At 51.6% G+C, this 120,736-nt stretch overlaps 6 protein-coding genes and 2 long non-coding RNA genes across 26 annotated transcripts; 3 read left to right on the top strand and 5 right to left on the bottom strand.

Annotated features, from left to right (window-relative positions):
• Window positions 1–1,617: 1,617 nt before the first annotated feature.
• Window positions 1,618–8,253, bottom strand: Akt1s1 (AKT1 substrate 1). 9 transcript variants are annotated; one of them, XM_028858931.2, is made up of 5 exons: window positions 8,069–8,188; window positions 4,152–4,537; window positions 3,109–3,186; window positions 2,858–3,027; window positions 1,618–2,441 (listed from the first exon to the last, which is right to left on the bottom strand). In XM_028858931.2, exons 2-5 carry the CDS (start codon window positions 4,528–4,530, stop codon window positions 2,298–2,300), a joined length of 771 nt encoding a protein of 256 aa, XP_028714764.1. In that variant the 5' UTR covers window positions 4,531–4,537; window positions 8,069–8,188; the 3' UTR covers window positions 1,618–2,297. The 9 variants fall into 9 exon arrangements, with proteins under 9 accessions (XP_028714764.1, XP_028714765.1, XP_028714761.1 ...); XM_028858932.2 differs by having other exon boundaries at window positions 7,670–8,186; XM_028858928.2 differs by lacking the exon at window positions 8,069–8,188 and adding an exon at window positions 7,520–7,587.
• Window positions 8,254–8,329: 76 nt separating this feature from the next.
• On the top strand, window positions 8,330–20,267 carry Tbc1d17 (TBC1 domain family member 17). Of its 3 annotated transcripts, none has more exons than XR_005090277.1 (17): window positions 8,330–8,557; window positions 8,762–8,860; window positions 8,956–9,030; window positions 10,473–10,596; window positions 11,624–11,831; window positions 12,284–12,395; window positions 12,483–12,644; window positions 16,390–16,518; window positions 16,605–16,708; window positions 17,244–17,338; window positions 17,688–17,804; window positions 17,885–17,985; window positions 18,092–18,191; window positions 18,984–19,081; window positions 19,179–19,295; window positions 19,632–19,752; window positions 19,869–19,881. XR_005090277.1 is itself a non-coding variant. In XM_028858925.2 (17 exons), exons 1-17 carry the CDS (start codon window positions 8,537–8,539, stop codon window positions 20,067–20,069), a joined length of 1,950 nt encoding a protein of 649 aa, XP_028714758.1. In that variant the 5' UTR covers window positions 8,330–8,536; the 3' UTR covers window positions 20,070–20,267. The 3 variants fall into 3 exon arrangements, 2 of the variants coding, with proteins under 2 accessions (XP_028714758.1, XP_037056382.1); XM_028858925.2 differs by having other exon boundaries at window positions 19,666–19,752; window positions 19,869–20,267; XM_037200487.1 differs by lacking the exon at window positions 19,869–19,881 and having other exon boundaries at window positions 19,632–19,758.
• A 193-nt stretch (window positions 20,268–20,460) lies between these two features.
• Il4i1 (interleukin 4 induced 1) lies at window positions 20,461–49,522 on the bottom strand. 3 transcript variants are annotated; one of them, XM_037200479.1, is made up of 10 exons: window positions 49,439–49,522; window positions 29,521–29,588; window positions 27,780–27,948; window positions 24,571–24,806; window positions 24,009–24,121; window positions 23,319–23,520; window positions 22,303–22,371; window positions 22,067–22,203; window positions 20,973–21,939; window positions 20,461–20,939 (listed from the first exon to the last, which is right to left on the bottom strand). In XM_037200479.1, exons 3-10 carry the CDS (start codon window positions 27,814–27,816, stop codon window positions 20,529–20,531), a joined length of 2,172 nt encoding a protein of 723 aa, XP_037056374.1. In that variant the 5' UTR covers window positions 27,817–27,948; window positions 29,521–29,588; window positions 49,439–49,522; the 3' UTR covers window positions 20,461–20,528. The 3 variants fall into 3 exon arrangements, with proteins under 3 accessions (XP_037056374.1, XP_037056367.1, XP_037056372.1); XM_037200472.1 differs by having other exon boundaries at window positions 20,461–21,939; XM_037200477.1 differs by lacking the exons at window positions 27,780–27,948; window positions 29,521–29,588; window positions 49,439–49,522 and adding exons at window positions 24,895–24,928; window positions 25,135–26,369 and having other exon boundaries at window positions 20,461–21,939.
• Nup62 (nucleoporin 62) lies at window positions 31,092–49,522 on the bottom strand. Of its 2 annotated transcripts, none has more exons than XM_028858926.2 (2): window positions 49,439–49,522; window positions 31,092–33,439 (listed from the first exon to the last, which is right to left on the bottom strand). In XM_028858926.2, exon 2 carries the CDS (start codon window positions 33,361–33,363, stop codon window positions 31,804–31,806), a length of 1,560 nt encoding a protein of 519 aa, XP_028714759.1. In that variant the 5' UTR covers window positions 33,364–33,439; window positions 49,439–49,522; the 3' UTR covers window positions 31,092–31,803. The 2 variants fall into 2 exon arrangements, with proteins under 2 accessions (XP_028714759.1, XP_037056391.1); XM_037200496.1 differs by lacking the exon at window positions 49,439–49,522 and adding an exon at window positions 43,985–44,332.
• Atf5 (activating transcription factor 5) lies at window positions 49,265–53,556 on the top strand. Its single transcript, XM_028858936.1, has 3 exons — window positions 49,265–49,520; window positions 50,522–50,815; window positions 52,340–53,556. The coding sequence occupies exons 2-3, from the start codon at window positions 50,638–50,640 to the stop codon at window positions 53,002–53,004; spliced, it is 843 nt and encodes a 280-aa protein (XP_028714769.1). The 5' UTR covers window positions 49,265–49,520; window positions 50,522–50,637; the 3' UTR covers window positions 53,005–53,556.
• A 12,515-nt stretch (window positions 53,557–66,071) lies between these two features.
• Vrk3 (VRK serine/threonine kinase 3) lies at window positions 66,072–97,466 on the bottom strand. 5 transcript variants are annotated; one of them, XM_028858868.2, is made up of 15 exons: window positions 97,307–97,393; window positions 95,822–95,883; window positions 87,554–87,693; window positions 85,264–85,413; window positions 83,742–83,936; window positions 82,636–82,700; window positions 80,056–80,122; window positions 78,861–78,945; window positions 78,147–78,252; window positions 76,007–76,099; window positions 74,840–74,972; window positions 73,787–73,907; window positions 71,176–71,234; window positions 66,895–67,054; window positions 66,072–66,365 (listed from the first exon to the last, which is right to left on the bottom strand). In XM_028858868.2, the coding sequence occupies exons 3-14, from the start codon at window positions 87,690–87,692 to the stop codon at window positions 66,906–66,908; spliced, it is 1,362 nt and encodes a 453-aa protein (XP_028714701.1). In that variant the 5' UTR covers window position 87,693; window positions 95,822–95,883; window positions 97,307–97,393; the 3' UTR covers window positions 66,072–66,365; window positions 66,895–66,905. The 5 variants fall into 5 exon arrangements, with proteins under 5 accessions (XP_028714701.1, XP_037056357.1, XP_028714700.1 ...); XM_028858867.2 differs by having other exon boundaries at window positions 66,073–66,365; window positions 97,385–97,466; XM_037200462.1 differs by lacking the exon at window positions 71,176–71,234 and having other exon boundaries at window positions 97,385–97,466.
• An 86-nt stretch (window positions 97,467–97,552) lies between these two features.
• LOC119086885 lies at window positions 97,553–106,770 on the top strand. Of its 2 annotated transcripts, XR_005090272.1 has the most exons (3): window positions 97,553–97,704; window positions 97,903–98,089; window positions 106,209–106,770. It is a non-coding gene; the product is annotated as an uncharacterized LOC119086885 (long non-coding RNA). The 2 variants fall into 2 exon arrangements; XR_005090271.1 differs by lacking the exon at window positions 97,553–97,704 and having other exon boundaries at window positions 97,711–98,089.
• Window positions 105,290–107,276, bottom strand: LOC114684338. Its single transcript, XR_003733288.2, has 3 exons — window positions 107,238–107,276; window positions 106,594–106,744; window positions 105,290–105,486 (listed from the first exon to the last, which is right to left on the bottom strand). It is a non-coding gene; the product is annotated as an uncharacterized LOC114684338 (long non-coding RNA).
• Window positions 107,277–120,736: the final 13,460 nt, after the last annotated feature.

Here is a 120,736-nt window from a genome sequence, read left to right as displayed (position 1 = left end):
TCGCGGGAGTTACTGAGTCTGGTTTCAGTTTGTTTGCTGAGATAGGTCTCCGGATATATTCTTGTTAAAATTCCTTCCTGGGTCGGGCGGTGGTGGCGCACTCGGGAGGCAGAGGCAGGCGGATCTCCGTGAGTTCGAGGCCAGCCTGGTCTACAGAGTGAGTCCCAGGACAGCCAGGGCTACACAGAGAAACCCTGTCTCGATCCTCCCACCCCCATTCCTTCCTGGGCGGTGACACACCTGTTTAAGCCCAGCACTCAGGAGGCAGAAGCAGGCGGATCTCTGGGTTTGAGGCCAGCCTGGGCTACAGTGAGACCCTGTCCCTACCTCTAAAAAAGTTTCTTTCCAAGTGAAGACCTAAACAATGTCTACCCTCCTAAAGTCTGAAAGATAAACCGAAATACGATTCCACCAGAGGTCAATCTGGGGGAACCAGTGAGTTTATTGGGCTCACAGAGCATCGTGAAGAGGTACTTACTCGGGGTGTGGTGCTACCTGCAAGGCCACACTGGGTAGCCTTTCTTAACCTGGCAGGCATGACACCTTTCCCATACTGCACAGAATAGAGCCTTTCCCCTGCTTCTCCATCGCCCATATCCTCTACCCCTTTAGGGCAGAACTGAACATAGCTGCTCGTGAGGAGCGGCAGGACACTCAAGGTGAAGGTCCCATGACCCTCCTTGCTTCCTCCTTCTGTGAGCGAATTCTGCTGTCAACTGGGCTTATCTTTCAGCCCAGGTGAATTATTTGGCTTGGATGTTAGTCCACCACAACACCCTAGCTGGTCTCGAAGTTGCAGAGATCTGTCTGCCTCTGCCTTCCAAATACTGTAGCAAGCGCTACAACCAGGCAGTGGTGGCGCACACCTTTAGTCCCAGCACTCGGGAGGCAGAGGCAGGCAGACCTCTGAGTTCAGGGTCAGCCTGGTCTACAGCACAAGCTCCTGGACAGTTGGGTACACACAGGAATCCTGTCCTGAAAAACAAAATAACCACACCTGGCCGATGGTGGGGTTTTTTGCTTTATTTTTGTTTTTTTGACGGGGCGTTTCTCTGTGTAGCCCTGGCTGTTCTGGAACTCTGTAGACCAGGCTGGCCTCAAACTCAGAAACCCGCCTGCCTCTGCCTCCTGAGTTCTGGGAATAAGGGTATGCCTGGCTTTAAGGCAGGGTCTCTAGAAGTCTAGGTTGACATTAATTCCTGCGCCTCCGAAATCCACCTCCCTGTTGCCGGGTGACAGACGTGCGCCACAGGCCGGCCTTCTTCACGCCTCTGACAGCAGAAAGAAGCCGAATTTGTCCCTAGTATTCGGTGCCCGTCACCCGCCGCCGCACACTCTTCCTTTGCTGCCGTGATGTTGAGTTCTCCGGGGGCAAATGCGCTGAAGCCGGGCGGTGGGGTGGATGGGAAGTGCCCCAGACACTCAGAGCCAGCGTAAAGGGGACAAGCAGCTGCCTGTCCTGCCCGCTAGGTGGGAGATGGGAGGTTCCCGCCCACTCCCACTGCCCGGTCCGGGAACCGGGTTGCCAGCGTGGACGCCGTCTCCGCCCGCATTTCATGCTGTTTGAGCGGGCACCGCAGCCTAACACCCACACAGAGCACACCAGGCGCTCGCTAGTCAGAGGTAAAACTTTAATCTCTCAGAGCGCCCCTCCCGACTCCCGGCCCCCACCCCACTCCCCCGCACCCAGGGCCAGGGCCGGAGAGCGAGGCCCCCTGCCCCCTGCCGCGGGTGGGAGAGGGCCCTTTAAGGCACCTGTTGGGTCGGGGGACAGGAAGCTGGTACCGTCCTGGGTAATGGACAGGCTTTGATGGACAGGCTGTTGTGGGGTGTAACCTATGGGGGCGTCAGACGCAGCGCAGGACCGGACTGTCCCCGTGGGGAACCGGATCCAAGTGTCAGGACCAGGGCAAAACAAAAACAAAAACAAAAACCAGCCCCGTAGTGTAACAAACTCCAGGCCTCGGGCCAGTGCTGGGGTCGGGAGGGCTTGGCCACGCCCCCAGGCGGCCAGGACCAATCGGGTGGGGGATTCCAGGAGGGCGGCTGCCACTCTCCGGAAGTGGGCGGAGCCGCCTCCGGTCCGCAGCCGGACTCCGCGGGCGGGCTCCGCTTGTGTCGCTGGGCAAGCCTGGGAGCCGACCCACTGAGCGTCCGGGAGCTGGCCTCGCCCCCCGGAGCGGGCCAACCCCGGGAAGAAGAGTCCTGTTGCTGGGCAGAGGAGGGCTCCGAGACCCACGCGAGAGCCTCCGCGCAGCGGCCTTTCGCCGCCCTCGGCCCGCTCGGTCTGTCCGCTCTCAGTATTTCCGCTTCAGCTTCTGGAAGTCGCTGGTGTTGAGCCGCGGCCGCGGCAGGTCCCCGAAGACCTGGGTATCCTCGGCCTCCCGCAGCACCAGTGCCCGCATGCTAGCAGCGATCCGGTCCAGATCTGGCGAGGAGGGCTGTGGAGGGAGAAGGCGCTCAGTGCGAGGTGGCGCCCAGTCCAGCCGCCCTCCTGCCCGGACTGTCCAGCAAGCTAGGAACCTGACCGTTCCGACCCCCGCCCCTCCGAGGTCCCCGCCTGGACCCGCGGGCCGGCAGATAGCAACCTGGCCGGCCGTGGGGAGCCGGGGGAAGCCATGTGTCCCCCTCTGCCTCAGGGAGTTTTCTGTGAAGGATGGTCCAGGCCAGCACAGCCCCAGAGCACCACACACAGAACGGCGTGGGGAAGGGAAGCGTGGGAAATAATTTGACCTTGAGCCTGTTTCCCTGTCTGACCCCTCAAATGACTTGACAGATAAGGGGCCTTCCTCCTGAACTGCGGTGGGCCCCCTGCAGCAGGCCACTGGGGCCATCCCACCTGTCTGGTCCCCCTCACCGGGCCGTTTTCCTCATCTGACGATCGCGCCTCTGTCCTCTTCTCCTTGAAGGCCCACACTGGCACCGACACGGGCAGGGACTTGGCGTACTGCTGGGTGGGCAGGGCTGCGGCCGGGGGCTTGGGGCAGGCTGGGGGGCCGGCGGGGGTCTCCTCACTCAAGCTGCCGTCTGTGACACAGGAAGGCTTCAGCTTCTGTCCCCCCCCCCCTCGGCCTGGCCTCCTGGGGCTTGGACAACCCAGATCCTCACCATCTGTGCTCTCCGGGTCTGACTCGCAGAAGGGGGGCAGGTCCTGGAGAGTGGCATCCTCATCCATCATGAAGAGTCCTGTGGGTGGGACAGGCCAGCCTGGGCTCAACATTCTGTGTTTGTCAAGTCACTCAAGGCCCTTTCCACTATCAGGTGCCCACAGAGAGCTTAAACATGGAACCTCCTAAGATCTGCCTGGGGGGAGGGGGGTCTGAGAGATGGCTCAGCAGTTAAGAGCATTGGCAGCTTTTCCAAAGATCCTGAGTTCAATTCCCAGCACCCACGTGGTGCCTCACAGCCATCCATCATGGGATCTGATGCCCTCTTCCGGCCTGCAGGTGTACATGCAGATAGAGCACCATATACATGAAATAAATAAATCTTATATATTAAAAAAAGGGATCTGCCTGGGACAATGTGACCCAAAATAATTCAAAAATGGTCTGGTGGGGATAAGACCCTATGGCCATACCCCCTGGCTCCAGAGCCCATCCCCTTCATGACATGCTGGTTTTCTCAGGAAGGATGAGGTGATAGCAAACGAGTAATTCCTACTCACCCTCAAAGCCCTGTGGTTACCGTACAGTCCGAGAAATATCCAGCTTCCCGACTCTCTCCAAACAGCAGTCTCTAGATCCACTTCCCCAAAGTGGGGCTCCATGGGCCATGGGAAATGCTGCCCGAGGCTCAACGCGCCATGTTGACTGTCTGGAAGCTCCCCCGCTCCCGGCTTCCTCAGCTGTGGCAGCACCCCGCTCCTGGCAAACCTCTCCACCTCCCTCAGCTGTGGCAGCACCCCACTCCTGGCAAACCTCTCCACCTCCCACGGACGGGGCAGCACCCCTACCCTTCCTTTCCTGCATCTCTCACAGAGAGCCATGCTCCAGTTCCTGGGCCAGCCCAGCCCTCAAGGAAACCGTATGTTTAACTATCCCGTGCGGTTGGACCTCGCGAGGCTGCTGGGGAAGGCAGGCTTGAGGATACATTAGGACAAGTGTCCAGCAACCAGCAACCCCGCTGCAGCACCAACCCCGCCAGCTCACCTCCATTATCGCTACCGCCCAGCCGCTCCCCAGAAGTCTCGGTCTCAGTGGGCTCGTCCTCATCTTCCTCATCATCCTCCCTCACCAGGGCTGGCCGAGGCTGAGGGCTAGGAGCAGGGCTGGGCGGCTGTGGTGCTGGTGGGGGACCAGGTCGGGTGGCGGTGGCAGCTCTGTGTGCCTGTGCGATGTCGTGGAGGCAGCGGCGGGCGGCCTCTGCCAGGGCTCCGCGGCCATGGGCCGCATAGGCGCAGGGCCCTGGGCGGGGCGGCGGCGGCGGCGCTGCCGTCAGCAACACCAACTCTGTGCCAGTGCGGGCCCGGAAGCGCTCGGCGGCCCCCACGACGGCCTCCCACAGTTCCTCTGGCCGTCCAGACGCCATCCGCGCCCTGTGGGCCAGAGCAGGACAGAGGGGCTGAGGCTGTGCAGTTACCACCTCTGCCCATCCCGAGGTCGATGTCCCAACGGGACTCCCCTTCCGTGGCATGCACCTGTCCAGCTGAGCTCCACCCCTTTCTCAAACCTGCTTTCCCTGGGCCCGAACTAGTCATTTCCAGCCCTGGGTTTTATCTTGACCCCAGCCTGTCCCACACAGGAGCACTCCAAAGCCTGGAGTCTTCATCTGTGTCGGCCATGAGCATTGTAGCCAAGCTGGTTTGTGCTTATTTCAGTTTGGGTTCTTCCTATGTTTTGAGACAGGCTCTCAAGCGCTCAGGATGGCCACAAACTCACTCTGTGGACAAAGGTGACTCTGAAGTCCTGATTCTCATGTATCCAGCTCCTGAGTGCTGCTGGGGTTACGCATGCTCCCCACCGGACCTGGTTTATGTGGTGCTGGGAACTGAACCCAGACTTCATCAGTGCTGGCAAGCACCCCCTCAGCCACACGAAGGCCTGTCTAGTTTTGAAGACAGGACTTACGCGTACCCCTAGCAATCCTCCTTCCTCTACTACCCGAGTCGCTGGAATCAGAGGTGTGAAGCACCACACATCCAGCCTGATAAAAGCCTTTGAAGACTTACATGAATTTCATGCGCACCTTTTTCACGGCGTGTAGGACATTAATACGTATGTGAGCCACACATGGTAGCATACACCTGAAATCACAGCACTCAGAGGCTTTGAGGTCAGCCTCGGACACAGAGACTGGTCTCAACAAAAACCACAGGTGATTTGCAAGGTTTCTTTAGCACAGAACCCTGGCCACTGCCAGGTGCCATCCTTCACTTGGTCCAGCAGGTCCTCTTCCACTGCAGGGGAACTGCCCCCCAGTTTCCAGGACCAGATGGACCCCGCACTCAGCTCACTGGCCTTCAGGTCACTGCCAACCTTACACTCATCTGGTCAGGGAGCCACACCCTCTCCAGGTCTCCCCAGCCTCCAGCACCCCCCCCCCCTGGCTTCCAGGGTCAGTCTCTTAGGATGGGGCTGAGCTCTGGGCAAAGGAGGATATATAGTGGGTAGCTGTTCCAGCTTTGACCTTGAAGCACTGCCCCTAGTGAGGCAGCAGGTAACTGATCCACCTATGAGCTGCCCCTGGGGCGTGGCCTCTTGGGACTCTTTAAGACCTGAGAGGCTAGGTGCTGGCTCTCTTGGCTACCTTGTGATCCTGAATGCTGGATTGCAGACCAAGTCAGAGTCCTCCAGAGAACCACACTGGACTGCACCTCACCTCTCCTGGATCCTGTAACTGATCTCTTTGCTGGTTCTAAGTTTACCCAAATAATCAGATAAACTACACGAAACTGCCTTGTTAACTGCCACTTTAAGGATGCTCGGAATCACACCACGGCGGTTACACTTCCTCTGCCCCTGCTGTTCAGGGCTCTGCAGAGCCTGTAGAGCTGTCTGCCCATCCGACAGGGAGCTCCAGGAGGGCAAGGATCCGGGTCCCCACCAGGACTGACTCAAACCTGGAGTGTGATGATGGACCGCTGTGCCTCTCTTCCCCACTACCCAGAGGGTGTGGGCAGCTGAGGACCCTCCTTGGGAGGCATCGTGCACCCTACCACTGGAGGGATTCAAGCCCACCAGGACCACAGTAAAGAGAAACAGAATCTGAAGTCTGAATGCAGTTTGAAAGCTCTTCTGTCACTCACACTCAAAAAAGCCAGCCTGCTCAACTCCACACTGGTCGCCTGCCACCTGACTTGAGGTGGGAACTGCTCGTGCTGGGCCAGAAGGTGATCACCATTCCTAACCAATCTCTCACTTCCTATGACACGAAGCAGCAGTGGTCACTCCACGTTCCAGTCTTAAAGCTCCAAACTCAGGAAGGCGGAATCTGGACTGTTCCACCAGCCGAACTGGCCACTGACAAGGGCAGTCTGTGTCCGGAGCCCTCTGCCAATCCTGAGCTCCACCCTGCCTGTTTCAAGAGTCTAGATTTCCCATGCCATCTTTCCACTGAGAAGGAGAAGGCTGCAGACACCGGCCAGACACGGGGATGAGCTGTAGTGGTCTGATAGTACTGTCTCTGGACCTGCAAGTCCTACCCACGGCTTGAGGAGGCACCCAGCGACTCCTACACACACCCCACACCTTTCCCAGCTGATGGAGGAGTCTGGAAACATAAGGCTAAGGCTCAGGGCAAGGAAAGTGACTGGTCCAAGATGGCACAGCCTGTATGCTATTAGCCTGGGTTCTCAATTCTCTGAGAACAGAAGAGAGCAAACGATGGCAGGACCCAGCTCCTGTGCACTACTTCTCGGAATGGCCACAGCAAGAGCGTGGAAACCGTGTGAGTGGCTCGTAAGGGCGGCTCCAAGGAGGGCGACTTACTCGGACCTCCTAGGCCTGTGGCCTCCTATGAAGTGGGACTCAGGGGCAGGCCAGCAAGGGGGAGCTGTCCAGCGGGAAGGTGCGGGCCTCCCAGGACAGGGTGACGGGAGACAAGGAAGAAAACGGCTGCAGCCCGGGACGCAGAGCCGGCCCAGGAGGAGCGGGCCCAGGAGGAGCCCACCACCGAAGGCTGCGACCCCGGGCGGACCACGCCCGCGGCGCACAGAGGCCCCTCCGCTGGGAAGAAAACAGGAAGTCCCGCCCCGGGGGGACCGGGCCGGAAGTCCCGCCCCAGGCCCCCTCACCCACCAGCGACCCCCCAAACAGCCGCGTGGACGTGGCTGACCGACAGCGTGAGGTCCCAGCCCGTTTGCACCACAGAGGCGAAGCTTGTGTAGCGTTCGTCGAGGGTCAGACCCGAGGGGTTGAGCGTTAGCCCTTTCAGCACTCAGCCAAGCGTCGCTGGCGATCGCTGCCCCTGACCTACGCAGGCCGTGCCCTCCCACGGCCGCACGCCCTCCCACTGCCCCTCGGCCCCGGGAAAGCCAGGTCCTCCCCAAAGCCCAGCTCACAACGCCGCCTCCACTCACGTGCCCGTAGCCAGCATGGCCGGCCGGGCGCCGTCGCCGCCCTCAAAAGGCATGGCGGCTTCTTGCGTCACTTCCGTGCAGTTGCCCCGCCTCCATTGTGTCACTCCGCCCCCCTAACCCTGGACGCCCCAAACCAAATACAAGCTTCACCTGCGAGCCGTGGGCGGCGGCAACGGTGGCGTGCTCGCGGGGAAGACGGTGAAAGGCTGCCGTTCCGATCTGCCAGCAGCAGATGCGGCTGCATGCCTACGCCCCGCGACCGCAGGCGACGGCAGCGGCCTGGCGTCCCCGCTCGGAGTCCACCCCGGCACCGAAGCGGCGGACTCCGCTCCGTGCAGCCCGCCCGCTCCCCCACCCCGCCCTTCGGCACAGAGCTGGCAAAGACTCAGTGCGGCACTAGTTCTTGCTTCGGTTCGCCCGGCTTAAAAATGGTGGCGCAGCCCTCCTTCCACGGTGACCGAGAAATGTGGGGCGATTTCGTCTCCAGAGGCCTGGCGGCCTCGCCCCTCATCCTGAGCCCGTCAGCGCCTCCGGCACGGCTCCTCTCACCTTGTCCTGTCTCCGTTCCGCTTTCCCAGCACTTCGCCGTCCCGCCCCGCAAAGAGATGGCAGGGCCCCGCACTAACATGGCTTCCACAGAGCCGCGACGGCTTGCCCTCGAGAAAAATGGCACAATTCTGGCTTCGATGCCAGTATAAAAAATGGAGAGAGCCAAAGAGGCGTTCCCTAGCGATCACGAGTGGTTGGGAGCGCCCATGGCACCGCCTACTTGTTTACTTCGTGCCGAGGATGTTATAGTGCGCCTGCGCCGTCTGCTGACCCTGGCCAGCCGCTCCGTCCTCACCACGTGACCTGGGTCCCACAACCCTGTTCAGATAGATGGTTTCACCCACCGCAGCCCTACAACTTTAGGGGCGCTACCACTGTCCGGCCTGGAAGGGAGTGTTTTTTCCGGATACGACACTACCTTGACCCGGAAAAGGAGGCGATCGGGGCAGTGGAACCTCCGCGGTGGCGATGGAAGGATCCAGCTACAGGGTAAGGTCCGGGACTCATCCCCTCGCTGGTCTGTGGGCGACCCCCCGCCCCCGCGGTGGTCCGCTTCCCCCGGCCGCTGTGCAGGGACTAGGCAGAGCAAGTGAGCGAGCGCCGTTCCCGAGCGAAGAGGCTGGCACTCTCCACGGCCGTGGGGGCGCCCGTCTCTGCCCCCCCCACCCTGGCTCTCCCCGTGCCCGCCCCCAGGTGGTGTTTGAGAAGGGGGGCGTGTACCTGCACACCAGCGCCGGGAAGCACCAGGACCCGGACTCGCTCATCGCGGGCGTCATCCGTGTGGTGGAGAAGGTGAGCCGGCATGGAGGTGGCCTCCGGGAACTTCGGGTTGATGGCTGAGGGCAGTTCGGGACTTGACTAAGTCTGGACTTGACTCTGTCCCTTAGGACAGCGACGTCCTCCTGCACTGGGCTCCGGTGGAGGAGGCTGGAGACTCGACCCAGATCCTCTTCTCCAAGAAGGTAGGCGCCCGCTTCTCTTCACCACTCAAGGGGAAGGCAGCGTACCCGGGGACCTGTGCGCATGTTTGTTTTGTGAAATGATCTGATGGCCTGTCCTCTTGGCTGCTTGGGGACCCCTGTTGGGTGAAGGACTGGGTTCCCATTTCTTTCTTTCTTTTTGTTTTGTTTTGTTTTTTTCGAGACAGGGTTTCTCTGTGTAGCTTTGGAGCCTGTCCTGGAACTCACTCTGCAGACCAGGCCGGCCTCGAACTCACAGAGATCCACCTGCCCCCCCCCCCCCCCATGCTGGGATTAAAGGCGTGCGCCATCACCACCCGGTCTGGTTCCCATTTCTTAAGGGGTATGGCCTGGGTTTGGTCTGAGGCAGCTGTCTTTTCCCTCTGATCTACTGTTAGGTTTATTTATTACATTTACTTATTTACTGTGTGTGTCTGCCATGGTGTGGGTGTGTGAAAGTCAGGATAACCTGTAGAAGCAGTTTCGCTCCTTCCACTGAGTGGGTCCCAGGGATTGAACTCAGGTTTGGCATAAGTGCTTACTGGCCCAGAGATTTCGTTTGTGTGGTGGGTGGGTGGGTGTGGTGTGGGTGTATGGGCATGTGTGTGCACTGTCTGTGGGTGCAGACACATGCTGGAAACCGGGTGCTGAGCTCTAAACTCAGGTCTGTGTGTTGTGGAACAAGCCCTGTTAACCACTAAACTGTCTTTTGGCTTTATTTACTGATCCGTGTCTGTCCTACTTGGAAGAGTTGGTCCTTCTTCCTCGTGGTTCTGTGGACTGAACTCAGATCATGCATCTTCCCTGCTCTACAGTGTCCTTTGAGACAGCACCCCTTTCTGTCCATCACGTGACTGTCAGCAGTGTTCCCGTAGACTCAGCTGGTCACAGTGACAGTACCCATCACTTCAGGCTCTTCATTCACCGACAGGGAAAAGTCAAAAAGACATGAGCGGAGCCTTGGCAAGGGTGCAGAGTACCGAGAACAGGGCCGGGATCCGTCCCTTCTCACTGGAGTCTGGACTCTCGGTGCTGTGGCCTCAGGTGTACCATGATTCTAGGTTTCGTCTAGCCTGGCTCTTCCTCAGCCACCATGGGTGACACTGAGCAAGTTTTCTGTCCCCTCCTGCCTGTTTCCCCCCTTGTTCCGAAGGGCTGCTTTCTCACTGGGGCTTTCTTTTTTCTTTTTTTAAGATTTATTTATTTTTTATGTATACAGTGTTCTGTTTGCGTGTATCCCTTCAGGGCAGAAGAGGGCGCCAGATTTCATTACAGATGGTTGTGAGCCACCATGTGGTTGCTGGGAATTGAACTCAGGACCTCTGGAAGAGCAGTCGGTGCTCTTAACCTCTGAACCATCTCTCCAGCCCTCACTGGGGCTTTCAAACTGCAAGCTGGAAACCCTTAAGACCATAGCTTTTCATTCCATTGTTTCTTCTCCCAAGGACTCAAGTGGAGGCGAGCCCAGCACCTCAGAGGAGGAACCTACCTTTGACCCCGGCTATGAACCTGACTGGGCTGTTATTAGCACAGTGCGGCCACGGCCCCACCTGGCAGAGCCCAGGAGAGGTAGGTGGAGCTGTGCCACGGTGGTCTGGTGGGCTACACCCTGCCTTAGTGATCATCGTTCCAAAGGCTTTGTCACCCACAGTCAGGGTGGCTTCCAGATGCTTCCTTTCTGGCCTAGGAAAGACCGGCTTGGCTCTAGGTGTACCCATGAGTTCTCCTAAAGGTTTCTAGGCTGGTGGGTTGTGGAAGAGATGACAGGCAGCTGATCACAGGATGACTTTTTTTTTCCTGAGACATGGTCTCACTAGGTAGCCTTTGCTGGCCTTGAATTCAGAGATCTGCCTGCCTCTTCCTGTCAAGTACTGAGATTAAAGGTATATATATATATATGTCACCATGCTCAGCCTCCCAAACCTTTGTTGTGGCTCAAGTAGTGCCTGGAGCAAAGAGGGCATTAGAGGTAAGACAGCCAGAAGACTAGGGGCAGAGGAACATAGTTTTCAAACTGAGGAAGGCCTGGGAAGGTTCTGGAATATTCTGGGACAGCCATGTCCACTGGGCTTCTTTCTAATCTTAGGCAGTGTAATCGGATGTTTCCCTTTCTGTCTGCCTGGTCCCAAATAACCGACTCAGAGGCTGAATATGAGTTATAAATTCTCAGCTAATAGCTCAGGCTTGTTATTAGCTAATTTTTACATTAAATTAACCCATATTTCTATTTGTGCTTTTACACATGGCGGTACACTTATTAGCATGGCATGTTCATTTCCTGCTCCCTCTGCATCTGGCTGGTGACTCCTGACTCTGCCCTCCTCTTTCCCATCATCCTTGGTTTGGTTGCTCTGCCTATACTTCCTGCCTGCCTACTGGCCAATCAGTATTTTATTAAACCAGTTCGAGTGACAGATCTTTACAGTGTACAAGAGGATTATTCCACAGCAAGGCAGTTTTACTTCTCATGAAATGCCAGAGTACTCAGAGGTGGAGGGCGGCTTCCGCCAAGGCTTCCGAAGACTGTGCTGTGGAGAGAACGCACTGAGTTGGCCTTTCCACTCATACTGCACCAGTAACCACTGCTTTCCCCTAGGTGCCGAGCCCAGCTGCCCCCGGAGCTCCTGGGCCTTCTCTGTGAGCCTGGGGGAGCTCAAGTCCATCCGCAGATCGAAGCCAGGCCTCAGCTGGGCCTACCTGGTCCTGGTGACCCAGGCTGGAGGCTCCCTCCCCGCCTTGCACTTCCACAGAGGGGGGACCCGAGCCTTGCTCCGGGTCCTCAGCCGCTACCTGCTCTTGGCCAGGTAAGCCTCTGCCGCGGTGGACCTGGGAGCCAGCGTGCCCTTCAGGACAGTGAGCAAAGCACAGAGAAAGATCCAGGCACACACCCTTGCAGTCCCAGGATTGGTTTGGAGGGCCGACAGGAGGGTGGAGAGTTCAAGGCCAGTGTGGGTACCCGAGACTGAGAGTGAGGGCAGGGAGGGAGGAGATGGCCCATCTCAATGGGACTTAGGTAGGAGTCTCCTGGTGCATAGAAAGTATCTCTTCCTCCCCACAAAGCTGCTCATTGGCTCCTCCCTCAGTCAGTCTCACTGGCCCAGAAGTGCAAAAGCCTCACCGGCCTCCAAGGCCCAGCTCTGGTCTGGAGCCTTTTCCTGCAGTAACATTTGGGTGATGGGAGAGGGACTGTAGCACCCAGAACAAGGTATGGCCGGGTATGTCAGGGCCTGGGGCCTCTTGTGTCCCTCTCTCCCAGCTCCCCGCAGGACCCCCGCCTCTACTTGGTCTTCCCCCACGACTCCTCCGCCCTCTCCAGCTCCTTTCACCATCTGCAGCTCTTTGACGAGGACAGCTCCAATGTGGTGTCTGTGAGTGTTCCAGAGCCAGATGCAGGGCATCGGGGCTGGGATGGGCGGGCTCTGGGGGCCGCTCTGATGCCTGTCGCCTGTCCCCAGCGCTTCCTCCAGGATCCGTACTCTACCACCTTCAGTAGCTTCTCTCGAGTGACCAACTTCTTCCGGGGAGCCCTACAGCCGCACCCTGAGGGAGCCTCCTCCCCTGACCTACCCCTGCTGCCGGATGATGAGCCAGAGCCTGGCTTCGAGGTCATCTCCTGCGTAAGTGCCAGGTGACCCTGGCTGGGACTTTCTGTTGTGCTGCACAGCCATATGACTTCAAGGACTGTGTTTTCTCCTTGGTGTACCAGGCTTTTTCTTTTGGGCCACCAACCAGTTCCCAAATCATAGAGACTAGTTTTGAATGCTCGGCCTAGCTTGGGCATGCTTCTGGCTCGTTTTTTTTTTTTTAAATTAAACTTAAATTAACTTGTTTCTCTTTTTCTACCTTTTTCCTCCAGGCTTATTGCCTTTCTTACTTCTGTATATCTTACCTTCACTAATTCTCTCTGTCTGGCTGGCGGATGCCTAACTTCTTGCTTTGGACATGTCCATCATTCTCTCCTCCTTCTTTCATTCTTCCTTCTTCTTCTCTTGAACCTAGATTTCTCCTCCTATTTATTCTCTCTGTCCACAGCCCTGCCTGTCCTGTTCCTACCTAGCTATTGGCAATTCAGCTTTTTATTAAACCAATCAGGTGCCTTAGGCAGGCAAGGTAAAACAAATGCAACTCATCTTTACATAGTTAAACACATATCCTCATCATTAAAACATGTCACAGCGTGTTGTGTGGGTTCACGAAGGACTTGACGTTGAATGAAGATTCAGAGGCACCTTAAGAACGAATCTAGCCTTTCATGGCTGCAGGGAAATCCACAATTTTTTTTATCTCCTGTAGAAATATAAGCATAACCTCGGCCCTAACTTAACACTTTCCCTGGACTATTTTGATGTTAAAAGATTTATAATACTTGGCCTGACTCAATTTAGCAGTTATTTTCCACAATCCAATGTTTTTTAGTAGCTTAGTAAAGCAGTATGCAGCCTATTGCTGGGGTTCCTCATATCCCCATTCTCTTTAACAAGCATGCCTGCAGCTTGAGTGGAGACTTTTTGTAGAGACCAATTGTGGAATTTTAAAATTTTTGAAAAATTATAGATACATCAGTATCAAAATCCAACAGTCCTTCAATCTCAGTCCTATTTAATTTTACTTTTAATTTAGGCTATTCATCATTGATAACTGTTTGCCAAAACACCCTTTTTCCTGTACTTCCAAAGTCTCCAGTTCTACATATAGGCATCACTTTGCCTTTGAGATATGGAAGCAATAATAATTGAACAATTCTATCACCAGCTTCTAATTCCATGGTCCTTTTTACATATGCCATCTATAAAAGCATTAAATACAATCTCTATAGGATTTTAAGAGGTAACTTTAGACAATACTCTGGAGTATTTTTATAAAATCTTAAAAAGAAGATCCTTTTTTATAGATCCAAAGTAACATGTTAATGCAACTTGCCAAGTATTAACAGTGTGGATTAAACAATTTACCTGTATTTTATTTAGTCAAAAAATAATTTTGTAAGCTCTTTATCAGTAAAAGATGATTTTCTATGAGTTATCCTACTAACCACATTATTTAATAAGCTTACAAACCAATTTGTTTTAGGTGCTACATTTTTAAGAATTTAACCAAGAATTTCTTGAAAGCAACTTAAAGAGCAGAGCCAAATTCTCAGTAATGATCAACAGACGAGAGCATATCCAATATATAGCTTAAAATTGTGACTACTGTTCCTTTATCTTATCTATCATGAAAATCAAACATTCATTCAAATATTTATTAAACAATCAAAAGAAGAGAACATCCTCTATACACTGAATGATTTATATCTCTGGGAAATCAAACAGCATTGACTTAGCATTCGAAGTCCTGACGGTAACTGTTCTTCACCAGAAGTTGGGCCCGTTTAAACTTCTTCTTTCTCCCATGAAGGGACTACTAATAATGAGTTATTCCCACCATTAGGGAATAACAGAAAACATTTCCCGTGGAGGGATCTTTAATACTGAGTTATTCCTGCCCTGAGGGAAAAATAAAAAACATTCACACCAAGTGTAAGCAAACAGACAACAAAATTCTAAGCTCTGGGCTTACTTGCTTGTTCAGCCAGCAGCAGTGAGGCCCACCTGTTGATTCTTTGTAATTCAGATGCTGCAGCTCTGTGCTGGCAGCCAGAAAGAGCTCAGTTTTAGCTGTCCTTATTCTTATATAGAGGAACCTTTTCTTCCTCTGTTACTATTGGGAAGAGGCTTTTTTCTTTCCTTTATATTTCTTGTATGGGGCCTTTTAATCTTTAGGCCTAGTTTCAATATTTTTTCCCTTTTTACCAGGAAAATCCTTTTTCTTGATTAAAAATTTCTCCCTTTTCAGTCGAGAAATTTCCTTTCCTTCCCTCTTTTCTATTGGGAAGATTTCCTTTTTTATTTCTTTTCTTTCCCTTTTCTCTACTGAGAAAAGTCTTTTTCCTAGATTTATTTCCTGTCTCAGGAGCCATTCTGTCTTTAAAAATTGTGCAGTTACCACTTTTCCTTTTAACGAGCATCTTAGCAGCTGTACATTTTGTTGCTCCCGAGATGTGGAGTTGAAATTCCCCAGGACCCTGCCGATCCTGGAGTCCTCTTACTCTGAGAGTGAATTCCTCCAGTTCTTCAGATGGCGGCGCCTCTGTCCTCCAGCGGATCCTTTGTCACCAGTTGTCACAGCGTGGGGGTGTGGGTTCACGTGGGACCAGACCATTGAGGCACCTTAGGAATGAGTCTAGCCTTTTGCTGCTGCAGGGGGATCCGGTCTCTAAGGACTGAAGCACTTTCCCTTCACCTATGGCATTTTTATTTTTCTCTATATCTACAGTTTAGCCAGTTCATTTCCATATGCTCAAAACAACCTGAATGAAGTCTTCAAAAATACAATGCCAAGTGCAAGTTTCTGGATTCATCAGGTACCACAGTTTCCCAGGTGTCCTGAACCAAGTTCTGCACAGGCTTTGTATCCTTGGGAGACTCTCAGACAAGATTCACATAGAGGGCAACAAGAGAAACAAAAGGTAGCTGAGAATCGAAAGATGGATCAGGGCTGGGTGCTAGCGCTCTGGAGCTAGACCGGGTGTAGCCCAGGGGGAGTGCAGCCATAAAAACAAATGCAGCACAACCAAAAAGAACCTTCACCAAGTTAAAGGGATATTCTGCAGCATAAACAAGTGTAACACGTCTCTGTCTAGTTAAAATAATATTCCACAGCGCCTCGGTAACATGAAAGTATCTGGAACTGCATAAGAAGTGACATCACAGAGATCTCATGCTCATGTTCTGGGCCAGCTCCTTAATGCACCTTGGTGGATGTTTTTCTTTCTTTGTTTCTTTCTTTGTTTCTTTCTTTTTTTTTTTTTTTTTTTTTTTTTTTTTTGGTTTTTCGAGACAGGGTTTCTCAGTGTAGTTTTGCGCCTTTCCTGGAACTCACTCTGTAGACCAGGCTGGCCTGGAACTCAGAGATCCACCTGGCTCTGCCTCCCGAGTGCTGGGATTAAAGGCATGCGCCACCACCGCTCAACTGGTGGATGTTTTTCTTATGCTGAGGATCCAGCCAACCCCCAGAGCTCTTACATGCTAGGCAGGTTCTCTACCACTGGGCCACGCCCCCCGCCCCTCACGGGTGATCTAGACCATCACTCCCCTGCTGAAGTAGTTTCCCAACCACTCCTGGTTTTTGAGGTGTATGTCTCAGTCTTCCAGCCTGGCCTTATACTGGGTGGTCCTCTTGCCTCAGGCCTGGTTGTGGCTGTTCCTGTTTTCAGGTGCCTTTTCTGGAAGCTTCTTGCTGACCCCTGGTCTTTAGGGTTCCTCCAGCCCAGGAGCTTGATGCTCACTTGCACTTGGGGCTCACCTTCCCTGTGTCCTGCAGGTGGAGCTGGGGCAGCGTCCCACAGTGGAGCGGGCTCCTCCAGTCACAGAAGAAGAATGGGCTCACCATGTGGGCCCTGACGGGCGCCTGCAGAATATCCCCGAGTTGAAAACTCGGATCTTCTCAGGGGTGAGTGTCAGTGGATGTAGGCTAGCATGGGCTGGCAGCTGGCCGGGAGGAAGCCCCTTGACCTGTTTGCTCCATTGCACCCCCAGGGTCTTAGCCCTGGCCTTCGGCGGGAGGCTTGGAAGTTCCTCCTGGGGTACCTTAGCTGGGAGGGTTCAGCTGAAGAACACAAGGCCCACGTGCGGAAGAAAACGTGAGTGAGACAGTCCGGCCCTATCCTCCACACAGCCCTGCCCTGGGGCTTGACTCCCTCGTCTTCCATGTCAGGGTGTCCTGGAGCCAGCACGGTCCCGGCTGGTTTATGGGATTAGTGTCAGCTCTGCTGGGGCGTCTTCCTCAGACGCTGCTTTGGACCCACTGTATGCAGTGAGCAGGCTAACCCCACAGGGTCGCCTCCTGCCCCAGAGTCCGTCAGGCTGATGCTGCGCTGCTGTGGTGCCTGCAGCTTTGCCGTAGCTGTCAGCTCCTTCCTGAGGGTGTCATACACCTGCCGTGTCTGGCCCCTCGTGAGGACCCAAGGGTGCCTCAGTGCCCCTGGACATGCTTTTCCAGAAGCCCCCAGGGTGTTCTGTGGAGAGACATCAGGGGAGAGGAAGAAGGGAGAGGCAAGGAGCAGGTGGCCGTGTGGCGGGGCAAGGCTTGGGCAGTGGTGGTGTGGGCAGGCGCTTCTCCCAGTGTTCCCTGGGAGCTGTGCTAGCAGGGGCCCTAGCTCCGTGCCCCTCCCTCAGGGATGAGTACTTCCGAATGAAGCTGCAGTGGAAATCTGTGAGTGCTGAGCAGGAGCGGAGGAATTCACTGCTGCATGGATACCGAAGCCTCATTGGTGGGTGTGTGGCAGGGTGGGGGGCAGACAGGAAGCAGCTGGGTGGGAGTCGGGGCAGTGGGGGTGAGCTGCAGTGGGCAGGCAGGACGGCGGGCGGAAGAGGCCTTGTTGGCTCTCACTGGGAGATGGCATCTCTGGGAGGTGGTGTGGCTGTTTGCCCACCTGTGGAGGCATCGCCAGAGTCTCACACTGGGGTGGCAGGGAGAGGTTCTGGCCCAGCCCTCACCCTCACTCTAGCTGGAGCCCTGAAGCTGAGGGCTGCCAGCGTGCGGGAGAGCAGGGCTGGTACCTGTGACCAGCTAGGAAGGCCAGCTAACCTTTCTCACGTTCCCACCATGTTGGCCCCCAGAGAGAGATGTAAGCCGCACCGACAGGACTAACAAATTCTACGAAGGCCCTGAGAACCCAGGATTGGGCCTGCTCAATGACATCCTCCTAACCTACTGCATGTACCACTTCGACTTGGGTGAGCGCTGCACTGGTGGAGAAGGCTGGGTGCCTGCCTTGGGTGCTCAAGGTGCTGCAGCTGACCCTGTGTTCCTCCAGGCTATGTTCAGGGCATGAGTGACCTCCTGTCCCCAATCCTCTTCGTTGTTCAGAACGAAGTGGATGCCTTCTGGTGTTTCTGTGGCTTCATGGAACTTGTGGTGAGCACAGGATGGGGAGGGAGTGTGGTGTTGGGGCAGCCGCTGAGGTACCCAGTCAGCAGCACAGTGCTCTGCTCTCCTCTCACGCTTCTCCTGTTCCCTGCAGCATGGGAACTTTGAAGAGAGTCAGGAGACTATGAAGCGGCAGCTTGGGCAGCTTTTACTGCTTCTGCGGGTGCTGGATCCGCCGCTCTGTGATTTCCTGGGTAGGTCCTATGTGCGACCATCCGAATGAGAAAAAGTCCCAAGGAACCTGGCCTTCAAAGCGGAGGGGATGGGAAGTCTGCCCACCGTAGGCCAGGTGAGGTTTCTCTGGACCTCTGCAAGTCAGCCTCTGCAGTCCAGCTGTGGGCTCCTTGTCGCTTGTTTACTATGAGAAATGCTGAAGGCCTGGCTCAGTTGGGAGGATTCCTGCCGAACATGCATGAAACCCAGTGCTGCAGAAAGCGGCAAGTGGTGCACACCTGCAGTCTCGGCCCCGAGGAGGCAGCGGCCGCAGAGGGAGCTTGAAGCCAGCCTCAGCTACAGGAGACCCTGGGTGTGTGCTTGAGGAAACAGGACCATGTTGGCAGGGAGGTCTTGGACAAGCGTGTCACTTTGTATGCACAGGGAGACGGCTGCTTCCGTCATGAAATCTCCTGGAACCCAACTTCTCTGGGTGTGCAGAGTCCTCTCTACTGCACTTCCAGGACAGCCTGAGACCGATTTCACTCACCTACGAGATAGTCTGGCCACTAATGATCTAGACAAGGTCCTCGGTTACCATTACACTGTCCTAGAGGGACTGTGTCCATGGTAACACCACCCTCACTGACATCCTCAGGGTGCCCGTCTTCCCAGCACAGGCCGTGGTTGCTTTCTTGGTGCAGTCTATGGTGGTGGCACCATCCTAGAGTACCAGATCTTGTGTGTGCAGTCATGCCTGTCACCTGCCCGTGCCAGCTGCTGAGGACGTTGATCTGGACTAGGGCGAGTAACTGTCTGCGGTCCTCCTCCAGATTCCCAGGACTCGGGCTCACTGTGCTTCTGCTTCCGGTGGCTGCTCATCTGGTTCAAGAGGGAGTTTCCCTTCCCCGATGTCCTTCGGCTGTGGGAGGTGGGCAGCCAGTTGGGGTGAGGTGCTGGGGGAAGGGCCGGAAGGTCGAGGGAGATGGACATGTCAGAGTGGGCTTCAGGGGTCCTTCTGATCCCAGGTGCTGTGGACTGGCCTTCCTGGCCCCAATCTGCACCTGCTGGTGGCATGTGCCATCTTGGACATGGAGCGGGATACACTGATGCTGTCTGGCTTTGGCTCCAACGAGATCCTTAAGGTGAAGCGAGGGCACTTCCCTCCTGCAGGGTTGCCGTAGCTGTGGTGACCACCTGCAGTGTGTGGTCTTGGTCTTGTGGAGTGGATCACCTTGTCCGGGTTGGGTTTGAACTGTTGTCCCCACCTGCCAGGTTCCCAGGCCTGTACCTGCAGAGCGGTGGGGTAGAGGAGCCTGCCCCTCCCCAGTCAGGGCCCTTCCTATTATGCTGCAGCGTCCGGGGGGTGGGGGGTGTCCCAGCGGGGAGTGCTACAGAAGACTGGCAGGCCAGGGCATCTCCAAGGCCTCCCCTAGCTGGGTCCTGGACCCCAGGGCGAGCCTGCTCCCTTCCATCCCCAGAAGGTGGGCATGCGCCTTGCTCTCCCTCCTGCAGCACATCAATGAACTGACCATGAAGCTGAGCGTGGAGGACGTGCTGACGCGGGCAGAGGCCCTGTACCGGCAGCTGACTGCCTGCCCAGTGAGTCCTTTGCTCTTAAGGCATAAACCCGCATGGCTCTCCCGCCAGGCTTCCTCCCCCGCTTTTGACTCCACCCCCACTCAGCACCTAGCCTCTTGGACACCCTCCCTCCCCAGGAGCTGCCACACAACGTGCAGGAAATCCTGGGACTGGCGCAGCCCAAGGAGCCCGGTAGCCCGTCTCCTCCCGTCTCCCCGCTGCCGCTGTCGCCCACTCGGGCCCCACCACCCCCGCCGCCGCCCCATGAGGATGTAGTCGCGCAGCCTGACAGCAGCCTGGAGATCTTGCCCGAGGACGACGATGGCGCTGACTCCTAACCAGATGCACCTGACTGGGGGCCCGCAGATTGCCAGGTCCCAAGGCCTGTGGGGGAAGGAGGCCTGGAGCAGGAGGAGACCTTAAGCCGGCCAATGAAGTGGAGGACAGTCCTCCTGGAGGTCAAGGATTCCCAGAACCCGCCCACCAGCTGCCAGTGTGAGGCAATAAACCCTTCTTGTTGGACTGCGCTGGCATCAGCAAGCCTTGTTTTTCAATTCTCGCTCCCAGCCCAGGCTGGCCTCAAGACCTGTTGGCACCTTATCCTCCAGTAGCTTCTGATCTACTTGATCACAGTGTAGTGTTCACCCAAGTGTCGCCTGCCCAGGGCAGCTATATTCAGGAAACCGGAGCAGTGGGGGGGGGGGCGGGGGAGGGAGCTGGGCCTCTGAGTTTAAAAAAAAAAAATTTATTGTGAGCTATTATTGTGGGTGGCCTGCTCTAGAGGACTGGGTCGGGAGTTAGGTGCCTCCTCCCCCTTTGCAGGAAGAGTGCATGTGTCGGTGCCGCTGGGAACCAGGTTCCATTTGCCTGTGTCCTCCGGGGTGCAGGGGCCCGTGCCCTTCAGGGATGACCGTCTCATGCACGTGCCCGTGCCCATGCCCTTCAGGGAAGACTTTCTCATGCACGTGCCCGTGCACTTCAGGGAAGACTTTCTCATGCACGTGACCGTGCACTTCAGGGAAGACCTTCTCATGCACGTGGCCGTGCACTTCAGGGAAGACCTTCTCATGCACGTGCCCGTGCACTTCAGGGAAGACCTTCTCATGCACGTGCCCGTGCACTTCAGGGAAGACTTTCTCATGCACGTGACCGTGCACTTCAGGGAAGACTTTCTCATGCACGTGCCCGTGCACTTCAGGGAAGACCTTCTCATGCACGTGGCCGTGCACTTCAGGGAAGACCTCATGCACGTGTGAGGGGATATTCTGGTGTACATGCACATGCCCCTTCCCCGGGGTAAGGGTCTCCACGGTTATGTGCTCCTGCATCTGGGGGATGGCCTCCACAAACACATGTCCCTCGGGGCTTTCCCCCTGTTGCTGCACATCCTCGCTGACGTGTATGTGCTCCAGCCTATGGAGAATGGCCTGCTTCTCGGGGCTGGGTACCCTGGACCAGTGCTTATTGATCTTCACCGCGGCCCGCAACGCGGACTTGACAGCGGTCTCTACCCAGCCATGTGGATGGGCTGTGTGCTCGCCCGCGAAGTAAATGCGGCCGTAGGGGAATGACCAGTCATAATCCTCATCCCCATGCCCGAGCGATGGAGGCTGTACCACGAAGCCGCCCTGGCTGTGCGGGTCCTCTGCCCAGCGCTTGACTACGCCCGTGCCGTCCCACAGCCGGAACACGACCGGCCCGTGCAGGGCTGCCACGTCCTTGAGTGCCACACGCAGGGCCTGGTCTGTGCTCAGGCCAGCGAAGGGGGCTGCAGCATCCGACCACGTGTACGAGGCCAGTAGCAGTGCGCCCTCGTCCGGCGCCGGATAGAATATGAGGCGCGCTGGGCGGTCGGTGTTGGAGTGGCCGCCCTCGATGTGCTCCTCGAGCCAGAAGGGCCGACGAAAACTCAGGAAAACCTTGCTGGCTGCCACGTAGTGCAGCGCACGCAGCGCCTCCTGCCTCCTGCGTGTCAGCGGCGGCGAGAAGGTGATGCGCTGCAGCGCGGGCCCGCTGGCCGTCACCAGTACCAGGTCGCCGGTCAGCACCTTCAGGCTGCGCGACTGTAGCGAAGTGGAGATGTGCACACGCACGTCATGAATCCCCTGAGTGATGGCCACCACCGGCGCATTCAGCAGCACCGGCCCGGACAATGAGCTCAGCAGCGCCCGCGGCAGCAGGTCCCAGCCACCCACGATGCGGCTGTACCTGCAGGGCGAGGCAAGCACGTGGACTCAGGTTGAGGCACGGCTCTTAGGGAAGGCCTCGCCCACTCCGGCCCCGCCTCTCCCAGGATGCGACTCCCTGTGACTTGCCCCATCCGCTGTGCCCTCACCGAAGTCGGTCGCTCAGGCAGCTATGGGCACGCAATGCCTCAGCGAAGCTGAGGTAGAAGAAGCCTTCCTTGGACATGACGTCTCCCAGGAGCTGCACGGCCGGCCGGGTCAGGTTGCCCTCCCCAAGGAGGTATTCCTGTACAGTGAGGCAGCAGCCCTGGTGAGACCCTTCCCTGAGCCCTGGATCTCAGCCATGTCTTCTGACGGGAGAGGGAAACAGGCGCGCCTCACTCACCAGGAGCGTGTGCCTGTTGAACTTCTTCATGGCTTTCTTGCAGCCTAGAACCCTGAGGTCCTTGGCGGCCTGTGGGGACAACCAGAGGACCATGGCTGCAGTGGGAACAGCCTCACGCCACTTCAAGTCCCAGGCCTTGGCTCATGCTGCATAGGCCTCCTCTGTAGCTGGAAGTCCTCCCAAATACTGATTTCCCTCATCGGCAAACACCCCCCACCCCGTCAGTATTGGCGGCTGTTTCTGTGTGGATCAGGAAGTGGGGTTCTTCTTAGAGGCTCAGTAATTGTGTCTAGACCACTGTGAGCATAGCCAGGTCAGGGCCTCTCACAGCCTAACAGGGTGCTGCTACCAGCTAAGTTCATTTAGAGGTTTCCCCTTCCTAGACCCAAGGGAGTGTGAGCAGCAGCAGCAGCAGCAGCAGCGGCCTGGCCCCCAAGGCCCAGCAGCCTCCATCCCCCTTTCTTGCCGCAGGCAGCAGTGGTTCTAAAATGCATACAGACTCTTCTGCCTGGCACTTAGTTATCTTCCTTCAGGCTCCCTCTAAATGTGGCCTCCAGCCTTTCTACCCTGCCCTCCCTCCTTTTCCTGGGTAAAGGAGGAAGGTGCTCAGGCAGAGACCATGTGGATGCAGACTTAGGGATAATGGATGAACCAGGTGGGGCTCCAGAAGCAGCGGGTTTGTCTGGATCAGTAGGTGGATGGAGGGGAGGGAAAACTCTCTGGCAGGTCTGGTCCATGGACCTGAGGGGCACTGGGGAGCCATATGGAGCTGTGGGCAGCGTTAGCGGGTTAGTCTGTGTGGAAAGACCCTCTGGGACAGGAGAGTGAGGCCTGAGAGCCAGTCTAAGGCGACCAGCTGGGGACCCAGGGTGGCAAAGGTGCTGGAGGGTCCTGGGAGTGCCAGGAGCTACAGTAGAGGACATGCATTCCATGAGCTCTCATCAGCAGAGGCGTGGTTACACCTAAACAGAACTCTGGTGGGCAGGGCCGGGCTCGGCAGGAAAGCTGGCGGCCACCTTGTTGAGTGCCATCTGGTAGATGTCCTCTGGGGAATGGCCTCTCTCCCTGTGGCTCAGGTCGTAGCCCAGCTTTTCTGGCATCTTCTCCACCACATAGTTCCGCAGCTTCACTTCATTCACCTCCGTCCACGTGTTCTCGTCATACTGCATGAACTGAGTCAGGTTGAGGCCTAGGCTTCTACAGAGCTTGTGCAGAATCCTGGAAGTGGGGGGCTGCTGGAGGAGGCCGGCCTGGCACCACAGGAGGGGCCATGGGGATGGGCACAGAACTGGTGACCGGGGCCGGAGGGCTGACTCAGGCAGACTGCAGGCCAGGGGCACAGGTGGGGAGGTGAGGGGTCACCCCAGCCCTCCAGAAGGCAGAGCTGGCCCAGGCAGATGTGACTGCACTGGAGTGCCGAGCCAGGCCAGTGGCCAGGAGGGAAGGCCTGAGGGCTGAGTGGGAAGCCAGTCCAGACCTAACTTCTGACGGGGGAGAATATGGGTTACACTGGGGTGGAGTTGGGGTGCAGCTTGAGACCCATGGCTCTACACACAGCAACTCGAAACAGACTGGAGCATGGACTAGGGATGGGGCTGGATTCTCACTGAGCCCAGGGCAAGGTGGGCTGGGCCTGGCTGAGCCTCAGTCGGGGATGGGAGTTGGCTCAATATGGGGTGGGCGTGGAGGTGGGCTCTGGCTCTCACCTGTGGGAGCTGGGCATTCGCATGGCCCCCAGCTCCCCTATCCAGCCTGTCTTCCCATCCCGGAAGGTGAAGATGCGGCCCCCAACTCTATTATCTGCCTCCAGGATGGTGACCTAGAGATGAGGTTGGGCAAGCAGGGACCTCAGCTCCCCTCACTACACCCCCACCAACCCCCACCACAAGGCCCACCCAGTCTAGAAGAGCCTTTCTTCAGGGTGGACGGGGCTGCTAGAACGGAGGGAAGGCTTCAAGACCAGCAGGAAGACCACCAGGTCGACTGTGGAGGGACTTCCCACCTAAGGCACGAGTGGGGACCTTTCCTGGTTGTAGTGAAGGGGACACTTCCCCTTGGGAATTTCTCAGTGCTCCCGCAGCACGGAGCCCCATTTTGACTGACAGCCACACAAGAGGAAGTAGCCTTCCCTCCAGGATGGGTGAGTGGGGTGCAGTGGTGAGTGGGACGGGGGCTCTGGGAAAGCTGCTGCTTCCCCACACCCCACTACCAAGGACCTCCCACCCGCAGCAGGAAAGGCCCCGGCAGACGGCAGACAGCACCTCTCACCTTGTGTCCCGCGTCACTGAGCACCTTGGCAGCTGTCAGGCCGGCTATACCTGCACCAACAATGATCACCTTTTGGGGATGCGAGGTCCGATTGAGGCCCAAGGTCACCACCTTGAGTAGCTGCTCATAATCGGGGTCCTCCATGCACTTCTCGAAGGGATTCAGGTTGGAGGCCGCCTTCCAGTCCAGAGAGGCCGCCAGGCCAAGGATGCTGGCCACAAGGGCAAGCCGCGGGGCTGCAATGGAAGAGGGTCAGAGCAGGCGGAGCAGGAGCGCAGGGTCGGCTACAGTCCCAGCACCCTCCTCCCTCCCTCGCTCACTTACCCAGCCAGGCCATGGCTCAAGAGGCAGCTGCTGCCTGAGTGGAGAAGCGGAGGGCACTGTGACGGGGTCAGGGGCCACCCCCCGCAGCCGTCTCTCTCCTCCTCTCTTGGCGTGTTCCCCAGACCTCATCTTGACCCTTCAGCGTTCCCAGTCTCCCAGTCCCTGGCCCAGCTCCCTTCGTCCTGCTCCTAGCCCTAGGGTTAGGGTCCAGTCACTGCCGCCCCCACCCTAGGCTCTCACCTCCGGCTCTCAGGACAGGACAGCAGAGCAAAGCCTCTGCAGGTCTCCCCTTAAAGCAGCCAGGCCCGCCCACTCACCTCCCTGGGGAATTGAAAGTGCTTTCCTGGAGTGGGGTCAGATGCCGGGGGAGGTGGAGAAGAGTCACAGGGGAAGTAACCCAGGCGATTTTCCTTCCTGCCCCAAATAGCTCTGCAGAAGCTGTGGGTGGGGACTGCCCACCAGGTGGCATCGTTGGTGGTGGGCCCTGTGCTCGAGACCTCCTGGACTTTTGTCTTGGGCCTGCCAATCCCCAGGCCAGGCCTCCCCTCCCCACCTCTCCAGGCCTATCTCCAACTCTACGAAATGGGCATATCCAAGGCTGGGCCCTGAGTTCTCGGGACAGGGCCACATTCTGGTGCCCATCTCAGCCTGATACTATCACATATTGGTAAAGCACAGTATGGTAGGAGTAGAGCCAGGCCAGGGCCTGCACATATCACCTCTCGAGGTCCAGAATCTGTTGCTGCAGCTGTAAGAACACGAGGAGGACCGGGTGGTGATGGCCAAGTGGCCACCCTGTCCCTCTTTGCTGTCTTTGTCTTTTGTTTGTTTGTTTTGCTTTTCGAGACAGTGCTATCTTTTTGTCTTACGAATTGCTGGGCAGCAGATTGTGGACGGACATCTCAGAGACATGTCCGCAGACACTTCTGTTTCTGGCTTTCAGGAGGCCATGAGTAGTGAGGACCAGATGACACCAGCGTCAGCTAAAGCTGGTGAGGTGAGGCAATAGGGTGCCGGGGGATTTTCCTTGGGGTTGGGGAGAAGATGGGTCAGGAGAAAAGCCAGGGTGGGGCCACGAGGAGAACAGAATGGGAAACTCCAGAGCCCATTAAGGGGAGGTGGTTGGTGTATGTGTGTGCTCTGTGGCTTGGGCCAAACAGTGGCCAGAAGCGCAAAGCCATGTAGGCTGGAGGCCTGGTCAAGCAGAACTCCATGGCTTAGGGTGTACTTGTTCTCAAGCCTACAGAGGAATTGATAGTCTTGAAGAGGGTAGGTAGGGGGAAAGCCTGGCATTTATTTTATGAATTTATTTAGACAGGGTCTCATTCTGGATCCCAGGCTGGCCTCAGTGTCCTGAATGCTAGAATGGCAGCAGCTGTGAACAGATGTTGTTCCCATGGGTACAAGATAAAAAGCTGCTTTGGCCTATGGCAAGGCAGCTTAGAGGCCAGGCGGGAAATTCAAGGAGAGAGACAGGAAAGAGAAAGGTGGAGTCTGGAGAGACACCAGCTTGCTGCCCCAAGGAGCAACATGCCAGCAGACCGGTAAGCCACGGAATATGTGGCAAAACACAGATAAACAGAAACGGGCTAATTTAAGATATAAGAGCAGCTAGCGAGAAGCTTGAGCAATAGGCCAGAGTCTGTAAATATGTCTCTGTGTGCTTACTTGGGATTGGGCAGCTGTGGCACACAGGGTGGGGGTGGGGGGCGGGACCCGAGAAAATTACAGCTGCATGCTCTTCCTCAAGTTTCTGGATCAATTCAGCCCCAGGAGCCTGAAGTTGCTGTGGAAAGGGCGAAGGGGGGAGGGGGGGGGTTCCTGGCACTCAGGGACCAGTTTTACATTTAAATTTGTTTCTTTATGTGGAACTTCATGTACATTTGTGTGCTGTGTGTGTGTGTCTGGCGCCCAAAGCTGGAACTGGAGTTGTGGATGGTTGTGAGCCCCCATGGAGGTCCTGGGAATTGAACCCTGATCCTCTGAGCCACCTCTGCAGCCCCATGGGAACAGCTTTTGGATCTCTGGTTGGGGCTTTGTCAGTCAAGCTTTCTTGGAGCGCTGCCACACCCTCACACACTGGGGCTTCTCCCCTTGCTGGGGAGCTCTGGGGAGCCAAGGAGCAAAGAGAATGGGTTCAGGCAGGGGTGCCAAACCCCAAGCTCACGGGACCCAGTGGCAAGGTGTGTGTGAGCATGCACATGTATTTGCCCTTCCAGTCCACTCCCAACATCAGGGGTTTAAGGCCAGCTTGGGTTACAGTGAGACCCTATCTAAAAAAGAAAAAATATCTATTTAAAACTCCAAAACCCCAGTGTTAGTTCCAAGCAGTATTATTGGGCCTAAGTTGGGAATCAAGTTTGGGCCACCACTGGGACAGACTGTTCTTCCTTGGTTATGCTGGAGTCTTGGGGACAAGGCAGGGCATGTGGGGATGGGATCAGGGAGACAGGAGCTGGGAGCCAGAGGTGCAAGTGAGGCTCAGAGTCCTGCAGCAAGGGCAGGAGTTCAGACACTAGTGTGCGCATGTTTCATAACCAGATAAACTGTCAGCTAGCTTTGGGAAACCCAGCTTCATGATGGGCCTTCTATGTAGAAATGGTCTTTGGGGATCCCCTGCCCACCGTGGCTTGCTTCTGATCCACAGGACAGTGCTACAAGTCTAGACCACATCCCAGCAGGCAGACCTGGCTCCAGGCCTCCCAGGGGTCCTGGGGATGGAGCTGGGGGAGAGGCCCTTGGCCCTCACTAAGTACATGGCTTTCAGTCTAGTGGACTGAATTCACTGTCACCAAGAGAAGGAGGTAGGGAGACCCAGGGCTGGACAGGGACAAAACAGCTGTGGCCTGCATCCTGCCTCCCCACCCCAGGCAGGGGACACTCACTGCATGCTGGTCTTTGGGGGGCTCTCCTGGCGCCCATGGCCTTTCTGGTCAGCCTGGAACGGAAGTCATCCTCTGGTGCAGGCAGAGCCAGGGCAAATGGTGACAGCTTTGTCCTACTGCCTTGTTAGACCAGAGAAGCCAGGTCCTGAGAGGAAGGTCAGTTGGCAGGCTGTGGCGGAATTTTTGAGAGAATGTGTTTGTTTTTTGAAAGAGGGTCTAACTCTGTAGCGTAGGCTGCCCTCCAACCTGAGGCCATCTTTGTGTCTTGTCTTAAACTCTGGGCTAACAGGTGTGTGCCACCATGCCCGTGGGGCCTCCCTCTCCCTGTCTCCTCTGACACGGGGCTATTTTGAATCACGTCCCAGGCATACTGTTTTTGCAGATGTTTCTCTGACAGGAATGGTTGAATTTCCCCTGTGACTACTGGAGGGTTTACTGCCCGGCCTGCCTGGCCTGTCTCACAGTGTGAGGGTGGCAGTGCTCCTAAAAAGCTTCACTGACAACCAGAAGGTAAGGCCACAGGCAGCCAACTCCCACCCTCCAAGACAGGAACTTCTCAGCATTTGGAGGCAGTGGCAAGCAGACCTGAGTTCCAGGCCAGCTGGGGCTATATACACACACTGTGTCTCCAAAAAGGGGGGCGGGGCAGGGCTCACACATGGATGACCTGTTACAGGCTGGGGATATAGTTGGTAGTTGGCCTAGCATGCACAATGCTTGGGCTCCATTCCCAGCACCACATAAGCCTGAGGTGGTGCGGTACTCTGATGCCAGCACTTGAAAGATGGAGGCAGGGGAAATCCAGAGTTCAAGGTCATCTACAGAGCTTGAGGCCAGACTGGACTAGAAACCTCATTTCAAAACACACACACACACACAATATTTACAACTAAATTTTACTAATGACTATCTGAAACCCTCCCTCTGTGGACTTTTTTCTGTGTTTCCTTTAGAAGCTGAACTTTTGCCAGACCTTGTAATCAGGTCAAAAACATGCCCTGAGATTTTGTTTTGTTTTTCGAGGCAGGGTTTCTCTGTGTAGCTTTAAGCCTTTCCTGGAACTCACTTGGTAGCCCAGGCTGGCCTCGAACTCACTAAGGTCCGCCTGGCTCTGCCTCCCGAGTGCTGGGATTAAAGGCGTGCGCCACCACCGCCCGGCACCCTGAGATCTTTTCAAACCATGTCCTCGGCCTCTTCAAATTTAACTGGCCCTTAAGATAACAAAGGGCCTATCTTTCTAGCCCTGTTCTCTCCACCAATCAGTTGTTGGAGTTTAGCTCCAGGCTGTACTTTAATGCCTGGGGCCCAGTGAGTGGGTTTGATTTCTGGTAGTCATCGGCTGAAAGTAACCTTAAACAAAACACCCCATAAATGCTGGAAGCAACATGTGTATATAGATTGGCAACATCCTGCTGTTCTGCCTTAGAAAACTTTGAGAGACCTCTGTAAAAACTCATCACTCCATCCTTCCCCATACCACGTTTTCTGTGCTGCTCAATACAGAACAGAGTTCTTTCTTTGTAAAGACAGGGGAGTGGAGAACTGAAACTGGGGCTCCCTCTTGGTCTTCTTTTTCATTCTCCATGTGACATGCATATAACTTCCCACTTAAATATTGGACGTTTTATGCTACTGTGTTTCTGAGATGGTCTCACGCTAGGTCAGGCTCGTCCCACCATGCTGGATGACAGCTGGCCCCTGGCTACCTAGGGAGACGTGGAAGAGGCTCCCATGCAGTCACCTTTGCTGTCTTCATGGTGGTTAATGGTGAGACTGGCCAGCGAGGCAGGACATCTGTCTGTGTTCTTCCTGGAGAGGGAAACTGCAATTATGGTGTAGCCTGGGCAACAGTGCCCAGCAGGGTGCCAAGTAGCATTGCCACCCTGGGCAACCCTCTCCAACTCCCCACACAGAGACCTGTTCTGTTTTCTTCAAAGTGGGGCAGACCTTCAGGGCGTGATTTCAATTTACTTTTAAATTACTAGACAGCAGCTGGGCGGTGGCGGCGCACACCTTCAATCCCAGCACTCGGGAGGCAGAGCCAGGGGGATCTCTGTGAGTTTGAGGCCGCCAGCCTGGTCTACAGAGCGAGATCCAGGAAAGGCGCAAAAGCTACACAGAGAAACCCTGTTTCGAAAAACCAAAAAAAATAAATAAAAATAAAAAATAAAAAAAATTTACTAGACAGCTAGGATAGAGTGCAGGGACAGAGTGTATACTTAGCATGCAACTACACCCAAAAAGCAAGATAATTCAGCTTTATTTATGTCCAATATACAATCCAGAATGAGCACATACACATTAGAAATGCACGCTGACCATCTCTATGGTTTGAGCCCTAAAAATGACAGCCATGTGTGTAAAACACATCTTGAGAATTGAGGCCTAAACATCATGGTCAGCTGGGGTCAAGCCATGGAGTGCAGTGCTGGGCTGTGGTGGCTTGCCCATAATCCTAGCACTCAGGAGCCTAAGGCAGGAAGGCCACACCAATTCAAGGAGGGTCTGGACTACGGTGGACAGCCCTGTCTTAAACCAACAAAAACTCACATACTGTAGAAAGGCCACTGAGGGTCTCAGGATTTGAGCCTTCCAGTTCACTGGACCTGCCTCTATGTGGCTTTTCCAAGACAAGGTCTCATGTGACTACGTAGCTGAAGATAACTTTGAACTCCAGAGTGCTGGGGTTACTGGATGTTCACCACTATGCCAGGCTTTCTTTTTTTTCTAATCTTTGAGACTTTATAGGACTATTCGCCTGCATGTTTATCTCTGCACACAGTACCCAAAATTATTAGAGGGCACCTAATAATCTGGGACTGGAGTTACAAATGGTTGTGAGCTACCATGTGGGTGCTGTAAATCAAACCAGAGTCCTTGGAAGAGCAGCCAGTGCTCTTAGCAGCTACCTCTCTAGGCTCTCACCCTACCCCCCAGCTTTCTCTTGTGATTTGAAGTCCAACATGATCCAAGGAAATAACTTGTGGCCCCATTCTGGAATCTTCAGACTGCTGGTCCAGGATCCCCAGTCCTGTAGGAGTGGCAGCCAAATGCTTGGCATGAGCCCAGCATATGAAGTCCCCGAGTTCCCTGGTCTCCACCACTGATGACATCACAATGACGGGGGCACCCACTGGAGTGATGGGTGACGACTTAGCACTTGTGTACACAGGTGGACAGGACTCTCTCCTGCACCTGCAGCCCACCGCCCCAGGGAGGTAGAGTGGGCCCAGGACTAGATATCCACCAGCTGTGCCCCACCCTGCCCTGCCGAGTCTCGGACCTTTCTTCATTCCTTACGCTCACAACAGGTCTGATTTCACACAGTTTTCTTTATTTAGAAAAACAGCATTTGATCAGGGACCACAAAGGCTACAGCAGAGTACAGGAAATAAGACAGACCAGGACATGACCGCTGGCCTTCAAGACCGTGACTAAGATAGTTCTGACACTGGGGTATCCAGAAGCAAATCTGCTCTCACTCTGGCCCCAAGGTCATCAGTCCTTGCCACAGGAGCCCTACAATCTAGGGGTGAAGGAGGTAGCCAGTGCAAAACAACTGTTAGCTCAGAGTGCCTTGCTTGTGAGTCTGCTTGGTATGGCAGAAGCTCTGGAGGACACGGGCTAGATGGGAGCTGGAGAGATGCAGAAACCTTGGTCTTTCAAACCCACCGTGTCTCCATGCCAGGTAAACTTCTTGGCCAGCATCTCCTTTGGAGCGCTGTCCCACAGTCACAGCCATGCTGGAGTGGCTGAGGTACGAGCTGGACGGATTAGAACTGAAGCTGCCGGGAGGCAGCACTGAATTCAACACTGCCCTTGTTCTTTAAATGCTGGCCCAGAGCTCAGGGACATTCATTCATGCCTGGCTCCAGAGCACACAGGCTACATCACTGAGCGCCATGCCTTGTACAACTTCTGCTAGCCGGAAGTCAAACCAAAGAACTTTTCTCTCTCAACAGCACACCCACCCAACACAGCCAGCATCCCTGTAACCCGAGAAGCCCCTCCCATTCACGCAGGGCTAGTCGAAGGCAATGCGCAGGCTGCGCTCCTGCTCCTTGCGGCGGCCCTCACATACACGGCTGGCCTCTTCCACCCTCCTCTGCAGCAGGGCAGAGCTCTGGTCCACCCACTGAAGGGAGTCCATGTGTGCGTTGAGGATCTTGCAGATCTGCTGCAGTGGGTCGCTGGTGTCTGCAGGGCCGCCAGCCATGTTCAGGTGCTCGATGATGTCCTTGAGGTCCTGTGCCATGCGCTTGAGCTGAGCATCGATGTTCTCAGCCAGCTTGAAGGTCTTCTCCCGCTCCTCGTCGGCATGCTGAAGGTAGATGGTGCCACTCTGCTCCTTCACCGACTCCTCCAGTGGGCTCAGCAGGTCCTCCAGCTCCTTCTGCTGTGATAGGATGAAGTCCAGCTCCTGATCCAGCCGCTTCTGGTCCAGCTTCACCTTCTCCACCTCGCGGTGCAGACTGGTGATCTTCTCCCCATTCTCAATCAGCGTGCGGTCCCAGGCATTGACCTGTGTGGCCTGCTGCAGGAAGTGCCGCTCCTGATCCTCCAGCTCCAGGCTCCACTTGTTGATCAGGCTTTCCAGCTGTGCGTAGGTCATGGCAGGACTTGTGGTTGTCCCAGCGGCGGTGCCGGAGCCGGGCACAGCAGCCCCACTAGTGGCCCCACTACTGGGGCCAGTTGGCACCAAGGGTTTCAGGCTCAAGGCAAAGCCAGCAGTGGCGGCAGCGGAGGAGGTGGTGGTGGTAGTGGTGGTGCTGGTGGTGGAGGTGCCAGGAGCCGCTCCAGGGGCCTTGAGGCTGAAGCCCAGAGTTCCAGCACCAGGAGTGGCTGCAGTTGTCGCCGGAGCTGAGAGGGACAGCACCGTAGTGCTGGATGATGAGGCGGGAGCAGGCGCTATGGAGGCAAAGAGTGTGGCCCCTGCACTGGTGGTGGCAGCAGTGGGTGCAGCAGCAGCTGGCTGTGCCGCGCCTGCTGTCGTGGTCACCAGCGCGGCTGGGGTGAAGGGAGAGCCAGACAGTGCTGGGGGTTGGGCTGAGCTACCCACAGAGCCGAGGCTGAAGCCAGACGCTCCAGGCTGGGGTGCACTGCCGCTGGTGAATGAGAACCCCGTGGAGCCAGCAGACGGAGCAGAGGTGGTAGAGGACCCAAAGACAAAGCCAGTGGGGGCTGTCCCCTGGCTGGAGGTGCCAGCACTTGAGATGGCATTGGTAAGGGTGCTACTGCCAAGCCCAAAGCTGCCAGTGTTGGCTGCAGCTGGTGTGGCAGCTGTGGTACTCAGGTTGGGTTTTGGGGTGCTGATCCCCAGGGAGAAGCCAGTCGCTCCAGAAGCAGGCGTTGTTCCAAAGTTGAATCCCGGGGTCTGTGTGGTCGGGGTCTGTGTGGTGAGGGAGAAGAGGCCAGTGGAAGGGGCGGTTGCGGCCGGCTGGCTGGGAGTCCCAAAATTAAACCCTCCAGTGCCGGAAGTCGAGAAGGAAAAGCCAGTGGCAGCTGTGGTGGTCGCAGTCTTCGCAGTGCCAAATGTAAAGCCGCCAGCAGGGGCCCCGGTGCCTCCAAAGTTAAACCCACTCATGGCTGTGGAATCTCCGGGTGGCAGCTACTCCGACTCTGGGGCAAATCCGTCAGCGTCTGCAACCTTGGGGAGGTTTCTAGAGCAGAGGAAGTGACATGGTCAGATGGTAGTTTGGGACAGGTAAGCTCAGTGGTGTGGAGGGTAGCGGGCTGGAGACAGAGCTGGCAGCAGCCCTGCCTCTTCCTCTGCTAACCTAACAAGCTCCAGCAAACCAACTGAGTTCAGTACTCCTGGCCATGTGCAGCTCCCACTCCCAGGGAGGAGGTCTGAGGCAGTCCTTGAGAAGGCACTCTAGTGAGTGGGACCACCCGCGGGACCAGCTCTTCCAGGCTGCCAGCACTCGCCCTTGATTCTTGGGGCAGAGCAGGCCCGGGCCTGAGCCCTCCTAACTCGGGGTGGGCATGAGAGCCCATCCAGTGCTCAGGGATAAATAGAGACCCAGATCAGACAATCAGATGTTATCTGGGGTTCTCCTCTAGGTGGAAGCGAGCAGTCACCACCAGTGATGGGTGCAAGGGACAGAGAGGGCAGAGGAAAGGAGCACTCAGCAAGCCAACAGCACCACAGGCCACCCAATCAGAGTGCTGGATTTCTGCAAGTTCTAACTGAAGCAGCTCCGGCAGGGTGCTGCAGGCACCACCTGGGAGGTGAGATTTCTGTCCCACCAGTGCTATGGAGGCAGCCGGAAGCCTTGTCATCTCCCCAGGCCCCCGCAGATGGTGAGAGAGAAGAAGCTGGTACAGTGGACCTGATGGAGTCACAGGGCACTTCCCTAGCCTGGTGTGGGACAGTCAGACAGAGATGCAGAGTCCAATGTTTCATACAATACCAGACACACATTCCATGTGGAATCAAGTGCAGCAGAATGGACCCTTCAGAGCTGTGTGACCCCTGCTGTGGCCTCTTGAGGCGATAGGTACCCCATCCCTTTTGTGGGCAGCACTGCCCAAAGGCTCATTCCATAGCAGAGAAGCACCACAGCTTCCAAACTGTGTGGTAATGACATGTCTTTCTCGGTTATTATCTATCTTTTGAGAGAGAGATTCACTGGGACCTACAACTCGCCAATTAAGTTAGGCTGGCTGGCTGGCCAGAAAGCTCCAGGGACCCACCTGCCAACACCTCTCCTGCACTGAGATTCTAGCACTGGCCACTATGTCCAGCTTTTTCATGGGGGTGCTGGGGACTGACCTCAGGTCTTCATGCTTGTGTGGTAATCACTCTATTGATCAAGCCACCCCCCAGCCACTGACCTTTTGTTCTCTGGGACAGGGTCTCACTATGAAGCTCAGAATAGCTTCAACCTTACAATCCCTTTGCCCGAGTCTTTCCAGTGGAGGGATTACAGGCACATACTGCTGTACCTACCCTCCCCCCTGGCCCGCTGTTCGGAAGCCCTAAGTCTATGGTAGGTTTGACAACAGCCGGAGGAAACAAACACATGTCAAGTGCAGCAGATCCGAGTGACCCGGTCCTCCTCTCAGCACTAACAACAACATTAAGCCTCTCTGAGCTCAGTCCCGGTGCTGAGCAGCTGACATGAAGACATGATTTGGGGTGCTTGCTGTCTCTGGGACATTTTCAGAGTAAGAGCCAATGTTCAGCTGTGAAGCTCTGAAGAAGACCCAGTGTGGCTAACCTCGGGTTTACTATGAATTTAGTAAACCGTGGGCCTGCTCAGTGAGTCATCAGGCCGTGACAAGAACCACAACAGCAGCCCGGAGGCTTCTGGGCAGCAGCCCCTGCCCTACTTTGGGGGCAGCACCATGTGGTATTCTCTTTCCCTGGCCCCACAGCAGTCCTGGGAGAGATGGGTCTGTGGACAGTGCACAGAAGGGAGATGGGACTCAGGAGGAAGCCAAGTCGGGTTCCATTTTCCTTCACTGAACACAGCTAAGGCCTGCTCTGAACTCTGGTCCTGCCCCTTGAGCTTACAGGAGCTTCTGGGGAAGGAGTGTTATTTCACTCTGAAAAGGCCATAGCAGGTCCACTGGAGCCCTGTTAGCACCCAGACAACTCTGGCACGACAGCGACTTCCTCACTGGTGAGCACCTGGACTGGAGGAGTTAAAGCTGCCCACGCACCCAATCAACTATGCTTCATATCTCAGTTCTTAAGAACTCAGTGGAAAGCTTTTGCTATAAACTGCAGCTGAGATTTCTCATTTATAGAAAGTTTGTAGTTACTAAAAAACTATGTCAAGTTTCCATGGTGCTAAGGTGTTGTGACACTATTTAAAGTCCCCAGCTCAGACCACAGTGCCAGGACATATGGCGGGAACCCAAGTTCCCGGAATAGGTACCCACTAGTCTGTGCTGATGTAACTGGTGGTGGTGGAGACCACAGGGGTGACCCTCATGATTCGGGTGAGCTTCCCTGGTTTCAGACAGGCACTCAGTTGCACCTGGTACATGGCTCTCCTGCCAGTCAGTCCATGACACAATCCTCCTGGGATGCTGACGGCTTGGCTACCCACACCGTCTCTGCTAGGACAGCTGCCAGTATGCAGCACCGTGGGTGAGGTCCAGACTGAAAGCAGAGGGCCACCCAAGTCCCGTCGAACACCGGGAGCCGATGGTCCTGGTTACTGGCACCAGTGCTGGCACAGCCACAAACACCATGCCAATGACTCAGACTTTTTGTTTGTTTGTTTTTTAGATGAGTCCTCACTACATAGCCTGGAACTCACTATGTACGTGGCTCTCCTGCCAGTCCATGACACAGCACCAGCTCAGAGGCCTGCTTGCCTCTGCCTCTACACCATAATACAGGGCCTGACAAGTGAGGGGCGAAACTGGAGAGGAAGCTGGAAGCAATGTACTGGGAGGAAGGTGGGGTGATGAGCCAGGTCAGGAACTTGACTGCTGGGGACAGAGATAAGCACAGCCAGGGCCTGACTCATTGAGCAAGTGATGACCCACTAAGCCTCGAAGCCCCTTTAGCTGCAGGCCATCCATCTTCACCACAGGAGAGGCTCCTAAGAGAGCCCAGGGGAAAGGAAGCAGCCAGCTCCTGGTAACAGGCTCACAACATGGCCTATGGGCTAGACAGTCACGCTGAGGCAGGAGTAGCCTAGGCTGCTGCATTCTCCCCAGCCCCCAGTCACCAGCCTTGTTCCCAGTTCCACAACCTCCTTCCACCCATGTCTTGGTTAGTTTTCTGAGCCATGCCGGCTGCCTTGCTCCTGCCTCCTGAGTGCTGGGATTTCTGATTTGAGCCTTAATGGCAGTGGAAGGTCCTTCTTGCTTCCTGATCATCTGTGTGCTGACTTACAGCTGGCCTACCAAAGTCACTCATACTACTTTTCACACTCAACACTACCCTAAGCAGGGAGTTAGGGCTTGTCCTTTGAACCCAAGTGGTGAAACACAAACAAATTCCACCTGCATAGTCATCCACGTGAAAGCTGAGCACTCACTGTGGTAGCAGTGCTGTGCTCAAAGCAACAGCTATCACTAGCATGTTCTAGAAGAAGCGTGTGCCTTATGTGGCTAAAGGACTTGACATACACAAGATGAGCTCAAGATGGAGATAGCTCCGGATGACCCATCTGTACCCAAGGCTATCACACAGGTCCCTCAGTAGAGCATTGTGGAACATTACTTTAAGACGTGTTGCATTCTTTTATGTTGCATTTGTTGAACTCTGTGAAGCTGTGTTACTGTGTCTGTCTAAAACACCCGATGGTCTAATCAAGAGCGGAATGGTCACTAGGGAGGCAGGAGAGGGACAGGCTGCGCTGCCAGGCAGAGAGAATGAATATATAGTAGAAATCTAGAGAACAGAGAAGAGCAAGGGGGGAGGAGAGAGAAAAGGAGAAGAGGACTTCAAGGGCCAGCCACGGAGTAAGAGGGAAAGAGAGGTATATAGAATAGAGAAAGGTAAAAGCCCAGAGACAAAAGGTGGATGGGATAAGTTAAGAAACTTGTTTCTAGTGGCTGGAGAGATGGCTCAGAGGTTAAGAGCACTGACTGCTCTTCCAGAGGTCCTGAGTTCAATTCCCAGCAACCACATGGTGGCTCACAACCATCTGGTGCCCTCTTCTGGTCATTCATGCCCTCTTCTGGTCATACATGCTGCATACATAATAAATAAATCTAAAAAAACAAACAAACAAACAAACAAACAAAAAAACGTTTCTAGCTTGGCTAGAAACAAGCCAAGCTAAGGCCGGGCACTCATAAGCAAGAATAAGTCTCAATGTATTTATTTGGGAGCTGGGTGGTTGGCCCCCAAGAGCAGAGAGTAAAACAAAACAAAAGCCAGAAACAAAACAAAACCAACCAACTACAGAGGAGGAAGAAGAGGTCACAAGTCAGGAAGCTGGGTCACAATGATGTCACTCCATTTGTGCTGGTTTGACCCCTCACCCATGGTGGTCAGTGAGTCGCCAGAGGGAACCGAGGAGAGGCCATGTGCAGAACAGAGCTCATTTAACAAGAGGCACAGTTGGGAAGTCTAGTGTGGGGTCAAGAAGAAGCTGGAGATGGGGGGGGGGGCGTGTGCCTGCACACACAAAGTGTTCAAGAATCAGGTGTGGCTGCTGCTTCACCAGGGCCATATATCTTCATATGCACAGTAAGCACTGTCCACCAAGAGACCTCAGCAGCAATAAGCTATCTGCGACCAACTGACCAAGGATGATGGCATCTGTGTTTTGTTCTGGGCACTGTGTAAGTGCTCGTGGCTAGTCTGAACAAGAGCTGCTAACTGCCACGTTACCTCACAGCACTAGCCAGAGCACCACTCGACAGGAACCTTCCTGAGTGGAAAACAGGATCAAAGAGGGTAGAGGCTGTAACTAACCTCTTCAAGGGAATACAGCAGAGGCCAGGCCAGCCATACAGTGCAGATGGAAGCCCCGATGGCATCCTTACCCCAGACTCCTGCTGCCCCCACTTCTTACAGTACCCAAGCTATCACTGAACCCAAGTCAAGGAGCAGGCCCAGAGCCCACCTGAAACCCAGTCCTAGCCCCGGGATCTGAGTCTTAAGGTTGCCACGGTACCTCAGGTTTTCCATCTGAAAAAGTAAGGGTATTAAAGAATGGATGGAAATCAGATCCCCGTCAGGTGCTAGCTGTGGAAAAAAACTGAACAGGTTTTGTTTTGGCATACAGCCAGTGGCCACCAGGTGGTGCTATGACAATGCAGAGCCAGGGAAGGACTGGGCAGCAGCTCTCTGGGAACCTTCTGGTGCAGGACAGTTAATAGTTTTAAGAACTCTAACAAGATGGACATAGTGGCACACGCTTGTACTTTCCAGCACTTAGAAGGTGGAATCAGGAGGAACAAGGGCTCAAGGTCTGCCAGCTACACAGTGAACTTGAGACCAGCCTAGACTACATGAGATCATGTCTTTAAAAAAACAAAACTAGGGTGCTTGCTCTTCTGCTGCTGCTTTTGTGAGTGGAACACCCTTCTAACCAGAAGTTTTGCCTTGCTGAGACAAAATAAAAGTCTGCAGGAAAAGATTAATGGCAGGACCAAAGGTCACCAGAGAGGGAAGGAGGAGAGAAGGCAGAGGCAAGAAAAGGGGGAACCTGGAGTTTGGAGAGATGGCTCAGTAAGGTTAAGAGCACTGGCTGCTCTTCCAGAGGACCTGAGTTGAATTCCCAGTAACCACACGGTGGCTCACACCTGTCTGTAACCCCTGTTCCAGGGGATCCTACACCCTTACAGACAAACATGCAGGCAAAACACCAATGTACATACAATAACAATCAATTTAAAAAGGGACGGAGGGAAACTGATCCCTAGGGGGCTGGGCCACACCGATCCCCACAATGTGACCCCCACAATGTGCCAGATCTCCTTGGAACCATGTTCCTCCTCTAACCCTTGGGGAACAAATCAGCTCCACGGTTCCTTCAGTGCAAAGCAGGCAGTGCCTCCTAGCTGGGAAGGGCTGAGGCAACCTGTGTAGATGGCCAGACCAGAGCGGAGACCAGATCCAGTGGGAGACCCAGTCTCAATAAGGTGGAGGAAGAGACCCCACATGGACCTCTGCCCTCTACAAGCATGTGTAACAGGCTTTTTGGACCGCCAGCCCCTGAATCATGACACAAAGACTTAATAATTATGGATGCTTGGCCTTCACTTAGGCTTGTTTCTAGCTAGCTTTTGTTTGTTTGTTTTTCTTTAAAGTAACCCACCGGGCAGTGGCCCACGCCTTTAATCCGGGTTCCCGGAAGACAGAGACAGGCAGATCTCTGTGAGTTCGAGGCCAGCCTGGTCTACAGAGCGAGATCCAGGACAGGCACCAAAACTACACAGAGAAACCCTGTCTTGAAAAACCAAATTTAAGTGCCCTATTTCTATTAATCTATGTGCTGCCCTGAGGCACATTTACCTCAATCTGCTTGCCTGTCTGTCTGGCCCTCTGCTGCTGGCCTGCGGCTAGCTGTCTGGCTCCCCTTTGCTCTCTGTCCACCAGCCCTGCCTATCCCTCCTCTGCCTAGCTATTGGCTGTTCAGTTTTTTATTAGACCAATCAGGTGCCTTAGGCAGGCAAGGTGTAACAGCAACACAAGCCTCACACAGTTAAACAAATGCAGCATAAACAAAAGCAACACATCTTTACATAGTTAAATATTCTATTCCACAACAAGCATGTGCACTCCCCACATCCAGTGGTTTGATCACATGGCTTAGTTCAATACTAAAGTACTGGTCCCAAGCCACCACTGACCCAGGCTGTCACCTATGCTTCTGTCTAGGGTCTCCTGAATGGAGACCTGGCCCAGAATTTACAGATTCTGCTGCCCTGGGTGTTGGGATCACAGGTCAACACTACCATACCCAGTTTTTCCAGAAAGTTTCTAAACATGTAGGCAAGCACCATTCTGCACTTTCCCTGTCCAAACACAACAAGTTGTGTGACCTGAGTTCCACTTGCAGGACTCAGAAGGCAGAGAAAACTGACTCCTAATAGCTGCCCTGATTTCCTCATGCACACACATAAATTGTACTGTGATGTGTTCCCCAAGATGACAATGCCATCCATGTCACCATGAGGACTAAGCACAGCACCCACCTTGGAGAGCAGTAGTACCCCACTGACTTCAAGGTTGGTATTCATGACCTGACTGAGGCACACAAAGCACCACACAGACACGACCTGGACACAAACTCTGCCTGACCTATATGCTAAGTGTCGAGGGGTGGGAGGGATTTTCTGAGGCCCTGGAGAAGGCTCAGGAGGTTGGTTTGAATTCTGGAAGGTGAGGAAAGGGGGAAGAAAAAGGGCCATCACTCATTCCTCTTCCTTCCTCACCCCTAGCCAGCAGGCACCCAGCTATCACCATATTTCTTTCCCATATGTGCACTTCTAAGACTTTTCCATCACGTCAAAGTAAAGGGGAAAAAAGGGGGGCCAAGAGAATCTAGAGTCTGTCAACACCAGCTCTGACAACAAGATCTGGTCTCAAGCAGTAACAGCACTAGAGGAAGACACCGTGTGAAGCGGGCACAGTCTCCCTGGGTAGAGGAAGACACCGTGTGAAGCGGGCACAGTCTCTCCCTGGGTAGAGGAAGACACCGTGTGAAGCGGGCACAGTCTCTCACTGGGTAGAGGAAGACACCGTGTGAAGCGGGCACAGTCTCACTGGGTAGAGGAAGACACCGTGTGAAGCGGGCACAGTCTCACTGGGTAGAGGAAGACACCGTGTGAAGCGGGCACAGTCTCACTGGGTAGAGGAAGGCCATGAGGCTTTCAGAGGCTCTGACGAAATCCTGTCCCTGTGTGTGTCTAATGCCTGCAGGTCCTCAGCCTTCTCCCTCTTCCTCCAGAGGAAACTTTCTGCACCTCAGAAGTCAGTTCACAGCTAATTAGCAATTACATCCTTCCTCACTCCCTAGGGCCTCCACCAGCTCAAGTGACAAACAGACACCAACCCCTCAACCTAGCCAGCTCATCTACCAGGAGCCTATAGCAGAGGGGTTAAAGGAAAGGTTTTGAGATAGAGTCCTGCCACTGGCTAGGATGAACTTGAACCCCAGGCTTAAGCAGCAATCCTTACAGTGCACACCGCCCACCTAGTTCTCAAGTAGGGTTCTAGAAGTACCCTTTGAGACCGAATCTTGCTACAGGGCATATAGTGGCCCGTTAAAGTCACAGGTGTTGTCCAGTGTCTGCTCCTACTCATTTGAAGCAAGTTTCTCTCTTTCACTGAAAAACTTTCTGCTATGCCCAACCCCATTTTTAATTTTGTTTTATTTAATAGGGAAACATGAAAATCAAAATTCTCTCCTGCTTTTACCTCCTACAGCCAACACACCTTGCCTAATGGTTCATGAGCGTAATTTAGCAATAGGGAGGCTGAGGCAGGAGGATTGCCTGGACTACATAGCAAGACAGTTTAAAAAAGGAAAAGGACTGGAGAGCTGGCTGAGGAGTTAAGAAGAACACGTGTTGCTCTTGCAGAGGGCAGGAGTTTGGTTCTCAGCACCCACAACAGGTGGTTCACAACCTCCTCTCACTACAATGCTGGAGTTGCCCTCTGGCCTCCTTGGGCACAGCATCTCACAAAAGCGCTCGCGCTCGCGCTCGCTCTCTCTCTCTCTCTCTCTCTCTCTCTCTCTCTCTCTCTCTCTCTCTCTCATACACACATACACACACACACACACACACACACACACACACACACACACACAGGAAGGAGTCCCACAGTGCTCAAAGAAGCGTCTGCAGCATCTCCCCAGGGACAAATCTCATTAATCCGTGTGTGTGTATGTGTGTGTGTGTGTGTGCGCGCGCGCGCGCGCGTGTGTATCACAGACTATCCCTGTAAACCCACTTCCAGCTTGTTTTTCATCCAGCTGCTGTTACAGGCTACAGTCGGGACACATTTTATCCACTCACACTGTCTGACAGACATGCCCTCATCCATCAGAGGAGGCTCCAGGCCTTCCACACCCTACTGTACCAACACATTAACAATAAACACAAGCTGGCCACTCAGCACCCATCACAGCAAGCAGGACAGACCTGTGTGGCCAACAAAGACAGCAAGGCACAGCTCAGCCTCCAACACCCAGTGTTAAACGAGATAAAGACGTTGTTTGGCCAAGTCCATGTCTCTTCCAACCCAACTACTCCCGATCTCAAATGCCACCCAGGGCAAGGTTTTCCCAAGCAAAATAAACCCACTCCTCCAGCCAACTACCCGTCCTTTAGAGCTACAGGACAATACACTGACAAAACAATGCCAAGTTCTGCTAACAACAGTCCAGAAGCTCCAGGAGGTAGCTAGCGTCAGGCTTCCCCAGAGCACTGTTAAGGAAGAGTCCAGGAAGCTATTATAAGGGCCCACTGTTAAGGAGAGGAGACCGTAGAGAAGCTAAGCTACTCAAGGTGGGAAGGGGTGGTGGTCTCAGGTCACCACGTCATTTTAGGCAAATTCCTTGGGAATTTTCATCACTACCAGCCTCCTGAAAATCCATGACAGACCACAAAAACGTTCCATTTCACAACCACTAGGGTGGCCACAGAAGAGATGAATTATGATGCTGTAGGGTGTGGCAGCCACTTTGTAAACAAAATGGAAGTGCCTTAAGGTCAGTTCCTTTCAACAAGGCACCCATGCCTTGGCACCACAACATAAGCTTGCCTTGCACATGTACCCCCAGGGCAGTAACACCGTTCATTAGTTCATCAAAACCAATGAAACAGACCTGACACATCCATCCATGGAATACATTAGCCTCAGAAAGAGTAAGGAAGCCTGCCGAAGTGTATGCATTATTTCCAGCACTTGGGAGGCTGAGACAGGAAGATTGCTCAAAGTCTGAGGTCAACCTGGGCTCCACAGCAAGACCTTGCCTCTAAACAAACAAACAATGGGGGCAGAGGGCAGGCAGCACAGTACCATACAGCTCTGCTTGGAACTGAGTCCTAAGAGCAAAGACCAGATGCTAGGCAGGCCAGCGGGGAGGAAAGGGGCTGAAATGGTCTGGTCATCTGAGTGAATACCAGAAGTACCACAGAGTGCTCAGGGGCTCCTTTTTCACTATGCACCCCCCTAGCCCTTCTCTCAGCCAACAGTTTTCTGAAGAGGCAGTGACAGAGGCAGGGCTCACCCAGGCTATATGGGATGGTTTCTCTGGGGATCGAGTGATAGCAGGCTTCAGGCCAAGGGCAGGCCCCCGCCCCCCTGCTGTAGCTCTGGGAGAAGAACCAGTGCCTTGTATGCCAAGAGGGCCCTATCCCCGAACTAAGCAATACCCTTAGCCCTTTAAAAATTTGTATTTTTGATAGTCTCAAAGTTGCCAGGGCCTCAAAATTAGCCACTCCAGCTGTCTCCACCTCCAAGAGCCAAGGTCAGTCACAAAGCCCGTGCCACCACCCTGTGTGACGATCTCCCAGCAAATGAGGTGGGAGCCTGTTACTGTCCCACCGAAGCCAAGAGAACTTCAGCAGCTGCCTGCTGAACCTCTCCTACAAGACATTTTCCCATTTCCACCCTACCCATCATGAGACACCTCCAGTCTTCCGGTCCTCCCCCACGACACCCCAGATCTGCTTAGGTGCCACTCTCAAACCCAACTCAGCAGAAACAGAGCACCTCCTGTCCCCACCTGCTGTGGATAGATAGCCCTGCTGAGAAGACCTGGCATCCTGACCTCTCAGTGTCTCCCAGGGAGTGGGGTCTGCCCACCCGTGAGGGGCAGCAAGGAATCCAGAGCTCCTGAGGTCTTTGCAGTGTGGCTCACACCTGTCTTCTCCCCTCGGTTCCTATCTGTCCCCGCAGGCCAAACTCTTCTGCTGTGTTCAGGCCCAGTTCCTTTCTTCTGTGATGAGGCACTCCTGCAGGCCATGGCAGGGCTCCCGCTGGTAACTCTAGCACTGTCGAGTGCAAAGGGCTATAGCAGTCCCTCCGACCCAGCTTGCGGCACAAAGCAACATCTCATGGTACTACCACCCAGGCAAGGCTGCAGAGAATACGACACACTACAATGATAGGACCACTGTGCATTATATCTCAATAGAGAGCAACCTCCAAAATAATCAAGCCAATATCATCTAACCAATCCCAGGAGAGCTCATGGCCCCATTAGCATACAACCCAGAGAAAGCCCCAGGTCACCACTGACCTCTGCTGACTGAAAGTCCCCTCACCTTTGTAGGAGGTGGCATCTGTTGGGGCACAGAAGGCAGCTAAGGGGCAGAAAGGGTAAAGGACCCCTCCTAGCAGTCACTTGTTCCCCATGTCCTGTCCTGCAGGTCCCTCCTCACAAAAGTTCTCAGCAACTCTGGAATGCGGTGCAGCCACAGAGAATGTAGACTTCAACCCCCCACGCTAAAGCTCCAAGGGACCAGACACAAATTGGTGGGGAATTCAAGTTCTTCTCAAGTACTTGCCAATAGTCTAAACTTGAACCTCAGACAAAATCTAGACCTCCATATTCCCTATCAACTCAGCAGCTGCCCAGCTCAATCAGCAATCCCTTTCAGGTGTGATTGGGGTGCTCAAGAGGGCCCTCCTGTCCCTCTGGAACAGCTTAGTCCTGACGCCTGGGCCTGTTCACAACTAACCCTCTACCATCACTGCCCTGAAGTCGCCGTCACTGTCCCTGTTTTCTTCACCAAGGTTCCAAGCACACAGTGATCAGGACTGGCTTCTGAGTTCCAGAACACTAGTGTCAACTGCTACCCGTCTCCCCTGGTCTTTCCCTCTACTCAGGCTAAGGGTATGTATGTAGCTCCTGGATGACACAGGTTGGATGATGGCCACCCAAGATTCACCCACACCAGTCCCCGGCCTGTGGACACTGTCCCACTGGCAAAGCATTCCGCGCAGACAAGTCATATGAAGGCTCCTCCCAGACTCCGTCACCCTGGGTTATCTGAGGAGGCCCAACGTGCAAACTCAGGGCTTCTGTAAGGAAAGCAGGAAGCGCAGAGGAAGGAGAAGCTGCCAGTGTGGAGGCAGAGGCAGGCCTGAGGGGTACAAGGGGCCACACCCTCAAAAACGAGACCACCTCTAGATATCTGTATGGCCAGGACCCCTGGGGACCTCCAGAATTCTAAGGTGGCAAGTGTACGCTGTCCAAGTCTTTTAAGTTCCACCTGTCATAGCAGCAAGGGGGGATAAACCAGTACAGGTGACACCCACAACGCGGGAGCTGGCGCAGAAGCGGTGGTGATGAGTTACAAAGGCGGCCTCTGGAGAACTCTGAGCACCTGGCCACGTGGCACTGCCCTTTCCCCAGCTGAGCTGGCCTTGGCCTTCGGGCCCTTGTTTGCCAGGACGCCCACCTCCAACCCCTGCCCCCTGGCCTTAGTGACATGGCTTAACTTGCTCCCCAGCACTGTGTGGGGATTATGGCATTGCTGACTATTGGTGTGTGTGGGTGGTGGCCCAGTGCTGGGGGCTGTGGGGAGGATTCTGGGAAAACAAAGTCCTGACCTTGTCCTCTGTGTACTGGAGGAGATGGTCATGTACACAGACATCCGTCCGTTAGGCAGGTCAGAATGTACAAGTGTGGTGGGGGCAGGAAGGGAAGCTCCACCAGACCCTGAGCTCCTGGAAGAGCTTTCCCTCGGCCGCACCCTTAGTCCCACGCACTGCAGTGTGTGCTGATGAACTCATCACCTCCCTGTACCAGGTGGGTCCTCTCAGTCGGCAAACAGCCAGCCATGATGCCCCATGCACTCATATTGTCAACTGACGGGCCGGTGCTCACCCTGCTCTGCAGATGGAAACCAAGACACAAGCAGGCGGACCAACCCTTAGCCACAGGCACCAAAAAGCCCAAGCCTTTTCTATCACATAGGGCTGTTGTTCCCTCAATTGGGAAACCAGGGCTTGCTGCAACAGTACAGGTAATGAGGGAAGCAGCTGGGTGGACAAGAACAAAGACATATAGGAAGTGTCACAATGAAACCTCTCTTTGCATACTAACCAAAAATTAAAAAGCAGATCAGGTAAAGTATGTCTCCTCTGGGGCAGGCTGGTATGGGTAGCATCTGGCAACTGAAGCAAAGAACCAACCTAGGTAATGGCCTGGGTTTGAGGACTCACGGGACCCTGGCAGGGCGGGGAACCCTGCTCTATCAAGGACAACTGTGGTCATGCACAATTCTTTCCCCCTTTTCCTCAGTCTTGGTTTCCAAGTTAGGGGCCTCTGGGATGCCAGGCTTTCTTCTTAGCCCAAAGCCCCAGATTCTCTGGGTTCTGCCCAGGCACACCCCTCCAAGTACCCCTCCCCACTGCTGCTCTGGGACCTCCTACCCAGGGCTTTGTTACCCGGGAGCTGTTGCCAGGTGCTCTGTGGCCCCCAGAGAATTCCCTCACCCCTTCCTACCCATCAGAGCCAGGGCTGATGCAACTGCCTGCAACCAGCCTCCTCACTCCTCAGCTCAGGCCCCTCCGCACCAGAAAAGAGTTCCAAGCAGCTCCACCCTTGCTCCTGGCTCCCCACAGGACTTTGTGTTTCTGTGCTGTCTTTGCAACCTCTGATTATTCCAAAAGTTTACTTTAAAATACCAAATTGCTGGGCGGTGTTGGCATGCCTCTATGAGTTCGAGGCCAGCCTGGTCTACAGAGCAAGTTCCAGGATAGCCAGGGCTACACAGAGAGACCCTGTCTCAAGAAACCAAAACTAAGAGCACCATGGGCACTGCAACATAGTATACTGTCTCAAGAATAAAACACCTCTGGGAAAGGGACCAGGGATGAAGCATGCAGGAAGCCCTTGGGTCTATCCCAGCATCACCTACAAAGGTAGGGTGCACACCTGTCATCTCAGCACTTGGGAGGTAAAGGCAAGAAGACTCAGTAGTGCAAGGCCATCCTCAGCTACACAGCCAAGTTCAAGGCCAGTGTGGAATGCAAGAGACTCTCAAAACAAAACACACACAACACACACACCTCTATGGGGTGGAGATGTAGCTCAGTACAAGAGGGCTTGGCCTATTCAATACAAGGCATCCAAATCCAATCCCTAATGCATACCACAAGAAAAGAGAAAAAAGTGGAAGACCGGTGATATTTTGAAGGCAAGCCGTGGAGACAGAACACATCCACTTCTGTATTTGTAGCAGCCTTTCTCTCAGCGACCAGCTTAAGCACACTCCACACAGACTTACCACAGCCCCATAGTGGCAAGTGGGACACGTGGCTACAGAACCTGTGCTCATACACAGGCAGCGGACACGAGTGCTCACTCCAAGGGAAGATGGTCAGCTCCCAAGGACTTCTTCCTTCTTGTAATTTTCAAAATCAGCTTTGCCCACCTGCTTTTTTCTTCTTTTCCAATACCAGGGATGGAACCCAGGACCTCGAAAGCAGCACTCTACCACAGACCTACAACCCCAGCCCATTATAATTTTTTTTTTTTTTTTTTTGGTAAATTCCCTAGATGGGCCAAGAACTCACTTTCTCGTCCACGCAAGCCTTGAACTTTTTACAAATCACACTCGTATTCAGTATGCAGACATGCCACCACTCAAGTGCAGGGAGGTCAGAGGACAACTTTCTCCTCCCACCACACAGGTCCTGAGGACAGGTCTCAGATCGCCAAGTTCAGAGACTACCACTTGAGCGATCACTCAGCGGCTCAGGCCTGGCCTTTAATCTTTGCTTTCTTTTTTTTTCTTTCTTTTTTTCTTTGGTTTTTCGAGACAGGGTTTCTCTGTGTAGCTTTGCGCCTTTCCTGGAACTCACTTTGGAGACCAGGCTGGCCTCGAACTCACAGAGATCCGCCTGGCTCTGCCTCCCGAGTGCTGGGATTAAAGGCGTGCACCACCACCGCCCGGCTAATCTTTGCTTTCTTAAAAACAGCTTGAACTCATGAGTCCTTCTGCTTCCATCTCCCAAACGCTGGCATTACAGGTAGCACCAACCCCAGTTTATGTCCAAGCATTCTACTGAGCTCCATCTTCACCCCCAGTTTGGATGTGGATTCAGTCTCTCAGCTGCCACAAACATACAGATACAGATAGATGGCCACGGGGTAGGAAACACAGCTCATGCACCAGCCCGGGGAAGGACAAGAGGGCTTCTTACACTGAATGGGAAATAAACGTCCTATTTTAGACAGGGCCAGGAGACAATTATCTAGTGGGCTCAGCAAGAGACCAAGGACTGAAAGGAAGTCAGAGCAAGGGGCAAAACAAGGAGCCATCTGATGAGAGCTAAGAGGCCAGCAGGGCTGAGCACCAGCCTGAACAATGAGAACTAGAGTAAGATGGCAAAGAGAAACCCTGGGAGGTGGGCCACACACATCACCAGATGAACGTTGATGGCTAAGGGTTTGGGTGGAGAGACGGAGAGCTCATCCCAGGGTTCTTAACTAAAACAAAACACACCGAACAGAAGAAGGAGGTGAAGTGACTCAGGGGGTCAAGGCTGCCAAACATTTTGACCGAGTTCCAAGTCTGGGACCGCATGGTGGGAGAAGCGACTCCTGAGAGTTGGTCCTCTAACCACACACACACACACACACAATATATATATGTTTAAAAAAAAAAAAAGTTGAACTAGGCGCCCTGTGATGAGGAATTCGTGGCCTAGTTTCCATAGCTGCTCCATTTGTACGTTTATACACCTATCTACAAACATTTTGGGGACAATATCTTGCTGTTCCTGCTTTCAACTCGGCCCTGAAGCCTCAGCTAGCTTCAGCTCGCCGCCACCCCACGACAGGCGCGACCCACGAAGGCTCTCGGGGGGAGACATCGGTTGGGGACTGGTGGCAAATTCGCGAACCAGGGAGAGAGAACGAGAGGCGCTGACTGCGGGTGTGTGAGAGATGGGGTAGGATCCCATCAAACCAGGAGATCGAGCCCCAGCCCTCCGCACGAGGCGTGCGTCCGGAGGGTCCGGGCGGCATGGCGGCCCGGGGTCGCCACCGCCCCGTCGGGGCCACGCGGGGGCGGGGCGCGGAGGGATCCAGGCGCCCGCGCTGCGCCGCCCCCAGTATATTTGTCGCCAGGCCCCGGGGCCGCCTCATTCTCGATCGTCTCAGAACCATTCCTCTAACGCTCCCGCCACGCCGCCTCCGCCCGCTCGGCCTCCGCCATGGCTCTGTAGCCGTGATCCCGTCGTGCCCCGGCCCTGTCCCCGCGCTCACCGCGCCAGCACTCTCTGCTCCCACCGATCGTTCAGCCGAGGCCGCCGCCGCCGCCGTCGCCTCTTCTTTCCGCAGCCATGGAGTGAGTAACCGCTCGCCCCTCCCTCTCCAACCGCCTTTCCCGCCCTTTCCCAGAGCTCGCGGGGCTTCACTGGCCGACCTCGCGGGGGGTGGGGAGGCCGAGAGCGGAACCACGGCCGCGCAGGCGCAGAAGAGGGGGAAGGTGGCCGGCGGGCCCGCTGAGCATGCGCACTTGGCTCGAGCCGTGGGGGAGGGTGTGCTTCCGGAGAGCTGGAGGGGCAGTGGGGGAGGCTTAGGGTCGGCTCGCGCGCCTGCGCGCTACTTCCCAGATCCTTTTCCTCCCTCCACTCCCAGGATGCGGCACACACCCTGTTGCGCACGCGCACTAGCCCACCCGAGGCCTGAACAAGGAAGGGCAGCCGGTAGTCAGCTAAACATGCGCACTAGTGACGCCACAGTGGACGGCTTTCAGGGACTGAGCGTGCGCTTTGATGCTTGGCTGACAGGCGGAAAGGGAGGGTGGGGTTTAGACGGCCCGGGTTCTTTGAGGCGCTGACTCAGGCCCAGCTCCCCTCCAATCAGGGACCTTCTAGGGCGGGGACTGGCGTAGATTGACAGGGAGGACAAGGCTTAGGAACGCCTTTAGGAAGGAGGCGGAGCTAGGGCCGCGGGCGGCCTCTGGGGACGGGCTAGTGGAGGGCGGGGCTTCGTGTAGTGTCTGTGGAAGTCACCTGAAACTTAGGGGGAGAGTGGCACTGGAGAGTGTGGCACTGATGAAGGGCACCCCTGTGGGGTCGGTGGACTGCAAAGGGAATGGAACCTAGTGGAAACACTGATGCAGAAGGGGCCTGGCTAGGGGGCTCCCTTGGGAGCCACACTTGTGATGAGCAGGAGCTGAGGAGGGCAGGAGGGGCTGGCGTCACCCCTGCGCTGGGCTTCCGTGTCCAGGCTCCCCGCGGGAATGTGTGGCTCTCTGGAATCTGGGGAGAGAAGGGAAGTGTGAGCGGCCTGTGGGTCAAGCGGCAGTGACCCACCCCACCCCACCCCCTGTCTCCCTCACAGGTCCGCCACCTTGGTCTTGGTGCCCGTCTTCACCCAGCTGAACAGTCTCCCAAGCTGCCGCCCCGCTGCTGGTGTGGCCTCCATTGCCATCGGTGCCCTGCGCCTGCGCCTCAGCCATGTCACTCCTGGCGACCCTGGGGCTGGAGCTGGACAGGGCCCTGCTCCCAGCTAGCGGGCTGGGCTGGCTCGTAGACTATGGGAAACTCCCCCTGGCCCCTGCCCCCCTGGGCCCCTACGAGGTCCTTGGGGGAGCCCTGGAGGGCGGGCTTCCAGGGGGGGGAGAGCCCCTGGCAGGTAAGGATGCTGGAGGCGGGGGAGGGGGCAGAAAAGGGAAGAATTCATTCATTCGCGAGATCGGTGCTGAGGGCCGCAGTGTGCCCAGCGCGGTTGTAGGTGTTCAGGGTTCAAGGGATCCCTAAGCTCATGGAACATCAGAAAACACAAGAGACAGAAGTGGAAAACAGCACTGAGCCGGAAGTGACGGAAGACCTAGCTGAGAAGTCCCGTAGCCTTCTCCTTAGACAGCATCTGAACCGAGGGCTGGGGGATGAGAAGAAAGGAGCGTGATAAGAGACTCGGGCAGACAGCAGTCTCTTGTGACTGTACAACAGATGCTTGGCCCAGGCCGGGATTTCAGTAATTAATGAGTTGCTGCCCCTGGTGGCACAAGCCTGTGGTTCCCCTGTTCAAGGGGCTTCTCATCCTCTTGAGCCCACGAGTTGCAGGCCAACCTAGGCTTCTCAAAAACAGAAAACAAGAATGAATAGATGGAGTGTGTGTGTGTGTGTGTGTGTGTGTGTGTGTGTGTGTGTGTGTGTGTGTGTGTGTGAGAGAGAGAGAGGAGAGAGAGAGAGAGAGAGAGAGAGAGAGAGAGAGAGAGAGCAGCACCCTGGGAGAGAGGCAGAAGGACCTGAAGTTTAAAACTGTCCTCAGCTACAGAGCAGGTCCAAGGCCAACCTGGACTACATGAAACCCTATCTCAAATAAATAAATAAGTGAATAAATGAGTCAATGAGAGAAAACATAGGTGGGGGGTGGGTGCCGTCCATCAGCCCTACAGAAAAGAGAATGGTTATAGAAACAACAGCTGACTTTTGTGGGTGGATCATTAGTTGGTTGGCTGCTTCACTGAGTGGTTGGCTGATTATTTCATTGGTTAGTTGGTAAATTAATTGGTTGATTGGCTGACTTGATTGGTTGACTGATTTGACTCATTGATTGGCTTATTGATTAGTGAGTTAATTAGTTTATCAACAAGTTGTCTGGTGAACTGTTTGATTGGCTGGTTGGTTGGTTGACTGGTTCATTGGTTAGTGGGTTAGCTGATTGTTGGCTGGTGAACTCTGGTTCACTGGTTCATTGCCTACTTCATGGGTTACTTGGTTGGCTACTGAACTGGATGATTGGCTGATTGGTTGGTTGCCTCATTCACTTTTAGTGGGTCAGTTTGTTGGTTGTTTGGTAAACTATGGTTGACTGGTTGGTTGGTTGGTTTGTTGTATGATTGGCTGGCTATTGGTGCCTGGTTTGTTTGTTGGTAGATTCTATGGCTCACTGATTAGTTGGTTAATTCATTAGTTAGTGGCTTGGTGGGTAAGCTAGTCGGTCTGTTGACTGCTTGACTAGTTAGTGGGTGTGGGTGTGTTGGTTGCCTGGCTCACTGATTTCTGCCCTGACTTACTGGTCTGCTGACAGATGTATAGATTTGATGGCTGGCTAGCTGGTCACTTGTCACATTGAGTGAATGGGACAGGAGTGAGCATCAGGTGGGTAAAGGACAGACCTCAGGGGCCTTTTATGTACCCCTTCCATCCTCAGGTGACGGCTTCTCTGATTGGATGACAGAGCGGGTTGACTTCACGGCCCTCCTCCCTCTGGAGGCCCCTCTGCCCCCAGGGACCCTCCCCCCACCCTCTCCAGCCCCCCCTGACCTGGAAGCCATGGCATCCCTGCTCAAGAAGGAGCTAGAACAGATGGAAGACTTCTTCCTGGATGCCCCACTCCTCCCACCACCCTCCCCGCCACCGCCACCAGCACCCGCCCTGCCCCTGCCCCTGCCCCTGCCCACCTTTGACCTCCCTCAGCCCCCTGCTCTGGATACCCTGGACCTGCTGGCTGTCTACTGCCGCAGTGATGCTGGTCCAGGGGATGCAGGCTTGGCAACCCTGCCTGTCCCCCAGCAGCCGCCGCCTCCTCTGGCCCCTCTGCCTTCACCGCCCCGCCCAGCCCCCTACCCTAGTCCTGCCAGCACCCGAGGGGACCGCAAGCAGAAGAAGAGAGATCAGAACAAGTCAGCGGCTCTCAGGTACCGCCAGAGGAAGCGGGCAGAGGGCGAGGCCCTGGAGGGCGAGTGTCAGGGGCTGGAGGCCCGGAACCGGGAGCTCAGGGAGCGGGCCGAGTCAGTGGAGCGGGAGATCCAGTACGTGAAGGACCTGCTAATCGAGGTGTACAAGGCCCGAAGCCAGAGGACCCGCAGCACCTAGGGGGCAGGCCCAGGCTCCCTCTGCTTCCAGCTTTATTCCAGCCCCCCCTTCCACTCTCCTATCCATCCATGTGTGGAGTTTCCCACCTACCCCCATTGTGGGTCATTTGGCTTAGTCAGTTTCTGTACCCCTTCAGTGCAACTGAGGAACCAGGGCCCTCAGGGAATTTGAGGATCCAGCCTGATCCCTGGTTTCTGGAGGCTAAAGCAAGTGTGTTTTTTGCAGGTAGTCCTTAGTTGGGTGTGGGGGGTTGCCGGCCTGGCATGGAGGTAAGGCAGGAAGCCACTCAGAGTAGCTGATGAGGACTAGTCAGGGAGGGAGGGTTTTAAGGCAGGGACGTGGAACACCAAGAGAAGGCAGCCAAGGGGAGGAGCCAGGTCCTCGGAGCAGGAGAGCCGGCCAAGGGAGAGGAGGGTGGCTGTAGTGGGTAACTAGGGGTCATCTTAGCTCTGGAGAGAATCAGTGTTCGTGCAGGTGTTGGGGAAGGGTCGCGTCTAGTGGGGCTGATCATCCAGGGGTTGTGGGCACAAATAAAGTGCAGAACTTCCTGTGGCCTGTGCGTCTTGTCTTGGAGAGGGGCTCAGGGAAGTCATAGGGCAACCGAGACCAGTCCAAAGGCCGAGACCGAAGCGCCACGGGATGTGCCCAGCCTAAGAGAAGGAAGTCAGACCGCAGTCCCGGCGTTTGGGAGGCTGAGGCAGAAGGATTGCTGTAAGTTTGAGGTTGGCCTAGGCTACAGAGTGAGCCCACCTCTGACAGAACGGTGAAGCCACACCAAAGGTAACTAGTAATATTTACAAGTACATCCGCTTGGCAAGACCAGGAGTGGAGACACAAGCGCCGTGCCGTGTTGAGCCGGAGGCTGTTACTGTTCCCATTGGCAGCAGGAGAAAGACGACGAACCAGCAGTAATCACAGCATGTACACCAAGGATGCCGTCAGACGGGGCTGGCCCTGCAGTAGCAGGCGAGCTTGCTCAGCAAGCTTGAGGACCTGACTCAGTTTCCAGGATAGATCCCGAATAACAAGCTAGCAGCTGACAGTGCACACTGCTCTCCCAGAAGCCCCGAGTCCAGTCCCCAGCAGCCACCTGTGTGATTCATGGCCTTGCACCAAGCAGTGTGGAGGATAAAGACTGTCAGTGAAGTCACAGTGTAAGGAAACTGAGAGACTTGGAGGGAAGAAGTGTCCTAATGGGACTGTCTGAGGAAGCCGCCTGGGGGCAGACACATGGTGCTGTGGGTCCAAGAAAGGAAAGGTGGTGGAGAGTGGGCTCCCCAGAGCTCTGGGAGGGAGTCAGTCTTTAGGGTAAGCACCTGCCAAGTCCTGTTCGCTTGAGGGATCTTTGTTCCCATGACAACTGGCCAGCCAAGAGGTACATTTGGGTTAGTATGGATTATACTGGCCACGTTGAGCCACCTAGCATCAGTTTGACCTTTTAAGGAGTTGCAGACTAAGTACTGGGGTCACCCACAGGAACACTGGAATCTGCAGCAGGTCCCAAATAATCCCCTGGAGGCAGCTGACAGTGGCCCTGTGTGGAGCCAGCACTGCTGCAGGAGACCCCAACAGTCACTGGGGCTGCTCCTACCAGGCCACCTACCTACCAGGCCACCTACGTGCACCCTACCCAGATTCTGCACCCAGCTCTCCCACACTGACAAACGAGGTCCTCTAGAACAACTGAGACCCCGTCATGGCCTGGGGAAGCCCTATGTACCCGGTGTCCAAGAGGGTCTGGGTCCAGTCTGAAGCAGACGGCTAAGGGACACTCAGTACTGTGTGCAAAGAAGAGGGAAGAAGTGGGGGGGGGTGTGGTTAGACATTTGGGGAGAGTGAGGAACAACAGGGGAGGCCAGTGTGGAGCAAAGCCTGGGCAGGGAGGGAGTGTGGAGAATGAGCTTGGCCTGGGGATGGATAATCCTGGTAACCAGGTTTAGGACTGTGTCCATGTGCTCCTGAAACAAAAGCCTCTTAGGAGGCTGGGGATGAGGCTCAGTTGGGAAAGTGCTTGCCAAGCAGGCACAAGGCTCTGTGTTCTAACCCTAACCCTGCACATACCAGGCCTGGCTGGCGCACCTGTAATCCTAGCACTCTGGGTGAAGGCAAGAGGATCAGGAACCAAAGTTTATCTTCAGTTGTAAATTGAATTTGAGGCCATCCTGGGTTACATGTGATCTTTCAAACAGCAGAAGACTCTTTGGCATCACAGGTCTCTGACCTGTGTCACTGTGGTAGGTGGTGGGCTTCCTACCCTGCAGAAAGGCCCTGGAGAAGAGGGTGTATCCTTCCTCGTGACAGCTGCCTCCCTGTTCACCTTGAGAAAGGCAGCTGCTCAATGCATGGGAGACTGATGCCCCCGCCCCCCAACATCCATACCCACAAAAGAGCAAAGAACCAACAGAAGCTGGTGTGATAGAGGGCTGTATGAACCAGGAACTCTCAAAGGGACACTGGAACCTTCCTGCTGGCTGGCATCTAAGGAGGCCCTAGGTTGCTCTAACCCTCTGGTCTGAGGCTGTCAACCAGCTTTGCATTGGGCGGTGCACCAGCGGAGCTGTGTGGGATGCTGGGATGACACTGAGGCAGGCAGAGAGGAAGCAAAGCAGTCACCCTGGTGACCCCATGTCATGAGGGCTTCCCTGCAGAGGAGTGGTTTGTGAGGTTTCTTGGACCCCACAACCCTCTGTCCAGGGGATGGCATGGGGTTGTAGGCCCCCAGCATGGGGCAGGAATGTCAGGACAGGAGGAGAGACCAGACCCCGGAGGGGGCCCCGTGTGAACCTCTGAGACATACTGCCACTTGACCTGCTCGCTGGAGGCCCCTCCCTGTGTCTTCTCCATTCTTGAGGACAGCTATTATCACGAGCACAGAATGCTGGTAACTGTATTGTACACTTCGCTCTCAGGGGTCAGGTACTTCTGACCTCTGTCCCTTTCTGAGTGTCTGAGATGCCCACTCTCAGGGGTCAGGTACTTCTGTCCACTGTCCCTTTCTGAGTGTCTGAGACGCCCACTCTCAGGGGTCAGGTACTTCTGTCCACTGTCCCTTTCTGAGTGTCTGAGATGCCCACTCTCAGGGGTCAGGTACTTCTGACCTCTGTCCCTTTCTGGGTGTCTGAGACGCCCACTCTCAGGGGTCAGGTACTTCTGTCCACTGTCCCTTTCTGGGTGTCTGAGACGCCCACTCTCAGGGGTCAGGTACTTCTGTCCGCTGTCCCTTTCTGAGTGTCTGAGACGCCCACTCTCAGGGGTCAGGTACTTCTGTCCACTGTCCCTTTCTGGGTGTCTGAGACGCCCACTCTCAGGGGTCAGGTACTTCTGTCCACTGTCCCTTTCTGGGTGTCTGAGATGCCCAGGGAGCAGCTTTAAGCATGGAGGTCCCTGAGGAGGTGGGAATGGAGTTTAGTTTTTTTTTTTTTTAAAGATTTATTATTTATTATGTATACAATGTTCTGCCTGAGCCAGGCAGTGGTGGCACATGCCTTTAATCCCAGCACTCAGGAGGCAGAGGCAGGCGGATCTCTGTGAGTACGAGGTCAGCCTGGTCTCCAAAGCGAGTTCCAGGAAAGGCGCTACACAGAGAAACCCTGTTTCGAAAAACCAAAACCCCCCCCCAAAAAAAATGTTCTGCTTGCATGCCAGATCTCATTACAGATGGCTGTGAGCCACCATGTGGTTGCTGGGAATTGAACTCAGGACCTCTGGAAGAGCAGCCAGTGCTCTTAACCACTGAGCCATCTCTCCAGTCCGAGTTTAGTCTTTTGAATTTCCTTCTCTGGGATTTCCCCCCCCCCAAACACCATGACTATAGGTGAATTTTTCTGTCCCCCTGCCAGCTCCCAAATCATGACACAGAGACTTCTTATGAAAGCTTGGTCAACATCTTAGACTTGCTTCTATAGCTCTTATAACTTAAATTAACCATTTCTGTTTGTTCACGTCCTGCCTTGTGGCTTGATCACCTTTACTCTGTACTGCCCATGCTGCTCCTGCTTCCTCTGTCGCTGGCTGGCCATTCTCCTGGTCTCCACCCTTCTTCTTCCAAGCATCTTCTCTGCCCTGAAAATCCTGCCTAGCTATTGGCTGTTCAGCTTTTTATTAAACCAATCGGAGTGACAAATCTTCACAGCGTACAAAAAGATTATTCCACAACACACGACCAAAAGAAAGTTGGGGAGGAAAGGGTTTAGTTGGCTTACACTTCCACATCACTGTTCATCACGGAAGGAAGTCAGGACAGGAACTCAAACAGGGGAGGATCCTGGACACAGGAGCTGATGCAGGGGCCATTGAGGAGTGCTGCTCACTGGCTTGCTCCCCATAGCTTGCTCAGCCTGCTTTCTTATAGAACCCTGGACCACCAGGCCAGGGATGGAAATCACCAATGGGCTGGACCATGCCCCATCAATCACTAACTAAAAAAACACCCTATGGGCATTTTCTCAGTTGAGGCTCTCTCCTCTCTAGTGACTCTAGTTGGTATCAAGGTGACATAAAATGAGCCAGCACAACTGACCCCTTGTCAGCTTGACACACAGACACTACTACTAAGCCACAACCTTTGCTTTCTTTAGTTGTTTTTGTTTTTCAAGACAGTGTTTCTCTGTGTAGCTTTGCAGCCTGTCCTAGAACTCACTAGACGAGGCTAGCCTCAAACTCACAGAGATCCACCGGCCTCCGCCTCCTGAGTGCTGGGATTAAAGGTGTGCGCCACCACCGCCTGGCAACCTTTCCTTTCTTATTCATTCCCAAGATCTCACATTAATAATATCACAATATAAAATATTCCAAATTAGGCCAGGCGTGGTGGCACACACCTTCAATCCCAGCATTCAGGAGGCAGAGGCAAATCTCTTGAGTTGGAGGCCAGCCAGGTCTACAGAATGAATTTTAGAACAGCCAGGCATACACAGAGGAACTCTGTCTTGAATCCCACTCCTCAAATCCAAACTTTAAAAGTCCCACAATCTTTGTTGTTCTTTTCTTTTCTTTTTTTTTTTTTTTTTGGTTTTTCGAGACAGGGTTTCTCTGTGTAGCTTTGTGCCTTTCCTGGGACTCACTTGGTAGTCCAGGCTGGCCTCGAACTCACAGAGATCTGCCTGGCTCTGCCTCCCGAGTGCTGGGATTAAAGGCGAGCGCCACCACCGCCCGGCTGTTGTTCTTTTTTTTAAAGATTTATTTATTATGTATACAGTGACCTGCCTGCATGTATGCCTGCATGCCAGAAGAGAGAGCTAGATCTCATTACAGATGGTTGTGAGCTTCCACGTGGTTGCTGGGAATTGAACTCAGGACCTCTGGAAGAGCAGCCAGTGCTCGTAACCACTGAGCCATCTCTCCAGCCCTTGTTTTTTTCAAAACAGCATTTTGTAGCAGGCTTTCCTTTGGCTACCAACCACTTCCCAAGTCATGATGTGGAGACTCATTATTAGTTATGGATGCTCAGCCTTAGCTTATGCTTGTCCCATTAGCTCTTATAACTTACTTTAACCTGTTTCTCTTCGTCTGTGTTTTGCCTTGGGGCTTTTTACCTTTCATTCTGTCTGTCCTACCTGGGTCTGTCTGTCTGGCAGCTGCCTGGCTCGCTGACCCTGGGCATCTCCCTTTCTTCTCTCTTGTTCTCTCTCCTCTCCTTATTCTCTCTGCCCCTCAGCCCCGCCTGTCCCTCTACTGCCTAGCTATTGGCCATTCAGCTTTTTATTAGCCCAATCAGGTGCCTCAGGCGGACAAGGCAACACATCCTTACATAGTTAAACAAATGCAGCATAAACAAATGTAACACATCTTTGCTTAGTTAAACAAATATTCCACAACAGGGTTTCTCTGTGTAACAGCCCTAGCTGTCCTGAAACTCACTCTGTAGACCAGGCTGGCCTCAAATTCACAGAGATTCGCCTGCCTCTGCCTCTCAAATGCTGGGATTAAAATTGTGTGCCACCACTGCCTGGCTCAAGTCCCACAATCTTTAAAAAGTCAAACACAGCCAGGCGGTGGTGGCGCACGCCTTTAATCCCAGCACTCGGGAGGCAGGTGGATCTCTGAGTTCGAGGCCAGCCTGGTCTACAGAGCGAGATCCAGGAAAGGCACAAAAACTACACAGAGAAACCCTGTTTCAAAAAGCCAAAAAAAAAAAAAAAAAAAAAAAAAAAGTAAAATAAAAAATAAATACTTACTTCAAAAGGGAAGAATCACAGTTGTAATCAAATCAAAATCAAACTCAACACAACGTCCAATGTCTGCGATCCATTCACGATCTTTTGGGATCCTTTAAAGGGCTTGGGTCACTTCTCTGGCTCCGTCCTCTGCAGCACACACAGCTAGTCTAAGCTCTGATAGGCTCCACTCCACCAATGCTGCTGTCCTTGGTGGTCACCCCACAGAACTGGCATCTCCAAAATTCAGAGGTCTTCTGCAAATGGGCCAGACTTTCACCAAGAGTTCTCCAGGGCTCTCTTTATGATACAAAGCCTCAACTTTTCTCCATGACCCCTTCAATCCAGGGGGCTTCCACTGCTACTCTGGCTACACCTTCACCAACAGCCTCTTGTGGCCTTTCACAGTGCCAAGCCTTAGCTGCTTTCCATGACCACTTCATGCCTTCAAAACCAGTATACTACCTGGGTGACTCTTAAACTACCAAGTTCAGCTGCCAGCAGGAGCTACAACCTTAGCTGCCTGTGGAACACAGCTTGTGTGTGCTGACTCTTAGGAAACTTCCCAGAAAACTTCAGTGATGCTGGGCTCTTCTTAATCCCTGATCAGCTCCAGCTAACCTGCATCAATATTGTCCCAGTAACACAAAGGTTTCATTTCAAGGGTGCTGGGCTCTTGTTAATCACAGCTGACCTCAGCCCCAGCTGACCAGACACCACACATTCTTCACACAAAAGGCCCAGGAGAGAGTTTAATCTTCCCTCTGAACCTAACCAGAACGCCACTGTCTGCACTAACCCCAATATCTTCGAAGCACCTACAGAACAGGAGCCCACTGAGATCTGAACACTCAGTGGCTTTTCTAATCCCAAGTTGCACAGTCCTTATACACTCCCCCCCCCAAAAAAAATGGTGGGGTCTGTCACAGCAATACCCCACTATCCTGGAACCAACTTGTCTAAGGGTTCTTTCTCTACTGCTGTAATGAAACACCTTGACCAAAAGCAAGTTGGGGAGGAAAGGGTTTATTTGGCTCACACTTCCACATTGTCATCCATCACTGGAGGAAGTGAGGACAGGAACTCAAACAGGGCAGGAACCTGGAGGAATGGACACACAGCACCCCAGGGCAGGGTTCTAGGTAACATGACACCTTTGCTGGGAATGAAGGTAGGTGGGAACGTTCCCAGCCAGCTGTGTCTGTCTAAGCAGACAGCCCGTTTGGGAACTAGAGCGAACTGGTTTTGGTATTCTCTGCACTTGCACCAGGGTCTCAGGAAACAGAATGTTACGCGTCCGGGGGCGCTCAGAGATTCACCATGACCATGAATCAACTTCAAAAAGGGGAGGCTTTTATCAGACACTGGCACCAGGACTGATTTACCCAAGAGCACTCCTAAGATGCAGCCCCCAGCCATATCACCCCAGGGTTCAGAAAGGCAAACTCCACAAGATTACATGCAGGCAGGGGCTTATTTAAACATCTGTGTCCTGCAGCTGTCCGAGTCATCTTTTGAGCAAGTTTGATTACAATGCCTTTAATCCCAGCACTCAGGAGGCAGAGGCAGGAGGTTCTAGTGAGTTTGAGGCCAGCCTAGTCTACAGAGCGAGTTCCAGGACAGCCAGGGCTCTGTAACATAGCGAAACCCTGTCTCAAAAACAAGAAAAAAGCCTGGTGGTGGTGGCATATGCCTTTAATCCCAGCACTTGGGAGGCAGAGCCAGGTGGATCTCTGTGAGTTCAAGGCCAGCCTGGGCTACAGAGTGAGATCCAGGACATCCAGAGCTACAACACAGAGAAACCCTGTCTCGAAAAACACCCCTCCCCCACAAAAAAACATGTGCTTCCCAAAGCTTGTTCAGAGTATGAGGAAGTGAAGTCATGGGAGCAATCCTGGGGGTGGGAAGGGCCCAGGGGGTGACTCGAGAACTGCCATCCCTTGCACGAGCAGTCTGCAGAGCAGTCCTCATGGCTGGGGGTGTGAGGCCCAAAGGGCTCTGGAGAGAATCTGCTTCTGGCAGACCCGTGTTCCACCCCTTTGAGATCTGGCCAAGGTAGTGGGAGGAATGGCAGCCAATGCTTGCCACAAGGGAAGCAATGGAAAGATGGTGGCACATGACCTCTGACCCCTCCTTTGCTGTCAGTGCTTAGGCAGACTGAGAAAGCCAGGAGCTTCAATGGTGTCAGCGGTGATTGCCACCTCTTAAGTTTTGGGTTTTTTTTTCACTCTTTGGGGCCCACCACCCAGCTCCCAAATAACTACATTGAGACTTGTTCTTACTTATGAATGCCCGGCCTTAGCTTGGCTTGTTTCTAGCCAGCTTTTCTTAAATTATCCCATTTCTCTTTAACTACTATTTTGCCTCTGGGCTTGTTACCTTTCTTTAAAACACCCCTCTTTCCTTCTTACTCCGTGGCTGGCTCTGTGGCTGGGTGGCTGGCCCCTGAAGTCCTCTTCTCTTTCTCCTCTTCTTGCTCCTCACTCTTCTCAGTCCTTGCTCTTGAGCCTAGATTTCTCCTCCTATTTATTCTCTGCCTGGCAGCCCTGCCTATCTCTCTCCTGCCTAGCTATTGGCCAACTTTATTAGACCAACCAGGTGATTTAGACAGGCAAAATAACACAGCTTTACAGAGTTAAACAAATGTAACATAAAAGAATACAATACATCTTTTCATCATTCGACAAATATCCCACAGCATAAATGAATGTAACATACCTTAAACTCATATTCCACAACAACTTCTCTTACTCAAGTACCCTGTGTGGAGGATGTTTTTATTTTTAATTAATACTTTGGTTTTTCCTTAAGGAAATAGAAGCAGTCATTAAAAATCTCCCAACCAAACAAATCCTAGGGCCAGATGGTTTCAGTGCAGAATTTCAAAGAGTGAATACCAATACTCCTCAAATTGTTCCTATTTGCAGATGATATGATAGTATACATAAGTGACCCCAAAAATTCTACCAGGGAACTCCTACAGCTGATAAACACCTTCAGTAATGTGGCAGGATATAAGATTAACTAAAAAAAAAAAATCACTACCCTTCCTGTATACAAATGATAAATGGGCTGAGAAAGAAATCAGAGAAATATCACCCTTTACAATAGCCACAAATAAGATAAAATATCTTGGGGTAATTCTAACCAAACAAGGCAAAGACCCATATGACAAGAATCTTAAGTCTTTGAAGAAAGAAACTGAAGAAGATATCAGAAAGTGGAAAGATCTCTCATGCTCTTGAATAGGTAGGATCAGCATAGTAAAAACGGCAATCTTACCAAAAGCAATCTACAGATCCAATTCAATCCCTATCAAAATCCCAACACAATTCTTCATAGACCTCACAAGAACAATACCCAACTTCATATGGAAAAACAAAAAAACCCAGGATAGCAAAAAAAAAAAAAAAAAAAAATCCTGTACAATAAAGGAACCTCTGGAGGCATCACCATCTCTGACTTCAAGCTCTACTATAGAGCTATAGTAATAAAAACAGCTTGGTATCGGCATTAAAAACAGACACGTGGATCAATGGAACTGAATTGAAGACACCAACATTAATCCACACACCTATGAACATCTGATTTTTGACAAAGAAGCCAAAACTGTACAATGGAAAAAAGAAAGCATCTTCAGCAAATGGTGCTGGCATAACTGGGTATTGATATGCAGAAGATTGCAAATAGATCGACATCTATAGCCATCCATTAAACTCAAGTCCAAGTGGATCAAAGACCTCAACATAAATCCAGTTACACTTAAGCTGACAGAAGAGAAAGTGGGAAGTAGCCTTAAACATGTTGGCACAGGAGACAGCTTCCTGAATATAACACCAGTAGTACAGACACCGAGAGCAACAATTAATACATGGGACCTCCTGAAACTGAAAAGCTTCTGTAAGGCAAAGGACACAGTCAATAAGACAAAACAGCCTACAGAATGGGAAAAGATCTTCACCAATCCCATGTCTGACAGAGGGCTGATCTCCAAAATATATAAAGAACAAGAAACTGGACATCAAAACACCAAATAATTCAACTAAAAAATGGAGTACAGAACTAAACAGAATTCTCAATGGAAGTATTCAAATGGCTAAAAGTTATTTAAAGAACTGCTCAACATCCTTCGTAATGAGGGAAATGCAAATCAAAATGACTCTGAGATACCTTCTTACACCGGTCAGAATGGCTAAGATAAAAAACACTGATGACAGCTTATGTTGGAGAGGATGTGTAATAAGGGGAACTATCCTCCACTGCTGGTGGGAATGCAAACTTGTTCAGCCACTTTGGAAATCAGTATGGTGGTTTCTCAGAAAACTGGGAATCAGTCTTCCTCAAGATCCAGCTATACCACTCTTGGGCTTATACCCAAGGAATGCTCAACTTTGTTCATAGCAGCATTATTTGTAATAGCCAGAACCTGGAAACAACCTAGATGCCTGTTAACTAAAGAATGGGTTAAGAAAATGTGGTACATATACACAATGGAATACTACTCAGCAGAGAAAAACAATGGCATCATGAAATTTGCAGTAAAATGGGTGGAACTAGAAAATATCATCCTGAGTGAGGTAACCCAGACTTGGAAGGACAAACATGGTATGTACTCACTCATAAGTGGATACTAGATATAAAGCAAAGGACAATCAGACTGCAACCCATAGATTCAGGAAGGCTACCTAGCAGGGGGGACCCTAGGATGACTGTGGTTTATAATAAGTTATGGTTTTGCCTAATCACTGGACATGCTTTAGTGGAACATTTCACTATTAGGATAAGAATTTATATCGTGCCGGGCAGTGGTGGCGCACGCCTTTAATCCCAGCACTCGGGAGGCAGAGCCAGGCGGATCTCTGTGAGTTCGAGGCCAGCCTGGGCTACCAAGTGAGTTCCAGGAAAAGGCGCAAAGCTACACAGAGAAACCCTGTCTCGAAAAACCAAAAAAAAAAAAAAAATTTATATTGTATCAAGCTGATGAAAGGGTATGCTAGCTGTACTTTCAGGAGGGGAGGCCAAATTCTTTTTAGATTATGCATTAACCTATAGAAAAAATGTCTCCCCCAGATCCTTATTATAGCATGTCAATCTATAAAACCTATCTTTATGAAAGGTGTCACATGTAGGCAATCTATAGAACCAAAGAGTTTCAGTATAGTCATGTCTTAAGCTTTATTGTACATAATGAGCTAATTATCACCATGAAAATTTTCACCAAATTGTGCTGTGCTTAAATATTCCTAAAATAAACTACTCAGGATCAGACTTCCAAAGTTTGAACCAACACTGGCTACTAAGTCTTGTTGCAACAAACTACCTTCTTGCCTCCTGTGGATTATTACTCTGCTGGACAAGGTAGTCACAGAGACCCCCACAATCATAGTGTTTTATCACAGCAACAGAAAAGTAACTAAAACAATGTGTGTCTGTGCACCGTGAGTGCAGGTGCTCATGGAGGCCAGAAGAGGGCATCAAGTCTCCTGGTTGCAGTACAGATGGTTGTGAGCTGACCTGTTGCTTGGAACTGAACTTGCAAATGCAATATACACTCTTTTTTTTTTGTTGTTGTTGTTGTTGCAATATACACTCTTAACTGCTGAGCCCTTTCTCCAGTCTTGAGATAAGGATTTTGTAAAAGAGAAAAATAGGAACCTTGGAAACAAAAACTCAAGACATTAAATCTTGGGAGACTGAGGCAGAGGGGCTGCTCTGAGTTCCAGGCCAGTCTATGCTGCACACACAAACGATTCCTCAAAAAATAAAATATCACCAGCTTATCACCTCACAATGGACTAGGTCAAGTAGAAGGAATATCAGAGTATGAAGACAAGTCTGAAGTAATATCATGTGCAGACAAAGAAAAATAAGAATGAGCCAGGTATGCTGATCCACACCTTTCATCCCAGTTCTCAGGAGGCAGAGGCATGTGGATCGGAGTTCAGCCTGGTCTACATAGTGAGTTCCAGGACAGCCAATAATTCATAGTGGTGTCCTGTCTCACCTCTCCAAGCAAACAAACAAAAACCCAAAACTGGATACTGAATAGAACACAGACCCCCCGGGGCACTATTACAAAGATCAGGCTCCAGTGAGGGTCCAGTTCTCCTCACGTAGAATGGTTATCCAGAAAACAAAGCACAGCTGAGCAGAGCACTCCAGGCTAGTGAAGATGGAAGGCAAACGTAATTCTATCCACTGACGGGGAACTGGAAAGTTGGGAAGCAACTATGCAAACCAGTATGGAGGTACCTCAGAAAATATAAAACAAAATTAACGAATCCTGACACACTAAAGGAAAGGAAGTCATGACACCAGGAGATTCCCACAGGCCCATGTTTATTGCAGTACCAGTCACAATTTGTTAAGCTGTGAAATCAGCCAGATGCATAAATAAAGAAAATCTTGGCTAGGTGGTGGTGGTGGTGGTGGTGGTGGTGGTGGTGGTGGTGGTGGCTGTGGCGGCGGCGGCGGCGGCTCACACCTTTAATCCCAGCACTCAGGAGGCAGAGGCAGATCTTTGTGAGTTCGAGGCCAGCCTGGTCTACAGAGCGAGTTCCAGAAGAGCAGAGAAACCCTGTCTGGTAGGATGGAGTACTAGGCAGATGGATGAAAGAAAAGTAGCTGAAGGATCGAAGCATGAATGGATGTATGAACAGAAGGCTGGAGGGTGTGAAGGTGGCTAGATGAAGTACCATACTGTCTGGACGGGTGACTGTCTTTATGAAAGTAGGAATGAGCCAGTTGGAAGATTCTGTCTGATTGACATTTTCTTGCTGTGCTAAGGCTGGTCTCTGCCCCTTGGGCTTCGTGTGTGCGCTATCACTCTGGCCCACTGGAATCAAGGGATTGAGCAGCTGGGTGAAGAGGGGAAAGCTTCTCCCAGAACTGTGAACACTGGACTCTCCAGGCATTGATTAAAAACAGTTTATTATGGAATCACAGGGATGCCCATGGATGGAGGACCCTAGGGTGTGGCCACTGCTGCCACCAGCATCCAGTCACCTCCATTCACAACTGTGGAGGGATGAGGAAGTTTCACATTATGGGAGATGACTCAGGTTCTCCAGCACTGAGAGGCTGCTTCGCATGTCCTAAGGGAGCGGCGAGAATGCACTCAAGGGATTCTTTTAGGGGTGTATGAGTTCAAACAGAAGGCCTCGATACACTACTTCACATTCTATTTCAAGCTGCAAGTCAGAAGCTCTGTAAAATAATAAACATGGTTGCAAGGAACTTTCGGGTGTTAAGGTCCTCCGTGCTGCACACTTCTGGGAGGCACTGGAGGGACACTAACAATGAGGGACAACAGCCTTGAGGGCCTGCAGTGTGGAGGCAAGGGGTCTGAGACAAGGCAGCGCAAAGTCAGTCACTGCCGATGGGAGGCAGGGCCGGGCAGGAAGGGGGCATGAGGTGAATCATGAGGTGAATGTGACTGGTCGGACAGGAGGATCAGGGGCTCAAGGTCAGCCTCAGCTACATAGAATTTGAACTTCATGAGACCCTGTCTCAAAGAAACAGTAAAAGAGGGGCAGGTACACATCATCACACCTGGGTGCCCTCAGAACGTTCTGGCTACCACAGATCACCCGGCTGAGTTCTACTGTCAGGTTTCCTCTTGAACTGATTTCAGGAGCCCATGGGGAAACCAAGGGTCTACGAGGAGCTGGGCTGGGGCAACCAGGCCCTCACAAGCCTGGTTGGGGGTGAGGGGTTAAGACAACAACCTCCTCACCTGGATTCCACCTAAGGCACCATCCTGAGGTCCAGGGGGTCATAGGGTGACACCCGCAGATCCTTCAGCAGGGCTTCTAGAGTGTTCCTCAGCATGGCATAAGGCGGCTTCTCCTCGTAATTGAGGGCCATCACCACCTTCAGGTAGTCCTGCAGGATCTCTGTGGTTAAGACACCCAAAAGCACAGGAGGGCCGAGGTGGCATCCACAGTCCCCTGTGCTCAGTGCCACTTCAAAGTCCCCATGTCTGCTGTCCATGTGTGGGAAGCATCAGTGGATGGCAAACACCAGAGTGCTCACCAGTCAGTGTCAGCAGCTGTCACTTGGGGCCAATCACCCACCCCATCCACTTCCCATTCCATACTACTTCACAAGAGATCTCTGTGAGAAAAACCTATGTGCACCTCTAACATGGGGCCTGCAGCTTGTAGCTGGGGCACGATGGGAATGTGAGCAGAGTGCACAAAAGGAGCCACGGAGCAGAAGAGAAGCAGATGAGCATCACTGGGACCAGCATGAGCCACACACAAGCCACAACGTTTTCTTTGAAAAAGGTTTCAACCATTTTCAAAAGAAAAACACTGTTTAGTTCATGGCAGCATAAAAAGAGGTGGGCCACACTGCAGGGAACCAGGGCTTGGCCTGGCCTGGCTGCCTGAGAGGCAAGGCATCCTAGATTGTTCAGGTTCGAGCTCATGGCTCCTGGGGCACCGTGTACTTTCCAGTTCCGGAGAACCCAGGCACTCCCTCAGGCAGCGAAGCCACTCTGTGCTTCTCTGTGTGTCCCCTTAGTAGTGGAGGAGCCACGGAAGCTCGGCAGGACCACTGGTCTCAGACGTTAACCTTGTGTGCTCCGTAGAGCTTGCAACATCATCATATCCTGGCAACTACAGTGTATTGATCCTGGCCATTGCCACTATATTCTGTTTCTGGTAAGGGTATACAAAGTCTGATTGCTCTCAATAAAACTGTCACAGCCTCAGTCTTGCTGTGGCCCTCCAACCCAAGTCTGGTGTAATTTCTCATCAGCCAAATCAGGTAACCTTGGCCTGGAAGTAAGTGCAGATGCTTACATCACACAGCTTAGAAGAAAAGGGCTCTTTTTTAATTAAAAAAAAAAAAAAAAAGTATAGAGCTTTACTCTGTAGCCCAGGCTGGCTTGGAATTTACTATGTACCAGTATGTAGCAGAGGCTGGTCCTACCAATCCTACGGCCTATGTCTCTTGAAAGCTGGGGAAACAGGATGATACCATGATGGTAGCATTTTTATTACCACTGTTTTTGTTTTTTGTTTTTTTTTTTTGAGACAGAGTCTCTATGTCTTGTTGACCTAGAACTCACTATATAGACCTGGTTGGCTTAGAACTCACGGAGATCCACTAGTCTCTGCCATCCAAGTGCTGGGATCAAAGGTGTGCATCAACCGCACCTGGCACGATAATGATGACGTGGGGGGGGGATACCCTCAGAGAGCAGGAAGAGGGTCTGGGTCCTCTGCAGGGCAGCAGGCACTGTCCAGCCATCTCCCCGGTCCAGCGGCACTTCCCTAACATTTACCTATCATGGACGTGGAGGTCAGAGGACAGCCTGGGGTGAAATGAGTCCTTTCATCCTACCACACAGCTCCCAGGGCTTGAACCCATCATCAGACCTGGAAGCAAGTGCTTTTACCCTGAGTCACGTCAACACCCCCAGGGTGATATTTTTATTTTCTAGTGCGTATCCGATTCTCTATGTGCAGGGGGTGTGTGTGTCAAATGCAGACGTCAACAGCAGCTGCTTCCTCTCAGGTATCATTCTCCACCCTGTTCGCTGAGCAAGGCTCTCACTGACCTGGAGCTCACTGACCCAGCTAGAACAGCTGGCCATCGAGGTCCGACCACCCACCTGTCTCTGCTGTGTCCAGCAGTGGGGTTATAAGTGCTGTGCGGGCTTTTCACATGTATGCTGAGATCCAAATTCACAACATGCTGGAAACTGCAGATGCAGTGAGCAAGGCTGGTATGCACAGCACTCCTGCCCCCACGACAGACATTCATCTCTCCTCCCTCAGTATTGAATGTTACTTCCCACCTCCTGGGCAGGCCTTAGACTACTCTGGGCTTCTCTGTGTGTTCCCTTAGTAGTGGAGGAATCTACCCCACAGGGCCCCTGCACAGCAGAGGTGAAGCAGAGGTGAGGTCTGACTGGAGCCTTAGACCTCCCAGTGACCTACAGACGGGAACAGCCACAGGGAACAGCCACAGAGGCTGGACTACAGTGGACACCAGCAGATGAACCACAAACCACCCAACCAAGCCAGATCTTACACAAAACCTGGGGCTGGAGAGATGAGTCAGAAGCTAAGTCCATCAGGCTTGAATTAAATCCCTGGTGCCCACATGTTGGGTCACAAACATCTGCAACTCCAATTCTAGGGGACCTAACACCTCTTCTGCCCTCTATGGGCACTACACATCCTGGTGTACAGATATATATGCAGGCACCAAAGTCATACACATGAACTAAAAACAGACTTTCAAAAAGAGCATCTGGCCGGGCGGTGGTGGCCTATACCTTTAATCCCAGCACTCGGGAGGCAGAAACAAGTGCATCTCTGTGAGTTTGAGGCCAGCCTGGTCTACAGAGTGAGATCCAGAACAGCCAGGGCTACACAGAGAAACCCTCAAAAAACCAAAAATAAATAAACACATAAATCAACAAAGCATGTGTCTCAGGCCACCGCCGAGGTGCCAGCCAGCCACTGATGCACATGCTCGCCACGCTAGCACTAAGGCTGCTCTGCAAAGCAGGGCTGTGTGTGTGTGGGGGGGGGGCAGGAGGCTCACTCTCTATACCACTCAACTCTCTTTGCTTGAAATGTTAAGTTTCGGAGGTAGGGCACTGGGACCTCACCCTTGCTTTTCAAGCACCCCACTATTTGGTCCACACAGTCCTCATTGTGCTTTATAAAAAATCGTTTAAAGCCGGGCGGTGGTGGCACATGCCTTTAATCCCAGCACTCGGGAGGGAGAGGCAGGCGGATCTCTGTGAGTTCGAGGCCAGCCTGGGCTACCAAGTGACTTCCAGGAAAGGCGCAAAGCTACACAGAGAAACCCTGTCTCGAAAAACCAAAAAAAAAAAAAAAAAAAAAAAAAAAAAGAGAGAGACCTCCACAATCTACCTGTCTCAAACAAGGAAAACAAGGGACCCAATCTGGGTACTATAATTCTATTAAAAAATTACAGGGTCTGCTGGGCGGTGGTGGCGCACGCCTTTACTTCCAGCAGTTAGGAGGCAGAGGCAGCAGCTCTCTGTGAGTTCGAGGCCAGCCTGGTCTACAGAGTGAATTCCAGGACAGCCAGGGCTACACAGAGAAACCCTGTCTCAAAAAAACAAACAAAAGTTACAGGGCCATCAATATGGCTCAGTGGGTAAAGGCACTTGCCACCAAGACTGACAACCTGAGTTTGATCCTTAAAACCCACAGGATCCTCAGGAAAGAGAGCACTGAAGGTGTGTTCTTACTTCCACACTCATGCTCTCTCTCTCTCTCTCTCTCTCTCTCTCTCTCTCTCTCTCTCTCTCTCTCACACACACACACACACACACACACACACACACAGCAAAGTAAAAATAAAGAGATAAAATGTAAAGAAAGGTATGTGTATGCAGGCATGGTGCTTACACTTGGGAGGTAGAGGAAGGAGGACCAGGAGTTCAAGGACAGCCTGGAGTACACCGTGAGTTTGAGGTCAGTCTAGGCTGGATAGGAGACCCTGTATCAAATTAAATAGATAAAATGTATAAAGTTCAATTAAAAGTAAAAGAAGACAAAAGGATGTGTAAAGGCTGGGGATGTGGCTGAGTGGTAAGCACTTGCCTGGCACACACCAGCCCTGGATTCCATTCCCAGCTCCAAAACAACCCAAGAATTATGTGTGTGTCCACAGTTATCATTGGGAGACATTATCCATTTTTGTTTTGTTTTTGGTTTTTTTTGGTTTTTCGAAACAGGGTTTCTCTGTGTAGCTCTGGTGCCTGTCCTAGACTAGCTCTGTAGACCAGGCTGGCCTCAAACTCAGAGATCCACCTGCCTCTGCCTCCCGAGTGCTGGGATTAAAGGCGTGCTCCACCACTGCCCGGCTTGACATTATCCATTTTTACATGGTTCTGTTTGTTTCCTACAAGCATACACACAGTACACATGTAACTGGGAAAACCCAAAGAGGAAAAACATAGATGGTAACGAAAGGCCTCCAGGCCACGGGGCCTGACTGCCTCTCCCCATTTAGGACACACCTGAGGCCCTGCTCCTGCGGCTACAAAGTCCCACGAAGAGCTCGGGACTGTCCAGGTACCTTCACGGGAGAGCAGATGGGAAAGGAGAGTGATGAGTTAAGATGGAGTGTCCTTGATACATACACACACACACATACACATGCACACGTGTGCATGCGCACACACAAACACACCCAAGGCCCACACTTGTCAAGCGTGGTATTCATGTTTTACTAGATTTGCTGTGAGAACTCAATTAGTGGATCCAGAGCCACAGCTCTGGATGGCAGTGCTGAGTGTGGGGGAACCAAGGGTCCAGTTCCCAAAGCCTCTGCTCAGAGGAGTTTCATCCACCAGTTAAAACGCAACCTTCATAGTATTATTAAAGTTTTAGTTTTTTGAGGCATAATGTCATGTGGCCCAGGCTGGCCTTTAATTCACTCTGCAGTTAAGAATGACCTTGAACTCCTGATCCCCCTGCCTCTACCTCCTCAATGTTGGGATTACAGGTGTGCACTACACCTGGCTCATGGGGTGCTGGCCAGACACTGTACTGACTGAGCTACCTCCAGGCCTAGGAATCTGCACGTTTGGTGACTGTGTGTGAGCTCACAAGTGAACACCCAATCCCACAAGACTGGATTAGTTATTACAGATACCTTCAGTAGGAATTCACAACATGACATGTTCTAATGTGTGAGGATAGCGCGCGCGCGCGCGCGCACACACACACACACACACACACACACACACACACACACACCCCACTTAGGAAAGACAGACAGTGCTTCTGGACCCTCCCCCGAGTCCCCTGCCCCACCGCTTCTCTAGTCTAGACGTCCAGGCTGGCCCGCCCCCACCCTTCTCTGTCCTGCTCCCAGCCAAGCTTTCTCCAGCCCATCCTCCTGCTTCTCAGTTCCTATCATGCCCCTGTGCCAGCTACGGGCCCACTTCAGGCCTCCTGCATGTGAGTCTGTAAGGGCCTACGGTCTGTCTCTGACCAGGCCCAGCCCTACCCTCCAAGCCCACAGCCTGCCTGGGGCTCCCTAGTGCAGAGTTAAAACTCAGGAACACAATCCCCATCAGCAGCTCCTGTGGCCTGGCCTCCATCATATCCTTCCCTGTCCCACGCTCCTAGACCCACAGGCCTCACAGCCACTCACTGCTTTCTGCAACCTGGGAAGAGGGTGTCTCTGATCCCTCATTGCTCCAGGCCATCACCCTCACCTGCTCTGGCTGCTTCTTGCTCCATGACCTCTGTGTCCACACTCAAGCCTAGGCTGGCCCACACAGTATTTCTTTCAGTTTATGGCACCACTTTATTATTATTGTTGCCAGGAGATGTGGGAACAGAATGTGGACATACGGAAACTAGACCCACGTTAGATAGAGGTCGAGGCTCTCCACCTGAGACATGAGCCAGCATACCTGACTAAGCTGACTTACGTGTTGGTCGGCTCCCTGGTTTGTCCCTAATCCAAGCCACAGGAGCATCTCACTAACCTGTCACTCCTGACCTTTTAGCCTTTGGGCACCTGCTCCCTGCGTTAGGCTTCATTTTAAAAGGAAACTATTCTACTGCTGCAGAAGCAGCACCACATGTTGTGGCTGGAACCGGAGAGTAGGTAGCAGATCCTAGGGGGTACAATAACCAAGCAGGTCAGAGTACCCCAAGGACAGGGAGCAAAGCAGCCTGGTGGGTGTTCTCCGGGGTGCTCCCTCTTTTCTCAGAGATTTCATCTTCTCAGGGCTCCAGCTGACAATCCCAGAGATAGCCGAGAGGTCTGATCTCTGTCTGGACTTGAGCCACCTGTGAAGCCCATCCGGGATGGTCAGGGCCCTGCTGCCATCTGGTCTACACAGATCCAGATCTCCAGCTAAGCAGCACACCCTATGGACTCCACCAAGGCCACACTGCCTCACAATACAGCAGACCCTAGACCAAAATCCAACTGTCCCTGTCGGCCAAGTGCACAGCAGAGTGCCTCGTTCAATGCCATTTTTGGTGTCCTTGGTGTCACATAGTCCCCAGCCCCAAACAGGTTTCCTGCCGCTATCCTGGGTGCTGAACGGCAGTCCTAGCTCTTGAACTCGCAGCTTTTCTTGGTGCTGCACCCCAGTGCATTGCTTCCCTCCGTCTTTCTTACCCACTGCTTCAGGAATAATTGCTAGGACCTGAAGACTCACACGCCGCCGAAACCAAGGCATAATCCTGGGGTTATGGGGGCAGGGTGGCTGGGGGTGCATGCCCTGTGAATGCAGCCTGTGAATGAATTGTGGTGTCCTGCATGCCATGAAGCCCTGGACACTCACCTCCTAACCCTCACAGCTTGTGACTCATGCCAATTATGTAGCAGTTCCTGGTGAGAGACGAGCAGGGCTCCAGGAAGTAAAGGTACTCACCCAGCATTCAGAAGAGTGGAGCCAGAAGCCAACCGTGGGTGGCATGGCCATAGCCCACACTCTCCTCTGCTGGAATATACCACAGAGGATTCACTGGAGGCTGCAGAGGGCCGTGGCTCTGTGGGTGGCTACCTTTCCATCCCTCCCACTCCCTGCTGGAATCTGAGTTCCTCCCCTCCCTGAAGAAGTGCCTGGGCTCATACTGGGTGCTACAGACCCTTGCACTCACTTCTGCTTCTGCCTAGTGATCTCCTCGGTGTTGGGAAGGCAGTTTGTCCATGGCAGGGACCCATAGAACCACTTGAGCATACAGTAGCCCAAGGTCTGGAGGTCGCTGCGGCGGGACGGCCCTGGGGAGAAAAGGGGAGAGGTGGGGCTCAGTCTGGATGCTCCACCATCCATGGAAGACTGTCTTAGCCATCACTGCTCAGTTCCAGCCCCCCTTATTCTCCCCATGACTCTCACACACTCTGTTGCCTGTCACCTACACCAGTACCCCAATTCCTCCATCTCGTCATCTTTTGTTAATACACTTATCCAGTGAGCTCTGGGGGCCTGTGCACCAGGCCTGGCCTCTCATCTCCCAAATGGACAGGAGTGCATTTCCCAGACAGGTAAGTGGGAAAAGACGCAGCGTGGAGCCACCTCATCCTAGCGGAGACAGGACAGGGCAGAGAAGCCAGCAGCAGGGGCCAACACTTTCCTTCCCCCTGCTAACTCCCTGTTCAGACAGCTGAGTGCTAAGTTAAGTACCAGCAGCCTCACTGCCCGCCCCGGTGCGGCACCGGCACCGCGCCGCTCAGGGACCACAGTCGGATGGACGCAGACACAGGCAGATGGATGAGATACTGCGAGTCAAGAAAGAGGGCTGGAGAACCTGTCTAGGGCTGTCACCCTCCTGTCACTCCCGTGGGGAACAGGATCCTCTCTTGTTCAAGGCTTAACTCTCATGACGCCACAAAGATCTCAGGCTCCAGTAACGGATGGCCCGTTTCTACACCTGCATTCCTAGTGACCCTAAGGCAGCACTCATCACCTCCGCCAGACTGGTCTCAGTCTCTGAGCCTCTGGAAGTGTGACAAAGCGGCTGTCCTTTGTCCTGAACCCCAAATCCCCACTGCTCAAAGGCCACCATCCAGTTCTCCCTGCTGAAGGTGACAAATCCTTCACATGGCCAGGACACTGTCTATACCCCCATCATGGCACCCTTTACGACCCTCAACTAAGAACCCATACAGCTGCCCAGGACGAGAACTGAGTGTCATGGTGCTGAGCCTCTCACCACATCCCTTGTGTGTGTCCACACTAATGAACTCCAGGTCTCCCTCATGTGGGCTCCTGCTGCCTTCTTTGTAGGCCACATGCTTGCCACCTGGGCAGTAGCGGAAGGTGAAGCCATAGCCCACCAGGGTCACCTGTGGACAAGGAGGCACACAGACCTGAGGTTAGGACTGCAACCTTGGTGTCAGACCCCAGCGTGGGCACAGAGCCTGTGTCAGCGGCCGCCCATCCAACCCCGACAGCTGTAAAGGGGAGACGTGGGGCCGCCTATTGGTTGCAGAAGGTCAGGCATAAACTCAGCTGCATCCCTGCTTTGGGCCTCAGGTGAGACTGAACATCACGGTGGACCAGGGGTGTAGTGGGGACCGCTCACCTCAGGCTGGGGAGCAGAGAGAGCAATGGAGGGGAAACAGGAACAATACAGGATACATCCTTGAAAGGCATGCTCCTGGAGCCCCACTCCTGATCTCCATCACCTTGCAAAGACACCCCAAATGACGGCTCCACCAGTAAAGAAGTCTAATGTGGCGGCAGCGTCCTTTGATCCAGGCACACACAAACCTCACCTCTGAGGACTGAACTTAACACCTAAGCTGCTTTGTTGTCTTGCCTTTGCCTGGCCGCCCAGCACTCCACCTGCCTCAGCTGTGAAAGTACCACCAGCACCTGAGCCGGTGGGAAGATGCTTCACGTCCACATTGTAACACTGACTGTTCTTGGAGACAGGGCTCATATACGCCAGGCTGACCTGGAACTGCACATGCATTTGAAGATGACTGAACTTTTTGTTGTTGCTGCTGTTGTTTGAGATAGGGTCTATACAAGCCCTGGCTGTACTGGAACTCACTATGTAGACTAGGCTGTCCTTGAACTCACAGAGATAACCTGTCTCTGCCTTCTGAGTGTTGGGATTAAAGGCGTACACCACCACATCTGGCTTAGGGTGACTGAACTCCTGACCCTCCTGTATCTACTCCCTGAACGCTGGGATGACAGGTGTGTGCCTACATGCCCAGTTTATGTGGCTCAGAGACGGAAGCCAGGGTTTTATGTATTCTGGGCAAGCATTGTACCAATGGAGCCACATCCCAGCACCACAAAAAAGGGTGCTTGTGCATGCGCATGTGCGTTCACGCGTGTATGTGTGTTGGAGGGGTCTGGCTCTCACCTGGCTTAGATCCTCTGGATTCACAAAGACATTCTCAGCTGTCAGGTTCCCGTGAACATACTCATTTTCGTGGAGGAACTCTAGAGCATCCAGCTGGAGGAAGAAGGTGTTGAGGTGGTATGATTGACAGGGCCATGATAATGGGAAAGGAGCAAAACTGTTAACCTAGGGATCACTGCAGGGCTATCCTGTCAACCTAGGGGGCGCTGCAGGGGGTATCCTGTCACGTTCTAGTGTAGCATGAGGAAGTTCACTGTAGTAGCATGCCTAAACATGGCTCAAGTTAGACTTTCTAAAGAATTGAGCAATTAGCCAGGCATGGTGGCACACGCCATTAATCCCAGCACTTGGGAGGCAGCGGCAGGAGGATTTCTGTGTGTTTAAGGCCAGCCTCATCTACAAAGTGAGTTCCAGGACAGCCAGGGCTGTTAAACAAAGAAACCCTGTCTAACAACAACAACAACAACAACAACAACACACACACCCCACCCCCCCCACCCCCCACCCCCACCCCCCGCACAACCCAGCACTTGGCTGGTGCTTGCCTTTCCACCCACCTCCTGTGTGGACCTGACGCCCTCTGCAGGAGTAACTAGCACCCTCCGCCATCAGGGCTCTGCTCGTTTTTCTGAGAAGCCAACTGTTAAGCCCCTTACTGGGGTTCTAGTAGTAGCTCTGCTGCTGAGCCACACCCCTTCCCAGCAACTTCCGCTGCATCTCCAGCTCCAACTTTTACACTGAGCCCTGGACTGTCATGAGGCTCCATGGGTGTTAGTCTCATCATCCTGCTTCTATCTCCAGACCCCTCCTTGACCCGGGGGCCACTTGTTCTAGTATCCCCCCTGCCCCGCCAGGACGCTCCGCCAGCCCCACCCTCTCCACCGGAGCCTTCGTCTTGCCTCTGGTTTCCTTGTTCCAGCTCTACCCGACATGGCAGACGCGAGGGTCTTTCTGCCTCACTGCCCAGCGTTCCCAGCACTCCCTGCTCCTTACCTGGTATTTGCGACTGTGTGTGATGGACTCTGCACACACTGACCCCACCCCCGCCCCACTACAGACGGCCAGGACTGTGCCTCACCTAACAAGCACATCACTCCCTTGGTGCTGACATCACCGGCTATGTGGTGATTGAGCTTCTCATTCTTCTTAAGCAGGGTCAGTTGTTGTTTGTTGTTTTGAGACAGGGTTTCACTGTGTAGCCCTGGCTGTCCTGGAATTCACTCTGTAGACCAGGCTGGCCTCAAACTCAGAGATCCACCTGCCTCTGCCTCCCGAGTGCTGGGATTAAAGGTGTGCGCCACCTGGGCTACTGGCAAGCAGGGGTCATTTCTAAAAGCCAACTGTTTACGAGAGCCCTGTCCATGTAACTGTGAGAATGAAGACATGAAGACAGGAAGGGCTACTCTCTACTCCATCTCAGCCAGAGAACGCCGGGTACTTGGTGACCATTTAGCACAAGCATGAATGAGTGAATGAATGAATGAATGAATGTGGGAATGAGTAACGTCTCTGTACAAGCTGTGGTGGTCTGAATGAGATGTCCTCAATGGTCTCGGGTGTTTGAAAACTTGGTCCCTAGTTGGTGGAAGTGTTTGAGAGGAATTTGATGTTAGATGTGGCCTTGTCGGAGAAGGTGTTCTGGGGTTTCAGAAGCCCCCTACATTCCCAGTGCATCTCTACCTCTGTTTCGGGTTCTAAGGTGTGAGTGCTCAGCTGCTTCCGCTGCCTTCTCACCGCTCGGCCATGCTGCCATCATGGACTCCGACTCTCTGAAGCTGTAAACCCTAATAAACTCTCCCTTAAGGGGGCCTTGGTCACAGTGTCTTAGCAATAAAAAAGTTAGCAAGACACAAGCCTTGGCCCAAGCTGTCTCCTTGGCCTAGAAACTTCTCTTCTACATACCACCACCATTCTTCCACCCAGCATCTTAACAGTTCCCACTCTTCCCGAGAGTCCAGGCTCAAATACATGGCCTGCACTTTGTTCCAGGCTGGGCCTCCAGGCTGATTCGAGGGACATCATCACCCATCCGACTAGACCACTGGTGTGCTGGCCTCCCTGCACCCATGAAGATGAATCCATCTGCCTGATGGGGAAGCTGGGATTTGAAGAGGATGAGGAGTGGTCCTGAGATACATACCAGCCTGCAGGCCACCTGCAGCACACATCTCTCTGATATCACATGCTTTGGGTTGTCATCCAGGGCTGACTGAAGGCTCCTCCCCAGGCTGGGGAACACCAGGAACCTAGAAGACAGAGAACCATGGGAGCTGGAGACGCGGGATGTCGAGCCCGGCAAGGTATTCCACAGGGACAGGGCAGGTGAGTTCAGACACTTATCCCCAGCACTGCTAATCTACAGCTGTGTACCTACCTTTGGGCTCACTGTCCCCCTTTCCTGTGAGCATTCACACTGCCCGCCCGGGGCAGGTCTGAGAGCTTGGGTTCTTCACCCTCAGTTCTCGGCCAAACCGTAAACAGATCCGTTTATTGTCCCCATTCCCGCACCCCAGTTCTCAGCCAGCGGGGGCCTCAGGTATGCCAGCCCTTACTCTTGGGTCTCTTAGCCTCGCTCTTTGCTGCTTTGCCCCACCTTGCTCTTGTCCCCTCCCCTCTGCTGCCTAGAGAAAAGCACCATTACAGGCAGGGGGACTTTGCTGGAACACATGCCCAGGTCAGCTGTGGCTCTGGAAGTCAAGCTGACTGAGACTCATCACTTGGAAAGCTGGACTACCCTAGTCATGAGCCACAGCCCTATTCTGGAGGCAAAGATGTCCCCGTGAGAAATGCCCATTCATGCAGCAGAGGGGCCAGTGGGTGGGGTAGGGGTCGGGGAGCAAGTGAGGTGGCTCACCTGTACTTGTCCTGGTGAATGCCAAAGCCGACACAGGTGGGGATGGCCAGGAGTGGAACCAAGAACTGTTTCTTCCACTTGTTCACTGCGGGAGGCAGAGAATCAGGTCAGGTTCACAGCCGGATGCCAGGCTCACGGGAACAAGCCCTGCCTAGGCCAGAAGCAGAGAGAGCCCAGACCAGACTCTGGGTCTCTTCATTTGTCCTCACTGTATGACATCATTCTGGATGACGGTGAGAAGAGGTGCGGCCAGGGTGGGCACATCTGTGATCCATGTCTGCCAGTAATTTTAGGCAAGCATGCAAAAGGCAGGCATGAGGGCAAGAGGCTAGAGCAATAGGGAAGGGCTTCTATGGCTCAGCTGGTAGGCGCCTGCCTAGCACGTACAACGTCCTGGGTCCCATCCCCAGCACTGCATAAAACGGAATTTGGTAGAGCACACTGGAAATCCCAGTACTCAGGAGGTGGAGGCAGGAAGATCAGGAGTTCAAGGTCATCCTTGACTACATTTCCAGTTCAAGAGACCCAGGGCTACATGAGACCCAGTCTCAAAATAACGAAAGGAAGGAAGGAAGGAGGGAGGGAGGACAGGGTGATCTCTGAGTTTACGCGCAGAGCCGGCAAGATTAATAGAAGTCTAGCCAGCCACACATCACTGAGCCCCTGGGCTAGAGCGGGATGCTGGGATCTGCCAGTGCGGGCTGGCAGGGGAGACGCAAGGGCGGCAGTTCAGCTACCACCTATGGGGTAAATACTGCCCAGCGGGCCGTCTCCAGGGGCTGCACAACAGGAATGAACGCAGTTGGAGAGGGGCAGAGCATGTGCGCGTGGTTCCTCACAACATGACAGGTTTATAGAACCCAGAGAGTACAGCTAACAGAAGACAGAAAAAAATACTCGGACCCCAGGCATTAGGAGTATGTGTCTTCGGAATGTAACCAATTTGATTTAAAAATTTCCCTAACAACTGGTGATGTGACAGCCAGCACACAGTGTTCATGACAGTCACCACTGGTCTCTCCAGAGCTGCTACAGGCCAGCCCCGCCTGTCTTCCGGGGCCAGAGGGCTGAAGGAGATGGGCGTCAGGCTGTGGGCGCAAGTGGACGCATACCCAGGTCTCTGGCCACCACATCACTGAATACCTGGAGGACCTGTCACCCAGCCTCAACTCTCCTGCCCGGTCCCTATGGATACCTTGCGCAGGCTTGGCTGCCCTCTGAAGGAAGTTCTGCTCATTGAAAAGGCGCCCATCCTTGGAGTCCTGGGGGTGAGAGGAGGGCAGAGGCTGTTACACCAAACCCCCTTGGACAAGAGCCCCAGATTCCCAGCAAGACCCCAGTGGCACACCAACAAACTCCGTTTCTCCCTGTCCCGTAGCAGGACAGTTCCCGGAGAATCGTGACTGAGCAGGCTGTGCTGCTCAGTACCCACCTCCCTGTTGTGTGATATTTTGTTCGTGTTCTGACAAATAAAGCTTGCCTGGAGATCGGAGGGCTAGCCATAGAGGACAGGCAGTGGGAGCACACACCTTTAATCCCAGCACTGGGGAGGAAGTAGAAGATCAGGAGTTCAAGGCTACCCTGAGCTACATGAGGTTGAATCAGTCTAAAAAAGAAACAGTCGGGCAGTGGTGGTGCATGCCTTTGAACCTAGTACATGGATGGCTCACACCTTTAATCCCAGCACTTGGGAGGATCACACCTTTGATCCCAGCACTAGGGAGGTGGAGACAGGAATATAAGCCGGGTAGAGACAGGATCTCGCCCCCATTCAGTCTGAGGATTCTTAGAGACAGGATCCTTACCATTTTGGTCTGAGATTTCCTAGAGGTAAGAGGTTCAGCTTTCACCCTGATATCTGACTCTGGGTTTCTACTGTTACGACTAATCAGGATCACACTTCACCTCCCTTTGATTGTTTTATTATGGTAAATCCACAAGTTTGCCCTAGACATGTGGCCCTTACATAAAACTTCATTTCCTAGCCTGCTTTGCAATGAGGCACAGCTTCACGACCGAGTTCTGGCCAATGAAGGCGTGCCAGGAGTTCCAGACCAACCTGGTCTAGTTACTGAGAAGCAGTCTCAAACAAAACAAAACAAAACAACAACAACAAACAAAAAACAAAAAAAAAAACCCCACGGTGTGTCAGGACTGAAGGGACGGCTCAGTGGTTAGAGCCCTAGCTGCTTTGCAGAGGACTCAGGTTTGGTTCCCAGACCCCACATCAGGCAGCTCTCAGCCACCTGCAACTCCAGCTCTAGGGGACCTGATACCCTCTTCTGGTCTCTGTGGGCACCAAACATGCAAGTGGTACCAAAATATTCATGCAGGCAAAATATTTATACACATAAAATAAAATTTATAGACTTTAAAGACTGGGGACACACCTACCAAGTGAGTTCCAGGAAAGGCACAAAGCTACACAGAGAAACCCTGTCTCGAAAAACCAAAAAAAAAAAAAAAAGTTTGGACACACACACACACACACACACACACACACACACACACACACACGGGACACACATCAAGCCAAATCTTCTAACTACATATACTATTCTACCTCGGCTCTAAAGGTCACAGCATTACACAGCCGGGGTCTGTCCGATAGCTCTCTCCTTTCCCCTTCCCGTCTCTTTCTCCCCCACCTCCACAGCCCCGTCCGTATCCTTCTAGGACATAGCCTCAGGGATCCAACGCTGGCCTCAAACTCTTGGTGTAGCTGAAGACTGAGTTCTTGATCCCCTGCCTCCGCACTCTAAGTGCAGGGGTGACAGGCAAGCACAACCCTCGCTGCGCAGCGCTGCTGACAGAGCCCAGGGCTGTGTGCTGGGCAGGCACTGTGCTTCCCGAGCTGCACCCCGCTCTGACTCCTTCCTTGCCTGCCTCTTTCCCTCTCCCCTTCTCTCTCCGTTCCTGTCTTCTCGTGTGTTACGTTTGGAATGCAGTGGCGACCTCAGAGACTTGCTGACAGAGTGCAGTGACGTGCCCAGGATTCACCTGGCTGGGGTCCGTCACATAGGAACCTGAAGCGGAGGGCACTAGGCCTCAGGGGGCTGGACATACTCCCCTCCACACCCTCTTGCTCATGCTCTCTCGGACTCGGCTTCTTGGCTGCTACAACAAGAGCTGCTCTGGGCTGGAGAGATGGCTCAGAGGTTAAGAGCACTGACTGCTCTTCCAAAGGTCCTGAGTTCAATTCCCTGCAACCACATGGTGGCTCACAACCATCTGTAATGAGATCTGGTGCCCTCTTCTGTATATATAATAAATAAATAAATCTTTAAAAAAAAAAAAAAAAAAAAACAAGAGCTGCTCTTGGCCACACCTTTCCCCCCATGATTGCCAAGTGAGGTGCTCTGCTTGGCAACACCCTCCCCACACGATAGACTCACCAAATAAATCCTTCCTCCCTTGATATGTTTTACACAGAAATTTCGTCACAAAACCCTGACACACACAGTGCCTGACAAACATACTCTGTAGGAAGCAGAATCAGTGGGCAGGTAGCCACAGGAAGCCAACAGCCCTGATCTTGGAGCTCAGTGGGGTCAGGGTCACATGACCAGGAACCATCAAAGGCAGGTGCAGGGGCGAGCCTCACCTCTGCTCCCGAGTGAAGAGGAGTGTGCCTGGTCAGAGTCCCATGGCTCCTCACAGACTAGGGGCACCCTGTTTTCAGGGTGGGCTCCCCAGGCTGCAAGGGAACTCAGAGGTCAAGGGTTACTTTGAAAGCCCTCCACCCTCCCTTCTGAGTTGCCCTTGGACCGCTCACCAGCTTGAGTGAGAACCTATGCTTCTGGGTCCCTGATTCAGAGGGGAGGACAAAAGTGGGCTTGGCTGTAGAATGGCAAAGAGAGAAACATCAGAACTCGAGGGAGTGTCAGGGCCACTGATCCCCAAGCTGCTCAGAACCCGGAGCCAGTTCTCTGCTTCCCATGGGGAAGTGCATCCTTGGTCCTCAACACCTGTTCCCTCATGGTTCTCTGCCTCCCTCCCTCCCTCTTCAAAGTTGCAGGGATTGAATCTAGAGTCTTGCATTAGGCAAGTGTGACAGATCTGTCAACTTGACACACCCTAGATTAGCTGGGAAGAAAATCTCGATGAGGGATTGTCTACACGGGTTGGCCTGTGGGGGATTGTCTTAACTGACGTGGGAAAACTAAGTCCATCGTGGGTGGCACCATTCCCTAGGAAGGTGTCCTGAGCTATTAAGAGTGGAGACATCAAGCTGAGCACAAAAACAAACACGCATTCAATTTCGGCCTTTGTTCTTTATGGTTGTGACCAGCGCCCTCAAGCTCCTGCTTTAATTTCCCTGTTATCATGAACTGGAACTGTGAACCAAATCCACCTCCTTCTCCCCTAAGTGACTTTTCGGCAGGGCTCCAACAGAACGTGAGTAGGACAGCCATCTTCTCCACACCCCAGCCCTGATGCTTCCTTCTTGACCATCGACTTGACGGGCCTGAGGAGCAGCAGCGAGGCTAGGGAGTGCAGTTCCGGGAGACTCTGTGGTGACTTCCAGACCTAAGGAGGCCCTGAGGGCTCTGCCCTTAACGATGGGTTAGTCCTTTGAAGGATTCAAATATAATACCATCTCTGGGAGGTGGGGCCAAGCTGGAGGAAGGAGGCAAGCTGGAGGGAGGGTCATCCCTTGCCTTGGTCACTCCCTGTGACCCTTTCCTCTGGTTCCTGGGTGCCTGGTCTGAGCTGCTCTGCTCCATGTGCACTCCCTACCATGATGGACTAGAACTGGTCAAATCCCGAGCCCAAGCCGGGCTTTCCTCCTTGAAGCTGCTGTCCTTGGGTATAACGCACCATCTGTGTGGTGCTACGTGGCCTGGCACACCCCTGTGCACTGGGACAGACAGTGTGTACCTTCGTAGAGAATGCCTTGGTCATCCCGGGTCTGGAGGGCCCCAAGGGTCCAGTGCTGCCCTTTCTTGTCAGTCAGCCATGTCCCCGGGGGCAAAGCCTGGAGTGAGGTGGTCACTCGGCTCCGCTTCAGTGTCTGAGGACTCAGCCTGGAGGACTGTGGGCTGCCTCTGGGGGTCGGGGGTCTGCTCCAGGTGCCTGCAGGGAGACGGACAGGTAAAGCGGCGTGGAGAGAAGCAGTGCCCAATCATGGTCCTACTCCTGTTTGTGGATTCTCCCTGAGCTCCCACAGGTCAGGATCTTTGTTCCACAATATTGGAGGCCCTCATGGGTCAGGTCTGGACCCCTCCCAGTGTGGTGGGGATTCTGACCTAGACAGAACTAGTCAGAATCAGATCAGAGATGAAGCAGTCAAGGTGGATATTGGGGACAGAAGAGATAGGTGGCTTGAAGAAGTCAAGGAAGGCTTCCTGGGAGAGGGTACACTACAGCAGTCTTTTTGGCTAAAAGAAGTTTGCCAGGGAGAAAGGACATTACAGACATTCACCCCAAAATGGGTCTTGGCTATGTGTTGGGCCCAGAGTGTTAGACTCAGGATTGATCTTGAAGGACACCCAGACATCAGGCCTCTCTTGCCCAGCACTGGCTGGGAAGATAGTATGAGTCCTGTATGGTCCCTTCCAAAAAGAACATGTAGGACAGGAAAAGAGGTACAAGGGACATGGAACCAAAAGTGATGAGTGGATAAACGAGAGCAGGTCTAGCCAGAGGTAATACAGGCCTCAATATACACTCACCAGCTCAGAAGGGATTCTAAGAGATTAGGTCTCTAAATGGTGGGAATTGGGAGCATCACAGGCCTGCAGGAGGTGAAGGCAAGCTGGTCTGAGGGAACAGATTAGCAGAGCTTAGAGATGGATAGTCCCTCAGGTTGCTCTTCTATTTACTGGGATATGGAGTCAGAAACACAGTATGTAGTTTAAATGGCAGGCTAGATATGGCTAGAGAAAGAATTCGTAAATTGGAAGATAGAGATGAAGAAACTACTCAAAAACTGAATGTGATAGCATGTGCCCATAATCCCAGTACTTGGGAGGCTGAACCAGGAGGATAGCTGTGAGTTCCAGGCCAGCTTAGGCTATGTAGTGAGAACCTGTCTCAAAGTTCCCTGTGGGGATGGACAGGAAGGGGACACTGGGAAGAAGTTCCAGGCAGGGCTGACTGACTGATGTTTCAGATGACACAGTAGTGGATTTTTCTCAAATATGGTTTTAACTTTCCGATTTCATTTTTATTTTTAATTGTGTAATTGTGTTTGTGTGGGGTGGGTAATTTCACTTACGTGCAGTGCCTGTGGGAGAAGAGAGCACTGGCCCTCCTGGAGTTGGAGCTACAGGTTGAGGCGTCAGACATGACGCTGGGAACTGAACCTGACCTGCTGAGCCATCTCTCCAGCCCTTGTCCCAGACACTGTCCCAGGACCCCTCTCTGCCCCGTCCAGACACAGGCCAGCCCCAGCTCTCACCTGTGGCTCTCTCGGGAGAATTCCAGGTCTCTTCAGCACCAGAACTGTCACAGTCAGAGAGGAGGGAGGGTGGGCGAGCGGTGACAGTGTGCGACCATTTCACTTTCTTGGGAGAGGTTTCAGAGCTGGCGTTCAGCTCTCGCCTGGAGCCTAAAGGTGAACCAAATGCAGAGTAGAGTTCTGAAGGCCTTCCGGGCCCAGGCAATCCTGAACTCTGTGCTCAGGGTCAGCCACGCTCTCTCCTCTGACCTTCACAGAGCGGTCCTGCTGTCTCCATGGCCCACTGTCCGAGTGCTCCTTCTCCTGATTACCTTTCCTCCACCAGCCCCAGCCTCCTTCACATCTTCCATCACTTGTCAGTCTGCTGCCTTCTAAGCAACTTCTTTTTTGAAATTTTTGATTTAATGTATTATCAGTGTGTGTGAGCGAGTGCATGCACACACACACACACACACACACACACACACACACACACACAGGTGTGAGCATGCCATGGTGCACACACATGGAAGTCAGATGACAGCTTCTGGGAATCAGTTCTCTCCTTGCACTGTCTTCTAAGGGTGAACCCAGCTCACCAGGCTTGTGCAGCAAGCATTTCTATTCTGAGCTATCTTGCTGGCCCAGCAATTTGTTTTTGCAGTTGGGTGCTGGTGGCGCACACCTTTAATCCCAGTACTTGGAAGGCAGAGGCAGGGGGATCTATGTGAGTTTGAGGCCAGCCTGGTCTACAGAGTGAGTTCCAGGGCAGCCAGGACTACACAGAGAAACCCTGTCTCAATCCCCCCTCAACCCCCAAAAAAGACAAGGTCTTGCTATATGGCCTAGATTGGTCTTAAACTCAAGAAAATTCCAATTCTCCTTCCTCAGCCTTCCAAGTGCTGAGATTACAGGTATGTACCACGGTGTCCAGCTTCTGAGTAAATTCTCCAGCTCTATCTAGTCTGCCATTTAAAGCATACACTAAGTCTCTTATTGCAATGACTGCAATTACATGTGTCTATGTATTTATGTGCTTTTATATGTATGTATTTAAAGTTTCCTTTTTTTTTTCTTTCTTTCACTGTTCGGGCCTTTCGGAAACACAGTAGAGTAGAAGAGCACTCTTCTCTCAAAAGCAGAGTTTGTTTTTCACTAGGGCACCCAGGGTTGCTCTTCATAAGCAGAGTTGAATCACATGCAGTTTCTTATCCAATGAACAACAGTTCTTTTCAGGTAAGGAAAGTCACTCCTGAGCTCCCACTGAGATACTAAGTGGAAATGGCACTCGCGTCTTTTGCCAGCAAGTACAGTGCAAGGGATGGAAAAGAATCCACTGTTGTGCTCTCCTACCTAGGCAGAGTTGAACTAGATATAGCTCGTGTGTGTAGGAAGTCCAGTTTAAAGTTTCCTTTTTGCAAACATATTAAACATACTTTGCAAATATTTGTGTCTTTTAATTCTTTTTGCTTTATTCTTTTAAGAGTTCTTAACCCATTGAGCCATGTCTCCAGCCCCATTTTTTTTTTTAATCTTGAGATAGGATCTCTCACTCAGTAGCCCAGGACTCAGACTCATGGTGATTCTCCTGCCTCAGCTTCCCAAATGCTTGGATTACAGGCATAGCCACCATACCTGCAGCAGCTGTCAATTCTAAGGGGACTCAGTGATTCCAGACACCCTTTAACTTCATCATAATCCATGCGCATGAGCGACACACCCCAGTAACATGACAGCTGACAGCTACCACAAGGATTACCAGACACATAGAAGCCCCAGCAAGATGGCTCACTGGGTCAAAGGACTTGCTACTGAGCCTAATGACAAGAGTTCAATCCCCGGGTCCCACATGGGAGAATTCGGACGTCTGTAAGCTGTCTTCTAAACCTCACACGTGCCCCTGAACGAGAAATATACACTAAATACTCAGTGTGTTAATATGCATCCAACATTGTCCAACTCCTGCCTTGCACTGTGACCGTTTAACGGTCTGGTGAGGTACCAGGACTATGTAGACGTGGGATGGCTGCAGTTTATGAGTCTGGCTTGTGTTCCTGTTGGTTTCAGCTCCACATCTTTCCTTTAAGAAATGGGTGACAGCTGTCCAGTCAAACTGTTTGCTAAACAGTGTTCCCATGGCTACCTCTGCTTCTTCAGACATGCTTAACTGCAACAGGAACCTCCCTTTTGTGCTCATGAGACCCAGAGACCACCCTCTGACAGGTATGTAGACAGGGATTTCAACAGTATGGCCCAAACTACAGAAGCTGTAAGAAACTGCAGGATGGGGCCAGCCTTCGCTGGTTCCTACCTCGAAAGGATGACACAAGACGCGGAGTGCCAGTCTGGGCTTCTGCATGCTCCTCTACAGGCAGGGCCTTGCCGCAGTACGGGCAGAACTTGAATGATACTTTGACACTTTTGCCACAGCCTGGACAGAAGGAGATCATGCTGCAACAAAGAAAGGGGGACAGGAATCAGAATGGCACCAGCCAGAGTATGAGCTGCAAGGAGCCGCAAAGGGCCTGTGCATGCATGTGGAGGCCACAGGTCAACCTCGGGGGTTGTGCCCGAGGTCCCACACACCTTGTGTTTTAGACAGTGCCTCTCACTGGTCTGTAGCTTGTCAAGTAGACGAGTCTGTCTGGTCATTCAGTCCATGAATTACCACCCCCCCAATACCCCTCAATGTCTCTGAATCACCAGAACTAGGATTACTAGTGTACACTATCACAGCCAGATTTTTCTGTGAACCCTGAGGGTTGAACTCAGGATTCTTTATATTTGCTTGGTGTCTTAGTTAGCTTTAATTATCAACTTGGCAGAGCCTAAAATCATTTGGGAGGAAAGCTTCATATGAGGAATTGTCTAGATCAGATTTGCATGTGGGGGGATTGTTTTGACTGATGTAGATGGACCAGCTCATTGCAGGCAGCACCATTGCCGATGGAGATGATGCTGGACTGTAAAAGAAAGCCAGATGAACATGAGCCAGCAAGCAGTGTCCCTCCATAGTTTCTAAGCCAAGTTCATGCTCTGACTCCTTCAATGACAGACATGTAAGCCAAAGAAACCCTTTCTTCCGTAAGTTATATTTGGCCAGAATGTTTTATCACAGCAACAGAAAGGAACCTGGGTACACGGTGGGTGAGCATTCTCCCAACTGAGCTGCCTCCCCAGATCCCTGTTATTGCTGTTTCTGCGCTTCCCTTTTATCTTTCCATGTTGGAATCTCAGAACCTTTTGGGCCTGTTTCTTCTTACTGATGACTTATAGAACTTGCCTTTGAAAGCTACAAGCGATCTAAACAAGTAGTTAAAGATGCCTCAGCAAAGAGGAGAAATGTAGGTGGAGTTATTTGTCAGGACCACTAGTCAGCTCTGTCCCACCATCCACGCCCAAATAGCTACAAAGAGACTTATTATTCATTATAAATCCTTGGCCAATAGCTCAGGTTTGTTACTAACTAGCTCTTACATCTTAAGTTAACCCATATGTTTATCTGTGTTCTACCACATGGCCCAGTACCTCTTTCCAGTACGGTATGTTTATCATCTCCTGCTTCCTCTGTGTCTGCTGGTGACTCCCAGTGTCCTCTCAGTTTGGCTCTCTTGCCAAACCTCTTCTTGCCTAGCTATTGGCCAGTCAGCTCTTTTATTAAACTAATCAGAAGGTGCCTTGGCAAAGATACATCTTCATAGTGTGCAAAAGGATTATTCCACAGTAGATAGAGCAGTTCCTTTCTCCATGGCTGTGGCAGAGCAAAAGACTCTTTTATTTCAATCATGGAGCAGTGTAACGTGCTGGGCTGCAAAGATTGTTCTCAGATCCTGCTATATTCCCAGATGTTAGCAGGCCCAGCTGGCAGTGCTGGTGAAACAATCCGTCAGACATTTATTGTGTTCTTTTCTGATTATTCTGGCTCACAAGGGCTGGCAAGACGGCTTAGTTCAGTGGTTCTCAACCTTCTTAACACTATGACCCTTTAATACAGTTCCTCATGTATGGTGAACCACCCACCACAAAATTATTTTCATTGCTATTTCTTTTTTTTTTTCGAGACAGGGTTTCTCTGTGTAGCTTTGCGCCTTTCCTGGAGCTCACTTGGTAGCCCAGGCTGGCCTCGAACTCACAGAGATCCGCCTGCCTCTGCCTCCCGAGTGCTGGGATTAAAGGCATGCGCCACCACGCCCGGCTTTCATTGCTATTTCATAACTGTAATTTTTGCTACTGTAATTTTATAGAATAATCTTTTTGTACAGTGTGAAGATGTGTCACTCTGATTGGTTAATAAAAAGCTAAATGGCCAATAGCTAGGCAGGATTTTCTGGGGCAGAGAGAATGCTGGGAAGAAGGGAAGAGATGCCAGGACACAGAGCAAGCAGCATGGGCATTACAAAGTAAAGTTAACTGAGCCACATAAAAGAACGTAGATTGCTGGGGATGTCTTTCTATATGCTGTGAATGTGCTGCTCTGACTGATTGACAAATAAAATGCTGATTGGCCAGTAGCCAGGCAGGAAGTATAGTATAGGCGGGATAAGCAGAGAGAAGAATTCTGGGAAGTGGAAGGCTGAGTCAGGAGACACTGCCAGACACCACCATGAGAAGCAAGATGTGAAGGCAGAACTGGGAAAAGGTACCAAGCCATGTGGCTAAACATAAATAAGAATCATGGGTTAATTTAAGATGTAAAATCTAGCTAGCAGGAAGCTTGAGTCACTAGGCCATACAGTTCGTAATTAATATAAGCCTCTGTGTGTTCACTTGGGTACCAGTGACCACAGGGCCACAGGAGCCAAGCAGGCAGGGAAAAAACTTCAGCTGCAAATGGCACCCAATGGCTCAAGTTTCCACCTAAGTTCCTGCTTCATGTCTCATGTGGGTGGCGAGACACCACAATATGCGGGCTTGAGCTACTCTATGGCAGGTTCTCGGCATACAGGCTTGACCTACGCCACATGGTGTCTCCAAGCTGTGCACTATGCTGCGTGGTGGATATAGTTTTTGCTAGTTAAAAAAAAAAAAAAAAAAAAAAAAAAAAAAAAGGTTTCTGGGCTACACGCTGCTTTGATAGAGGCATAGACCCACTGCCTCCCAGAGTCCAGTGGTGAGCATGGTTCCTCCGGAGCTGGCAGTAAACGTAGTTCTGCCATGTTGGAAAGCTGAGGTGGGTGGAGCCAGCAGCCACTGCTGCTCTTTCAGTCTTAGAAATGCTGCAGTTTAAAGCAAGAGGTTCACAATAAGACAGATTCAGATGGAATAGTTTACAATGTGTGTAAAAGTGTGTAAAGTCTTTAAAGAGAAAGTAAAAATAATATAAAAAATAAGCCACATAAAGATGGATATCACACAGAGAATGTGGATTGTGTTGTCTTTGAGATTTTTAACTACAGAAAGGCATTTGATTGTAAAGGCTGCTCAGTTAAACCAATATGTATATTTTAAAGGTACCTTGACTTCAAAATTTGGATCTAAGAATATGTTGCTTTGGAAAGGAGGCTCTGCTTTTTTTTCCACAGAAAGCAAGAGACTATGGATTTGTTCCAGATTAAGATACATAAGGTTTGACCAGCCAAGACCCCCTGAAAAGGTCTCCAATCACACCATGGCCCAGATGATCCACTATCTAAAATGGTTTCAAGGCAACTGGCTCAGATAATACAGTCTCACGGACTACTCCATAATCCTAAAATGTTCTTTGTGTCCCTATAAGAGTACAGTGCCCTCATCCAGCAGGAAGTAGTATGAGAAGCTACGCCCAAATTCCCAAATATGGAACTTGAGATGGAACTGGCTCACTCCTTCTCTAAACCCAAGCATATTGCTAAAAGAAAAGGTCGAGAAATTCTTCTGTCCCATATCAGAAGAGCTCTTTGGTGTGGGACAGAGAAAAACCAATATTTTTATTTAAAGCAGGTTGATTATAAATGTGATTTCTTTCTAAAAAAGAAAAGGGAATAGTATAGATATGATAGGATGAAAGGGTAGATTAATGAACCTACTTTTAAAAAGCAACAACTTGTTTAGAAATGTTCTACAATGCTATGGATTTTAGTGTATTGATACAAGTTTAAACTTAATTTTGTTATACTGTATATATATTTCTACTCTCGTTTGAGGTATTATGTTTATGTAACTCATTTAGATTGTAATTGATAATTAAAAAATACAGATTAATAATTAGTCTTCTATGATAGTCAAACTTATAGTCATATTAAGTTTTCTAGGTATACATAGATATAATTCAATTAGGTAGGTAATCTTCACACACTTCAAAGACCTACAGAATATGGCATTTAAAATGTTTTAAAAATTTAGACTTTCTGGACAGTGAGACATGTCTGCTCCTGGCAGCACTGGTTTACTTCAGAGAGGAGGATGGGCATCGAAGACGCTCTATATGGAGTTTATCTTTTTCTTGGAAAAAATAGCCATTTGGGCAAGAAATTGCCTGGACTGCTTGATCGACTGGACATGCAGGACCCATAGGAAGGTGACCACTGAACTCTGCTTGGCAAAATAGTCCTTCAGGTTCCTGCTTCGCAGAGGAAACTGCCAGACATTCTACAGGACACAGAGAGAAGTGACTGAGAGACTCAAGGCCTGTGGGCTGAAGATAGATGCCCCAACTTTACAGAAGAACTTTGGATGACTGTTCAGGCTGCCAGCTGTCTCTGTCTACTCTCACAAGACTCCCGAAAGTTGCTTGCGTCCTTCTCCCATTTCTCAGGTAATATTATATCCTTCTGAGGCCTTTGATGTAGTTGAAGACTAGAGATAGTTATAATTTTCCTTAGTTATGATAAAAGATAAGTTAGATATGAAACCTTAGACTCACAAATATAGGATAGATAGGATATCTTCTTTAATTTTGCCAAATACAAATAGACTAGATGTTATAACTATGATTCTTGCTTAATAATTGTTTTGCTATATGTAATTTTACTATGTTAAAGTTAAAACCTTCCTTTTTGGAAAAAAAGAAAAGGGGAAGTACTAGGGATGTCTTTCTGTATGCTGTGAATGTGCTGCTCTGATTGATTGATAAATAAAATGTTGATTGGCCAGTAGCCAGGCAGGAAGTATAGTATAGGCAGGATAAGCAGAGAAGAGAATTCTGGGAAGTGGAAGGCTGAGTCAGGGGACACTGCCAGCGCTGCCATGAGAAGCAAGATGTGAAGGCAGAACTGGGAAAAGGTACCAAGCCATGTGGCTAAACATAAATAAGAATCATGGGTTAATTTAAGATACAAGAACTAGATAGCAAGAAGCCTGTCATGCCATACAGTTTGTAAGTGATATAAGCCTCTGTGTGTTTACTTGGGTCTGAGAGGCTGCGGGCCCAGGCAGGACTGGAGAAAACTCCAGCTACAGTAGATTGAAAGATATGGATAAATTTAAGTTTTAAGAGCTAGTTAGCAACAAGCCTAAGCTATAGCCAACCTCCCATAATTAATAATGAGACTTGTTACATGCTACTGCTATGAATCATAATGTGAATATCTGATATACAGGATATCTGATATGTAACCGCTCTGAAAGGGCCATTTGATTCCCCCAAAGGGGAAATGACCCACAGGTTGAGAATCTCTGGCACAGTGGGTTAAGGCAGTTGTTGCCAGGCTAACAATCTGAGTTTTATCCAAGTCCCACACAATGAAGGGAGACTTATTCAAGTTGTTCTCTGTCCTCTACAAGCACCCCATGTCACCCCCACCCACAGACCTACATGTTGTCAGTTAGCTTTCTACTGCTGTGATAAACACCATGACCAGAATCGATCTGGGAGGAATGGACTTATTTAATCTTATAATTTATAGTCCATCATAGAGGGAAGTTAGTGCAGAAACTCAAGCAGGAGCTGAAGCAGAGGACATGGAGGGGTGCTGCTCACTGGCTGGCTCCCCATGACTTGCTTATCCTGCTTTCTTAAACAAACCTGGACCACCTGCCCATGGCTGGCACCTACCCACAATGGGCTGGGCCTTCCCACATCAATATTTAATCAAGAAAGTTAGGTATCAAACTCAGGACAAATGGCTAACTGAGGTACCTATTTAACATATCAAAGCGGATGCTGGCTGCCAGGTTCTCCTAGCATCTCTCAGTACTTATTACAGAGTCATGTTGGCTGGCATACCCCATCCACACCTTGAACGCCTCCAGCCTGAGCTTCACTGGCCTTCCCCAGCTGTTCTTCTCTATATAATCCAGTCATTTTTGGCTACGTGGCCTCTTGGTTCTCATGCTTTCTGGGTTCCCAGGTGCTCTCTTTCCTCCCTCTTTCTTCTCTTCCTCTCTTGCTCTCTACCCTCGCCCCCACTCAGGCCATGTCCAGTATGGACTCTTCCAGCTGCCTCTGTCTGTTTTCTCCCTTCTATCTACAATAAACCTTTTCCTCAAACCCATACCTAGAAACAGTCATGTCCTCATTTTTTTTTCATTAACAAAATACTCCAAACTTGCCTACAGGCTAGTCTGATGGAGGCATTTACTTAGTTGAGGGTCCCTCTTTCCAGCTGACTATAGCTTGTGTCAACTTGACCAGAAAAAAAAAATTAACCAGTATATATGTACACATAAAGAATATAGACAAACAATATAAAAATGATTCTAGTCCTGGTTCAGGCCCATGAAGGCAGAGAACGCATGGCTATGGCAGTAGGAACATGTGGCTTTGACTGTTCACATTTGTCTGGACCACGAAGTAGAGAGCTGCAGCTAGAAGCTCCATGTCCATGACCTTGGTCTGCTAGCCATGCTGCATGCCATGTTGCATGCCAACGACCTAAAGCAGCATCGCCAGCTGGAGGCCATGCAAGTGAACACATAACTGGACACGTAGACCTGTTGGGGATACTTCAAATTTGAACTACTACAACTGTGTTGTAGAATATTAGTTGAAGATGTATTACATTTGTTCATGCTATGGAACATTTGTTTAATGATGCAAAGATGTATCGCATTCTTTTATGTTGCATTTGTTTAACTCTGTAAAGCTGTGTTTCTTTGCCTGTTTAAAACACCTCATGGTCTAATAAAGAGCTGAACCACCAATAACAAGGCAGGAGAGAGATAGGTGGGGCTGACAGGCAGAGAGAATACATAAGAGAAAAAGAGAAGGGCAAGAAGCAAGAAAAGGAGGAGCAGAGGATGCTGGAAGCCAGCCACCCAGCCACCCAGCCACCCAGCCAAACATGGAATAAGAAGGAAGGAAAGGAATACAGAATGGAAAGGTAAAAGCTCAGAGGTAAATGGTAGATGGGATAATTTAAGTTAGGAAAGCTGGCTATAAATAAGCCAAGCTAAGACTGGGCATTCATAAAGAAAGAATAAGTCTCCATGTAATTATTTGGGTGTGGGTGTCCCAAAGAGTAAAGAGTAAAAAAACCAACTATACAACTGTTTTGTCAAAGGCATAAACACTGGGGAGGTTTTTTATTGTTATTTTTGTTAGTGTCTCTTTCTCCTTCTGCCTTCAGGTAGTGAAACTTGAAGCTTAGGTGGTAACTCTGGAACCAGATGTCAAATCAAATCAAAACCAGATGTGGACAGCTGTCTAATGTTGGCATCAGTGAGAGAGAATGTGTATTTGTGTTAAGTCGCAGACTTTGGGTCTATTTGTTACTGTGGCATTTCACAGTCTAGACTGAGTAAGAACAGAGTGAGTGTCCACTTGACTTCTTATATAAAAAGTGGAGTGGTTTAGAAATCTCTGGTGTTTATTATTTTGTTTGTTTATCCAAAACAGGGTTTCCCCGTGTAGGCCTGGCTGTCCTGGAACTCACTCTGTAGACCAGGCTGGCCTCAAACTCAGAGATCCACCTGCCTCTGCCTCCCAAGTGCTGAGATTAAAAGCGTGCGCCACTACTGCCCGGCAAAACCCCTGGTGGTTTTATGAAGGTAAACTGTATGTATGCATGTCTTTTGTTTGAGACAGTGTCTCAATTACTTTCTCTGTTGCTGGGATAAAATATCCTAACAAAAGCAACTTAAGGCTCACAGTTCAAGGGTACAGTCCATCATGGTAGAAGTCATGGCAGCAGGAGCTGGAGGTACTGGTCACACTGCACCCAGTCAGGATGCAGAGAGAAATGAATGCTGGAGCCCAGCTCACTTTCTCCTTTTCATACAGTCCAGGACCCTGACCCAGAGAATGTTGCCACACACATTGTGGATAGATTTTCCCACCTGAATGAACACAATCTACATAATCCCTCCCACACATGCTCAGAGGTTTGTCTCCAAGGTGATTCTATCAGTTCAGTTGATAATACTAATCATACACAGGGTCTTGCTGTATGGTCCAGGCTAACCTCAATCCATCTCGTGATTGCTGGAATAACAGGTGACACCACCACACCTAGTTTTGTCGTGTTCTTTGGTAATTCCAATGGTAAGCCTACGTTCCTCAGCAGTCACTGGGAAAAAGATGGCCTTCTGGAAGGAGCGAGTGCCTGCCTAGGGGAGCCTTGCCACACCCTGGCTCACAGGGTGGGGAGTTCCACCTGCAGCCACAGAGAGGAGACACACAGGTGGGCTCTTGGTGAGAAATGGGCTGCAGAGACAACAGTACCTTTGTGGACTCAGGGTCTAATCCGTGGATTACTGAGTTGGAAACTCCATCTTGACAACAACCTGGAAATGAACAAAGAGGGAAGATCCTGTAAGTACTGGTTAACTGTACTGGGCACTGGTCAAACAGCCAGCAAGTGCTACCTGAATGCCCATTCACTCATTCCACCACCACCAACCCGTGCCCCCCACCCCCACCCCCCCCCACCCCCCGCCCCAGCTGAGGACCAAACCCAGGGCCTTGTGCTTGCTAGGCAAGTGCTCTACCACTGAGCTAAATCCCCAACCTTTCACTCATCCTATTGTAGTTTTGAGACAGGGTCTCGTGTAGCCCAGGTTAGCCTTGTGTTCCTGTTTTCACTTCCCAAGGGCTGGGATCTCATGTGTGCACCATTACCAGCACAACCTGGTACCCATTTATAAAGTCATGAAGAAATGGACTGGGCCATCTCTCCAGCCCCAAGAATTTTTATTTTTGTGATTTTAAATTTCATGTGTGTGTTTCCATGTGGGTATGTACATGTGAATTCAAGTGCCCGTGAAGGTCACATGCATTGATCCCCTGGAACTGGGGTTACTGGCAGTTGTGAACTGGGAACCCACTTGGGTCCTCTGGAAGAGCAGTAAGCTCTCAGACATCGAGCCAACTCTCCAGCTTTCAGGCAAGGTTTATAAAAACATTGTTTTAGATAGGGTCTCATGTAGCCCAGACTGACCTTGAATTCCTGATCCTCCTGTCTTCACCTCCCAAGTGCTGAGCTTTCCAGCACATACCACCACATCCAGCTTTATTTACTGAGACCGGGTGTCATTCTGTATTCCATGCTGGGCTGTCCTGGAACTGACTAGTCTCCAAAATCCTCTTGACTTGTCCTCCTGAATGCTAGGATTCTAGGTATTAGCCACTTTTAGACATCACTACAATTAGACTTTGGAGCTAAGAGAGTTGACAGTTCATGTGTATAATACATAAGCGTCAGTGGCGCAGATCCTTACATACAGTAAGTGCTCAATAAGTGCGGATAGAAGAATCTAAGGGGACTCAAGAGTGCTGAGGTCCCCTGTCTAAGGTTGCACAGCCAGTGATTCAGGCTATGATACTCAAGGCTGCCTTTATTACGCATCCATCCGTTTATTTAACTTATCCCACTTATTAACATCAGCTTGGTATCATCGACCATGCTCCTGTTCCTAGAACGCAGCACACCAGGGGACCAAAGGCTAGACTCCTCCACAAGTGCCGGACTAACAGTTGCCTAGGTAACAAAAACTGGACTTCGTCCCTACAATCCAATAGAAACCAGCGATGACGTAACCGCGGAGGCGGAGCATCTGCCATTCCTCACAGGCTCCTCCCCACGCAGCCGCAGCCCCGCCCCACGGGAGCACAGAATGTACCCCCCGAACCCTGGCCTCGTCAGCCTCCAGCTCCCACAGGCGGTGACGTCACAGGCCCCCCGGCTGGGCGGCCCCGCAACCACAGTACCTGAGAAAGAGCCGTGGGCGCCGGGCTTGCCCGTGGCCCGGACTCTCGCTCTGATCCGGAGCTGGAACTCGGACTCACCTTTTCAGTTGTCCAGGAGAAACTTCCGGGGGGAGGGGCGAGGGGGAGGGAGGAGGGGTGCTGCGCGCGCATCCTCCGCCGGGCCGAGAGTGGCGCGCAAGCGCTGCCAACTTCCTCTAACTCGACTCCCAAGTCCCGCTGGGAACTCCATTTCCCAGAAGGCTGGGCGTGCCTCGATAACTAGGAGGAACCGGAAGAGGGGTTATTCCAGTCCCTCACTGCTCACTCTGATTCGGCCGGCTCTGGAGCGTCTCCTCCTACTGCGCACGTGCTAATCTGAAGCCAATCGCGATGAAGTACGAGACAGCTACCAATCAAAGGTTAGACTATCTAAACTCACCCCTTGCTTCTGGGTCGGCGCCGAATCTCAGCTCCGCTCCCACGCAGTTTCCATGGCAACCAGCTGTCATCTCTTAATGGCCGTGTCAGGGAGGCAGAAAGTGAAAGTAGGGTGATAAGAGGGCAGTGGACTGTCCAGCCCTGGTGTCCCCTGACTCAGTTTCCACTGTACTTCCCAGAGGCGGTGCAATCCAGACGGCGATGGCTCCAGCAGGCTGGCGCGGAGACGCCTGAGTGGGTCAGGTCTGAGAAGGTCCTGGCACCCGACATTCCTAGAGGAGTTTCCACCCGAGACGCGCGCTTGAGGGGTTGTGTTTCCTGTGAGCCCGGAAAGCAAATGTTCACTCGGTCGCCAGCCACGCCGGGGTACGCTTCCCCCACGGAGACGCTGGCGCTCGCGGGCTTCGTCCTCAGCGGTGGGAGCGGAAGGTCCTGGTGGAAACCTGGACCCTTGCTGGCTCACAGCCTTGTATAGGCTGGGCCTTTATGCGGGTTTTCCTCTGGTGGAAACCAGTCCTGAGGGGAATCTTTTACTTGTTTGTTTGTTTGTTAAGGTTTTTTGTATATGCATGTGTGTCTGAGTGTCTGTGAACCACCTGTGTGAAGGAACCGTGGAGACCATAGAGGGTGTCGGATTCCCTGAAACTGGAGTTATACATAGGTGTAAGCCTCCATGTGCATGCTGCGAGCCGAACCTCTGTCCTCCTGAAGATCAGCAATGGCTCTTAACCCAATATCCTTTAAAACAAAATACAAAATATTCTTTAAAGCAAACAGAAAGGGGTGAAGAGCACTTGGTGCTGCTCTTGCAAAGGACCCAAGTTTTAATTCCAACATCCATATTGTGGCTCACAGACATCTGTAGCTTGTTGTTGGTTGTTTTGGCTCTTTTTGGGGGCCCGCCACCCAGCTCCCAAATAAATCACACGGAGGCTTATTCTTATTTATAAATGCCCGGCCTAGCTTAATTTAACTTAGCCCCATCTATCTTTTGCCTCTGGGCTTTTCCTGGTCTCTTACTTCTGTATGCCTTTCATTATTTCTTAATTCTGTTCTGTCTGGCTGTGTAACTGGATGACTGGATTGCCAGCCCCTGACATCCTCCTCCTTCTCTGGCTCCTCCCTCTCCCAGATTTCTCCTTCTATATATTCTCTCTGCCTGCCAGCCCCGCCCATTCTTTCTCCTGCCTTGCTATTGGCTGTTCAGTTCTTTATTAGACCATCAGGTGTTTTAGACAGGCAAGTAACACAGCTTCACAGCAGTAAACAAATGCAACATAAAAGTAACAGACCTTAAAATAATATTCCCCAAGAGTAGCTCCAGTTTTAGGGGATCAGATGCCCTCTTCTGGCCACTGAAGACACCAGGCGTGCACACGGCACTTCCATGCAGGCATAAACAAACATAAAAATCGCCAGGCAGTGGTGTTCCACACCTTTAACCCCAGCACTCGGGAGGCAGAGCCAGGCGGATCTCTGTGCGATCAAGGCCAGCCTGGTGTACAGAGCGAGATCCAGGACAGGCACCAAAACTGCACAGAGAAACCCTGTCTCCAAAAAAAACAAAACAAAACAAAACAAAAAAAAAACAAACAAAAAACCACCAAAAAAACAAAAACAACCCCCCCCCAAAAAAACCAACCCATAAAAATAAAGAATATCTATTCTTTGAGTGTCTCAAACATGTATACAGTGTATCTTGATTATGTCCACTTCACATTTTCTGCTAAAAAAGGGTATGGCCCAGGCTGGCCCCAAACTGGTTATTCTGCCTCCACCTCTTAAGCATAACCAGTGTCATATATATGTGTGTCACCCAGGCAGATTCTCCTGTGTGCTTTAACTTAACATCCTTTATAACACCTTTATAACACCTGATACAGTGTAACTGCTATGTGACTAATTGTTATACTAGTTCAACTTTTTCAGACTATTTTCTTCTGCATCTGATTGGATCTGTGAGTGGAGAACTTATGAATATATATTGACTTTGATACTATGGCTAATTGCTTTTTTAAAAAAAGTTGCCAAAATATTGGTATTATAGAAATGGCAATTGTCCACATAGAGTGGGGGGATTAATTCACCCACTTTACATTCTACAAAATATAATTAGAAATCCAGCAGCATTGTTCCCACCCATTCAGCAGCATTGTTCCCGCCCATTCAGCAGCATTGTTCCCGCCCATTCAGCAGCATTGTTCCCACCCATTCAGCAGCATTGTTCCCACCCATTCAGCAGCATTGTTCCCACCCATTCAGCAGCATTGTTCCCACCCATTCAGCAGCATTGTTCCCACCCATTCAGCAGCATTGTTCCCACTCATTCAGCAGCATTGTTCCCACCCATTCAGCAGCATTGTTCCCACCCATTCAGCAGCATTGTTCCCATCCATTCAGCAGCATTGTTCCCACCCATTCAGCAGCATTGTTCCCGCCCATTCAGCAGCATTGTTCCCACCCATTCAGCAGCATTGTTCCCATCCATTCAGCAGCATTGTTCCCACCCATTCAGCAGCATTGTTCCCACCCATTCAGCAGCATTGTTCCCACCCATTCAGCAGCATTGTTCCCATCCATCCAGCCAGATACTGTTTCTGCCAACAGTTTTTCACTTTTTTAGTTTTTGGGTTATCTTTTGAGATTGATTTGTGTGTTAAGAGTATTTTTTTTTAAAGATTTATTTATTTATTTATTATGTATACAATATTCTGCCTACACACCAGAAGAGGGCACCAGATCAAATTACAGATGGTTGTGAGCCACCATGTGGTTGCTGGGAATTGAACTCAGGACCTTTGGAAGAACTGCCAGTGCTCTTAACCTCTGAGCCATCTCTCCAGCCCCCAAGAGTATTTTTTTAAGTGTTTTTTGCCTGCATGCATGTCTGTGCACCATATGTGTGTGTGTGTGTGTAATGCCCAAAAAGATCAGAAGACAGTATTTGATCTCCTGGATGGTTTTGAGCCACCCCAGTGGGTGCTAGGATTAAGGGAGTGTGCCACTGTTCAACCCAACTTTTTTTGTTTTTTGGGTTTTTTTTTCCTAAACAGGGTTTCTTTGTGTAACAGCCCTGGCTGTCCTGGAACTTGATTTCTAGACCAGGCTGGCCTTGAACTCAGAGATCTGCCTGCTTCTGCCTCCCAAGTGCTGGGATTAAAGGCATGTGCCACCACTGCCCACCCACTTTTTTTTTTTTTTTTACAGTCTTGATATGTATCCTGGCTGGTCTTAAACTGGAAGTCCTTCTGCAACAGCCTCCCTAGAACAGGGTTGGCGTGCACTCCTATGCTCAGCTCCCCCCTCCCCATGCAATCACATAAGGGTCCTTTCATTCAGGTTCAACCTGGGCAGCCACATGGCAGATGGAAGGAGATGTGGCAATGGTCACGAGCCCAGGTTTAGAGGGTTTTTATAGGGAAAAACCACAAGCCAGGAATTGGCAACTAGGGACTGGGTAGAAGGGGCAAGGTGACTTTTTGAAACTATTGGTCTAGACTTTTGGCGGGGAACCACAACCTACTGAACAGGATTATCTGGACTGCTCAGCAAGATTATCTAGATATCTCCAAGGGCCATAAACCGCAGACAGGATCCTGTTAAGCTTTCCTTCCTGTATAAACAGCAGACAGGATGTCTGCAGGAGGATCTGGATCCTGTTAGGCTTTCCTTCCTGTATAAATAGCAGACAGGATGTCTGCTCTGTGTCCATTCGAGTAATTGTGGCATATCCTGAGCCTGTAAAGTCAAGTCTAGGCCTTCACACTCCCCCCTTCACAAGTACCAATGACAGGACTCAATCATGAGTCCTACCTGTCCAGAGATTCAAGGGTATTGGGATGTAAGAACCATTAGCTAACAGATTTTTCTAGGGCAGTGACATATGTATCTATTGCCATTCTTTAAGGCCCTGGAGTTCTGATCTTTGAGTACAACCAGATTATAATCTTATATAGTACCTCTTTGGTTCTGCATAAAGAAGGTCAAGTGTCTTATCTTATTGCAGAACCATTTCAATTAATAAATTTATCAATTGACAACTCTGAACCTATTTTCCTAGTATGTCAATGAGCATTATAGTTGGCCATCTTGCCTCTTTGCCAGGGAGTTTCCTTTTGACCCAGCATTTCAGTCTCTTCTGAACAGGGAACACGGGATGGCGTATTTTCCTCTGGAACTGCTTTGAGCTGGCATTGGGGTGCCATTGTCAGGGCCCCCAAAAGGCTGAAAGGTTGGTCAAAGGCCAGGCAATGGGGCATCTGTCAGAAGCATGTGGCTGTCTGACACTCTAGAGACAGGGAACAATCACGTTGGCTGGGCTGGTCCACATCAGCTTTTAGCAAGTCTGGAGCTCAGAGTCGTCCAGAGCAGTGTAGTCAGCAACTGAAACTTGGAGGTGGCTGCCAGCCAAGTGGAGATCTGTTAAGACAAACTTAAACTAGGAACAGAAGTTAAATTTTATGAACTTATTTGTAACCCTTAGGCCCATATCCTTAGTAACTGGGAAGAGCAGGAGTCCCAAGACCAGGAGAGAGAGAAAAAATACCATCCTTAGGAATACAAAATGACATAAAAATTTTAGATACATTAGTATTACCAATCTGTGCTGAAATCCATATCATAGACAAAGCAGGTAATGGGTATCTGTAAAACAGCAGAAGTGAACTCATACCTTTGAGTCCCAACAAAAACTACAGATTTGGGTTAAAAGCTTGTATATTTTCCTTCTGTCCAGAAAGCCAGGTATAAATTGGACAGAGATTTTTGACCTGATGAGAAACACTTTTAGGTTTATATTTAGATATATCTAGATGACAACTAAAATAAATCTAAAATGCTGAGCTTGTGACTGAACAGTAAGTAGTCATTGCTCTACCAGCTTATCAGGACTCTTAAATGTTAAGCTCTGAACTATTATATCATAGAACAGGAGAGCAATCTGAAACTTTTTTTAATCTTAAATCATTTTCTGAGATCCTCAAAGCTTAGAAGTTTTCCTATCCTCAGACCTTTCTTAGACTCATATCTTAACCTTTATGACTTAAACTTTTATATCTCAGAACATTTTCTTAAAAGTGAGCTAACAAGCTGGCTATGGCCTTGCAGAAGGATCTGGTTGTCTGATGCTGCCATGCTGACAAAGTTAGAGCTAGCCTAGCCATCAGTACTATCAGAGATCTGAGAAGGATAAACTATATCTGAGTGCACACCAAGCAGCTTCCAATCCTATAAATTACAGGGACCAATCCCTACCCAGGTCTCTATAGCATTGGAGGTACCAGTCAGAACAGCATCAAACTTCTTCCATCATCAGGACCATAAGGCAGAGTATTTTTCCTGTGGAATAGGGACATGGAAGACTGATCTTGATTTGTCCAGGCAAAAGGGTGCGATCAATTCCAGTGTCCTGCTGCTTGTCCACAGTCTGGGCTGGGTCCTGGCGGCAGGCATCTTAAACTGGAAGTCCTTCTGCCTCAGCCTCCCTAGAACAGGGTTGGCATGCATTACTATGCTCAGCTTTTAGTAAGTATTTTAAAAGCATGCCCTGTATACCAGGCACTGTGCTACCACTGACGGAGCAGGGAGCAGGACTGAAGGATTTCAAGAACTTCCTTGCCAGATTCCCAAACATATCTTTAGTAAGTGTCAGGAATGTTTATGAAGTTGTTCTGAGGTTCTGAGGCACGATGGAAATTTAGCGGTGGGGTGGTTTCAGTAAACACAATTGTCATTGCAGTCTCGACAGCAGACTCCTTTCGGGACTTGTCCTACTACTTGTCATATTTTGGAGACACATCCAGTGTGAACAGGAAGGCATAGAAGGATGGGAGACTTTCTCTCAGTTCTTCTGAAGCTCTGTGAGCTGGGAACATGGAGGGGAAGGAGGAGGGGCTTAAAAGAGGTCACTGGAATCAGGCAGCTATGGCTGAGGTAAGCTGAAGTCCTTTTGTCTGAAGTGAATTGCTCCAAAGTAAACCAGCATTCCTTTGTTCTGTGACTCCCAAGCAATCTTTTGAGGGGAGAGAGGGCTTAAGACAGGATCTTACTATGTAGCTCAAGATGGCCTTGAATTCAGACTTCCTGCTTCATTCTCCTAGTTGTTCTTCCAATCTTAGATGGTCTTTTAATAAAAAACCCAGAGCCAGATATCAGGGTGAAAGCTGAAAGATCAGAGAAACAGAATAGCCAGCCACTAGTTCTTACCTCTACGAAATCCTCAGCCGAAAGAGAGTGCGTTCCTGTTTCCTCCTGCCTTATATTCCTTATATTCTCTGCCCAGACATCACTTCCTGGGATTAAAGGCGTGTGTGCTTCCCAGGCAAAGGCATGAGACCTCAAGTGCTGGGATCAAAGGTGTGTGCCACCTGGCTCTGTGTCTAATCTAGTGGCTGGCTCTGTCCTCTGATCTTCAGGCAAGTTTATTAGGGTAGACAATATGTCACCACACCTAGTTTACAGGAAGTGCCTGGGGCAGAGGGACAACCAGGTGGCACCAAAAGGAAACAAGTGTGACATCCAGAATGTGGAGCCTTTAGTCAGGGTGATGTTTGAATGCACGTTCTCAGGTTAGTGGAACTATTTCAAAAGGATTAGGAGGTATGTCTCTGTTGAAGAAGGTGTAGGCTTTGAGATTTCAAAAACTTGCCACCATCCCAATGTGCTTTCAGCCTCCTGCTGGAGGTTTGAGATGTGAGCTCTCAGCTGTTGCTGCCCATAGGCATTCACTCCGTCATCATGGACTGGAACCCTTTGGAACTGCTAACACAATTGAATGTTTTCTTTTGTAAGTTATCTTGGTAATGATGTTTTATCACAGCAATAGAAAAGTAACTTCGAAAGCATGGAAGAACGGAATACAGTCAGATTAGATGCCTTGTTAGAGCCATATGTGCCTCATGCAGGGCATAGGCCTTCTGTGATTTCAGCTATAAAAAACACCATCTAGTGCCTCTATCCATGGTTCTCAACCTTCCTAATGCTGTGACCCTTTAATACAGTTCATGTTGTAGTGATCCCCCAACCATAACATTTATTTTTGTTGTTATTTTGATACTGTTATAAATTGTAATATAAATATCTGTTTTCCGATGGTCTTAAGCAACCCCTGTGAAAGGATCATTTGACCCCCAAAGAGGTCACGACCCACATGTTTAAAAAACACTGCTCTATATAAATTTTAGAGATTTATTTTCATTTTCTCATGGGTATTTTGCCTGCATGTATGTATGTGTACCACATGTGTCTGGTGCCTTCACAGATCAGAAGTGCTCCGACCGTGACAGTCGTGAGCTACTGTGTGAATGCTGGGACCCAAGCATGGCTGCTCTGAAGGGCGGTAAATGTTCTCAATTATTGAGCTATTGCTTCAGCCCCAGATCTGTAGTTATTATTTTGGGTTTTTGTTTGAGACAGGGTCTCACTATGTAGCCCTGGCTAACCTGGAACTTACTAGACCAGGCTGGCCTTGAGGTCATAGAGATCCACCTGCCTCTACCTGAAGTGCTGGAATTAAAGGTGTGTGCCACTGTGCCCAGCCTGTATCTAAAATTTAAGTGTGGTCCACGTATTCAAAGATGCTTTTTAAATTTTTATTATAAATGATTACACAGCTGGGCAAGGGATATAGATATCCGAGGGTAAGAGCAGGTACAGTCACAGGAACTTAGACATAGCACAGGGTGTTGACACATCCAGCAGACAATTTCTGCTCCACGCTCTGGGGTGCCTCATCTTCCCACATCTGTCCACTGGTACTCTGCTATCTGAGGAGAAGGAGTTATGGTAACATGTATGTATTCACAGGTGAGACTCTGACTGCTGGGTCCATAATGTTCATATCTCCACCTGTTTCTGTATTTGGAAATTTCCATAAGGAACACAAAGCCAGGTATGGTTGTTCCAGCTAGGAGGTTAAGACAGGAACAGTGCTGTGAGTCCAGCCTGAGACACAGAGTGAGAGAGACCCTGTCTCTAAACAACAACAACAAAATGTTTAATAATCTTTATTTTTTGGCTGAACAGTTGTGGCACATACCTTTAATCCTAGAGTCTATAGAGCTACTTCTAGGACAGCCAGGGCTACACAAAGAAACCCTGTCATGAAAATTCAAAACAAAACAAAACTTTATTTTTATTTTATTTTATTTTTTTACTTTTTTTGAGACAGGGTCTTTCTACATAGCCCTGGCTGTCCTGGAACTTGCTCGAGACCAGGCTGGTCTTGAACTCATAGAACTCTCTTGCCTCTGCTTCCTGAGTTCTGGGATTGAAGACAGTGCCACCATTCCTGGCTCCTTAAAATCTTAAATTAAGTAGATGAATTTTAGGGTTGGCAGACCTGGGTTTCATTCTCCCTGTGTGAGTTGACAATTCTGTCACTTGTCCAAGGCTCTGTGTCTTTACCTACAGGGTGATTTTTGCCTTGATCAGGCCTGCTGAGGGCTCATGACAGCCCCTGAATGACTGACAGTGTGCTTCATTTCAGGAGTTTGTGACTCTCAAGGATGTAGCCATGGATTTCACTCTGGAAGACTGGGAAGAGCTGGACTAGATCTGGATCAGAGAGACCTGTTCTGGGACCTTCTCTTGCTCAGTAAGCATCACCTTGATCCTAGTCACTGCCCTGCTTTCTGCCCGTCACCCACAGGATTCTGTCATCGGATGCCCAGTGCACAGGACAGCACCTTGTGACAGAGGCTCCTCCAGCCCCGAGCACGGACAGTGCTGGGCCTCAGGAACCCGCTCTGGCCCCCGCTGGCTTCTTGCATCCCCTCCCTTTCCTGCTTGTGACTGGAGCCTTTCCCTGGGCAGCAGGGTCAGGAGGCCGAGGCTGCCGTCCTCTCTGCCCACACAGCTCAGCCCGCACTCACCCTCCCGTGGCTCCCACGTGGTCTCACTGGCCGTGTCCTCTGGAACGGGAGCTGGTGGGGCGGAGAGCAGTGATCTGTGTGTTCATTCACTGCCTGATGAGCACTGGTAAGCTAGGGAAGTCTGTGGTGGGGCTTTCTTGTTGGCCGCGAGCTGGCAAACAATGACATGGAGACTTATTAGTTATGGAAGCTTGGCTTTTAATTTAGGCTTGTTCCCAACGAGCTCTTCTTATAACTCAAATTGACCTGTTTCTTTAATCTACCTTCTTCTATGTGGCTTTTACCTCTTACCGATTATATACATCCGGCTTGTTCGCTGGTGTCCCTCCACCCGCCAATCTTCTTCCCAGAATCCTTTCTCCTCAGAAGTCCCACCTGTTCTCTCCTGCCTAGCCATTGGCCATCCGGCTCTTTCTTAAACCAATCACACAGTGTACACAAATATTCCACAACAGAAGTCACTCTGCTAAGCCCCACCCTGGGCTTGGTGAGTGTGCGGGCTCTCCCGGGAGCCCAGGTCCTTAGTCATCCGCTCTTTGCTAGGTATTCTGGAACAGAACTTCACACCAGAGAAGTCTATTGGCGGAAATAGTAAGGCGACTCCACATAGTCAAAAGGGAGGTTTATTTGGGGGTTTTACTTACAACAAGTAAAGGGATAGGTTACAGGGTCCAGGAGAGGTGAAGTGCAGTCCAGCGGTGTTCTCCGGAGAACTCTGCTTGGTCTACCATCCAACATCCAGGATTCCCAGGAACCAAGAGGGCTGGCACATCCGGATCTCGGGTCTCAAGGGCTCCTGTCTCGGCCCTGCCTCAGGGGCAGGCCATAGGTATGCATGACAGTTACCGGAAGCCTCAGTGGGGGTGGTACTTCCAGGTCAAAGCTGCAACACCTACTCACTACAAAAGTCCTCCCAGCTGTGCCCCCCAAGAGCGTCCCAGTTTAGTGATTCCCTAGGAGTGCTCAGAGGTCTCAGCCTGTGGTCACATTCAACACTTGTAACTCATTATAGAAGGACACAGCACAGGTTGCCAGAATGCGAGCATGCAGAGCATGTGAAGTCACATGGGTGCTCTGACTCTCCAGCAACGGGAAGAGTGCTGGCTAGCTTCCTGTCAGCTTGACACAGATGGAGTCACTAGGAAGAGGGAACCTCAGCTGAGAAATGACCCTACCAAGTTGCCCTTCAGGCAAGACACTGGTATATTTTCTTAATTAATTATTGGTGGTGTCAGTCCTGGGCTGGTGAACCTGGGTACTTTAAGAAAGTAGGATGAGGCCAGGAGAGCAAGCCAGGCTTCTGCATCAGCGCCTGCCTCTAGGTTCCTGCCTTGGCTTCCTGTCCTGACTTCTCTCAGTGATGGAGTGTGATCTGAGAGTTACAAGCTGAAATAAACCCTCTTCTTCCCAAGTTGCTTTTGGTCATAATGTTTTATCTCAGCAGTAGAAACCCTACTGAGTCAGAAAGTGAGAAGGTGCTTGTTCATGGGGCCCTTCCTCCCGAGTCTCAGAAGGAAAGCAGGATTTCAGTGTAAAGTACAGGAGCAGTCCCAATTCAGCTGTGCCAGCGTGATTCCCTCAGGGGGCAGCCAAGACGGCCAAATCCACTTTGTGGGTAGCAGCCTCACATAGCAAGGCAGAAGGCATCCACCACAGTGCACATCTGCATGGCTCCCATCCAGCACCCAGCTCCCCATCACTGCCACCTCATCCTCATTTCAGCTCCTCTAATTAGTCCACTGCTTTATTTTCCAAGAGACAACAGAGTCCTTTATCCCAAAGCATCAAAAGAGTAAAAGACATCATGCAATCGGACCCCTCTTCCTTAGGATTTTGTTACGCTGGGGCAGCTGTCCCACCTGCTGCCTTGTGTGCAGAAGCACCTCAGGAGGTCTTACATCAATGGCTTTCAGTTCTTAAGCTGTAGCCCACCGCAAGAAGTGCATTGACCTTGACTCCTACTCAGGTCTGGATGACGTTCAGGCCAGAAAGTTCCTGTTAGCGTCTGGATGCCCTCCATATCTTCACCGATGACAGGATTGTTCTTTCTCAGCAGACTCCACCCCCCAGACCCAGCCTGAATTCCCAGCCAGATGTCAGGGAAGAGCTGGATGGTCGAAGGAGGCCTGGAAGCCACCGGTACTGGTGAGGGACAGGAATGCACTCTCCATTATCTGACTGCCTGAGATCCTGCCCGGCCCCTAGCACATCTTGATGCCCAACCTCAACCATTTACCCACTGTCTCTTGTCCATGTTACAGAGGGGACCTCACTCGGGCATGTTGTGTCTCTTCCTTTGCCGTCAGAACAGGCATCCCAGTGCCTCTCCGGGGCCTTTTCACTTCAAGCCTCCACGAGGGGATGCTTTCTAGTCCCAAGTCAATTTGTGCACCCCCATGCCTTGTGGTCTGGCTTACCTCTTCTACCTTCTTGCTGGCTCAGGCACAGCCACGTCTGGGAGTAAGTCAAGCCCATGGCCTAATGCTGCCAGGCTCAGCTGCTTTATCATTCCCAGTGCAGTTCCCGCACTGTGTGAGGCCTGATGAACTGTTTGCAGTGGAAGAAAGCGGGAGGGACTAGACCCGGGCACGGGAGACTTCAGGCAGTGTTCTTCCGTCACCATAAGGAAGACTCAGAGCTGGAGCTCACACCTCTAGATCCGCCCACCCGGACCACCCACAGCCCTGCTCCTTGCTTGCTGCCACTGGGCGGTCATTAGAGCGAGCTCTCTGCAGCCTCCTGCTTGTGCTGGTGTCCCTCGATGGTGAACAGCCTGGGCGCATGCTCCCAGCTCTGAGTGCTGTTTTTGCTGCTTAACCATGTGGGCTCTTTCCAGGCCCCGAGAGCCAGACACCCCATGCACACGTGTGCACATGTGCGTGTGCTGGTCTCCAGGGTAACTCGTGCACTGCCCACACCATCACTTGTGCCTTGCCCTGCTGCAGCGTCGCTGGGACAACAAGAAGTCCTTGGCTGTCTGACCTTCGGGTCCCCAGGACCCCTTATCATTCACAGAGTGAGAAGACGGGCCTGACACTTGTTGGTTGACGCGCTGTACACAGGGACAGTGTGAGCAAAGATCTGGTGAAGAGGAAACCAGAGAACAGTGCGGGCTGCGAGCACGGAGATGACAGTGCAGGGCAAGAGATGGCTGTGAACGCTGTTGTTTGCAAGGGCCATGCCCAGGCCAAGAGACACTGAGCAGCTCCAAGATGCTCTTTTGCAACGCGAATTGCTAAATGGTCTTACTAATAAAAGCCCAGAGCCAGATATTGGGGTTAAAACTGAGAGGTCAGAGGAATAGGACAAGCCACAGCCAACCTGACCTCACTGACACCTCAGTCTCCAAAAAAGCTACTTCCTGTATACCCACGCCTATATGCCTTTCTATCCCAGCAATCTAACTTTCTCCACCCAGCTACATCACTTCCTCTTCCTGCCCAGCTCTGTCACTTCCTATCTGTCATACAGACCTCCAGACCTTTATGGTTAACTAGTGTTGGAATTCCAGGCGTGTGCCACCATGCCTGGCTCTGTTCCCAGTGTGGTCTTGAACTCACTGAGATCTGGATGGATCCCTGCCTCCCGAATGCTAGGATTAAAGGTGTGTGCCACCATTGCCTGACTTCTATGTTTACTATAGTGGCTGGCTTTTTCCTCTGATCCTCAGATAAGCTTTGTTAGGGTGCACAATACACTGGGGGACACAATATATCACCACACTCTTTGGATGGGGAGCATCCAGACCAGAGAAGGTACTGGTTTGGAGGAAGGTGATGATGGGACAAGATGTTAGGAGGGGCAACAGCAGTGTGGAGAGAGCAGTGGAGGAAGAGTGTAGGGCAGTGGTCAGCTCTCTTTATTACCCAGCCTCCCCGGGGCCAGTGTGGAAGAGCAGACAGAGACGGGGGCCAACAAATAACCAGATTTGTAGTTGATGATGACAGAGGCAGGAAAAGAAGAGAGATGGGACATTTCCAAGGTGGTCTGAAAGACATTAGTGCCTGAATCAGGGTGAGAGGGTCGGCCCGGGATTCTAGGGTGAAGGACTGGGGGGATGTGGAAGCTTTCCCTGCCATCAAGGACCCCCCATGTCTTGAGTAAGATTTTGAAACTGTATGGTATAGAGGGAGAAGGTGGAAGGAGGCATGCCTGGAAGATGTGTTAGTGAACTCGGTTTCATGGTTATGATGATCATGGCCAAGGCTCTCCTTCTCTGCTGAATCATTACAGGCTCTCAGCTCCTTGGGTGACCATTCTGAGCTTGCCATGCCTTGCTTTCTTCCATTTCCAGATGGGACACCACTGACAGACAGGCTGGACTCCAGACCTTTCTCATGTCTGGTTGTCCCACTGACCCAGGGAACAGAGGCATTTATACACTCTCCTTTCTTTTAGAAGTGACTGAGACCAAGAACTCTACTTTGCAGCAGGGCTTCTTGGAAGAAGGCCTCTCCCGGTTATGGAGACATTTTCCAAGGAGGAATTCAGCTTTGAGGTCTGTATAGGTGAGAGCTGGTTAGATAGTTTGCCAGAGATCCAGAAGGTCTTCCAAGATCTGACATTACCAACAAGGAAAACACCACAGATTGCAAGAGCAGCCTCAGTGCTGGGCCTCTCTTTTCCACAGGACAGGATGTGTGATGATATTCCTGAAAGAACCTCACACCAGTGATACTGAAGGAATTCAGGACTGACTTCAGCTACTACTTAGAACAGAGCCAGAAGGACTGTGTCCAGGGAGAAGAGAAGCTATATAAGTGTGGGGAGTGTGGGAAAAGCTGCAGCCAGAGTTCCCACCTTCCCCAGCACTGGATTGTCCATGTGAGGGAGAGCACCCCTGCATGGCAGGAGCGGGGAGGGGGGGGGCTCAGCAAGGCTGCTTTCCTTCTCATGCATCCAGTGACTCAACAAGCTACAAATCATACATGTGTCAGGAACGCGGGGAAAGGTTTAGTCAGAATATGCACCTCCAGTGGCATCAGAAAATCCACACTGGAGGAAGCCTGTGTAGAACTCAAAGTGACAACCGAGGAAAGCCATCCAGAGGCAAAGTGGCGAGCCACAACGCTGCCGCCGAGTAAGTGCTGACTCAGCAAAGCTTGGGACCAAGAAAAACCACCGACTAGTAATAGTAGCGACCAAAAAAAGCTGCATAAGAGTCCGTCCATTCTTCATCCACAGCCTGTTAAGCATCAGAAAACTCCTACAAACACTAAGTCCTACAGATGTAAGAAATGTGGGAAGACACTCAGCCAGGCCTTTCATCTATCTAGCTGGGCACCAGAAAGTCCACACTCAGAAACTCTGTGACTGTACTGCATGCCCTGAAGTCTTCCACGTAAGAAAACATTTTGTCCAACATTGAAAAACTCGTTTTGCAAAAACTGTCTTTGAGTATCAAGAATGCAAAAAGATCTTTAATCAGAGGTCACCACACATTGAGCACCGACCGGGCTGTTCATACAGGAGAGAAGCCATACAAGTGTAATGAGTGTGGGAAAGCTTTCAGCCACTCCTCCACCCTGAAGATCCACCAGAGGCCCACAGTGGAGAGAAGCCTTACAAATGCAGTGAGTGTGGGAAACCTAAATGAGCATCGGCGAATCCGCCCAGGCTACAGACCCTACCAGTGTCCAGAATGTGTCAGGAGTTGTAGCTGTTCCTCACATTTGATTCAGCATCAGCTGAATCACGCCACAGAAAAGCTCCTTGGCTGTGCTAAGTGCAAGGAGACCGTCAGCCATAAAGAACAACCAATGCAGCACCATAAAGTTCACACAATGAGTCCCCGTATGAATGTAAGCCGTGTGCACCATAAAGTTCACACAATGAGTCCCCATATGAATGTAAGCCGTGTGCATCATAAAGTTCACACAATGAGTCCCCGTAGGAATGTAAGCCGTGTGCACCATAAAGTTCACACAATGAGTCCCCGTATGAATGTAAGCCGTGTGCATCATAAAGTTCACACAATGAGTCCCCATATGAATGTAAGCTGTGTGCATCATAAAGTTCACACATTGAGTCCCCGTATGAATGTAAGCCGTGTGCACCATAAAGCCTTGTGGAAAACACTTCATTTGCAGCTCAACTCTGAATTGCCACCTGAGTATTCACACCAGAGAAAAGACACAGGAGAAGGTTTTGGGTCAGAACTCAAGGCATACTGAGAAGTACTTGAAGTGTAACAAGTGTGGAAAAGCCTTCAGCCACAACAGATCCCTAGGGCAGCACGAGAAGAGTCACACCAAGATGACATCCTGTGAGTGTAACCGACGTGGGAAAACCTGTGAAAAGAGTATGCACCTCATTTGCCACCAGAGCATCCATGCTGGTCTGAAGACAAATGAATGCATGCATCAAGCCTGAGAAATCCATGCATAACACCTCTGTCACTGAGCATCAGGCTTCACAAAGTGCACCCCTTTAAATGTAACAAATGCAGCAGAATCTTTAATCAGAATGACCACATTTTGAAATCATCAGTTCATTCACACTGGAGAGAAACCCTTTAAATGTGATTTATGTGACAGAGCCTTTAAGCAGTGAGTGTGGGTAACTACCTTATTCAGCACCAGAGAATTCATACTGTAAAGAAGCACTTTGAGTGTAGTGAATGTGGGAACACATTTAGTCAGAGTTCATGCCTTTCTAAACATCAGCAAATTCACACAGGGGGGAAGCCTTTTAAATGTGGTGACTGTGGGAAAGCCTTCATCTTGGGTGCCCAACTCATCCGACACCAGAGAATTCACACTGTGGAAAAGCCATATGTTTGTCAGGAATGTGGGAAAGCCTTCAGCCAGAGCTTCTGCCTTTTTCTTCACTGTGGAGTTCACAGGGGTGAGAAGCCATACACATGTAGCAAATTTGGGAAAGCCTTTTCCCAAAAAGCAAATCAAAAGAAGCAAGAGAGGATTCACAGTAGAGGAAAACCTTATACCTGTGATGTGTGTGGCAAAACACTCATCTCAATCAACACCAGAGAACTCACCCCCAGGAGAAACCACATTGTCAGGATTGTCACAAAGTCTTTCCCAGCTGCTCTGCTCTTAGCAAACGTCAGCAACTTCATCCTTGTAAAGTAACAAGTAGCACTGTCCAGAGCCTCTTGGTGACAGCAGAGTCCCATCATTTGAAGGCATTCATATGAAGTCAGCCATTGAAACCAACACATTGCAAACCTCCCCTCCCAGTAAGTCCCGTAAAGATTGATGAGACAGCCAGGCAATAGTGGTGCACGCCTTTAATCCCAGCACTCGGGAGGCAGGCCAGGCTTTGTGAGTTCGAGGCCAGCCTGGTCTACAGAGTGAGATCCAGGACAGGCACCAAAACTACACAGAGAAACCTTGTCTCGAAAAACAAACAAAAAAAATGATGAGAAAGAATGTGCAGATTGATTTCATTTAGACCAGTGGTTTTTCCACCTTCTAATGCTGCAACCCTTTAGTACAGTTCCTCATGTAAACATCTGTGTTTTCTGATGGTCTTAGGCAACCCCTGTGAGAGGGTCATTCACCCTCAAAGGGGTCACAACCCACAGGTTGAGAATTGCTGATTTAAGCAAAAGAGAAAAATTAAGAAGCTGTGAGGCAGGTAAGGCTGAAAGCACTGGGCCATGCCTTAGGCAAATGAAGAGCTCTGACATGCGCAATAGTATCCTGACCCAGAGGAGCCTGAAATCGGACCCCCAAGATGACAACTGCAGATGGAAGACCCAGAGCCAAACAGGAAACACCACAGCAGCCGGAAGCAGAGCCCACCAAAAAGTACACACATAAATACCTCAGTCCTTTGTTTAATAGACAAGATGGCTTGCAAACCTCCCAGAGCCTGTGTCCTTGGTTCTGCGTCTGCCCACCCACTGCCCCAGCACCCGAGACAGTGGGATCCCAGCTGCAGAAACAGCAACAAAGCTGTGTAATTGCCAGGCAGTGGTGGTGCACGCCTTTAATTATAGCACTCAGGAGGCAGAGGCAGGGGGATCACTGAGTTTGAGGCTAGGCTGGTCTACCAGTTTCAGGGGCTGGAAACCCTCTTCTACCTCCATAAGCACCTGCACCCCTCCCCATAAATAAAAATGATTTTTAAAAATAAACCTAACCCAAGCCGGGCAGTGGTGGTGCACGCCTTTAATCCCAGCACTCGGGAGGCCGAGCCAGGAGGATCTCTGTGAGTTCGAGGCCAGCCTGGACTACCAAGTGAGTCCCAGGAAAGGCACAAAGCTACACAGAGAAACCCTGTCTCGAAACCCCCCCCCCCCCAAAAAAAAAAAAAGACAGCAAAGCCTCCATTGCAGGAGAATGGCCAGAAGGGAAGGGAAGAATCTTACTGATCCAATAGAGTGAAGAGTTTCCCACAGTCCTCCAGCCGGAAAAATGGTGGCTGGTACAGGGTCTCAAAGCTCCTCGGACTGCTGGCGGGCAAGAGAAAGCAGTGGGATTGCCTGGCGATGCTGGGCGGCAATGTTATGATTTATTTATGGGGGGACCCTCGGGGTATCCCACACACGCAGGGAACCATGCTGGTATGCTGGGCAGATGCAGTGGTGGGCGGGCAGGCAACCCACTCCATTTGGGCATGGCATCAGCCAGTCATACACAACCCAGACACTGCACCCACGTGGAGAGTTTATTATAATAGAGATATAGAGAGACAGAGAGACAGAGGGGGGAGGGAGAGAGAGAGAGAGAGAGAGAGAGAGAGAGAGAGAGAGAGAGAGAGAGAAATGGGCGGAGTTTTTCCTTAAAAAGAGACTTTTGCATCAGGACACAGGGTGGCACCAAGGGGCAGGATCAGAATATTAGCAGTTATTGTGCAAAAATTACTGATGAGAGCAACAGTATTCAGAGTCAGTGACACGCAGGCCTTGCCAGACGGGTCCCCTGGTGGGCTGACATCTGAATTGTCGATTGCTGTTAGGCTGTATTTGTGTCCTGGCCTGCAATGGTTCATGACAGTGGCTCCTGACACTGCTGGAACCAGGGACAAGGGCATGGAGGTCAACAGGTGGAAAGCGGCTTAGATGAGGCTGGCCCAGGGCGAGATCTCGCCAGAGAGAGGCTGTAGGCTGCAAGGACCCATGAGAAGAAGGGGCAATGAGATAGCCCACTAGATAAAGACATTTTCCACCATGCCCTGGGACCCACATGATAGAGCAGACTCTCAGTGGTCATCTCCTGACTGCTACACACAGCACTGCTGCATGTGATCTCACACACACACACACACACACACACACACACACACACACACACGAGCAAACACAGAGAAATGTAATTAAATGTCTCCAGAAAAGGCCCAGTTATAATTTTAAAAAAGAAAAGAGAGGAAAATAGGCCAAGCCTGTACAGGCCTGGGGCTCATGAACACCCACAGAAGGCAAGGAGTCCATGGTCAGAAGGTCAGGTGAGGGGCATGTGGTACGTGCCTGTAATCCTCGCAACGGAAGGCTGAAACAGAAAGTTTAAGAGTTGGAGGCTAGCCTGAGCTACAGAGCAAAACTGTCTCAAAACACACGTAGAAAAGAAGGTGGGCTAGCCTTCCCAGGGAGGCTGGGCTGGGCTCGCTCAGTGCTGGAAGGTTCTGGTTGATTCACGGTGCAGCTCCTGGCCAGGCTCCGACCAGCCCCGCTTCCCCACGGTGAAGTCCATCCACCACCACGTCCTGGAAGGTCACCTCGAAGGTTCCTGTCTATGCAGAGGAAGGTAAGACAGAACCAGTAGCTCTCTGGCGCCTCAGGAGAGACCCTTCCCATGCGTGACTTTCCTGCCCTCTGCTGGAAGGCCTGCATAATGTACAATTTTTTCTGTCTCTCTCTTTTTCCTCCTTTTTTGAGACAGGGTCTCATTATATAGCCTTGGCTGTCCAAACTCACAAAGATCCGCCTGCCTCTGCCTCTTGAGTACTGGAATTAAAGGTGTGGGCCACCACACCTGGCTCCACTTCTTCTTGGTACGTGTTTACTGCTTGAAAATGATCACAGTAACTACATGAATGGGTAATGAGCTGAGCTTGTGCAGCATGTAACCTCCACACATGCACATGGCAACACACACACACACACACACACACACACACACACACCAAGCCACTGTGTGCAAGATATACGAGGAAGTCCAGCACTCTCCTGGACCCAATCTCTGAGGCATCCCAAAGCCTGACCCAGGTAGGAGGCTCAGGAATGAACAAAGGCATCCTGTTCCCACTTACTGGGTGACTGGAAGTCTGCTAGACTGTGTCCTGAGGTCTCATCTCAGAGCACACTGCCCTTACCCTCCCGACTCCCCACAATTCCCAGCAACAAAACTTTCCCCGTCACTGTGCCCTTCCCTAAAGGGGGACGGATAAAAGAATGTCAGCTCATACATGGAGGAGGACAGTATTCACTGCAGGTCACACAATCACCTAGGCCAAGGGAGCCCATGCTCACCTCTACTGGTTTAAAACTCTGGTCTAGTGGACAGGGTCTGGTGTATTCCAGGCGAGTCACAGAGCCAGGCATGGTGGCGCACGCCTTTAATCTCAGCACTCGTGAGGCAGAGGCAGGTGGATCTCTGTGAGTTCAAGGCCAGCCTCGTCTACAAAGGAGTTCCAGGAAAGCTGGGGCTCTTACACAGAGAAACCCTGTCTTGAAAAACAAAAAACAAATGAAAAAGATGACTTTGAATTTCTGATCCTCCTGCCTCCACATTCCAAGTGCGAGAATAACAGGCTCCCCCCCCACCCCCCATCCCCCCCGCCATGTGCACCGTGCTGGGGACTGACCCGAGTCTCCTGCGAGCTGTGAGTGCACTGTGCAGTCTGAGCTGCACTCCAGGCCCTGGGGTTTCATATGGTGCTTGGAATGGAACTCAGGTTCTCAAGCTCGCAGGGCGAGAACTTTACCAACTGAGCGATTTCCCTAGCCTGGCCTTGAACTTCTGATCCTTTTCTGGCCACCTGCCACATGCTGGGATTCAGGTGAATACTAGCACTCAAAAGCAGGTTATTCCAGGTTGGGGGTGAGCACAGGGCTTTGTGCGTGGGAGGTGAACACATTGTGTCGGGCTAGCTGTGAGAGTGCCTGGGGCCTCTTCCTTCCTTCCTTCCTTCCTTCCTTCCTTCCTTCCTTCCTTCCTTCCTTCCTTCCTCTCCTTCTCTCTGTCCCTCTCCCCACTCTCTCATATTTGCTTTCACTCCTTTCTTCCTTCCTTCCTTCCTTCCTTCCTTCCTTCCTTCCTTCCTTTCTCTTTCTTTCTTTCCTTCCTTTCTTCCTTCCTTCCTCCCTCCCTTCCTTCCTTCCTTCTTTCCACAGTCTTCCCACTGAAGTCCGGCCATTCCTTTCACTTCATGGGAATTTCCTGGGGACATGAACAATGGATAATTAAATTGTGCTGAAATTATAATGTGACGAGGGCTTCTGAGGATCATGGTCTGTAATGGGGAGACAGACATTTTATTAAGGAATTACAACATGACAATTATCACAGCTTCAGTGCTGGCATCCGGGGTTTCCTGTGGGAACCCAGGGAGGCAGCTGCTAACTCCCACTGGGCTGTGAGGGGGTGGGGGAAAGCTGACTTTAAGAGACTCTCAGGTGTTTTCACAGTCTGGCAAGGCAGGGCATGCATGCCCACAATCTCAGCTCTCAGGAGGCTCAGGCAGGGGGACTGCTGTGAGTTGGAGGCCAGTCTGAACTACATAGTGAGTTTGAAGCCAGCCTGGGCTGCATAGTGAGCTCCAGGCTAGTCTGCTCTACAAATTGAGTTCTAGACCAGCCCAGGCTACAGCATAGGACTCAACAAAACCAGGGGCTAGAAAGCTGGGCTAAGGGTAGAGGGTACATACAGTACTGCTCCTGCAGTGGAACCAAGTTCAAATCCCAGTACCACACTGGGCTGTTCACAACCACCAAGTCTGATGCACTTTTCTTGAAGACACCTGTGCACACATGGGTGCATGCATGCATGTACAGACACATATATACACACATCTAATTTTTAAATATTATTTTAAATGTGAAAACAAAACCAGGGGGCTGGCGAAATGGCTTAGTGGGTAGAGGTGCTTGCGGCCAAGCTTGGTAACTGGAGTTCCATCCCTGGTACCCCCCCACACACACACACACCATAGCACAGGCACCTTATCCTGGAGTTCCATCCCTGGTACGCCCCCCCACACACACACACCATAGCACAGGCACCTTATCCTGGAGTTCCATCCCTGTTACGCCCCCACACACACACCATAGCACAGGCACCTTATCCTGGAGTTCCATCCCTGGTACCCGCCCCCACACACACACCATAGCACAGGCACCTTATCCTGGAGTTCCATCCCTGGTACCCCCCCCCACACACACACACAATAGCACAGGCACCTTATCCTGGAGTTCCATCCCTGGTACCCCCCCCCCCCCCGACACACACACCATAGCACAGGCACCTTATCCTGGAGTTCCATCCCTGGTACCCCCACACACACACCATAGCACAGGCACCTTATCCTGGAGTTCCATCCCTGGTACCCCCCCCCGACACACACACCATAGCACAGGCACCTTATCCTGGAGTTCCATCCCTGGTACCCCCCCCCCGACACACACACCATAGCACAGGCACCTTATCCTGGAGTTCCATCCCTGGTACCCCCCCCACACACACACCATAGCACAGGCACCTTATCCTGGAGTTCCATCCCTGGTACCCCCCCCACACACACACCATAGCACAGGCACCTTATCCTGGAGTTCCATCCCTGGTACCCCCCCCCCCCACACACACACACCATAGCACAGGCACCTTATCCTGGAGTTCCATCCCTGGTACCCCCCCCACACACACACCATAGCACAGGCACCTTATCCTGGAGTTCCATCCCTGGTACCCCCCCCCACACACACACAATAGCACAGGCACCTTATCCTGGAGTTCCATCCCTGGTACCCCCCCCCCCCCGACACACACACCATAGCACAGGCACCTTATCCTGGAGTTCCATCCCTGGTACCCCCACACACACACCATAGCACAGGCACCTTATCCTGGAGTTCCATCCCTGGTACCCCCCCCACACACACACACCATAGCACAGGCACCTTATCCTGGAGTTCCGTCCCTGGTACCCCCCCCACACACACCATAGCACAGGCACCTTATCCTGAAATAAGTAAATACAGAAACAAAGAGCAGAGTTTGCTCTTTCTATCAAAGCCAGTGTTCAAAGTACGAAGTAGTGGGGGCCAGGCAGAGGCATGGCTGGGACAGTGTGTGAACTGTTAATATCCCACTTTCTAACAGCAGCAGGATCCTCTGTGGCAGGTCTGTCTGAGTCTGGAGAGCAGACACAGGAGTTTTCAGGTTCTTGCACCTCTTCACAGTGAACCATAGAGACACATGGATAGTTACGGAAAGGCGATAGTTTATAAAGGGTGAGATGCAGAGGAGCCTGGAGGTGCTGTGGAATATTATTTTAACTAAGCAAAGATGTGTTTGTCACTCGAATTGGCTTAATAAAACACTGATTGCCAGTAGCCAGACAGGAAGTATAGGTGGGGTAGGGTGAACAAACTAAGGATGATGGGAAGAAGGGCAGAGTCAGGAGTCACCAGCAGATGCAGAGGGAGCAGGAGATGAATGTGCCATGCTAATAAAGATACTACCATGTGGAAAAGCATAAATAAGGAATATGGATTAACTTAAAATGTAAGCTAGTTAGTTATAAGCCTGAGCTATTAGCCAAACATTTACAATTAATATAAGCCTCAGAGTGGTTATTTGGGACTGGGCAGTCAGGCAAAAAGTGCCGATTCATTTGTTTATGCTGCAGAACATGACTTTAACTGTGTCAAGGTGTTGCTTTTGTTTATGCTGCATTTGTTTAATTATGTAAAGATGTGTCACATTTGTTTCACCTTGCCTGCCTAAGGCACCTGATTGGTCTATTAAAAAGCTGAATGTCCAATAGCTAGGTAGGAACAGGACAGGCGGGGCTGGCGGGCAGAGGGAATAAATAGGAGGAGAAATCTAGGCTGGAAAAAAGGAGAACGAGAGAAGAAGGAAAGAAAGAGGAGCGGTGAAAGTACGATACAGAGAGAAGGAAAAAGCCTGAGGCAAAAGGTAGATAAAAGGAAACAGGTTAATTTAAGTTAAAAGGGCTA

The sequence above is a fragment of the Peromyscus leucopus genome, chromosome 1 (genome assembly GCF_004664715.2).
Source record: "Peromyscus leucopus breed LL Stock chromosome 1, UCI_PerLeu_2.1, whole genome shotgun sequence".
Lineage (NCBI taxonomy): Eukaryota > Metazoa > Chordata > Mammalia > Rodentia > Cricetidae > Peromyscus > Peromyscus leucopus.
The sequence above is the reverse complement of the archived record's forward strand: the minus strand, read 5'-3'. Positions and strand labels throughout refer to the sequence as shown.

Coding starts and splice junctions, on each gene's coding strand:
- Vrk3 (XM_028858867.2), bottom strand. CDS start 87,692: ATGATCTCCTTCTGTCCAGGCTGTGGCAAAAGTGTCAAAGTATCATTC. Junction 80,123..82,635: donor ATAGGTTCTCACTCAAGCTG/GTGAGCGGTCCA, acceptor TCTCACCCCCAG/GACTCCAAGGATGGGCGCCT. Junction 74,973..76,006: donor ATCCAGAGGATCTAAGCCAG/GTGAGAGCCAGA, acceptor CCTTGTCCACAG/GTGACCCTGGTGGGCTATGG.
- Nup62 (XM_028858926.2), bottom strand. CDS start 33,363: ATGAGTGGGTTTAACTTTGGAGGCACCGGGGCCCCTGCTGGCGGCTTT.
- Il4i1 (XM_037200472.1), bottom strand. CDS start 27,816: ATGGGCGCCAGGAGAGCCCCCCAAAGACCAGCATGCA. Junction 24,807..27,779: donor CCCCCAAAGACCAGCATGCA/GTGAGTGTCCCC, acceptor CTTCCATTGCAG/CCCCGCGGCTTGCCCTTGTG. Junction 23,521..24,008: donor CGAATGCCCAGCTCCCACAG/GTGAGAGCCAGA, acceptor CCCCACTTCCAG/GATTCTGCACAAGCTCTGTA.
- Akt1s1 (XM_037200498.1), bottom strand. CDS start 5,241: ATGCTACCATGTGTGGCTCACATACGTATTAATGTCCTACACGCCGTG. Junction 3,187..4,151: donor GGGCGGTAGCGATAATGGAG/GTGAGCTGGCGG, acceptor TCCCACCCACAG/GACTCTTCATGATGGATGAG. Junction 3,028..3,108: donor AGACCCGGAGAGCACAGATG/GTGAGGATCTGG, acceptor CCTGTGTCACAG/ACGGCAGCTTGAGTGAGGAG.
- Tbc1d17 (XM_028858925.2), top strand. CDS start 8,537: ATGGAAGGATCCAGCTACAGG. Junction 10,597..11,623: donor CCTGGCAGAGCCCAGGAGAG/GTAGGTGGAGCT, acceptor GCTTTCCCCTAG/GTGCCGAGCCCAGCTGCCCC. Junction 17,805..17,884: donor CATGTACCACTTCGACTTGG/GTGAGCGCTGCA, acceptor GTGTTCCTCCAG/GCTATGTTCAGGGCATGAGT.
- Atf5 (XM_028858936.1), top strand. CDS start 50,638: ATGTCACTCCTGGCGACCCTGGGGCTGGAGCTGGACAGGGCCCTGCTC. Junction 50,816..52,339: donor GGGGGGAGAGCCCCTGGCAG/GTAAGGATGCTG, acceptor TTCCATCCTCAG/GTGACGGCTTCTCTGATTGG.